This window comes from Coregonus lavaretus (assembly GCF_964263955.1).
Source record: "Coregonus lavaretus genome assembly, chromosome: 9".
Classification (NCBI taxonomy): Eukaryota; Metazoa; Chordata; class Actinopteri; order Salmoniformes; family Salmonidae; genus Coregonus; species Coregonus lavaretus.
In genome coordinates, this window is record NC_139996.1 from 42,315,035 (window position 1) to 42,459,213 (window position 144,179).

The 144,179-nt window shown below is 42.6% G+C and overlaps 3 protein-coding genes across 3 annotated transcripts in view; 2 read left to right on the top strand and 1 right to left on the bottom strand.

Moving 5' to 3' along the window:
- The window catches only part of LOC311135226 (mitochondrial inner membrane m-AAA protease component AFG3L1-like), an 18,253-nt gene extending 7,839 nt beyond the window's left edge, over positions 1–10,414 (top strand). The window contains exons 8-16 of the mRNA XM_084169165.1: positions 1–58; positions 279–432; positions 667–774; positions 1,011–1,136; positions 1,223–1,333; positions 1,509–1,624; positions 7,740–7,940; positions 8,471–8,665; positions 8,898–10,414. The exon at positions 1–58 is cut by the window's left edge and continues 80 nt beyond it. Coding sequence (XP_084025291.1) covers positions 1–58; positions 279–432; positions 667–774; positions 1,011–1,136; positions 1,223–1,333; positions 1,509–1,624; positions 7,740–7,940; positions 8,471–8,665; positions 8,898–9,122 — 1,294 coding nt within the window. The 3' untranslated portion in view covers positions 9,123–10,414. The remainder of the gene's footprint in view (positions 59–278; positions 433–666; positions 775–1,010; positions 1,137–1,222; positions 1,334–1,508; positions 1,625–7,739; positions 7,941–8,470; positions 8,666–8,897) is intronic.
- An 11,674-nt stretch (positions 10,415–22,088) lies between these two features.
- On the bottom strand, positions 22,089–108,652 carry LOC311135357 (voltage-dependent calcium channel subunit alpha-2/delta-4-like; the record flags this gene model as incomplete). Its single annotated transcript, XM_084169299.1, has 36 exons — positions 22,089–22,755; positions 26,305–26,503; positions 26,755–26,872; positions 27,089–27,109; positions 27,424–27,479; positions 27,574–27,626; positions 28,359–28,434; positions 28,540–28,610; positions 39,042–39,104; positions 39,234–39,278; positions 39,730–39,744; positions 40,060–40,121; positions 55,615–55,686; positions 56,336–56,478; positions 56,701–56,793; positions 58,750–58,843; positions 59,078–59,175; positions 59,439–59,484; positions 59,571–59,638; positions 59,913–59,974; positions 60,093–60,164; positions 60,729–60,815; positions 69,775–69,930; positions 70,233–70,310; positions 70,944–71,156; positions 71,386–71,499; positions 71,628–71,717; positions 74,491–74,565; positions 74,840–74,990; positions 96,196–96,256; positions 96,530–96,661; positions 96,919–97,081; positions 97,355–97,414; positions 97,674–97,790; positions 99,279–99,360; positions 108,159–108,652. The coding sequence occupies 36 exons, from the start codon at positions 108,650–108,652 to the stop codon at positions 22,654–22,656; spliced, it is 3,702 nt and encodes a 1,233-aa protein (XP_084025425.1). The 3' UTR covers positions 22,089–22,653.
- On the top strand, positions 52,397–53,835 carry LOC311134800 (leucine-rich repeat and transmembrane domain-containing protein 2-like; the record flags this gene model as incomplete). Its single annotated transcript, XM_084168584.1, has 2 exons — positions 52,397–53,138; positions 53,315–53,835. 2 exons carry the CDS (start codon positions 52,397–52,399, stop codon positions 53,833–53,835), a joined length of 1,263 nt encoding a protein of 420 aa, XP_084024710.1.
- Positions 108,653–144,179: the final 35,527 nt, after the last annotated feature.

Sequence of the window (144,179 nt, forward strand, 5' to 3'; positions counted from 1 at the left end):
CATCACAGTCAACGGCTCTGAGTTCCTGGAGATGTTTGTGGGTGTTGGGCCTGCCAGGGTGAGTACACAATAGAGCCAGAGGAAACACTTACAGCTGACTTCATAACATCCGTTTCAAATAAAATTATATGCATTTTAGATTATAGCTGAAAATAGCTATAGCTAGCTAACCACAGGGATACATTTCAATCCATTTTACTGGAAATACTTTGCTTACTCAGAGGATGTGAATGAAGCTGTTTTAGGGACCTAGTATTGACTGTATTTTCTCCCTGTAGGTGAGAGACATGTTTGCCATGGCCCGGAAGAATGCTCCCTGTATCCTGTTCATAGATGAGATAGACGCGGTGGGCCGCAAGAGGGGCGGGGGAAACTTTGGGGGCCAGAGTGAGCAGGAGAACACTCTCAACCAGCTGCTAGTGGAGATGGATGGTAAGTATGGTTAAGATATGGGTGAAATTACATGGGGAAACTATCACACTCACTATCATAATGTTTGTTAATCTCAGATATGTGTCCCCTGTTTATGAAGACTCTTATGTGACATTGTTACTCTGTGATTTCATTGTTATAAAGCTGTTATTGTCCGCCATTACGCTAAAATGTTTACTTTATGAAATTTAATGCATATACTGTAAGAGTAATTCCCTGGTATTTTTCTTCTAGGGTTCAATACCAGCACTAACGTGGTTGTCCTGGCGGGTACCAACAGACCGGACATCTTGGATCCTGCACTCATGAGGCCTGGCAGATTTGACAGGCAGATTTACATAGGTATGGAATCTTTAAATTAAACTGTAGCTCAGGCAACATAGTGTGCTGTGGTAATTTCAGTGTTATGTCAACGTACTGCATATTGATATTCATATTGACATCTAATACCATTCGGTAAGACTTTATGTAAACCTACATAAGGACTTCATAACACATTTATAACCCATGCATAACAATTTTATAATCAGCAGACTATATGAGCATTTCATAAAATTCAATACATGTCCATGTTTCAGGCCCACCTGACATCAAAGGCAGGGCGTCCATCTTCAAAGTGCACTTACGGCCCATTAAACTGGACCCTGCTATGGACAAAGACGGATTGGCCAGGAAGATGGCTGCCGCCACACCAGGCTTCACTGGCAAGTTGAGCTGCTCTGTGTGAGAAGATGCCATGTTGATTATCTTGATGTCTTATATTTTTAAACATCTTCTCTGTCTTCACCAGGAGCCGACATAGCTAATGTGTGCAACGAGGCTGCCCTAATCGCTGCTAGACACCTCAACCCACATGTGGAAGGAAAACACTTTGAGCAGGCCATTGACAGGGTCATCGGAGGTGGGTACAATGTCTTCCAGCACCTTCTCTTATTGTGTGGTCTCTGCTTTGTAAATGTTACATATTTAGGAGGATGGGGTGGGGCTTCGATGGGAACAACAGTAGTATATCTTCACCATTATTTATTTCTCTCTCCTCTTGCTCGCTCTCTCTCTCTCTCTCTCTCTCTCTGTAGGTCTTGAGAAGAAGACCCAGGTGCTGCAGCCCAATGAGAAGAAGACTGTAGCGTACCATGAGGCTGGGCATGCAATAGTGGGCTGGTTCCTGCAACATGCTGACCCACTGCTGAAGGTAATGCCCTCTTTAAAGGCGTTGCTTTGTTTATCTATTTATTTGGTCGGGGGCTGCCAAACAAATAAATATTATTACTATTTAAAAAAAAAAAAACGTTTTTTTATGAGTACTGTATACTATAAACAACTCATCAGCATCCTCCACTAGTGTATGTTGTTGTGATTAGAGGCCAGCTGTTTGGCCTCTGACCTACACAATGAACAATTGGAATCAATAAAAGGAGACCTGTTAGACTTCTTAGAAGTCATTATACTGTACAACCATGAGTCTGAAGAGCTAACTAGATCCCCATGACGGGTAGCAGTCTGCAGTGGCCTCTTTGTGTGGACGTTGAGGCTTGCGTCATTTCATGAGGTGCTTAATGGCCCAATTCAATCAAACGTACACTCGAAGGTTGATAAATCACATTTTGTAGGTTCGACTTCAATGTTTTCTCTCTGCAGTGAGGGCCTCTCACAGAGTGAGTTTTATGGAAGCCCAGCCACAGTGTTGGGCTATGATTTGATGTGATTTATTTAAAACACAATTCAACCACACATGTGGATACAATGAGATTAGAAGGTGTCATGAATAAACATGGAATTTTTTAATTGTGTTTTCCAGGCCTGGAACGTTTTGGAAAATGATCAAACCTGAAAAGTGTAGCAAAAGTAATGGAAATGTATTTGTATTTAATTATTTCTCTTAATGTAATTTATTTACGTACTGTTTTATAATATTTTATTAATCAAATAAATAAAAGTCAACATATCAGCCAGGATCCGAATTACACTTTAATGCATCCAGGCCTGGAACGTTTTGGAAAATGCGCGCATCACCCATAGATATTAAAACTAGAGCATCACATGCATGTGTGCGATACGAGTGGGCCGTTGTTCAAGGTTTTGATTTGATTTATTAGGATTCCCATTTGCACGCCAATGGTGACAACTGGTCTTACTGGGGTCTGACACCAGGGTTTCTGTTAGGAAAATGTGGTGCCTGTAATTTACCGGATATTTAAGAAATGTACCGGATCCATATGCATTGGTTGCGCAACCTGATTAGGGCGTCCACCCACATTGCTCAGAATGCCAGAAATCACATTTAGTTTATGGTAATTAACCTTAACAGAACATGCAACTCCGATTCAACGGTGTGCATCATTCATACCGAATTCCGATGTTAGAATACATAGGCGGCACGTGCATAAGGCTAGGGGAGGCTTTCCCTAAAGTCAATTGAATTAAATTGCCAAAATTATAAAGCCTAAATAACTTACTCCAGTCTATACAGAAATAAATAAAATTATAAAAAAATAGGGTACTACACTAGAAAGCATGATTTGGCCACAGAGGATCATTAGCTTCTTAAATCTTAAATCGCATAGCCTACAGTCGGAAAGGGGCCGCAATTTGGGCAGAGGGAGCAGCAAATACCGACTAGATTATTGTTGCGTTCCGACTGTCCATGTAAAGCAGAGAGACCCAGCCAGGCATATTGCAATATTAAAAATACAATCACGGGAAAAACTGTTTGGAAAGTAAAATGGCTATTGCTGTAAATAGAAGACAATGAAAAGACTCCAATCTGTCTTTTAATTATCAAAATTTTCAACTTAATTGAGCGAAAAGTAGCCTATTTTATTGGCACCAGCGGAGAACATCGGCCATATCCCTAGTGAGTGTGCATATTCACTGTCTTTATCATTGGGTCAGTGCCACTTTTGTTTGTTTTTGGACAATAATTTCTTCCTCCAGGTTAGATGGACGTCATATTGCATTTGTCTCCTCTTTTCTTAGGCCCAGAGTAGGCTAGCCTGTAATTTTTATTATATTAAAAAAGATTCTGCTAATGTCTCCAGTCATAAAATGTAGTAGAATTGCTTGAAATGTGTTTATGAAAGGCCAACATTTTCCTGTGATACAGCCTAGGCCTACTCTATGCCACTATTTTTTTTGCGAACAGTGATTGAGTTATATTATTAGCCTAAATTATGACTATCTAATCATCACATTAGGAATAATAGACTATCTTACATAAGTCTGCAAATGTGAGGATGCATGGAATGCTTTATTATAAATGGGCATTTATTAGCTTCCCCAAACTTGAAACCCACTCACCACCTATGTTAGAATAACTGTCCACATTTACTTTTCCTCAACCAACAAACGAGTAACAAACATCAAAATCACTAGCCTATGTCAATCTACTATCCCCCATAGTAGAAAAGTTTACATATCCCATGCTTGTCGTTCTGTGCTGGAATGAAATAGCCTATTCCAAACAGACTCTGGGACAGTTTCGGATAATAGATCCCAAATTCATACAACCAGAAGGCCTATGGGCTAAATGCAGACAACATTACAAATCAATCAGGCTTATGCAACAGATCAGATAGCTTAAAATAATGATAAACTATTATTTCGTCACATTATAAGTTCAGCAATGCGCACAAGGCAGTAGGTAACACGGGAATGTTTGTTCCATAATGCAACTAGTGGGAAAACACCATTGTGAGTTGTTTCATGTGACCGAGATGAAAATATCAGTTGGAAATGTAGAAAGAGGGAATATCTAAATATGCAACAACTAGCATGGGTATGACTAGGTTTGTGCCATTGGCTACTGGAAAATGAAAGAAAGTTGATTTGAAAACCAATAGAATATGAGAGAAAAAGGCTATTACTTGTTTCAATGGCATATGGAAGTCTTTATAAAATGAAATGATTGCCTGCAGGTTTGGTTGGATTTTGGCTAGGCTACTTTGAAGCAAGGTAAGATGCCTCATAATATGTAGTAAAACGTTCAGGTTTCAAACACTTAAGCATATGTCTCCAGCTCATTGCAAAGTGGTGTGTGACGCGCTGAAGCCTGCGCTAGTTGCCTATGCACTTGAATGGCGAATGGGAAGCGTGTTTCAATTTACCAGTTAAGAAAATAAATAGTAGCTCTTTTTAATCGTGGCCATTGTTGTTTTTTTTTTTTTTTTTTTTTTACATGTGATTTAATTGTTGTGCAATGATTGGGCTTATTAAAGCACACATTTCACTCCAGCATCGACAAACAGCTGTTTGAGCTGTATCAGCAGCTCTCACGCTACATCGACTGGTATTTCAATCAATGAATAGGTTCAAATGCATTGTTTCGCTATGCTATTTATTTTTGCTCTCGGACAATTGACCATCTCCAATTGTATTTATCGGCTTTTCATAATATATTTTTTAATGAAAGCCAGCTATTACCGGCTAACGGAAATACTGTCCGACACATGACGAAAAAGACATTACAGACAAAATACTTGACAATTTACATACATTTAAAAACATTGACATGTAGTGTGTGTGTGTGTGTGCATCTATCAGTTTACACATACAGTACATGACAGTAGGGAGAGACAAAGAGGGAGAGACAGTTGGACATTGCAGCAGCAGGTATGCCTATAAAATAGGATAAAGAACAGACTAATAACAACGTAGCCAATTCAAAAGATATCTTGTACCCGCTAGTTAACTGTCTTAATGTTTTCGTCATGTCATTCCCCAACAAAACCTTCCACTGACACTCGCAAATAAGGCCATACAAGTTGATTTACTTTTTGGAAAGATTCATATGATTCTTTTAAGTGATTCTTTTTGATGAAACAAATGATTCACTTCACCATTGTATTAGTTCGGATTCTGTTAAATCGCAGTGAATCGAATCATGTGAATCAAAAAAGTGATTTGTGAATTGGAACAGTAATTTTAGGAAGAAAGATTAGATGTAGCATTTATTTTTGATTATGTGGCTTCAACTTGATTTGCAGATACAGTGAGGGAAAAAAATATTTGATCCTCTGCTGATTTTGTACGTTTGCCCACTGACAAAGAAATGATCAGTCTATAATTTTAATGGTAGGTTTATTTGAACTGTGAGAGGCAGAATAACAACAAAATTCAGAAAAATGTATGTCAAAAATGTTATAAATTGATTTGCAATTTAATGAGGGAAATAAGTATTTGACCCCCTCTCAATCAGAAAGATTTCTGACTCCCAGGTGTCTTTTATACAGGTAACGAGCTGAGATTAGGAGCACAGTTTATTACCTGTATAAAAGACACACCTGTCCACAGAAGCAATCAATCAGATTCCAAACTCTCCACCATGGCCAAGACCAAAGAGCTCTCCAAGGATGTCAGGGACAAGATTGTAGACCTACACAAGGCTGGAATGGGCTACAAGACCATCGCCAAGCAGCTTGGTGAGAAGGTGACAACAGTTAGTGCGATTATTCGCAAATGGAAGAAACACAAAATAACTGTCAATCTCCCTCGGCCTGGGGCGCCATGCAAGATCTCACCTCGTGGAGTTGCATTGATCATGAGAAAGGTGAGGAATCAGCCCAGAAGTACACGGGAGGATCTTGTCAATGATCTCAAGGCAGCTGGGACCATAGTCACCAAGAAAACAATTGGTAACACACTACGCCGTGAAGGACTGAAATCCTGCAGCACCCGCAAGGTCCCCCTGCTCAAGAAAGCACTATACAGGGCCGTCTGAAGTTTGCCAATGAACATCTGAATGATTCAGAGGAGAACTGGGTGAATGTGTTGTGGTCAGATGAGACCAAAATTGAGCTCTTTGGCATCAACTCAACTCGCTGTGTTTGGAGGAGAAGGAATGCTGCCTATGACCCCAAGAACACCATCCCCACCGTCAAACATGGAGGTGGGAACATTATGCTTTGGGGGTGTTTATCTGCTAAGGGGACAGGACAACTTCACCGCATCAAAGGGACGATGGACGGGGCCATGTACCGTCACATCTTGGGTGAGAACCTCCTTCCCTCAGCCAGGGCATTGAAAATGGGTCGTGGATGGGTATTCCAGCATGACAATGACCCAAAACACACGGCCAAGGCAACAAAGGAGTGGCTCAAGAAGAAGCACATTAAAGTCCTGGAGTGGCCTAGCCAGTCTCCAGACCTTAATCCCATAGAAAATCTGTGGAGGGAGCTGAAGGTTTGAGTTGCCAAACGTCAGCCTCGAAACCTTAATGACTTGGAGAAGATCTGCAAAGAGGAGTGGAACAAAATCCCTCCTGAGATGTGTGCAAACCTGGTGGCCAACTACAAGAAACGTCTGACCTCTGTGATTGCCAACAAGGGTTTTGCCACCAAGTACTAAGTCATGTGCAGAGGGGTCAAATACTTATTTCCCTCATTAAAATGCAAATCAATTTATAACATTTTTGACATGCGTTTTTCTGGATTTTGTTGTTGTTATTCTGTCTCTCACTGTTCAAATAAACCTACCATTAAAATTATAGACTGATCATGTCTTTGTCATTGGGCAAACGTACAAAATCAGCAGGGGATCAAATACTTTTTTCGCTCACAGTATGTACTTTCAGTTGATTTGGGAATCCAATGTATGGGACATTGCAACTCAATAGATGCTAGTCAGCCTGCAAAGTAAACACTAAGGTAGCTAAGATAAATATGACTTAACTAGAAGAAAAATGGTTGTCTTGCTTCAGCTGAATAAAGTGATTTGTAGCCAACCATAGCCATTTGATTTTTGATATATTGAATGAGCGAATTATTTCAAAAGGCATAAAATGTATTTGGTTGTAATGTTGCAATGTTATACATCAAGGGTGGTCAACCATCCTCCAGGAGAGTTAATGGGTGTACAGGCTTTTATTTCAGTCCCCCTCTAACAAACCACATTTTAGAAATTTGCTGCTCAACCAGACATTGATAAACTGGCTCTGATGTCTTTGAGCAGGGCTTGATCAAAAGCATGCACATCCAGTAGCTCTCCAGACTGAGGGTTGACTAAATGTGTTTTAGACAGTTGCCTAACAGGCATTCTGCTTTGTGGGGCGTTAAGTGCCTTGCACAACGACAGGAGATGGTACATGGGATCAGAGAGCATCCCTACCAGTGTCGATATGCTTACTTTTTTTTATACTTGCATAGAGACGCTGCCAATTGTTGGTCATGGAATTTTGGTTAAAAGTGATGGAGAAGTCAAGAAATTCCATCTGTCAAAATGTGTATGAACCCTGGATTTAGAAAGAGCTGGATTTGTAAAGTGGATTTACTTTCACTATTCTAATGCCATGTGTCCCTCTTCTGTTCCTCTAGGTGTCCATCATCCCCAGAGGGAAGGGGTTAGGCTACGCCCAGTACCTTCCCAGGGAGCAGTACCTGTACACGCGGGAACAGCTGTTTGACAGGATGTGTATGATGCTGGGAGGGCGTGTGGCTGAACAGGTCTTCTTTGGGAAGATCACCACAGGAGCTCAGGACGACCTGAAGAAGGTCACCCAGTCAGCCTACGCACAGGTACTGTACTGCAGGGATCATGAACTAGATATACATTTTTTGGGAGCGGATGGTCAGGGGGCTGGAACATAATTACATATAATTTGTAAACTGCAAATTGACCGCAAGAAGCCCAAACAGAGCTGATTTCCTGGTGTTTTTACAGTCTTTTATGTCCAACAATGAAAATTCCTCACACAAAAAAATTTATCTGGATTTTGCCTATCGAATAGGATTAAATGCATAGAAATACAATAAATAAAACAGGAGTCCCCATTTAAGTCAATGATTTGTCTGTTCTATTCATTCTATTTCTATGTGTTTAATCCTATCCGATAGGTGAAATCTAGATAGATCACTTTTGAAAAACTGGGCCCAGAGCTTTTAAAATGAATCCCCAGATACAGTCAGAAAAAAAGCAATGGTAAAAAAAAAAAGCAATGGTTACGATTCAACAATGTTGATAGGAATTTGTTTTGGGAAGTGTTACTGTTTATTATGTCATAGTACCTGTTGTATTTATGATCCCCCACATCACTTCCGGCCTCAAGATAGTGCAGTTCGGGATGAGTGAGAAGGTGGGCCAGGTGTCGTTTGACCTGCCTCGGCAGGGGGAGATGGTGATGGAGAAGCCTTACAGCGAAGCCACGGCAGAGCTCATAGACCAGGAGGTCAGAGACCTGGTGGACAGCGCCTACCAGAGGACCATGGAGCTCATTATGGACAAGAGGGAGTGTGTGGACATGGTGAGAATTGCATTGACCTACATGAACATCACGTAGTCCCAAGGTTTTCAGAGTACTTTTCATGCTGTCTTATCAAGGGTACACCCATCTACATTCTGTTTTCTTGCTGAGCTAAAACATAAACCTAGTAGTCCCTAGAGCTGCTATCTGGCTCTTACCCATGTCCATCCTGAAGTGTGATGAATGTCACTGAGCTCACTGCGACATCATTGTTCTTCTATCCTCTTCCTAGGTGGGGAAGCGTCTCCTAGAGAAGGAGGTCCTGAACAAGGCGGACATGCTAGAGCTGCTGGGGCCGCGGCCGTTTGAGGAGAAGTCGACATATGAGGAGTTTGTGGAGGGGACGGGCAGTTTTGAAGAGGACACCAGCCTGCCAGAGGGCCTGAAGGATTGGAACCAGGAGAAAGGGGACGCATCTGAGGAGCTGTCCCCAGTTAAGGAGAAACTGGCCCAATAGGCAGTGGCAGGCAACCTCTTAACCTAACACCTGTCTCGGCACAACACACCACACCACAACAATCATGTAGCCTAGGCAGAGGGGAGGTTTGGGTGGACTTAGCATAGTACAGTGTCCCAGGACATATTTATCTGAGTTCAAAGCAAACTTTCAAACAGAATTCAAGATTTTCAGTGCCATATTATTGGCCTTATTTAAGGTGAACCTCATTGTACTCAAAGGCAAAATATGATTAACAGTGGACACATTGGGATTGAGAGATTTGCTATTTTTAGGATTTATTTTTATTTTTATGTCTCCCGACATAAATATGTTTGTGTCACAACTGAATCATGTACAGTCGGGTCCAAAATGATTAGCACCCTTGATAAAGACTTTATAAAATAAATAATGCAAATACTGAGCTATATTGTATGCAAAACATTTTTGGGAAATTATATTATTTTATACTAATACAATTGCTCAGAGAAAGATAATTTATTACAAGTAATACTTGTTTTTTTTTCTCCAAAAAGATGGGGGCCAAAATTATTGGCGCCCCGTTTTCAATACCTTTCAATACCTCACCTTGCGAGGATAATGGCACTGAGCCTTTTTCCTAAAATGTTTTATGAGATTGGAGAACACATTGGGAGTGATCTTAGACCATTACTCCATACAGAATCTTTCCAGATCCTTGATATTCTTTGTCTGCGCTTATGGACTGCCCTCTTCCATTCAAACCACAGGTTTTCAATGGGGTTCAAGTCCGGAGACTGAGTTGACCATTTCAAAATGTTGATTTTGTGGTCAATTAACAATTTCTTTGTGGAATCTGATGTGTGCTTGGGGTTATTGTCTTGCTGAAAGATCCACTTGCGGCCAAGTTTAAGCCTCCTGGCAGAGTGCAATCAGGTGTTTTGGCTAAAATGTCCTGGTACTGGGTAAAGTTAATGACGCCGTTGACCTTAACAAGGGCGCCAGGACCAGTAGAAGCAAAATAACCCCATAACATCAAATATCCACAACCATATTTTACAATAGGTATGGTGTTATTTTCTGCTTATCACATCATTCTTTCGACACCAAACCCACAACTGGTGTGCGTGGCCAAAGAGCCTCAGTATTTGTATTATTTATTTCTCATCTTTATCAAGGGTTCCTATAATTTTGGACCTGACTGTACATCTGCACCATAAGACCAGATTGTTTTGATATGTGCAGCTATTTATTTAAAGAAAAGGGACTTCCTCCCTGTAAAATGAAATTCACAACTGTATTGGTTTCCTTCCCTCAAATGAATGCTACATTTCAAATCTTGTTGTTCATCTTTATCTACCAATGACAGAGGTACTAGTTATGAAAGATGCACCGCTCAGAGTATTAATATCCTAGTTTATCAAAATGCTACTCGGAGAAAGACAGAAATATACTTCCTTAGATGTGTTGAAATTTGCACTGCCTCTTCCATCTCTCAGGCATGCACTGGTAGGGTGTGAAGGGCTTAAAGGGATACTTCAGGAAGTTGCTAACTAGCGTTAGCGCAATGACTGAAAGTCTATGGTAACTGCTTGCATGCTACTAGATCCCATAGACTTCCAGTCATTGCGCTAACGCTAGTTAGCGTTGGCTCACAAAACTATCTTTAACTTCTTTCATACTGGATGCAGAGACATAAAAATGGTATCCATTAGTTCATCAGACTGGCAAAGTAGACAAAGGGCTTCATTGTCAAAATCCCGAAGTATCCCTTTAACAACAAATTTTAACTGACTATGCTCAGTGAGTTTGTTAAAGGATGTTATGCTGCTCCAATAGTGTGTCATTGTTGAAAATGTACTGTAGCGCACATCTCTACAGAATTGGAAACAAGTTGCTACCTCACTTCAAAGCGATATATTCAACTCAATTGCATTCATATAGGTTTGTGAAAAACTTCTTGCCTTCCCCAAATATTTCAGGATTTCCCGTATGTTATACATCTGTCAGTACTGGAAATGTTTCCACCATTGTAACTGATCACCACTGAAGATTCCTAATAGTTTATAATTATTGATTTAATACTCTAAAGTATTTGTAAATATGTTTGCATAAAATGTACACTACCAGTCAAATGTTTGGACACACCTACTCATTCAAGGGTGTTTCTTTATTTTGACTATTTTTTACATTGTAGAATAATAGTGAAGACATCGACTATGAAATAACACGTGGAATCATGTAGTCAGCAAAAAAGTGTTAAACAAATCAAAATATATTTTTATTTGAGATTCTTCAAATAGCCACCCTTTGCCTTGATGACAGCTTTGCACACTCTTGGCATTCTCTCAACCAGCTTCATGAGATGGAATGCATTTCAATTAACAGGTGTGCCTTCTTAAAAGTTAATTTGTGGAATTTCTTTCCTTCTTAATGTGTTTGAGCCAATCAGTTGTGTTGTGACAAGGTGGGGGGGTATACAGAAGATAGCCCTATTTGGTAAAAGAACAAGCCCATATTATGGCAAGAACAGCTCAAACAAGTAAAGAGAAACAACAGTCCATCATTACTTTAAGACATGAAGGTCAGTCAATCTGGAACATTTCAAGAACTTTGAAAGTTTCTTCAAGTGCACTCTCAAAAACCATCATGAGCTATGATGAAACTGGCTCACATGAGGATCGCCACAGGAATGGAAGACCCAGAGTTACCTCTGCTGCAGAGGATAAGTTCATTAGAGTTACCAGCCTCAGAAATTGCAGCCCAAATACAGTGCTATGAAAAAGTATTTGCCCCCTTTCTAATTTTCTCTACTTTTGCAAATTTGTGATACTGAATGTTATCAGATCTTCAACCAAAACCTAATATTAGATAAAGGGAACATAAGTGAACAAATAACAACAATTACATATTTATTTCATTTATTTCATAAACAAAGTTATGCAACACCCAATTCCCCTGTGTGAAAAAGTAATTGCCCCCTTACACTCAATAACTGGTTGTGCCACCTTTAGCTGCAATGACTCCAACCAAATGCTTCCTGTAGTTGTTGATCAGTCTCTCACGTCGCTGTGGAGGAATTTTGGCCCACTCTTCCATGCAGAACTGCTTTAACTCAGTGACGTGTGGGTTTTCAAGCATGAACTACTCGTTTCTGGACTTTGACTAGGCCATTCCAAAACTTCCAATTTGTTGTTTTTTAACAATTTTCATGTAGACTTGATTGTGTGTTTTGGATCATTGTCTTGCTGCATGACCCAGCTGCGCTTCAGCTTCAGCTCACAGACGGATGGTCTGACATTCTCCTGTAGAATTCTCTGATACAGAGCAGAATTCATGGTTCCTTCTAGTCGTACAGGTCCTAAGACAGCAAAGCATCCCCAAACCATCACACCACCACCACCATGCTTGACCTTTGGTATGATGTTCTTACTGTGGAATGCAGAGTTTGGTTTTCGCCAGGCATAATGGGACCCATCTCGTCCAAAAAGTTGACTCAAGTTTGCCAAAAAGCACCTGGATGATCATCAAGACTCTTGGAAGAACGTTCTATGGACAGATGATTCAAAAGTATAACTTTTTGGACGACATGGTTCCAGTAATGCCTGGCGAAAACCAAACTCTGCATTCCATAGTAAGAACATATAATAATAATTGGTCATTTAGCAGACGCTCTTATCCAGAGCGACTTACAGGAGCAATTAGGGTTAAGTGCCTTGCTCAAGGGCACATCGACAGATTTTTCACCTAGTCGGCTCGGGGATTAGAACCAGCGACCTTTCGATTACTGGCACAACGCTCTTAACCACTAAGCTACCTGCCGCCAACCTGCCGCCAAGGTCAAGCATGGTGGTGGTGGTGTGATGGTTTAGGGATGCTTGGTCCTAATCCCAATTGAGATGTTGTGGCAGGACTTGAAACGAGCAGTTCATGCTTGAAAACCCACATGTCACTGAGTTAAAGCAGTTCTGCATGGAAGAGTGGGCCAAAATTCCTCCATAGCGACGTGAGAGACTGATCAACAACATTGCAGCAGAGGTGGCACAACCAGTTATTGAGTGTAAGGGGGCAATTACTTTTTCACACAGGGGAATTGGGTGTTGCATAACTTTGTTTATGAAATAAATATGTAATTGTTGTGTTCTTTGTTCACTTATGTTCCCTTTATCTAATATTAGGTTTTGGTTGAAGATCTGATAACATTCAGTATCACAAATATGCAAAAGTAGAGAAAATTAGAAAGGGGGCAAATACTTTTTCAGAGCACTGTAAATGCTTCAGAGTTCAAGTAACAGACACATCTCAACATCAACTGTTCAGAGGGGACTGTGTGAATCAGGCCTTCGTGGTCAAATTGCCGCATAGAAACCACTACTAAAAGACACCAATAATAAGAAGAGACTTACTTGGGCCAAGAAACACGAGCATTGGACATTAGACTGGTGGAAATTGTCCTTTGGTCTGGAGTCCAAATTGGGGATTTTTGGTTCCAACCGCCGTGTCTTTGTGAGACGCGGTATAGGTGAACGGATGATCTCCGCATGTGTTTTTCCCGCCGTAAAGCATGGAGGAAGAGGTGTTATGGTGTGGGGGTGCTTTCCTGGTTACACTGTCTGTGATTTATTTAGAATTCAAGGTATACTTAACCAGCATGGCTACCACAACATTCTGCAGTGATATGCCATCCCATCTGGTTTGGGCTTAGTGGGACTATCATTTCTTTTTCAACAGGACAATGACCCAACACACCTCCAGGCTGTGTAAGGGCTATTTTACCAAGAAGGAGAGTGATGGAGTGCTGCATCAGATGAACTGGCCTCCACAATCCCCTGACCTCCACCCAATTGAGATGGTTTGGGATGAGTCGGACCGCAGAGTGAAGGAAAAGCAGCCAACAAGTGCTCAGCATATGTGGGAACTCCTTCAAGACTGTTGGAAAAGCATTCCAGGTGAAGCTGGTTGAGAGAATGCAGAGAGTGTGCAAAACTGTCATCAAGGCAAAGGGTGGCTATTTGAAGAATCTCAAATATAAAATATAAACTTTTTTTTGCTTACTACATGATTCCATATGTGTTATTTCATAGTTTTGATGTCTTCACTATTATTCTACAATAATAGTAAAAAATAAAGAAAAACCCTTGAATGAGTAGGTGTGTCCAAACCTTTGACAGGTACTATATACAGTGGGGAGAACAAGTATTTGATACACTGCCGATTTTGCAGGTTTTCCTACTTACAAAGCATGTAGAGGTCTGTAATTTTTATCATAGGTACACTTCAACTGTGAGAGACGGAATCTAAAAGTAATTAATTTGCATTTTATTGCATGACATAAGTATTTGATACATCACAAAAAGCAGAACTTAATGTTTGGTACAGAAACCTTTGTTTGCAATTACAGAGATCATATGTTTCCTGTAGGTCTTGACCAGGTTTGCACACACTGCAGCAGGGATTTTGGCCCACTCATACAGACCTTCTCCAGATCCTTCAGGTTTCGGGGCTGTCGCTGGGCAATACAGACTTTCAGCTCCCTCCAAAGATATTCTATTGGGTTCAGGTCTGGAGACTGGCTAGGCCACTCCAGGACCTTGAGATGCTTCTTACGGAGCCACTCCTTAGTTGCCCTGGCTGTGTGTTTCAGGTCGTTGTCATGCTGGAAGACCCAGCCACGACCCATCTTCCTCCTTCCCTCAGTAAGAGCATTGTTGTTGGCCAAGATCTCGCGATACATGGCCCCATCCATCCTCCCCTCAATACGGTGCAGTCGTCCTGTCCCCTTTGCAGAAAAGCATCCCCAAAGAATGATGTTTCCACCTCCATGCTTCACGGTTGGGATGGTGTTCTTGGGGTTGTACTCATCCTTCTTCTTCCTCCAAACACGGCGAGTGGAGTTTAGACCAAAAAGCTCTATTTTTGTCTCATCAGACCACATGACCTTCTCCCATTCCTCCTCTGGATCATCCAGATGGTCATTGGCAAACTTCAGACGGGACATGCGCTAGCTTGAGCAGGGGGACCTTGCGTGCGCTGCAGGATTTTAATCCATGACGGCGTAGTGTGTTACTAATGGTTTTCTTTGAGACTGTGGTCCCAGCTCTCTTCAGGTCATTGACCAGGTCCTGCCGTGTAGTTCTGGGCTGATCCCTCACCTTCCTCATGATCATTGATGCCCCACGAGGTGAGAACTTGCATGGAGCCCCAGACCGAGGGTGATTGACCGTCATCTTGAACTTTTTCCATTTTCTAATAATTGCGCCAACAGTTGTTGCCTTCTCACCAAGCTGCTTGCCTATTGTCCTGTAGCCCATCCCAGCCTTGTGCAGGTCTACAATTTTATCCCTGATGTCCTTACACAGCTCTCTGGTCTTGGCCATTATGGAGAGGTTGGAGTCTGTTTGATTGAGTGTGTGGACAGGTGTCTTTTATACAGGTAACGAGTTCAAACAGGTGCAGTTAATACAGGTAATGAGTGGAGAACAGGAGTGCTTCTTAAAGAAAAACTAACAGGTCTGTGAGAGACGGAATTCTTACTGGTTGGTAGGTGATCAAATACTTATGTCATGCAATAAAATGCAAATAATTACTTAAAAATCATACAATGTGATTTTCAGGATTTTTGTTTTAGATTCCATCTCTCACAGTTGAAGTGTACCTATGATAAAAATGACAGACCTCTACATGCTTTGTAAGTAGGAAAACCTGCAAAATCGGCAGTGTATCAAATACTTGTTCTCCCCATTGTATGTCTAGTTGATGGTGTTTTGGATTTCTGTGCACTTAAGGTACATTTGCCTGTTACTACCTCTTGTTCTCCAATTACTGGGGGACAGAAAGGAGTTTTCCATTTGGATTAAAAATAAAAAGATGCTGTGTATGAAAGCAATGACTATACTACCATGTGTAAAGCATTTTTTGTTTCATCAATGAATGCAGTGGTGAAATGTCTCTGTTTGTTTTCTCTGCTCACTGCCACGAACCATTTTGCTTTTAATTTCACCACTTTTTAATGTTAATTTTAATAAACTATTTGCATTTGATTTTGATTGCATTTGTGGTAATGTTTTGTTTTTAGTGTTGGTATTCATTTGAAGCTATAAGAGGTTAGGTGCACTGATATAATAGTACTTTCAATGCCTGAAAGTACTTTTCAGTGCATGTTATGTGGGACAACAATGAAAAATAAGTTTTGATATTCAATATATTGTAATATTTCTCAATATATATAGTGGGGAAAAAAAGTATTTAGTCAGCCACCAATTGTGCAAGTTCTCCCACTTAAAAAGATGAGAGAGGCCTGTAATTTTCATTATAGGTACACGTCAACTATGACAGACAAAATGAGAAAGAAAATTCCAGAAAATCACATTGTAGGATTTTTTATGAATTTATTTGCAAATTATGGTGGAAAATAAGTATTTGGTCAATAACAAAAGTTTCTCAATACTTTGTTATATACCCTTTGTTGGCAATGACACAGGTCAAACGTTTTCTGTAAGTCTTCACAAGGTTTTCACACACTGTTGCTGGTATTTTGGCCCATTCCTCCATGCAGATCTCCTCTAGAGCAGTGATGTTTTGGGGCTGTCGCTGGGCAACACAGACTTTCAACTCCCTCCAAAGATTTCTATGGGTTTGAGATCTGGAGACTGGCTAGGCCACTCCAGGACCTTGAAATGCTTCTTACGAAGCCACTCCTTCGTTTCCCGGGCGGTGTGTTTGGGATCATTGTCATGCTGAAAGACCCAGCCACGTTTCATCTTCAATGCCCTTGCTGATGGAAGGAGGTTTTCACTCAAAATCTCATGATACATGGCCCCATTCATTCTTTCCTTTACACGGATCAGTCGTCCTGGTCCCTTTGCAGAAAAACAGCCCCAAAGCATGATGTTTCCACCCCCATGCTTCACAGTAGGTATGGTGTTCTTTGGATGCAACTCAGCATTCTTTGTCCTCCAAACACGACGAGTTGAGTTTTTACCAAAAAGTTATATTTTGGTTTCATCTGACCATATGACATTCTCCCAATCCTCTTCTGGATCATCCAAATGCACTCTAGCAAACTTCAGACGGGCCTGGACATGTACTGGCTTAAGCAGGGGGACACGTCTTGCACTTCAGGATTTGAGTCCCTGGCGGCGTAGTGTGTTACTGATGGTAGGCTTTGTTACTTTGGTCCCAGCTCTCTGCAGGTCATTCACTAGGTCCCCCCGTGTGGTTCTGGGATTTTTGCTCTACGTTCTTGTGATCATTTTGACCCCACGGGGTGAGATCTTGCGTGGAGCCCCAGATCGAGGGAGATTATCTGTGGTCTTGTATGTCTTCCATTTCCTAATAATTGCTCCCACAGTTGATTTCTTCAAACCAAGCTGCTTACCTATTGCAGATTCAGTCTTCCCAGCCTGGTGCAGGTCTACAATTTTGTTTCTGGTGTCCTTTGACAGCTCTTTGGTCTTGGCCATAGTGGAGTTTGGAGTGTGACTGTTTGAGGTTGTGGACAGGTGTCTTTTATACTGATAACAAGTTCAAACAGATGCCATTAATACAGGTAACGAGTGGAGGACAGAGGAGCCTCTTAAAGAAGAAGTTATAGGTCTGTGAGAGCCAGAAATCTTGCTTGTTTGTAGGTGACCAAATACTTATTTTCCACCATAATTTGCAAATAAATTCATTAAAAATCCTACAATGTGATTTTCTGGAGAAAAAAAATCTCAATTTGTCTGTCATAGTTGACGTGTACCTATGATGAAAATTACAGGCCTCTCTCATCTTTTGAAGTGGGAGAACTTGCACAATTGGTGGCTGACTAAATGCTTTTTTTCCCCACTGTAAATGCACCTATGGCATCTCATTTACAGTGAGGGAAAAAAGTATTTGATCCCCTGCTGATTTTGTACGTTTTCCCACTGACAAAGAAATGATCAGTCTATAATTTTAATGGTAGGTTTATTTTAACAGTGAGAGTCAGAATAACAACAAATAAATCCAGAAAAACGCATGTCAAAAATGTTATAAATTGATTTGCATTTTAATGAGGGAAATAAGTATTTGACCCCCTCTCAATCAGAAAGATTTCTGGCTCCCAGGTGTCTTTTATACAGGTAATGAGCTGAGATTAGGAGCACACTCTTAAAGGGAGTGCTCCTAATCTCATCTTGTTACCTGTATAAAAGACACCTGTCCACAGAAGCAATCAATCAATCAGATTCCAAACTCTCCACCATGGCCAAGACCAAAGAGCTCTCCAAGGATGTCAGGTACAAGATTGTAGACCTACAAAAGGCTGGAATGGGCTACAAGACCATCGCCAAGCAGCTTGGTGAGAAGGTGACAACAGTTGGTGCGATTATTCGCAAATGGAAGAAACACAAAATAACTGTCAATCTCCCTCGGCCTGGGGCTCCATGCAAGATCTCACCTCGTGGAGTTGTAATGATCATGAGAACGGTGAGGAATCAGCCCAGAACTACACGGGAGGATCTTGTCAATGATCTCAAGGCAGCTGGGACCATAGTCACCAAGAAAACAATTGGTAACACACTACGCCGTGAAGGACTGAAATCCTGCAGCACCCACAAGGTCCCCCTGCTCAAGAAAGCACATATACAGGCCCATCTGAAGTTTTCCAATGAACATCTGAATGATTCAGAGGAGAACTGGGTGAAAGTGTTGTGGTTAGATGAGACCAAAATCGAGGTCTTTGGCATCAACTCAACTTGCCGTGTTTGGAGGAGGAGGAATGCTGCCTATGACCTCAAGAACACCATCCCCACCGTCAAACATGGAGGTGGAAACATTATGCTTTGGGGGTGTTTATCTGCTAAGGGGACAGGACAACTTCACCGCATCAAAGGGACGATGGACGGGCCATGTACCGTCAAATCTTGGGTGAGAACCTCCTTCCCTCAGCCAGGGCATTGAAAATGGGTCGTGGATGGGTATTCCAGCATGACAATGACCCAAAACACACGGCCAAGGCAACAAAGGAGTGGCTCAAGAAGAACACATTAAGGTCCTGGAGTGGTCTAGCCAGTCTCCAGACCTTAATCCCATAGAAAATCTGTGGAGGGAGCTGAAGGTTCGAGTTGCCAAACGTCAACCTCGAAACCTTAATGACTTGGAGAAGATCTGCAAAGAGGAGTGGGACAAAATCCCTCCTGAGATGTGTGCAAACCTGGTGGCCAACTACAAGAAACGTCTAACCTCTGTGATTGCCAACAAGGGTTTTGCCACCAAGTACTAAGTCATGTTTTGCAGAGGGGTCAAATATTTATTTCCCTCATTAAAATGCAAATCAATTGATAACATTTTTGACATACGTTTTTCTGGATTTTTTTGTTGTTATTCTGTCTCTCACTGTTCAGATAAACCTACCATTAACATTATAGACTTTGTCAGTTGGCAAACGTACAAAATCAGCAGGGGATCAAATACTTTTTTCCCTCACTGTACATGTAGTCCTCACTACTTGTGTACATTGTTTGAAAATGTGATTCACATATTACATCATGGGTCCATACTCCATAAACAGAGTGCAGGTTTAAACTGGACCTCTGTCTCAAAATGCGCAACAGCAAATTCAAATCGTCGACGTAGTTGCACGTGATAAAACTCTACATCTTAGCTGTTCCCATTAGATAAGTTATTTAGCCCTATGCAAACCATAGCTGGCCATGACAGAGGGTAGTGCGTACGGCCCAGTACATCACTGAGGCCAAGCTTCCTGCCATCCAGGAAGCTCACAGTCTAGAGCGTCTAGTTCCTCATATTCGAATTACACATTCTTTCCCCCCCCCCTTTGAAATGTAGAATTACATTTATCGTGTTAGTGTGTTGAGAAGTGAAGTGCAGCCAACAGCAAAATGAAGATTAAAGGAGCTACGTCTTTCTTCAGCCTTGCAGACAAACACTGCTATGGCCTAATAGTCCTATTGCGTAGGCGTTTACACCTAAATGTAGTCCTACAACTTTTTATATGCATTTTAAAATCATCTACTTTGTCACATGCGGAATTTGACTTGAAGACCAACAGTGGAGTGTTTTTCCCTCAAATAAAACCTTGCCCCAAGGAGAATTGGAACTCAGTGGTTGTATCTCACTGTCTCTGGGCCTTAGTGGATCATGCCACCGATTAGTGATAGCAGGAATGAGTAAATTACAGCTATTTGACATGGTCACAAGCGTCTTCTACTTTTATTTTACTGTACGAATATAAACTTACATGTTGTATAATCCTCTTACATCTTTATTGCTGTCAAAGCACATGAATTTGTGTGAAATGGATAGGCAAAAAAGTGGGATTTTGTCATGAGAAAATGTGCCTTTTGTATCTAGTAGCCTAGTCAAGGATACATCATACAATATTATTGGGACACTACACTTTACAGACCTAGTGGAACAAAAGTAAGGCTTGAAATTGGAGTTTTAAATATCCCTCACGTTGACCTATTTTAAGAAATGCAATTGGCTGGTGGCTATAAAGTCTAAGGTCTTTGATAGGCTGATGCAGAATTTGTTACAGAAAATAATCACTGTCAGCTGGTGAGGTTAGCATATGCTTAACGTGTGCCAGGGAACCAGCTACAATGTAGCGTTCTATCATGTGCAACTACAGTAAATGACTGATGCGCATTTTGAGATGGTCCAAGTTAAACTTCAACTTTCTCTTATGTTTGCAAGTATGGGCCCCATATGTTAATCAACATTGTGCTTGTAATGATTTTAAAAGTATGTGGACACCTGCTCGTCGAGCATCTCATTCCAAAATCATGGGCATTAATATGGAGTTGGTCCCCCCTTTGCTGCTATAACAGCCTCCACTCTTCTGGGAAGGCTTTCCACTAGATGTTGGAACATTGCTGCGGGGACTTGCTTCCATTCAGCCACAAGAGCATTAGTGAGGTCAGGCACTGATGTTGGGCGATTAGGCCTGGCTCGCAGTCGGTGTTCCAATTCATCCCAAAGGAGTTTGATGGGTTCAGGTCAGGGCTCTGTGCAGGCCAGTCAAGTTCTTCCACACCGATCTCGACAAACCATTTCTGTATGGACCTCGCTTAGTGCATCGGGGCATTGTCATGCTGAAACAGGAAATGGCATTCCCCAAACTGTTGCCACAAAGTTGGAAGCACAGAATCGTCTAGAATGTCACTGTATGCTGTAGCATTAAGATTTCCCTTCACTGGAACTAAGGGGCCCAGCCCAAACCATGAAAAACAGCCCAGACCATAATTCCTCCTCCACCAAACTTTACAGTTGGCACTATGCATTCGGGCAGGTAGCGTTCTCCTGGCATCCGCCAAACCCAGATTAGTCCGTCGGACTGCCAGATGGTGAAGCGTGATTCATCACTCCAGACAACACGTTTCCACTGCTCCAGAGTCCAATGGCGGTGATTTACACCACTCCAGCCGACGCTTGACATTGTGCATGGTGATTTTAGGCTTATGTGCGGCTGCTCGGCCATGGAAACCCATCTCATGAAGCTCCCGACGAACAGTTATTGTGCTGACTTTGCATCCAGACGCAGTTTGGATCTCGGTAGTGAGTGTTGCAACCGAGGACAGACTATTTTTACGTGCTACGCACTTCAGCACTCGGTGTTCCCGTTCTGTGAGCTTGTGTGGCCTGCCACTTTGCAGCTGAGCCGTTGTTGCTCCTAGACATCTCCACTTCACAATAACAGCACTTACAGTTGACCGGGGCAGCTCTAGCAGGGCAGAAGTTTGATGAACTGACTTGTTGGAAAGGTGGCATCCTATGACGGTTTAAAGTCACTGAGCTCTTCAGTATGGGCCATTCTACTATCAATGTTTGTCTATAGAGATTGCATGGCAGTGTGCCCGATTTTATACACCTGTCAGCAATGGGTGTGGCTGAAATAGCCGAATCCACTAATTTGAAGGGGTGTCCACATACTTTGTATATATAGTGTATACTAGACCTCACCTCTGACTTAGTTCTTATGGTAAGGGAACGGTCTGCAGCATGTTCCAGTGAAAACACCAATGTCATGACATACATTATTTATTATTTCTTACAAATGTTCATCAAGTACACCACAAAAATATTAATATTCCTTCCTATTTTATAGCACACAGTTTTGGTACAGTAGTTCATTTCAACATAAAAAACAGTATCAATGCAGTACATCTTACTGTGTATAAAAATCACAAATAAGCAAGTCTATGTTCCTGTTGATTTGCATGTGGCAACAGTTCTCCAGCTGAGTGAGGTTGTCAGGGTGGTTGTCCTTCAGTCTGCATGGATTGTCCAGCAGAGGGCAGGGTTCGTCCTACCATACCAGTGTCTCCATGAAAATAACAGTCTCTCTCATTGCCTTGCATGTCCACAAGTTCATATCCCATGGCTCATGGAAAAGAGTCCCAAGCATAAAAATGTGGCATTTGTTTGGACTGTTGAGTCTCTTTCTCTCTCATGGTGGGAAAAGGAGTCTTACAAGAAAATAGCCCTTGCTCCAGAATTGAACTACTGTGTTGGTAGGTCCTTTATGTAGTTGAAGGTCTTTTAGAAAATATACAAGAGAACCACTGGCCATAAGAGAGGTGGAGCCTTGTTATGTCCATCTGCAGAGGGCCAATGAAGTGGCCAGAGAAGCCAAGAAGAGGGCCACCGATAGGCTGATCTCTGAAGCTCCTCCACAGTCTTTCGCATCTTCCTAAAATCAGCAAGAAGAGAAGAACATTTCAAAATTAATTCATAAATCCTCATATCATTTTTTTGGGCTGTGGAGACTCTTTTTAAATCGGTTATTTGAATAACCCTTTGTATAACCATGTGTATGGTTCTTCATTACAAAGTTAGAACCAGAGGGTTCTTCATTACACTGTAAACAATCCTGGCTACTGGTTGCAGTGAAAATACGGTAACTATACAAAAAGTAACTGTATTTCTAGACATAGATTAAGGTACACTACACTCGGCGGTCCCGTTCTGTGAGCTTGTGTGGCCTACCACTTCGCGGCTGAGCTGTTGTTGCTCCTAAACGTTTCCACTTCACAATAACAGCACTTACAATTGACAGGGGCAGCTCTAGCAGGGCAGAAGTTTGACGAACTGACTTGTTGGAAAGGTGGCATCCTATGACGGTGCCACGTTGAAAGTCACTGAGCTCTTCAGTTCGGCCATTCTACTGCCAATGTTTGTCTATGGAGATTGCATGGCTGTGTGCTCAAATTTTTAAACCTGTCAGCAACGGGTGTGGCTTTAATAGCCAAATCCACTAATTTGAAGGGGTGTCCACATATTTTTGTTTATATAGTGTACTATTGCTATAAGGGACAGTATGCTGCTAAATTCTGATTGCTTGGGAGTCACCCTCACTTGGGATTTGAACTCACAACCTCAAGTTTGTCAGCAACCTGAATTTTCTGCTATGCCACCGGGTCTGTGAGTATGATAGAGAGTGTTTTAAGATAAGAACCAACAAACATTCTGTGCTCGATAAAATCAGATCCGTTTTAGCCAACATCCGCATAGTGGTTGTTTTGACAGTGCCAGAGGTGGAACTGCGGTAGAGCTGTCAAATCCACAAGCGGCTCCTGGCATTATACCTGAAGCGAAAATTGCCATTGGCTGCACAGAGTTGCATTAACAGAAATCCCATGCAGCCTTGTTTACAAGTTCGAACATTGGAATGTGAGATGTAATCTATACTTCGATTAGGATGATAGAATCCTCATTATTTTGTTGAATGATTTTTCAATTTGAGCCAAATTAATTCTATATAGCCTACACTTTCTTGTTCTGAACTTTTTACGTGAGTGGGGCGGGTGGGGCTTTGTGACAATGATCGCTAGAGAAGCTGCTCACCGATTTGACAGCTCCAACACAGTTCCACCTCTGACACCGCCAAAACATCCGCTATGCGAGTGTCTGCTATTGCCGGTTAACACTTGATCTGATTGAATCTAGGCCTCTGTCATTTGTCCCTATGGGGGAAACCTTTTTTGGTGCTATGTAGAACCCTTTGATTTTTTAGAACCCTCTCACAAGGAACCCTAGGTGGGTTCTTTGTTTTGTCCCTGTAAGGGAACCCATTTTGGTTCTACGTAGAACCCTCTCATGAAGAACCCTCTGGTTCCATGGTTCTGTCATCTGCCCCTATGGGGGAATCCTTTTGGGTGCCATGTATAACCCTTTGATTTGTCCCTGTAGGGGAACCCTTTTGAGTTCCATATAGAACCCTCTCATGAAGAACCCTCTGGTTCCATGGTTCTGTCATCTGCCCCTATGGGGGAATCCTTTTGGGTGCCATGTATAACCCTTTGATTTGTCCCTGTAGGGGAACCCTTTTGAGTTCCATATAGAAACCTCTCATGAAGAACCCTCTGGTTCCAGGTAGAACCAATGACAGGTTCTACAGTTATACTTATAGCATACTCCAGATGAGCTTATGGCACACACTGTTAGGTACTCACAAAATCAAGTAGAAAAGGTAGTTTATATTCAATGTAGGTCGGGGCAATGTACTGGAGGGGGCTCGTTAGCATATTTGGGGGCATGGTCTAAAATATGTTGTATTTGTGCCAACCGTTAGTGGAAGTGTTGTACCAGTTTAAAGGTCCAATGCTGCTGTTTTTATTGCAATATCAAATGATTTATGGGTAACAATTAAGTACCTTACTGTGTTTTTAATTCAAATGGTCAAAAAGAGAAAACTATTTCTCAAGCATGGATTTTGCTTGGACTGTGTGTGAGTGGTCTGAAAGAGGGGCCTACTTGGAAGAGCCTAATGGGAGGGATGTGAAACCTGAAAACTAGCTATTTTTGGCAGAGAGGAGGGCAAACTCTCTTTGCTATTGATCTATTAACTTAAACCTATTAACAAAAGCCCCACCCAGCCAAACAAGCTGACATTTCAGGCGGTCTTTTCAAACAGCTCTTACACTTAAAGTGCATTTTCATAATTTTACAGTATTATTTCAACCTCATAGTGTGGAAATAGATATAAAACACAGGGAAATTATGTTTTTGACTGCATTGCTCCTTTAAGTGATTTCATCTTGCGTTGATGAAGGTTGATCACCTCATTTGTCCACTCCCAGTTCTATAATAATAATAATAATATGCCATTTAGCAGACGCTTTTATCCAAAGCGACTTACAGTCATGCGTGCATAAATTTTTTGTGTATGTGTGGTCCCGGGGATCGAACCCACTACCTTGGCGTTACAAGCGCCGTGCTCTACCAGCTGAGCTACAGAGGACCACATGATCTACAATCTTTGTAAGAGCTTTTGACAATCAAGAGCTGCACTGTTAAGAGGTTACTGTGCATTTTGCAGTAAGTTAATGGCAGTTTGTCAACAGGAAGTTCATGTTTATTTTTCAATAATATACGGTCAACTTGCTGCAAGTAGTTATTGTAAAATTCACAGTTACTTACTGTGGCTGATCTCTGTCACGCTCACTGACCTGATGGTGTAGCAGCAAGGTCAATTTTCTGTCAACCAAGGCCGGTGAGGCTGAGTCCCAAATGTGCTCATCACAAATAATGCTTAGTAGTTGTCAACTAATGTTAAGCTATATCTTGTAATCAGAAAAGTTAGTGTGAATTTTACATTAACTTACTGACAGCTGGTTGCCAGTTAGGGACTGCAAAATGTACAGCAACTTCCAGGCAACTAACTGCCATTAAGCTACTGTGAAAATGCACAGTAACTTCTTAACAGTGCAGCTCTTTATTGTCACATTCTCTTACAAAGATTGCAGAACTGACAGTATTAAAAGAGGTGCTCAAACTTTAACAACACAACCATCAACCACTTAAACTGGTACAACACTTCCACTGACGTTTGGTACAAACACAAATTCAGAAACTTGTTGTTGTTTACCGTACGTTCACTGCAACCAGTAGCCTGTAGTGTACCGTAACATTACAGGAACTTTTTAACAGTGTAAGAACAGGATGGTTCTTCACAACCATCACAACAGTAAAGAACCTTTCCTGATAGGCAAATCAATGCTTACACATATCACTCTTACCCCTGACAAAGAACCCCTCAATAACCTTTGAGTGTACTGCTTTATATTGATTGACACAACAATCTACTTTGACTATTCATCTCTGTGAATCACATTCCATTTAAATGTAACAAACACTTCTCTATTTGAATTTCAACATGCCTGCTATGCTAAGCCTGTAGCCAATGACAGGAATTAACTCAATATTACACCATTATACAATGAGGAGGAAGAGGGCTGACCTTAGGATGATAGGCGTGACAGGAGTTTGGGCGCCGGCGGACTTTCTGAGATTTCATCCTGTTACACTTGACTGATGCATTGTATTTGACCTCCTTGGGCTCCAGGGTGATGGAGGAGTACTGGCGGGAGCAGTCACAGTCCGCCTGGACCACCATCAACACCAGGTTACTTTCAGGGACCGCCTGCACCACAAACATCCTGGAACACAGCACATTCCGTTAACATTACATTCTGGAACACAAGTTCAGTTAAACAAGATTCAGTTACATTCTGGAATAAAAAAATACTCAGTTAATATAACATTGGGGACACGCTGAGAAACTCTAATGTAGTGAAATGTAGGGCTCTTTAGCACTGATATTCTGGCAGTTCAGATAATTGCAGGTTGGTATCATGGCCATAAGATGGCGCCACCACAGTGGAGTTGATTGTCTGATGAATGTTCTTACTTCTGACATCGGCCACATTTGATGAGGCTGTTGGTCTCTCTGATGGAGGAATCGTACATGAAGCCAGGATACTCTGTGTCACACGGCTGCAGCGCGTCAACCTTCTTGGCTTTATGGGCTAATGAGGATAAAGTAAACATTAATGTAATGTTTGTTTGTTTCAAAGAAGTGCATACTTACACACACACACACTCACTCACTCACTCACTCACTCACTCACTCACTCACTCACTCACTCACTCACTCACTCACTCACACTCATACACTCACACACAGTACTTATACCCGCCCACATCTACAGGCACCCATCCCAGAGCTGTGGATCTCTACTCACATGTATGGTAGCCAGCCTTGGCTGTGTGTTGGGAATCACAGTGGAGAGGAGATGGATGGTGCACCATTCACAATGGACCACAGACAAATGAACATGGCAATGGGAGTGACCATGGGTGAGAAAATGGATGGGAGACAGCATTTGGATGAGAGACAATGACATGTGAATGAGACAGAGACATTTAGACACGGTATGAAAACTGCAGGATGATTCATCAAGGGAATATGAAAGCAAAAACATGTATTATGTTGAAAGTGACTCTCCCTTCTCAGGTATGGATCCAAATATCCTCTTTGCAATGGCCTTTGTCACAAAGTATTAAGAGCGTAATTTACCGTCTACAACGTAATCCGAGTGCCACAACCCACAGAAGTTGAACTCCAGTAAGAACCTGTACAGAAGTAGAGTTGTTGGAGAGAAAAGACGGTTTAAAAAAACAATTAATTTCTCCCAAACTCAGCCCAAGAAGTGCATCTCATACTTACATCAACATGTGAGAGAAGAACCATTTGATCACTGTCGCAAGGCCGTAAAAAGGCTATAGGAAGGAGAGATGGAGATACAGAGAGAGAGAGAGTTGAAAGAGAAGAAAACAACAGGTAACTCAGGTGAAAGAGAGCAAGAAGAGAGCATCTGCTAAGTTACCATATTATTCAATCAGCAGGTAACATTTTATAATAACTTGCATCATAAGCCATTAATAAATGGTTCATGATTTGCTGATTATCTGTTAATCTTTATAACTATATGTATTATTGCCATTGAGCAATTGATTAAAGATAAATAAATAAAGTTGCATACTGTATATATGTTCCCAACAATTGAATGGGTAAACGTAACCAACGTTTAAACTTGTAGTGCCTTCTTCATGGTTGAGCAATTGATAAAGCAATTGAAAAACATGCTTATTGTCACGCCCTGGCTCTGGGGACACTTATATGTTGAGCCAGGGTGTGTAGGGTCTATGTTTTGTGTTCTATGTTCAGTGTCTAGTTCATGTGTTTTCTAGGTTGGCCGGGGTGGTTCTCAATCAGAGGCAACGAGAATCAGCTGTTGCTTGTTGTCTCTGATTGGGAACCATACTTAGGCAGCCTGTTGTGCACTTGTGTTTTGTGGGATCTTGTTCCGTGTAGGTTTGTGTATGACCGAGGACGTCACGTTTCGTTTTGTAATCATTGTTTAAGTTCTCATTAAAAGAGATGTACGCATATCACGCTGCGCCTTGGTTCACTTTTCATGACGATCGTGACACTTATCTGGCATGACTTACACTGAGCAGAGGGCGAGCATTACTGGAATGACTGTGTCCTGATCTACACATGCCCTGGTAGTCGTACAGTGACACCCTGGTGGACAAACACACAACAATTAGGTAGTTAGGGGTTACATAACCTTGCACAATAGGTTCAATCAATGGTATAATATGTACAACATAATGTAGCTTCTCTTACTTCTTGAACATGCCTGACTTGATCAACGCTGTCATCACAGATCCGTCCACTTCCCCAAAGAAACGTCCGACCTATAGAGACAATGTCAACATCAAGCTCTAAGTCACCCCAGAGCTTTATCACTATATGATTATACATCACTTCAGAGTCAGAGAGATGGAGTCAGAGGGAGATTCTGTAACACCAAAAAGGCGTTCCGTATCTTACGTTATGGAAGCTGCCCTATTAGTAAGCTGTTAGTAAACACTTTCATATGTTATAGTCAACATGAACATCATCTATTGGATCCTAGAGGCTTAAAGGCCCAGTGCAGTCAACAACGTGATTTTCCTGTGTTTTATGTATATTTCCACACTATGAGGTTGGAAAAATACTGTGAAATGGTGAAAATTATGATAATGCCATTTTAGTGTAAGAGCTGTTTGAAAATATCGGCTGAAATTTCACCCTGTTTTGGTGGGATGGAGTTTTGGCCTGCCTGGTGACATCACCAGGTGGTAAATTAGTTAATAGACCAAAAAGAAAGAGAGTTCCAAACCACTATGCCAATAACAGCTAGTATTCAGTTTTCCCCACCCCACTCAGACCACTCCCAAACAGTCTTAGCAAAATTCTTGCTTGAGAAATTGCTCTTTGCTAAGAAGCTGTTTTTGTTTATTTTTGACCATTTTAATTGAAAACAGTCACAGTAAGGTACTTAATTGTTACCCAGAAATGATTTGATATTAAGATAAAAACAGCTGCATTGGACCCCAAACCACTCATTCCTTTAATTTACAGTGTTAAATAACACAAATATGTGAGAACAATATTTTTTGTGAACAAATGTTTCGTTTTGGCATTATAATATGGTTGTTAGCAACATGGGAAATCGTTGTGGAAATCTGTTGCAGCTCAAGTCAACTACAAAATCCACAATGCAATGCTGTCTCTATGAGCTGGCTGGCTATCTAGCTAGCAAACGTAGATACACACAATAATACCGAAGACACTATCAGCATCTAACATAGCTAGTTAGCTGTAAAATCACCTGCACTATCAATTTAGGAGTCTACAATCTCACCATGTTCAACCTGCAGATCGATGTGCCTCACAGAGTGGAGTCTAACATTCACAACGGGAGATATACTTTGAGGAGATGGGAAACGTTGCCCATGCTAAGTCAATAGGCAGCATGGTGCATTCTGTGCGATTTTGGGACAAGGAGCACTCTCCATCAAGGAGTGAATGGGAGGCTATTGGGCACTAGCTCAAAAACCCAACATTAGCATGAATTTTGTAAACAAGAAGTACAACATTACAAATCTTTTCCGAGATGTGAGATAATTCACTTGCTATCTGTAGTATCGTATAGCTTTGGAATCGTGACATTACCTACTTTTGAGCACATATGCACTGACTTTGAGAAGGGATCGAGTGACAATTAGCTTACCAACCGCGTGACGCAGCATGACAACGTGAACGCAATTGGTCGACAGTCTGCTGTGTGAGGCATTATAAATTCCTTCATTTTAATTGGACTAGACAATAGGAAAAATGTGGCAGACGTTAAATTACACATTTCTCGAAGTAGGACGCAAACAAATGATAGTCCCCTGTAGCTCAGTTGGTAGAGCATGGCGCTTGCAACGCCAGGGTTGTGGGTTCGTTTCCCACGGGGGGCCAGTATGAAAAATGTATGCACTCACTAACTGTAAGTCGCTCTGGATAAGAGCGTCTGCTAAATGACGTAAATGTAATGATCAATGGCTCATTCGAGAGAAGATTACCTCCAGAGTTATGACATCGGCCAGTATTGAAATCTGACATGTATGATAGACGTTTTCGCAATCTGAAAGTCGTATTCCTATTAACTTCCAGTGTAGTGAGAGCGACCTTATCACGGTGCTACGTCATACCGGACGGATTTCTGCCTGCTTGAACGCCAATAACTCAGATACACATGAAAACATGAAATGACCCAGGGAATTGATAGAACATCACTCAGAGATGCACAAAAACAACATAACATTCAAAATGGGTGAACCTTTCCTTTAAGTTATCTCCATCCAGTATTCTGTACCTCTACTATATGTATTTACCTGTTACTATCATGTACTGTATGTTCATGTCATGTTAGAGTACTGTTGTCTGTGAATGAGTGTCACAGCTTATTCAATATGACAGAGAGAGAGGTTAACCTAACCTAAAGTACAGTATACACTCCCCTCTCTCTTTCTTCACTCTTTCTTCTCTTGCTGTAGCACATCTCTGTTCCCCTGAATTATTCAAGGCCACTTTGTTTTAGCAACCCTGTCCAAGTTAACAAGTCATCCTCTCTCCTCCTCCCCTTTCTCTCTATGTGCGGCTGACACTTTATTTCAATCAGATATAAAGATAAATAAATAAATATAGAGAGAAGGGGAGAAGAGGAAAATAATTTCCCTGTGGCCTTTTAAGTGATTCAGTGTTTGCTGAGTTTGTGTGTGTGTTTGCTGAGTGTGTGTGTGTGTTTGCAGAGTGTGGGCTTCGGTCCCGGAATTGAACTTGACGCTCTATTTACCTGTCAGAAATGTTGTGAAATAAAACTGCAACAACGTTTCGGCGGAAAGATTTGCAAACAATGCATCCATCATAGTATGGGAATCCAATGCAGTTCCAAAGCAGTGTGTCCTCGATCAAATCTATTACCGACAAACTACATGTTGTGTAGTCAGCATCTAGACTTTGTTTCTGCTTAGTCATAGTCTAGTAAAATAAAAATAAATGTTTTATTGTCACATACACCGGATAGGTGCAGTGAAACGTGTTGTTTTACAGGGTCAGCCATAGTTGTACGGCACCCCTGGAACAAATTAAGGTTATGTGTCTTGCTCAAGGGCACATCAGCAGATTATTCACCTTGTCGGCTCGGGTATTTGAATCAGCGACCTTTCGGTTACTGGCCCAACGCTCTAACCGCGAGGCTACCAGCTGCCTCGCGGTTAGAGAAAAAGTTAGAGAAAAAGAGACAGGATTGTGTCGAGGCACAGATCTGGGGAAGGGTACCAAAAATTTTCTGCAACATTGAAGGTCCCCAAGAACACAGTGGCCTCCATCCTTCTTAAATGGAAGAAGTTTGGAACCATCAAGACTCTTCCTAGAGCTGGCCGCCCGGCAAACCTGAGCAATCGGGGGAGAAGGGCCTTGGTCAGGGAGGTGACCAAGAACCTGATGGTCACTCTGACAAAGCTCCAGAGTTCCTATGTGGAGATGGGAGAACCTTCCAGAAGGATAACCATCTCTGCAGCACTCCACCAATCAGGCCTTTATGGTGGAGTGGCCAGACGGAAGCCACTCCTCAATAAAAGGCACATGACAGCCCGCTTGGAGTTTGCCAAAAGGCACCTAAAGGATTCTCAGAACATGAGAAACAAGATTCTCTGGTCTGATGAAATCAAGATTGAACTCTTTGGCCTGAATGCCAAGCGTCATGTCTGGAGGAAACCGCTCATCACCTGGCCAATACCATCCCTACGGTGAAGCATGTTGGTGGCAGCATCATGCTGTGGGGATGTTTTTCAGTGGCAGGGACTGGGAGACTAGTCAGGATCGATGGAAAGATGAACAGAGCAAAGTACAGAGAGATACTTGATGAAAACCTGCTCCAGAGCACTCAGGACCTCAGACTGGGGCGAAGGTTCACCTTCCAACAGGACAACAACCCTAAGCACACAGCCAAGACAGCGTAGGAGTGGCTTCAGGACAAATCTCTGAATGTCCTTGAGTGGCCCAGCCAGAGCCCGGACTTGAACCCGTTCTAACATCTCTGGAGAGACCTGAAAATAGCTGTGCAGCCACGCTCCCCATCCAACCTGACAGAGCTTGAGAGGATCTGCAGAGAAGAATGGGAGAAACTCCCCAAATACAGGTGTGCCAAGCTTGCAGTGTGATACCCAAGAAGACTTGAGGCTGTAATCGCTGCCAAAAGTGCTTCAACAACAAAGTACAGAGTAACAAAATGTGGAGAAAGTGAAGGGGTCTGAATACTTTCCGAATGCACTGTATGTACATTAGATGGTGTCCATATTGATCGTGTCCCTGCTTACAAATATCTGGACATCTGTATAGATGAAAAGCTGTCTTTTAAAAAGCATATTGTTGAGTTAGTTAAGAAGCTGAGAATAAAAATGGGCTTCTTCTATAGAAATAGGTCCTGCCTCTCACTAGAAAGTAGATTATTCAGTCAAAGCTGCCACTTCATTAAAGCCGTTAGATGGAGTTGATCATAGTGCACTGCGCTTTATTACGGGCGCCAATTTGAGCAATCATCACTGCATTCTCTCTTTGATGTCACTTAGGTTGATACAGTGCTATGTTTTCATTTATAAAGCCCTTTTACAAAAGGTCTCACTGCACCTAACATCTTTACTGAACTTTAGACTTACGAGTTACCACACCCGGGATGGCCACTCTGGAAATTCCTTTTGTCTCAACTAAGTTAGGTAAATCATCTTTTAGTTTTTGTGCACCTTATTTGCACCTTATTTGTGGAACAATCTTCAAAATGTTCTTACATTTGATGTTTTGGGTCTCTAGGGCAATTCAGAAAGCTGATTGAGGACCTTATTACTGATGATTGTGTTTGTTTTTTTTGACTGGGTTTTTCTTTCAGTTTGCATTTTGTATTTCTATTTTCATGTGTGTATTTTCTGTAATTTATGTAATTCAGGGATGATCTATAAAATAGATGTTGTTCTCAGTATGTCTACCTGATAAAATAAAGGTTAAATAAAATAAAATAAATACCTTGGTACATTAGACATTTTAAAGAAGTTATGTATGACCCATTTCTTGAAGTCATCACTGCTTCCATATCTCCTATGATTAAATATTTAGAGCTCTGCCTTAGCCCAATCCCTCTCTCGGAATAAAAAGGGAGGGATACTCTTGGTGTTTCCACAAAACTTTGTCCTAACCTCAGCAAAATGTACCCGGGGTAGCACTAAATCATACTATCTGCTTAGTAAGGTTTGCTTTTAGTTCCTTACTGAGACAATAACATATGGAATTAAAAGGGAAAATGTAAATACTTCATCCTTGGTTTGGCCTGAGTAGCCTTAATGTTAGTGAATGTTTTATTTCCTCTGGGACTGGCAGTGACTGCAGCAAGAATACTTTTATGAGTAGATCAGCTTGAAAGTTGAGCTGACAGACGTTTTGCACTGTTTCACTTTGGATGTAGTCATCAATCTAGCAAGAGGACAATATTTTATTAATGTAGTAGTGCTTCCCCCCCTAGAAAGCTATGACCTTTGGCTTTCCCCTTGAATTGTTTATTTATGTATGAGAAAAAAACACTTTTCAACCCATATGATGTAGTATGCAATAAAAGTATAATTAAACATACAAATCTGATGATATGATTTTTTTTTTTAATGAATGAATAAGCCTTTTCAGACTTTATAATATGTCCATATATAGTTATAATCTGTTTTAGGAACATCTACCTAAAATATTTCACATTCTTTATTACTTTACCAAACATATCATGACATTAGTGATAGTCAAAATCTGTTACATTTGTGAACTTCTAAATCAACATTAAATGGGCAATTTAAACAGCGTGCGTCCCTCCTATAAAGAAGGGCTATGTAAAGGGCTCGATTTTGTCATTCTGAGCATATGCAGTGTCTGCCTCCGACGTAAAACATTTTTTGGACTTCCACACAAAATTACTTCTTGACTTATTTTAGGTTTAAGGAAGTGTGTAGGTCGTATTCTTTATCATAGAGCTATGAAAGTATGTATTTCGATCCACCTGCTAGAGACAAATTCAGCGATTGCTTTGCCATGTCTGTGCCATGAAGCAGTCGAGCTGGATAAATGTTTTTCTAAGGGCCGCCCCTTTGACGTGATGTCAATGTGAAGTGATATAAATCGATGTAATGATGCAGCCAACCACCAGAGGGGGGGAAATACAAGTTTATTCGACAGAGGACCTTTACATGGTCCAAGGAAGGTCTGGATTTCTGTCTTCTGACTTACAGAACGGTGGGAAATCAATAAAATAAGTAATGTAAACATATAAATATTTCTAAAAGTAATTCTAGTGGCAGATTTGGGAACTGTCAGCTTAAGAGGTTTTAATATTGCAGATTAGTAGGTTCTATCATTTTAATTGTTTGCATCATTTCTAATTCCCCTTATTTATGTTATTTCTATATATATTTTTTCTGCCCTACCCTAACATCCCAACCCTACCATCCCTACACTAATTGGAGTAAGCTAACGGACAACAATTCTTCTACTGCTACTTACAGGTATTTCGCTCACATCTATGGTACCTGTTGTTAAATAATTATACATATATTCCTAATTTCCTCCTTCAAGTGCAGGATTTTCACCCACAGCGTCCAATCCATCATTCATTCTGATTTTAACTCCAATCCTCCGATGTCCACAGATTAACCCATCTTTCCCAGTATATTGCTATTTTTCTATTTCCTTTTGCAATACATCCCTCCATTTTACTATGATGTCTTACGAGGGTTCCTGAACCTAAAATTTCTAGCGATATAAAAAATAAATACTTTACCCATTGACTGATCTTGGTTTTTCAGATCCCCTAACAATACAGTTTGCAGTTCCATCTGAACCCTGATATTATGACATAACAACCATTCCTGGACCTGACTCCAAAAGCGAGCCACCAATGGAAAGTACCAGATTTTGTTTCCTTGTAGCAAAGTCTGCACAAGGCTGACTGTTCAATGCCCCATATGCCCTACCCTATGCTTTGACTTCTTTCTCCCCTCTCTCTCCAGATGAAATCTTGCGACTTGTGACGGCCGGTCACCCAACAACCTGCCCGCTTGACCCTATCCCCTCCTCTCTTCTCCAGACCATTTCCGGAGACCTTCTCCCTTACCTCACCTCGCTCATCAACTCATCCTTGACCGCTGGCTATGTCCCTTCCGTCTTCAAGAGAGCGAGAGTTGCACCCCTTCTCAAAAAACCTACACTCGATCCCTCCGATGTCAACAACTACAGACCAGTATCCCTTCTTATTTTCTCTCCAAAACTCTTGAGCATGCCGTCTTTAGCCAACTCTCTTGCTATCTCTCTCAGAATGACCTTCTTGATCCAAACCAGTCAGGTTTCAAGACTGGTCATTCAACTGAGACTGCTCTTCTCTGTGTCACGGAGGCTCTCCGCACTGCTAAAGCTAACTCTCTCTCCTCTGCTCTCGTCCTTCTAGACCTATCTGCAGCCTTTGATACTGTGAACCATCAGATCCTCCTCTCCACCCTCTCCGAGTTGGGCATCTCCGGCGCGGCTCACTCTTGGATTGCGTCCTACCTGACATGTCGCTCCAACCAGGTGGCGTGGCGAGAATCTGTTTTCGCACCACATGCTCTCACCACTGGTGTCCCCCAGGGCTCAGTTCTAGGCCCTCTCTTATTCTCGCTTTACACCAAGTCACTTGGCTCGGTCATATCCTCACATGGCCTCTCCTATCATTGCTACGCAGATGACACACAATTAATCTTCTCCTTTCCCCCTTCTGATAACCAGGTGGCGAATCGCATCTCTTCATGTCTGGCAGACATATCAGTGTGGATGACGGATCACCACCTCAAGCTGAACCTCAGCAAGATGGAGCTGCTCTTCCTCCCGGGGAAGGACTGCCCGTTCCATGATCTAGCCATCACGGTTGACAACTCCGTTGTGTCCTCCTCCCAGAGTGCAAAGAGCCTTGGCGTGACCCTGGACAACACCCTGTCGTTCTCCGCTAACATCAAGGCGGTGACCCGATCCTGTAGGTTCATGCTCTACAACGTTCGCAGAGTACGACCCTGCCTTACACAGGAAGCGGCACAGGTCCTAATCCAGGCACTTGTCATCTCCCGTCTGGATTACTGCAACTCGCTGTTGGCTGGGCTCCCTGCCTGTGCCATTAAATCCCCTACAACTCATCCAGAACGCCGCAGCCCGTCTGGTGTTCAACCTTCCCAAGTTTTCTCACGTCACCCCGCTCCTCCGCACACTCCACTGGCTTCCAGTTGAAGCTCGCATCTGCTACAAGACCATGGTGCTTGCCTACGGAGCTGTGAGGGGAAGGGCACCTCCGTACCTTCAGGCTCTGATCAGTCCCTACACCCAAACGAGGGCATTGCGTTCATCCACCTCTGGCCTGCTGGCCCCCTCTACCTCTGCGGAAGCACAGTTCCCGCTCAGCCCAGTCAAAACTGTTCGCTGCTCTGGCACCCCAATGGTGGAACAAGCTCCCTCACGACGCCAGGACAGCGGAGTCACTCACCACCTTCCGGAGACACTTGAAACCCCACCTCTTTAAGGAATACCTGGGATAGGATAAAGTAATCCTTCTATCCCCCCTTACCCCACCCTCAAAAAATAAATACAAATAAAAAAAATATTGTAAAGTGGTTGTCCCACTGGCTATCATAAGGTGAATGCACCAATTTGCAAGTCACTCTGGATAAGAGCGTCTGCTAAATGACGAACATGTAAATGTATACCAAACATTACGAACACCTTCCTAATATTTAGTTGCACCCCCCCATTCTTGGTACACATGGGAAACTGTTGAGCATGAAAAACCCAGCAGCATTGCAGTTTTTGACACAAACTGGTGCGCCTGGCACCTACTACCATACCCCGTTCAAAGGCACTGACATGTTTTGTCTTGTCCATTTACCTGCTGAATGGCACTCATACACAATCCATGTCTCAATTGTGTCAAGACTTAAAAATCCTTCTTTAACCTGTCTCCTACCCTTCATCTACGCTGATTGAAGTGGATTTAACAAATTACATCAATAAGGGATCATAGCTTTCACCTGGATTCACCTGGTCAGTCTATGTCATGTTCTTAATGTTTTGTATACTCAGTGTATTGAGCATTCTTTTTGTAGCAAGTATTTTATATAATAGCTTAAATTGAAACAAACATATTCATGTGTCAAGTGTTGTTTTATATGTCAGTTCATAGACCCGATGCCAAGGTATTGGGGCATAAAAAACCTGTTCCCAACTGACTTGAATTTTAGGAATAGTTATACAGGAGGAACTGCTCTGGGTAAACAAGATGTGGTGTGTGTGTGTACATTTGTGTGTGTGTTCAGCCTACGTGTTTGTGTGTGTGTTTGTGCACTCTCCTCCAGCCCACGCTCCTCCTCAACCTCAAAGGTCTCCCAATTACAAGTGGTAGGATCACAATCGAACAAGGACAAAATACATCCCACCTTTAAGTCCCCTGTGGCCTATGTGACCTATGCCATGACAGGCTATAGGGGTCAAGATCCAGATCCATACAGGGCAAGCCTCATCTTCCCTCAGTGTAGCCAGCTGGACCTGCACATCTGGGGCTGCTATTGGCAGAGGATCCTGGCTGCATGGGGCAGCAGCTTAGGCTTTAGGCTGCAGCCCATCACTGACCATACTGCACGTGATGGGCCACCATTACCACTTCAGTCAGTCACAGACAGATGCACTTAGCGTCTGTCTGTATGGGAGTTAATGAGTGAGTGCAGTCCAGTACAGTGCAGCGGTGGGCTCTGTGGTAATCAAATCTACATTCGTTCTTCTTCTCACAGGGCCATGGTAATCCCAGGGCATTACATACATGTGATAAGATACCACACTGACTCCCTACTATAATGTGCAGTATAATAGGGTCTTATAGGCCCTCACTCACTGTTGTAGTCTTCAAGTGTATACTAAGATGTAAGGGCCGCCGCATACCCAGCACACTGTTATGTTCATTTATAAACACTTATGTTCCTTGCCCATTTCCACCACACTAATGCTCAGTAATACAGTTGTTCCAATCCATTTCCACCACACTAATGCTCAGTAATATGGTTGTTCCAGTCAAGGCCTCTCTACAATGAAGTCAAGTGATGAGGTGGCGCGGGCTGCTGGGTGCCTTTAGCCCCAGCTAGTCAGTTTCTGCTAATGTGTCTAAGAGGGATTAGGACCATAAGTGTTCTCAAATCCTATGAGTGCTCCAGATGTTGTTTTGGCCTGTTACTTACTGTCTGCCACGCAATCTCTCTCTCTCTCTCTCTCTCTCTCTCTCTCTCTCTCTCTCTCTCTCTCTCTCTCTCTCTCTCTCTCTCTCTCTCTCTCTCTCTCTCTCTCTCTCTCTCTCTCTCTCTCTCTCTCTCTCTCTCTCGTTGCTAAGGAGCTACCAGCACTGAACACACCCCTTAAGAAGAGTGTTAAGTTACAATCACCTGACCTTATGTGTATTTACATGGTTAAGCCGACCAGATTGTGATTATATAAATTATCCCTCCCCTGATCTGCTGATCTGCTTATCAAAAGGTTAAACATTTTCATTAACCACAGCTATTATGGTGCAATCGTTATATAACAAAGCACATATGATGTACTATAGTACAGATGAGGGGTTACAATAGAAGTGTCAACTGGTGTATGACGGTGGTGTTAGGATGGCTGTATGAAGTGGTTTGATATGTTCGGGTCACTGGGTGGTCATGATGTCGGTCACTTACCTCTGACCTCTCTTTAGAGACTATGATGAAGCCGTTGCTGTCGACAAGGAAACAGTTGACATCCTGGAGGAAAAGAAGTCAGGACATTAATGAAACATCATTAGCACTTATCCAATCATATTTGAACATTATTGTCATTCATGAATTGAATCGTAACTGAACCCAACCCTGTAGAATAGACTCAGTACTCACAACGCTCTGACAGCTGAGAGGGCAGAGACCTTCCACTCCAGTACACTGGAAAGAAAGAGAAAGAGAAAGAGAAAGAGACAGATGAGATAGAGAGAGAGATATGAGATAGAGAAAGAAAGAAAGAGAGAGATGAGATAGATAGATAGAGCGATAGAGAGAGAGAGAGAGAGAGAGAGAGAGAGAGAGAGAGAGAGAGAGAGAGAGAGAGAGAGAGAGAGAGAGAGAGAGAGAGAGAGAGAGAGAGAGAGAGAGGGGGGGGGTGGAGATCAAGGTCATGAGTCAGAAGGTCGACCACCACTCAGAAATAGATGAATCATGTGACTGACTGACAGCAGAGAGAGAGAGACCTATATGGATTTGGAACACACAACCGCAACAACAACACAAACACGGCTGGCTCTATAGCCGGTCAATAGGGTGTGATAACCTCTTCATACTCAGAGAGAGGAGTTAATATACTGTATAAACAGAAAGTGAAAGGTCACTGTTTACTTACGTCTGTGTCATTGGGCTGTGGGTGGAGGTGAGAGACAGAGAGGCAGAGGAGGAGAAAGACAGAGAGATGATCAAATGTTAGCACTTAGCAGATAATCCTAAATGTAGTGCACACATTTTGGTATGTGTGTATGTGATCCCTGCGGGAATTGATCCTGTGACCTTGACGTTGCCATGTTCTTACCAACTGAGCCAGAGATGGATTTGTGTCAGTAGTGTGATATGTCGTTGGGGAGCTGAGTGTGTGTATGTGCGTTTGTGTGTGTGTCTGTGTACGTTTGTCTGAGTTTGAATGTTTGTGTGTGTGCTTGTGTGTGTGTTGGTCCCTTACCTGAAAGGTAATGGCCCATAGCCTCTTCTCCAGCATTTCCAAGGACATCTGCACCCCAATGGCTAAAAATAGAACACGTGCGCGCACGCACGCACACACACACACACATACACACACACTCACTCAGGTCAGTTGAGAGAGGAAAACATGGACTCTGCAAAAACCCTGAACACAAAATATACTGTGACTGTCTGTGAAACTATATTGAGAGGCTGGGTGGGTGTGTTGTTGGGCATTACAGTGGGACAGGAAATCGATTAGGCCTTCAGTTCATCTCGATGCAGTTTGCACAATTAGCACCAGACTGCTGCTGTTTGCATGCAAATGGTCACTGTGTATACACTGATGAGCTAGCGTGAGGCGTGTGCTACAGGTAAATTGTGTCTGGGTGGGACAATGCAAATATCTGCCATGCTTTCATGGTAGACTGTTGTTGTTGATACCTCTGCAGTATTCTGTGTTGTGAGATACTAATGCTGGTAATATTTTATTTAACCAGCTGATTACTGATTAAAATTGTAATTACCTATTGATTGCATAGTTGTCTGATATTTTGCATAGTATGTCTGATGTTTTGTCTATATCATGTCTCTCTTTTTGTTGTGGATCTTTTTTGACGCAGTGCAATTTCTGTACTTAATACACATTTCTGCGAATGAAAGACAATAAAGTACTATCTAATTGAATGTAAACTAATCTAGTAATCTAGTAACAATTTACCCTAATGTTCATGATGGCTCACACACACATGCAGGCAGGTAGGCATGATGCACACAAACACACACAGTCTGGTCACTCTGCTAAAATAGGAGCCCTAACCAAAACCGTAGCTCATCTGCAGTCTGGGGAACTGAGGAGTACCACACACACTAACTGACTGACTGACTGACACAAGGTGATATGCAACACCAATAGTATGGGATGATAGCTTGATGACAGAGATACACATTTAAACCCCCTCTTGGAGTAGAGTAACTTGGTGGTGACATCTTATTGGACAGAATAGAGGAAATGCCAATCAAAAGACCTACTGTATTCCTCCCTGTCAGACATTGTCTACCTTTCCAGAGAGACCAATGACACAGCAGAATGAGTCGTCTCATAATGACATGATCATTGTCAGTAGCAGGCAGGGTTCCTGCCTGCCTGGCATTAGCCACTGGTGCAGCAGAGGTGTTTTGATTGTTTTGCTGCTTTGCTGCAGTCAGTAGTCTTCCACCAGATACAAGGCTGAAAATAATGTAAAAAGAGGCGCACGAACGCACACGCGCGCACACGCACACGCGCACACGCACACGCGCACACGCACACAACAACCTTCACTGTGGGCATTTTGGGGCAGACCCCGACACAGCTCAGGGTCCAGCCTTTACAACAGTCTATAGAGACACTCTCATCCTCTGTGAGGTACTGAGCTATATCAGCTGATTCCTCCCGCCCTCGCTGCCTCTCTCTCTCTCTCTCCTCCACTCTCTCTCTCACTCCCTCTCCTTTTTCATTCAGCTGTAACACACTATACTATTTTTAACTATTTTTGGCAAACCAGGCGTAATGCACACACACACACACACACACACACACACACACACACACACGTACACACGCACACACACACAAACAGACAAACACTCAGACACACCCACATGGCATGCATATATATGCCATAGAAACGGCACAGCACTCTCATACAGGATCATACAAAGACGTGGTGTATCCTGCAAGAGCGACAGTGCGTTAGCTCTCTCGCACACACACACACACACACACACACACACACACACACACACACACATACACACACACACACACACACACACACACACACACACACACACACACACACACACATACAGACTGAGCTAGAGTGAACCTCTGGACAGTGCTGCACTCAGACTACCAGGAAAGCAGAGTCGGAAAGAGGACCTGAGAGGAGAAGAGAGGAGAGGAGAGGGAGATCCACTGCTCCAAGAGACAGAGAGAGAGAGAAAGCAGAAGAGAAGACTGGAGCATGTGTTTCTCGACCAAGAACATCTCCCCTTGGGACCCCAACATCTGCATACAGCAGGACAAACAGCTGAACTGAACAACACGCAGCTAAAGGACAGTTAGCAGCATTATCAGATGAAGCATATTCTTTTAAAAGATACTACTGTAGCACTTTTCTTGTAGAATTATTTTAAGAGCTATAGCACTTTGGAGGCTGAAACATTGGCAGATGGTGAGTACTGCACTGTGCTGTGTGTGTGTAAAAGTATCTGTTGTTGGGTAGGTTTCTCATTCTTATTATGCTTCTTGTGAGAGAATATTACAACTACTAGGCTAACGCATTGAGTCTGTTCACAGTAAGAAAATGGTTGTTACCACAAAACAGGGTGACTGTTCTCCCCCTCATTCCAGTGCAATTATCAGAGGGAACTAATCCATAAGCTTGTGGGAGCAAAACGAAACCAAGGGAAACTGCCATTGACCAAGCTGCAGTAAGGTAGCATTACAATGCAGGTAGTGTGCACTGGGATGAAAACACAAACTTTAGGGCTTTATAAAACGTGAAAGAAGACTGCAGACATACAGTAGAGTACGTAGCTGAATAACCTTGAATATAAACTTTGCATGCAGACTTCTAGTATCGGAAGGGGTGGATATGAAAAAGTTAGTAAGATAAATAAGATAACATAAATGGACATGTTATATAGATGTACAGCATGAGTTCACACTGTATAACCTTTTTTATACACAGTAGTTCTCAAACCTCTCCTTGGGGAACCTCAGCCGTTCCATTTATTTGAACTATTCCACAGCTGGCACACCTGATTTAACTTGTCAACTAATCATCAAGCCCTTGACTAGGTGAATCAGGATGAGCTAGTCAAGGGCTGCAACAACATTATGAAATGTCTGGGTGTCCCCGAGGACAGGTTTGAGAACCACTGCTCTACAGTACATTGAGACTTAACTGGTTTTGCGGTCTGACAACAACCCAGTTTAGGATGAGAAATAACGTAGAATAAGAGACAGTACAATAGATGTAGAGTTCACACTGGGGGCTATGTGTTCTATGTGTTTTACCTCCCACCGGACAGCCATCTGGAATCATAACTAGCATCTGTGCTACAGTCTAAACCCTGCTGCTGCTGCGGAGGATTGAGACCATGGTCCTAATCTGGGGCAGGAATAACTGCACATTTACAACCCATCAATGAGTTAGTCACATGTGGGAGGCAGACGGAGGCCTAATCTGATGTGATCTGTGTGATGGTGCACTTGATGATACATGCTGTCAAACGCACTTCGCAACACCATCGCTTGTAATTAAACACTTGGTATAAATAATGTGTGATACTGTGATACACTCACCCTTGAGCTGGAACTTTTGCACATACAGAGAAAATATATTGGCACCCTTGCACTTTACAATGGAACACAATGGAGCAAAATGTTATGTTTTCTCTTTTTAAAACTAGTTGAATGACTATTTGTACCCTGTAGACAACTGGAACTTACCACAGGTGAGATCAATTACACAGTAAACAAGATAACTTGCCTCCAACCAAATTAATGAGAATTCAGAATAATTTAGACCAGGTTTATTTTTTGGCCTTTCATGTGAACAATCTCAATGTCAGTTTAGATGTTTTTCTACTTCTTCGTCCTGTGTAGTTGTAAATCAAACAAATACACTTGTGAACACAAAAAGGTTTTTCTATTTGAACACATTTTTAAAGAAATAGTAAATTGTGCAAGGGTGCCAATATACTTAAACACATCTGTACAGACGACCATGTGTTCCAACACTAACACGTCTATCTACCCTCCTTCTGTGGGCAAGTCTGTACTAAATTATTGATGCTAGCTTTTTGTCGTCGTCCCGCACCTCACCACCCCAAAAGCTTCTCTCAGTGTCTGGTACTGTAATTCAATGAAAGGCAGCGCCCCACTGGAATGGACTCCCAAGTGCTTCAATAACTTCAATTTGACTACTGTACTGGACGTGCATGCTTCCCCCCCAAAAATTAAGACCATTGAGTGAGTGAGAGCCCAAGTAGGGAAGTGAAAGCTGATTAAGGGACTGAATGAGAAGTGCTCTGACGTGGGAGGGAGAGAGTGAGAGTCTGTGTGTCTGTGTGTTTGTGTGTGTGATACGTAAATGGCAAGGGTGTGGCCAGAGGCATCTTCTGTTCAAAGCCATAACCACAGACAATTATGAAATACATTTAATGATGTACCTCCCCTCAATCTGAGTGTTCCTTCTTTTATACTTGTCCTCAGCTTAGGTCAGTGTGTGTGTTGGCGTTTGTGTGTGTGTGTTGGTGTGTGTGTATATGTGTGAGACACCCTTAAGGAAAGTTTTTGCAACACTTCACATGAACTTTCACATGTGGATTTTCACGTGATCACATAACCTTTCACATGTGGTTTAAAATGTACACATGAGATTTCACAGGTGATGCCCTGCAAACAAAAATACGTTGTTGTGATACACACACAGTGTTTTAAATATACAGTGTTTTCAACTTACATATTTGACATTCATGACTACATTGTGTATGTTTATTTATACAGTAATTATTATTCAACATGTCCTTGCCTGGGATTTGAACTAACAACCTCTTGGTTCACAGCATTCTGATCTTCCTGCTACACCAGCATGTCTGTGTCAGGGTCTGACTTCATCTGTATTCTTACACTTTAGACTTCAGAGTAAATCTCAGCTTTGATAAAAAAATAATTACAAAAATCGGAATGTATTCAGACCCCTTTACTTTTTCCACATTTTGTTACGTTACAGCCTTATTCTAAAATGGATTAAATTATTTTTTCCCCTCATCCATCTACAGAAAATACCCCATAACGACAAAGCAAAAACAGGTTTTTAGACATTTTTGCAAATTTATTAAAAATAAAAAATGGAAATATCACATTTACATAAGTATTCAGACCCTTTACTCAGTACATTGTTAAAGCACCTTTAGCAGCGATTACAGTATGATGCTACAAGCTTGCCACACCTGTATTTGGGGAGTTTCTCCCATTCTTCTCTGCAGTCCTCTCAAGCTCTTTCAGGTTGGATGGGGAGCGTCACTGCACAGCTATTTTCAGGTCTCTCCAGAGATGTTCGATCGGGTTCAAATCCGGGCTCTGGCTGGGCCACTCAAGGACATTCAGAGACTTGTCCCAAAGCCACTCCTGCGTTGTCTTGGCTGTGTGCTTAGGGTTGTTGTCTTGTTGGAAGGTGAACCTTCAACCCAGTCTGAGGTCCTGAGTGCTCTGGAGCAGGCTTTCATCAAGGATCTCTCTGTACTTTGATCTGTTCATCTTTCCCTCGATCCTGACTAGTCTCCAAGTCCTTGCCGCTGAAAAACATCCCCACAGGATGATGCTGCCACCACCATGCTTCACCGTAGGGATGGTGCCAGGTTTCCTCCAGACATGACGCTTGGCATTCAGGCCAAAGAGTTCAATCTTGGTTTCATCAGACCAGCAAATCCTGTTTCTCATGGTCTGAGAGTCCTTTAGGTGCCTTTTGGCAAACTCCAAGCTGGATGTCATGTGCCTTTTACTGAGGAGTGGCTTCCATCAGACCATTCTACCATAAAGGCCTGATTGGTGGTGCTGCAGAGATGGTTGTCCTTCTGGAAGGTTCTCCCATCTCCACAGAGGACTCTGGAGCTCTGTCAGAGTGACCATCAGGTTCTTGGTCACCTCCCTGACCTGGGCGGCCAGCTCTAGGAAGAGTCTTGGTGGTTCCAAACTTCTTCCATTTAAGAATGATGGAGGCCACTGTGTTCTTGGGGACCTTCAACATGCATACATTTTTTGGTACCCTTCCCCACAGCTGTACGGACAATTCCTTCACCTCATGCCTTGGTTTTTGCTCTGACATGCACTGTCAACTGTGGGACCTCATATAGACAGGTGTGTGCCTTTCCAATTTTTACATTTTAGTCATTTAGCAGACGCTCTTATCCAGAGCGACTTACAGTTAGTGAGTGCATACATTTTCATACTGCCCCCCCGTGGGAAACGAACCCACAACCCTGGCATTGCAAGCACCATGCTCTACCAACTGAGCTACAGGGGAATCATGACCAATCAATTGAATTTACCACAGGTGGACTCCAATCAAGTTGTAGAAACATCTCAAGGATGATCAATGGAAACAGGATGCACCTGAGCTCAATTTCGAGTCTCATAGCAAAGGGTCTGAATACTTATGTAAATAAGGTATGTCTATTTTTCCTTTTTAATAAATTTGCAAACATTTCTAAGAACCTGTTTTTCGCTTTGTCATTGTGGTGTATTGTGTGTAGATTGATGAAAAAATAATAATATTTAATCAATTTTAGAATAGCTGTAACGTAACCAAATGTGTAAAACGTCATGGGGTCTGAATACTTTCTGAATGCACTGTATTTATCATTGTGATTCAGGAGTAACGTTAAAACAGAATAATATGCCCCACCAACATTAGACATTTTTACAGAAAACCCTCAAATTGCTGAAATAAGTAAATTAAATACATTGAGAGTCAGAATAACTGATAACTAAAATAGCAGTGCAGATGGCACTCTTTTGCTAAGTGCAGAGATTTATTATAGATAATTAATGTTTAGGTGGAAGTGTCACGTCATGTGAAGGTTTCCAAAAACACATTTTCACATGATTTCACGTTTTCACATGATTTCCCATGTGAAATATCACACAAGAAGTGTTCCAAAAACACGTTTTCACATGATTTCACGTGTAATTTCACATTTCAAGTGTGAAATTATGTGATTTTCCACATGTGAAAACATGTAGTTCAACATGTGATAATATGAAACTACACTGTTAGCTATTGCTGTTAATTTAGTGGTAGATGTTGTGGTCGTTTTCTACAGTAATAGGATACTGTATCAGTGTTTTGCTATACAGTATATTTACTGCCAATCGCAATGCACTTGGGTACTTTTTGGCCTGTCCTGCAAATGAACTTGGCATGCCTCACTTGCAACTAACAGTAGTGTTGAAAATTATTCTGTACATGAAAACTTAAGCGAAAAAGTGCATATTGTGAGCACTACGTCATCACACACTGATTTTTGTCCTCAACAAGTCAGGTTGGTGGAAGCACACCATTGGTGGGAACATTCGTGGCAGTTAGCCATGAGAGAAAAAGTACTTCTCAAATTTTGAGCAATTCTATCCCCCAAAGATATTACGGGTGATAACTATACAACAGTCTATTTTACATGGGAATCATAATAACTGTCCAGGACCTTTAAGTTACTTGAAAATGCATAATTATTTTACAATATTTGCAGAACAGATAGTGTCAAAGGAGGTGCTGTACTTGTATCTGCATAGCCATCAAACACTTAAACTGCTACAACACTTCCACTGATGGTTGGCACAAATACACAGACAGTTGACCACACCCACAAATATGCTAATATCTCTTTAATGCTCACAGATCTGGTGGTGTAGCTGCACTGTAGCAGGACATTTCAGGTTCCTTGCAACTAAGAGATTATGAGTTGAAATCCCATTTAAGGCTAAGTCCCAATGGTGGTCACAGTTCAAGATTTTACAGTAATTGAAATCAGAATACATCAGAGCAATCTTGAGGGAATCCTATTTGAGTCAGAAAATGATATTCATATGATAGGTGTTATACAAAACAGCGCAAAGAGCCTATCCAATTGACAATCTCTTAGAAAAAAATATAAACTATTGAAAACCAATACTTAAAAATGACTGATATTGGCACAAGATGGAGGGAACATAACTAACAAAATTACAGTTAATGAAAATGTATGCTTAATCCAGTATAAATTAATGTATAGAATTTATTATACATGAGACAAACTTCACAAATTCTACAGCACAACGACAGAGTCATGTCTTAAGTGTAAAACTAACAATGACTCAATACTCCATGCCTTCTGGGAATGTTATAAAGTCCAAAAGTTATGAGCGGAGTTAGAAAGTTGGCTGTCAGAAGTATTACAATGTAAATGTACTTTTGTCTGTCTGCATATTTCAAGACATGGCATATGAGGGTGCAGTGAGATAACCGATGGGTTGGACGATACTTTTCTTGTCAATCATGCAAAAATCTCTGAAGCTGGAGACTCTTATCTCCCTCACTAACTTTAAGCATCAGTTGTCAGAGCACCTTACTGATCACTGCACCTGTACACAGCCCATCTGAAATTAGCCCACCCAACTACCTTATCCCTATATTGTTATTTATTTTTGCTCATTTGCACCCCAGTATCTCTATTTGCACATCATCTCTTGCACATCTATCATTCCAGTGTTAATACTAATTGTAACTATTGTACAATTGTACTATTTTGCACTATAGCCTATTTATTGCCTTACCTCCAACTTCAAAGTTGCTACATTTGCACACACTGTATATATATTTTCTGTTGTATTTTTGACTTTATGTTTTGTTTTACCCCATATGTAACTCTGTGTTGTTGTTTTTATCGCACTGCTTTGCTTTATCTTGGCCAGGTCGCAGTTGTAAATGAGAACTTGTTCTCAACTGGCTTACCTGGTTAAATAAAGGTTAAATAAAAAAATAAATAAATAATAAATAAATAATCTAGGAAAAATGCATACTTAAAAACCAAAAAAACACAAAGCAAAGGTCAAATGCTTTATTATCTAAATGTTGAAAGTGTGTGGGTGACTGAGAGAAACAAAATGGTGCAGTTTGAGGCCATGTGGCAGAGAGTGATGTGGGCGCTGGAGATGTGGGTGTGAGCATGTGGGTCTGGGCAGGTGTGATGTAGTTGATTGTGTGATGTTGTCATTTGTATGTCTATGTTTTGTATTGTTCTTATTTTTTTATAAAAATGTGGGTTGGGTCACTTAGTTCGGTTGTTTTCTTTAACCTCTTAAGGATCGGACCCTTTTTTAAAATTTTAGCCTAAAATGACATACCCAAATCTAACTGCCTGTAGCTCAGGACCTGAAGCAAGGATATACATATTCTTGATACCATTCAAAAGGAAACACTTTGAAGTTTGTGGAAATTTGAAATTAATGTAGGAGAATATAACACATTAGATCTGGTAAAAGATAATACAAACCAAAAACATGCATTTTCTATTTTTTATTTTTTTTCATTATCTTTGAAATGCAAGAGAAAGGCCACACTATAATATTGCAGTTTAGGCGCAGTGTGTGTGCAAAGTTTCAGATTGATCCAGTGAAGCATTGCAATACTGGACTATTTTGTATCAAGTCCGCCCAAATGTGCCGAATTGATACATTTTCTAGTACATAACAATAGAGAACATACAAAAAGAATATGGTAATACAAAATGTAAGTTTACACACTCCCAGGAATGTCATACATGACGGATCATTAGCTTATACCATGCTAATGATCTAATTATGTTAATGACCCTCCCCGCACTGCCATCTAGATGTGTGAAAGTTATGGAATCGAACCAGTGGGCTCCCGAGTGGCGCAGCGGTCTAAGGCACTGCATTTTCAGTGCTTGAGGTGTCACTACAGACCCCCTGGTTCAATTCCAGGCTGTATCACAACCGGCCGTGATTGGGAGTCCCATAGGGTGGCGCACAATTGGCCCAGCGTCGTCCGGGTTTGGCCGGTGTAGGCCGTCATTGTAAATAAGAATTTGTTCTTAACTAACTTGCCTAGTTAAATAAAGGTAAAAAAAATACACTAACTTTCACATATCTAGATGGCCATGTGGGGTGGGTGTGGAGCCAGAGACAGCAGGGGTTCTAACTGTAGAACCCAGTTCCTACATTTGAATATAAAAATGGATTTTATCAAACAAAACTATGCTACATTTTATCTCTGGGACCCTTAGGATGACAAATCAGAGCAAGATTACTGAATGTAAGTACATTATTTACCTTCAGAGGTGAATGTATCAAACCAGTTGCCGTGATAATTTTTTTGTTGTTGTGCCCTCTCCTCAAACAATAGCACAGTATTTTTTTCACTGTAATAGCTACTGTAAATTGGACAGTGCAGTTCGATGAACAAGAATTTAAGTTTTCTGCCCAAATAAGACATGTCTATGTCCTGGAAAGTGTGCTGTTACTTACAACAGTCATGCTAATCACATTAGCGCACGTTAGCTCAACCATTCCGTATATGGGACACCGATCCCGTAGAGGTTAAAAACTGCAGCGTTATTGGTGCTGGGTTATTGAAATATGTCCAACCGGGTCAGATCAGAAGACTGGAGGTATGGTTTAGTAGGGGCATGGCTTTCAGATAGTTGTTTTTGGTCATCCAAATAAGTAAATGTCATTCCTGTTCATCTGTTCTGTTGTATAGTTATCACATGGTAAAGTTGAACATTTACATTTTTATAGTTTCAATAAGGCTTACAGAAGTGTGTGAGCACCTTAAAAGCCTACATACATCCCATTGTTGGGATACAATGAGGTGGTGTACTTTATTATAATTGTAATATTATAGAAGAATGGGTAAAATGCCCACAAAATATGAAAAATTGAATTTGCAGTATGTAAACATAACATGATCAGGAATTACATTTACTCTCACTGGTGGCCAATTAGGTCTAGCTGATAGTCACGCCCCGAATAAGCCACACCTCCTGAAAATACCTAAGGATTACGTTAAAAAAGAACCAGCTGCTAGGTCAACCCAGCATGAGAGTAAAATATGCCCAACTGATGGTTAAATTAACCCATGTTTGGGTAATCCCAACAACCCAACTTGTTGGGTTATACACTCAACCCAACTGGCAAAAAAAAAAATATATAAAAATATGTCAAATATTTACAAGCGCCGGGTTACCAAAGAACCCAAATTGGGTTGTTTTTAACCCATCTTTTTTTTGTGTGTGATGCTGCTGCACTGGTGACAGCTCCAGTCAGTGACAGAACACTGTGGTTCTTCTGATTTCAGATCAGATGTACTCATCATGCTCTGATTACACAGGACACGCACCGCACACCTCACATCTCACACAGTGAAACAGAAGAACACCCAACAAAGATACACTAATGTAACCAAGTGCACCTAAAACTGGGAAACAGAAGCAAGAACACTTCATATCGAGAATTGAGAAACAGAAGCAACTATACTTCCTACTGACAATTGAGAAACAGAACCAAACACACCCAATACTGAGAAATACAACCAAGCACACCCAATACTGAGACACACAAATATAACCAAGCGCACCCAATACTGATGCGTACACCTCAGGCGTCAAACTTCACAAATCCAAACAATACTGCATGTGCCCTCAATGCCTTCTAACTCTACCTACAGTTGAATGCAGGAAAGAATGTTGCATAACCCTAGTGTCAGTCTATACATATATAGAGTACAGACTATGAGAAAGTAAGAGGAAAGGAAGAGGAGGAGAGTGATGCAGGGCCTTTGTGGAGTGATGACAAAAGAAGGACCTTGAGGCTCCTCTAAACTGGCTCTACTGAGTGGCAGCAGAGGCACGCATGATGGAGCTACATAATCTCTCTAATCATGAAATTAATGACATCTCTCTCTCTCTCTCTCTCTCTCTCTCTCTCTCTCTCTCTCTCTCTCTCTCTCTCTCTCTCTCTCTCTCTCGTGTGATTGTCTGCAGGTGAAAGATGAGGGTTGTCTGTGTGTTCAGTAGAAAGTTAACTTCATCTCCGTACAGTACTTGCATTTACTTTGGGCTAAGCACATGCATCCGAGCACATGCATCAAGCGCTTTTTTGACTGAACCCCCCCCCCCCCCCCCCCCCCCTTGAAATACCAAGGAACTAAAAGGGAATCGAAATGGATGAAAAGGGAAACGAAGTGTTTAACAGTCAGAGGGGTAAGAGGGTGAAGGATAGAATTATGTTGTTCCAAATCAGATGGAAAAGATTGTTGTCCTTACTAATCTGTACATGTACTCATTATTCATTATTATATAAGATGAGTGTTAAAACTGCCAACAATCTCTCTCCTACACATCCAAATACGCACCATGTATTGCTCATCTGATGACTCCTTTTCTCTCTTTCTCAATCTCCCGCTCTCTTTCGCTTTCTTATTCTTTCTTTCTGTTTTTGAATTTACCAGGGCTCTGCATAGCTGGTGGGTGGCACAAGGACGGCACCTACTGAGAGATGCCAGTGCCAGTCTATGGTGGCACCAGAGTGGGCAGAGCAGACATGCAGCCCCTTGACAGGACCCACCCGGAGAGCCTGGGTGAGTGACTACCACAGTGGGCTGATTGACAGAAATAAGTGTTCAATCGATTCAAGAATTTCCTGTACGTATATTTGACTTGGCATCCAACAAATTCTGGGGGTTGATTTAGATTACTCAGACATTTGGCGAAATCTTGTATTGGTCATGTCATTAAAATGCATAATCAAATTCCTCTCCTTAATTTTCTCCTCTCCTCTCTCCCGAGACTATGCAGCCCTGCCCAGTCTGCTGCTGGTACTGCTTGGTCTGCTAGTGGCAGCTAGCGGATGTCCCACAGTGTGCATCTGCAAAAGCAATGGCACAGACTGTACAGGCCTGGCTCTGCTCTCGCTAACCACCGTCCTGCCCCTGCTGCCCCATGACACCCGCACCCTCCGCCTGCCCCACAACAACCTCTCCTCCCTAGGCAATGGGGACCTGTCCAACCTAAGCGCTCTGGAGCTTCTGGACCTCTCCGACAACCACCTCTCCAGCCTGCAGCCGGGGGCTTTCTCCGGACTCAGCAGCCTCCAGTGGCTCAACCTCTCTGGTAACAACCTGGGTGACTGCCCCCTTCCTACCTCTCCAGATCCCAGTAACCAGACGGAGGTGACACAGAGTAACGGGAGTCGCTGGGGACTGAGCCGAGAGCTGTTCCAGGGTCTGTGGACACTGAAAGGGCTGGACTTGTCCCTGAATGGCCTGGTTGTTCTGCCCAAGGGCCTGCTGGACGAGCTCCAGGGCCTGGCCTGGCTGTCTCTGGCTGGAAACAAGCTGCAGAGCTTGGACAGAGCTACCTTCCAGCCTCTGGGCAGCCTGTTGAGCCTCCAACTGGCAGGGAACCCATGGGAGTGTGACTGCAACCTGAGGGACTTCAAGCACTGGATGGAGTGGATGCTGTACAGACGTGAGTGTTATGTTGTGTATTGAAAGGCTTTAAGGTTACAATGTTTCATGTACAGTCAAGTCATTTCGCCTTCGTTCCATGTCATGTACTAGTTTGATGCTGTATTAAGTCTGTAAATGAGATTGATTAGCTATTGATAGTGTTAATGATCCACTGCATTGCTCGCTGTGTCTCAGACGGGCAGGTGGATGCTGTGAAGTGTAACCTCCCCAAGGAGCTGAGGGGGAAAGACATCCGCAGCATCCCTATAGAGATGTTCAACTACTGCCTGCAGCTGGATAACCAGGACAGGGTCCCCGGCTACGACGGGCCTCGAGGAGGACGCCCACCCTGCTTCGGTCTGATTAACGGGCCCATGAACGGGCCCCAAATCAACCAAGAAGACTGCGTGCGCCAGCGCTACCGGCCCATTAGCGTGCGCAGGGCCTGGGGGACTCAGATCGTGGCGGCGTGTGTGTGTGGCGTGGTGTGCGTGTTGATGGTGGTGGCAGCAACCTACGGCTGTATCTATGCCTCTCTCATGGCCAAGTACCAGAGGGAGCTGAAGAACAGAGGGCAGCCGCTGATGGCGGGGGAGGGAGGGGGGGAGACAGACGCTGAGGACGGAGCTTGTCTGTCCTCCCCAATGTCACCAGATGAGCCAGAACTGAAGGAGTCCAGCCCGATAGTCCACGGATACAGAATAACAGGCTTTTGATCATTGTTTTTCTGACTAGCTGAAATTCCTGTTAGAAGGATTCAGTGGACTGAACTGCATATCGTACTCCTCTGTGCTAGGGCATTCTAGGTGAGGGAATGTATAGAGCTGAGCATGCATATCCCTGCTGCACTTTGCTGGTGGTGGATCATACAGGTGATCGTATAGAGGAAAATGAAAAACGGGACAAACTGGAATCCTGCTTTGCTTCAAGACGTGTGGATGCTCTGTGATTTGTTCTGCCCTGTGTGACTCTTTAGTCAGCTCTCCAACTGTGTGGTAATGGTTCTGGCACCTCGGTTAAGAGACTTTCCTAGAAATTGTCTTTGAAATTGTTATTATTCTTTGAAGTTATTTGTGTTTGAAGCAGAACATGTCAATAGATCATAGATGAAGTCAACATATTGAATATCCCTGTCCAATATATTGTAACTGCTCCTAATGTTTTGCTACAAAAATCCCAGGTATATAATCCCAGTAGTGGTTGTCGCTCAATCAGTTGGATGAGAGAAAACCAAAATACAGTTGACATGAATGTACTGAGAAATTAATGTTAGACGGATGCAGTCTTTTTTGTGTATTAGACCTGTGCTCATGTGCAGTTGCTTAATCCTCTCTCTACTAATGTAATATTCCAAATCATATCTTCATTAATCAAATCTATGCAGAGTAAGCCTGCTTTCAATGGTCCAAAGCCATAAAATACAACAGCATACTACTGACCTCTAGAGGATGTTATGATAACAGCAGCTGAAGAGTATCAGTTCCATGGATAGCAGCCATATTCATTACAAACTGAAACTAGTTGTCAGCTATTTCCATTTATCCATTTCGAACTGTCAAAGGGATCATCAACACTGCCCTAAAACAGGTATATATAACTATCTCCTTATTTATCCAACCCTTATTTTTGTCTCTAAGTTCAAGTTGAAATCTCCGTAAGGTGAAACAGCGCCACTGGTCGCCCCAGGTGCATTTGTTATTGTTTTTGTTTTGTTTATGAAATGAAGTAGAGGAGCATCCAGCATCATGGTAAAATAAAATGGTAGTACATACTCTGCTGTTCTATCGCGCGTGCAATGATGTCTGAGGGGAAAAAACAGTGTTCATTGTTTGAAGTAATGTCTTTGTTGTTGTAATATCGCAAACGGAAGTAGCAGTTTCACCGCTACGGATTCCAGCTTTAAGGGCCATACACACCCTATGCAAGCAGAGCAACGGAGTGTCGTATACAGTCCGTTCCAAAATTTGAGCCACACAAAAGTAAAGCGAACTACGTAGAAAACAATGCTCCATCGCTGCGTTTGCGTAGTTTGCGTGGTGTGCAGCGGCCTTTAAGCACATTCAATATTTGCTCTTTAGTTTTGCTCGACAAGACGAAGTGAGATATGTGATATTCTGTTAATCATGCTGACGAAAATAAAGCATTTATTTATCTAAGCTGCCCATCACAATTTATTCCAGCTGATTTTTTATTGTAGCTATATTTATGAAAAAAGCCTATGAAGAAAACACCTTATGAAGATGTGAAAACCATCACAGTTGTCACAGATACACTCAACAGTAACCCTGCTCTTTTAGGGAATTTCACAAGACAAATGGAGTGTTTCCCTCTCCACAAGAGAAAGTGTGTCAAACATTTAGCAGTAGCACCCCAGAGAACACTACTACCAGTATGGTCACTTCAATACACATAGAAGCCATTAGATGCATCAACGCCTCCAGCATTTGTGTAAAGCAGCCAGACATTTCAGAGAGTAAAAGAAAGCAGAAGCTTACCTCCAGCCATGGCTGTCTTGCCTCCCGATGACACAGTCACAGCTGTGACGGCTATGACATACTTCGACGCCCCTGTCACAAGAGAATCAACCAATCAACAATCAGTCTCACACAACCTCTGAAGTGGCGTACCGCAGTTTCGCAGGCCCCCCGCAAGGTCTGAGAAAGCCCCCCCCCAACCCAGCTAGCTTCCTACAATTCTACACATTTTGCCATGGGGCATATAGAAAAATGTGCAGTTGTATAGCTAATCTCATGCTATTCTGCACGTTTTGCAATGAGGCTGAGATTATTTTGCATTTTTAAAGCTAATTTCCTGCTATTCTACACATTTTGCCATGAGGCTGAGAGAACATTTAGCAGTTTTGCAGCTAATTACCTGTAATTCATTATTACATTTTTTTACATGGCTTATGATGGGGGGTCGGAGTGGTACGCCAGTGAACCTCTGACGTATTGTAGGTTTGTTAAGTTATATTGTCAAGTCAATAATGGAGTATATCAGAGTTGGGCTCAATTCAGTTTAAATTCCTGCCAGTTTGGACTTTAATTGTGGCATTTCTCAATAGTAACGGAATTCACTAGACTGGTGCCAGGTCGGTTTGTGTTGTCTTGCCAACTCCTATGGTCATTGTCACTGCAAGTGTTGGTAAGACAGCACAAACAGATCTGGGACAAGGCTAGGAATTGACCTCAAGCCTGGATCATATGGTAGGCCTACCTGTCTGGTCTTTGTTGTCATTGTCCTCCACTGGCATGTAGTAGAGGAAGCGTCCGGGAGGGTTCTCCATGGCCAGGCGGTACCACAGGGGGAAGTGGTCCACGGTGAACAGGTTGTCCTTATCAGCTGGAGTCAGGAACTTCCTTTGGAGCAGGAAGTTAAGAGAGAGTTTAGATTAAATTCCTCGGTCGTATTCATTAGTGCACAATGTAGGAAAACGTTTTGCAAAACATTGTTTCTTATTGGACAAGTTCAGGTAGTGCCTCCCTGTTTCTTTAATTTGGTGCCTAATGAATACTTCTGTGCTCAAAGGACACAGTGAACATACAATATAATGTAAGGCTAATGTAGGTTGTTTGACTCACTTGGCGACCCTGGTCTCCATTCCGGTGTATCTGGTCAGCCGGATGACGCCAGAACGAGTTCCCAGGAAGGCTGCCTCCACACCCGCCTCCATCCTGAACATACACAAATGCACAGATTGGTCTTTACTGCACTCAAACACACATGCTGTCCCAACTTCCTCTGGGGCTGCCTCCTCTCCTTGTTCGGTCAGGCTTCGGCGTTCGTCACCACCGGCCTTCTAGCCACTGCTGCTCCTCATCTCATCATTCCATTTGTTTTGTCTTGTTTATTACACACACCTGGTTCATATACCCTCATCAGTACCTGTATAAGTGTTCCCTCTGCCCCCTTGTTTTTGTGTGTGATTATTTATTGTGGAGGAGAGAGAAGCTCGGTGAAGCTCTGTGTATTTTATATCGCCGGGAATATTCCCTGTGTGCCTTGTATTTTCCAGTGCGCCTGTTTTGCGCACTGGAGTGTTTCTACGCATTACTGCGTAACTCTGTGGTTCAGAATAAATCCTGTTATTCTGTGATTTACCCTCCTGCGCCTGACTCCTTCAAAATCACCTCATCACAGAATCACAGACCCGAACATGGAGTCAGCAGGAGAGGAGCACCTGCCTGGAGTCGTGGCACGGGTCCGGGAGCATTCGACTATGCTAACCAGCTTGGGAGAAGCGATGGATCGCCTGGAGAGGAGAGGACCCGATCTTTCGGGACCAGCTGAGCGACCGGATCCAGCCACCCACACCCCAGCACCCAGAGGGATTCATATATCTCGACCACGGGATTTTGACGGGAAAGCTGCCCTCTGCCAGGGATTCCTCCTACAAATGGATTTATACTTCTCGAGAAGGTGTCTGCCCTCATCTCCTGCCTCTCGGGGAAAGCCCTGGAGTGGGCCAACGCGGTCTGGAGTGAAGGAGGAGCCGCATTGGACAACTTCGGGGAGTTTGCTCGCCTCTTTCGGGCCGTCTTCAATCACCCGCCCGAAGGTAGAGAGGCGGGCGAGCGGCTGGTCCACCTGAGACAGGGGACGAGGACCGCGCAGGACTTCGCCCTGGAGTTTCGTACTCTAGCGGCTGGGTCCGGGTGAAACGAGCGGGCCCTCATCGACCACTTCCAGTGCCATCTACGAGAGGATGTCCGAAGGGAGCTAGCCTGCCGGGACACCACGTTGTCGTTCGATCAACTGGTGGACATGACCATCCGGTTGGACAACCTGCTGGCTTCTAGAGGACGTCCTGGAAGGGGCCTGCCCGTTCTACCCCCCCCCCCCCCCCCAAACCAGATCACGAGATGATGGAGCTGGGTGGAGCGGCGATCCGGGAGAGCGGAGGACGACAGCGCCAGTGTCACTCTTGTGGCATGGGAGGACATTCTGCTGCACGCTGTCGTCTACGTTCTTTTGGGTCTGGAGGCGGCAGGCAGGGCACTCTCGCGTCACCCCAGGTATCGAACACCCACACTCGTTCAGAGCCCTCTGCTGCGCACTGTACCCTACACATCCACTTTCCTGATTACACGGTAGTTCCCCAGTGTAAGGGGGGGGGGGGGCTTCCTCCGAGGCTGCCTCCTCTCTTTGTTCGGGCAGGCTTCTGCGTTCGTCGTCACCGGCCTTCTAGCCACTGCTGCTCCTCATCTCATCATTTCATTTGTCTTGTTTATTACACACACCTGGTTCATATGCCCTTATCAGTACCTGTATAAGTGTTCCCTCTGCCCCCTTGTCTTTGTGTGTGATTGTTTATTGTGGAGGAGAGAGAAGCTCGGTGGAGCTCGGTGTATTTTGTATCGCTGGGAATATTCCCCGTGTGCCTTGTATTTTCCAGTGCGCCTGTTTTGCACACTAGAGTGTTTTTACGCATTACTGAGTAACTCTGTGGTTCAGAATAAATCCTGTTATCCTGTGATTTACCCTCCTGCGCCTGACTCCTTCAAAATCACCTCATCACACATGCGCACACATATTTACACACGCATGCACACAAGCAAACACACAACACACACACAAACACTAGCTAACATAAAATGAAATTAGCTAAAAAAATAATCTTGTAGTCTCACCCAGATGCATTGAGCATTATCGCCTGCCAGTAGGCTTCTAAGGGGGCTGTCACCACAGCATCAAACAGGGTCTGCTGCACCAGCACCTCGTCACCTGGAAGTCACAGACACTCAGTCAACACCAAATCTGCCTGATATTATACTTGTTTATTTGTCTTAATAATAATCCTTATTATCCCCATTAGCCGATGCCCTCGCAACCGCTAGTCTTCCTGGGGATCCACAAAAAATGGTTAGGATTAGGGTTAGGGTAAAATTAGCATTGGTGTTATGGTTTTATAAATGGTTATCTTTGGAGGATGGAACAGGCTGTAGAGACATTACTCACACTCCAGGTCAGGCTCCTTCCCCTGCAGGTAGCGAATGACAGCCTGGAGCTGAGAATATTTGCGGTGGTGAGGGTCAATGTCTGTCTCACAGTACGTCCTGAACAGAAAGGATACAGTACGTCCTGAATGGAAAGGGGTTTTCACTCCATGAAGTCCAAGGGCCATTTAAGACCAATAAAGTATTACAGTCCAATAATCTATCATTTAGAGTATTACAGTCCAATACTCTATCATTTAGAGTATTACAGTTCAATACCCATTAATTTAGATTTTTACAGTCTAATCATTTAAGCATAACACTTCAACAATCTATAGTCTATAATATTACTGTCCAATTTTCATTTATTTATCCATGCTTACCACTCAGCGGCTATGGATAGATCAGGGGACGTCAGGTCATGCAGGCCTGAGGGGAGATTGGATGAGACCAGTAAATAAATCAGATTGTTCTGCAGTAGATGAGTGGCAGAGAGAGTGGCCAATGGCACTTACCCTCTTCCACAGAGACTGTCCCCATGAACATCAGCTGTCCGTGACCCCTAGTCAGCACCATACCAAAACTGCAGAGGGAAATACATACAGTACAATGTGGAGTGAGATGTGGTCCTCTCTAGCTCAGCTGGTAGAGCACGGCGCTTGTAACGCCAAGGTAGTGGGTTTGATCCCCGGGACCACCCATACACAAAAATGTATGCACGCACGACTGTAAGTCGCTTTGGATAAAAGCGTCTGCTAAATGGCAAATTATTATTATATTATTATGTTCAATGACTTTATTCAATCCAATAGGCCTATGACTACATACCACACTCACTAACCTAGTATCACACTTACCTGAATGGGGTCTCGTTGATGGTTGTGTAGAAATAGTCATTTGTTAAGAACAAAGGCCTTTTCTGTTGTAAATAAAACATTTGAAATGTGTTATGAGGCAGTTGTTACAATCAATATTCAATAATTTTACATAAACCACTGAGCCACATTTAATCTCCCCACACACAAGGTCTCAATTACCGCTTTGTCCACTGATGCTCTCACGTTTAAAGACAGAGTGCCCATCTCCCCTTTCACCATGGCTGTCCTTAGCTGGAAAGAACACACACAGTAACGCACACAATTTCTGTTGAACTTTTATTCAGTTACCTTACCAGCACAGTTAAAGCCCAGAACAATTCATTCATACCTAGAATAGGTACAGGTGTTCTACTGTATTAAATATATTCATTGTGTTGTCAGTGAATAATGTGATATGGTATGTACAGTATACTGCATGTGCAGGAGCTGACTTTTCTATGTTTCAAAGGTTTCAAATGAAACGGCCCCACTGACTGATTTTTAACGCAAATGTGTTCAAAACAACTTTATATGGGCTGTATTTAAAAATATCCTGAAATTAAAATCATAATAAAATAAATATTTTCAATAATCATTGCAGGTAATGTTCGTGGGAAAAGTGCAATTTTGGGGGGCCCCTTAACGTCATTTTGAAACCAGCCTCCAAATCCACCCCTGTATATGTGTATTCAGTGTTTCCTTCCTGTTTTATACCCAGCCTCACTCATGTGTTGTTTCCGTTTATTGTAAAGCTTCTTTGGTTTTTAGAAAAGCGCTATAGAAGATCTATGTATTATTAATACTGTTAATACTCACTGTCTCATCTATGTCCTCCCACTCCACCTCAGCCAGGTCCACACTGTTGTAGTTGGGCTTGGGCTTCAGCTTCTTACCGTCTTTATACTGTGGGACAGGAGAGGAGAAGAAAGACAATATGGGTGAAAAGATGAAGAAGAGGACAGATACAACTTTCAGATAGAACCTCATCTGTCTATATGTGTGTGTGCTCTGTAAGATGGGAGGATCACTTAGGCCAAATGTGTTTGATGGACATCTCCATGACATGGTATCCTGAATGACAACCACTGGCTCCAAATGGAACAAGTAGGTGTATTATTGACCACTTAACCTTGCCACCCAGAATCACAACTTATTGTTGCCTGGGAGGGACTAGCTGAAGTTGTCAAATAAGAAAGGCTTGTTTTCATTATCTGTTGCAAAACAATTTGCTACACAGGAAGGGCTCTATTCAATCCGCATCGCGGAAGTTCAGCTTTACAGCGTGATTGAAATTTAAAGGCAATGTTCTTTAGTGGAGACTACATTGACAGTAAACGCTCCAAATGTCAGCTCAATCGGAAATGACCTTTACATTTCTATCGTGGAATCTGTAAAGCTGAATAGAGCCCTAACTCAAGGATAGTTGTTACAATAATTAGGGTTAAATTGACTCTACTAGGAGTTATTTTAACCCTCAACAGAGTGATACATTCCCTGGGGTTAGTGTTGATAACTGGAGTTCATTGGGACACAGTACTTTTAACTCCACTAAGAGTAACCGGAGACATCTACGGAGTTATCCACAGATGTGGGAGGGGCCTCATTGTCATATTTCTCAGCATGCTCTGTTGCAGGTAGATTTTTTCAATTGTTTGTTTCAAAATCTGTGTTTTCGCATATACATTGAGTGCTTTTGATCTTATGCTACACAAAGATAAGAAACATACATTTTCTAAACAATTCCAATCTGTAAATGGTTGGATTTATAGCAACCATTAGAGAGATAGTTGTTCAGTTTACATGGTGCAGGTAGTCTTCATGTATGGTATTGATCAATAATAACAAACCTCCTGGCACTGCCAACTTAGATGGAAAGCTACTGAGGATGGTAGCTGACTCTATAGCCACTCCTATCTGTCATATCTTTAATCTGAGTTTACAGGAAAGTCTTTGTGGTCAGGCCTTGAGGGAAACCAAAGTAATTCCGATACCCAAGAATGGTAAAGCAGCCTTTACTGGTTCTAACAGCAGACCTATAAGCTTGCTGCCAGCTCTTAGCAAACTGTTGGAAAAAATGGTGTTTGACCAAATACAATGCTATTTCTCTGTAAACAAATTAACAACAGACTTTCAGCATGCTTATAGGGAAGGGCACTCAACATGTACTGCACTGACACAAATGACTGATGATTGGTTGAAAGAAATTGATAATAAGAAGATTGTGGGAGCTGTACTGTTAGATTTCAGTGCAGCCTTTGATATTACTGACCATAACCTGTTGTTGAAAAAACGTATGTGTTATGGCTTTTCAACCTCTGCCATATCGTGGATTCAGAGCTATCAATCTAATAGAACTGAAAGGGTTTTCTTTAATGGAATCTTCTCTAATGTCAAACATGTAAAGTGTGGTGTACCACAGGGCAGCTCTCTAGGCCCTCTATTATTTTCTATTTTTACCAATGACCTGCCACTGGCATTAAACAAAGCATGTGTGTCCATGTATGCTGATGATTCAACCATATACGCATCAGCAACCACAGCTAAGGAAGTCACTGAAACCCTTAACAAAGAGTTGCAGTCTGTTTTGGAATGGGTGGCCAGTAATAAACTGGTCCTGAACATCACTAAAACTAAAAGCATTGTATTTGGTACAAATCATTCCCTAAGTTCTAGACCTCAGCTGAATCTGGTAATGAATGGTTTGGCTGTTGAACAAGTTGAGGAGACTAAATATATAGATTCAATGGTTGTAAAGATGGGGAGAGGTCTGTCCGTAATAAAGAGATGCTCTGCTTTTTTGACACCACACTCCAAAAAGCAAGTTCTGCAGGCTCTAGTTTTGTCTAATCTTGATTATTGTCCAGTCATGTGGTCCAGTGCTGCAAGGAATGACCTAGTTAAGCTGCAGCTGGCCCAAAACAGAGCGGCACGTCTTGCTCTTCATTGTAATCAGAGGGCTGATATAAATACTATGCAAGTCTCTCTTGGCTAAGAGTTGAGGAGAGACTGACTGCATCACTTCTTCTTTTTATAAGAAACATTGTGTTGAAAATCCCAAATTGTTTGCATAGTCAACTTACACACAGCTCTGACACACACACTTACCCAACCAGACATGCCACCAGGGGTCTTTTCACAGTCCCCAAATCCAGAACAAATTCAAGAAAGCGTAGAGTATTATATAGAGCCATTATTGCATGGAACTCCGTTCCATCTCATATTGCTCAAATAAACAGCAAACCTGCTTTCAAAAAACAGATAAAGCAACACCTCACGGCACAACGCCTCTCCCCTATTTGACCTAGATAGTTTGTGTGTATGTATTGATATGTAGGCTACGTGTGCCTTTTAAAAACATGTATGTAGTTCTGTCCTTGAGCTGTTCTTGTCTATTCATGTTCTGTATTATGTCATGTTTCATGTTTTGTGTGGACCCCAGGAAGAGTAGCTGCTGCTTTTGCAACAGCTAATGAGGATCCTACTAAAATACCAAAAATACCTAATTGTATTTTTTCCCCCTGCTCTCTGACAGCCATTCTAAATGCAAGTTGTGAGTGATGTGAACGTGCTGGATATCTCCTGCAAGTTGGCTTCCAACAGAGATTGGATATCACATTGCAAACCACCATAATGTGACACATTAAGAAATATTGAAGTAAGGCTTTACACCCTTATAACTCAAATGAAGTAAAGAAATGTACTCTGTAGTTGATTGTTAATTCAAAACAACACAGAAAATAGTGACATGGAAAGGGAGTTGATTAAAAACGACACTTAAACTAGTAAAATGGCAATTGGAGTTAAATTTAAGCCACTGTGAGAGTTGCATATTTACTCCATTTAGCGTCATTTTAACTCCAAAAATATCAACACCATGACCCAAGTAATTTTAACACAAAATCGGGGTGGGACCATATAAACCCCAAAATAGTGTTAAAGCTCCAATATTTAACTTTATGGGCGACCTGACCAAATTCACATAGAAATGTGTGTTATAGATCTGCATTCATGCATGTTGAGCATGAGGTGTCACAAGACACTTTTTAACCAAGTAATGGAATTATTAATGCTCTGTTCAACAACCAATCAGTGACCCTTTACAAAATCTGCAACTTGAACACTGAGGGCTCTATTTTAACAAACCTAACGCAAAGGTAAATCTTAGCACAGGCGGTAGCACTATAGGTCTGGGGGTGTCAGAAATGTTTTTGCTCTTTTCACAGTGGGAATTATGAGCGCAATACCTGGCGGTGGCATGAAAGGGCAGGGTTTTGATGAAAAATTAATTGGAGGTGTGATGAGGGCTTGGCCACTCACTGACCAATCAATGCGTTTCATGGCTTAATTCTGCATGCTGTTGTCTCAAGTTCTGTAGGTTATTGACGGTTTTTTAGTTGTCATCAACTCCAATTTGGCTGGGGGCAGGGCATATTCTCATCCTAGTCCATTGTGGAATTATACTCGTTTATTAAATAGCATAGGCTACAGTAATGAGTAATAACAATAAATATACTGGATATATAAAAGAAACATCCAGTGTTTGCTCAATATGTTTGGAGTGTTGACAGTCAACATTGTTGAAATTGGCTTCAATGAGTATAGGCATGCATGTCTTTAAGCATTGCACTTCTCCTCAAATAAAAAATACTAGGCTTCCATAAATTGTATTGTATGTGTGAGGCACGTTCTCAATAAGCAAGATATAGCCTAGGCCTACGGTTGATATGGCGTTATATGACTGAATTTAAATATGTCTTTGTAACCTGACGAGGCGCTCTTTGGAAATGGGGATGGATACAAGCCAAAAAGAGTTGGCCTATGTGAATTGTGAATAATGCAAAAGCATGATGGCAAAAGCCTACTTTAGAAACCTTTTATGGATAGGCTCCTTGGCTAATGCATGGCCAGGATAAGAAATACACCCAACGCATTGCAGTGGAAACAGATTTCATTATAGTAGGGTAAGGGTAGCCTACTGAAGGCTTGTTTTTTGATCACATGAAACGGGAAACAAGCAATTGTTACAGGAAAATAACTTTAATGTTTCTAAATAGGGTCACCTGAATCAGCTCATCTCTCGTTCCATGATGAGCATATGGACATGTAGCCTACATGAGTCGTTTTACACACATCCAAAATAATTACAGGAGCTGGCTTAAATAATGTAATACAGATAAAAAGGGGATGTCAGCTCACATTTGTGATGCTCCCAAACTTCTAATACAGCTTTGGTGATTAAGATTGATTTCAAAGCAACCCTTTATCGATAAACTTGACTATTTGGTGAATGCAATGGGCAGGACAAAAAAACGAATTTCATTGAGAGGAGGGGAGGCTATGCTTGGTTTTTAATAAAGTGAAACGAATTGGGGAAAAACATTAGTTTTTTATGTTTCTAAATACAAGCTTTATGGGTACAAAAAGCACATATATCTTGTTCCATGCGCATATGGGCAGTGTGCATCATGGCTGGATAGGCTGTGCTTTCTCTGTCAAAATCCATGCCATAACCAATCACGTAACCGCTAAGACCAGCTATTGGTTGGTCTTGAATATCTCCACCAGCACTGCCTGACATTGGCACTTTGGCGCACGTTTTTAAGGACACACCTCAGATATTGCCACTCCTCCCACCTCAGCACAAGCGAGCGCCAATAAAACAGGTAAATGACCAATCCTGGCGCAAGTGATAGAAAATAGCAGAGCGGCGGTCGAAATTGCCAAGGAGCGTGCGTTTGACAATTGTGCTGGCTTAACACCAGCTGAAAATAGAGCCCTGAGATTGTTGTGAGGTTAAACTGTTTGGACTGTTTGAGCAGGTTCACTGACAATGATGATTGATGGAGCTGGGAAGAGCACAACCCGATCTGGGACCAGGCTAAGCTGAACCTGCATTTCCTCTGAGCAGACAAGGATTGATAAGTATTGTGGTTGAATGGGTTTTAGTTAATCAATCACTGTTGAATGACCTCCCACCAAAGGGCTGCATACATGGAGTAAGTTGTAGAAGACACATCTGATGAGTCTGAGGACTGCAGACACTTTGCACTTTCCCTCCAAGATCTAAGGACTACTGTACTACTGCTACTGCAACTGATCAGTCAGTCCTACATCATGGCTTCAACAAAGCTCAACAGTACCGCATGCTCTTTCTATATCTCACACCATCTCAACATGACAACTGTTCTAGACGAGCTTGATCTCTCTGCCTGTTTTTTTCTGGCACATCGTTGCAGGGAAAATATTTTTCTTTCTGATTCTTTTCATTCTATTTCTCCTCACTCTGGCGATGAACAGCTACCTACTCATTGGATTGATGAGACTTAAAGAGCGCTTCTGGCAGCCGTCCTACACCTTAATCTGTTGGCGTTATTACAGCATTATTACAGCATTCCCTGTGTTGTACTTTCTTCTGCTCCAACGTACTGTAATTTGTGGGCATAATTTTGTTTTTATGGCTATTGTGTTTTTGAGCTCTCAGATGACTCTGGAGCTCATGGCGATAGAAAGATATGTGTTTATTTGCAACAGCATCCACTACCAGAGCATCATGCCTCCCAGGCGTGTTTGCGACTTGCTTTGGGGCTAATCTATAACCTTAACCACTCATACTTAATACCTAAACTTAACCCTTTGAGTTGTTTCTGTTTTAACCCTCTAAACATGCGGAATTAACCCTGTAACCACATGGAATGAATGTGTCAAAAATAGACGTTCATCCATAATACGTCAAATTTCAATGGGAAACTATGAGATCTTGTTGGGTAATTACCGAGTCCAGCTCAACCTGAGACAAGGTGCATTTAACAGAGCCACTGCAGGTCTGCTCTATGAGCCTAGAATTAACATTTTAGCCATTTAGAAGACACTCTTATCCAGAGCAAATAGGGTTAAGTGCCCTGCTCAAGGGCACATCAATAGATTTTTCGCCTAGTCAGCTTGGGGATTTGAACCAGCAATCTTTTGGTTACTGGCCCGATGCTCTTAACCACTGCTAATCTACCCAGTAAAGCAATGAAAACAATCAAGCATCCCAGAAAAGTGCTAAAAATCACCCACGTTAACATAAGTAGCTTAAGAAACAAGATTCATGAAATCAATAATTTGCTAGTAACAGATTACATTCATATTCTGACAATCTCTGAAACTCACTTAGATAATATCTTTGATGATACAGTGGTAGCAATACATGGTTATAACATCTACAGAAAATACAGAAATGCCAAAGGTGGAGGTGTTGCCATTTATATTCAGAACCACATTTCTGTAAAGCTTAGCGAGGATATCATGTCCAATACTGTTGAAGTAATATGGCTACAGGTTCATCTGCCTCACCTAAAGACCATTCTGGTGGGAAGCTGCTATAGACTACCAAGTGCTAACAGCCAGTATCTCGATAAAGTGTGAAATGCTTGATCATGTATTTGATATCAACAGAGAGGTATATTTTCTGGGTGATTTAAATATTGACTGGCTTTCATCAGGCTGCCCACTCAAGAGAAAGCTTCAAACTGTAACTAGTGCCTGCAACCTGGTTCAGGTTATCTGTCAACCTACCAGGGTAGTTACAAATAGTACAGGAATTAAATAATCAACATCTTTACTAATGCTGCAGAAATTTGCTTTAAAGCGGTATCCAAATCCATTGGATTTAGTGATCACGATATATTAGCCATATCTAGGAAAACTAAAGTTCCAAAGGCTGGGCCTAATATAGTGTATAAGAGGTCATACAATAAGTTTTGTAGTGATTCCTATGTTGTTGATGTAAAGAATATATGTTGGTCTGTGGTGTGTAATGAGAAGCAACCAGACGCTGCACTTGACACATTTATGAAATTGCTTATTCCAGTTACTAATAAGCATGCACCCATTAAGAAAATGACTGTAAACTGTTAAATCCTTGTGGATTGATGAGGAATTGAAACATTGTATGGTTGATAGGGATGAGGCAAAAGGAATGGCAAGTAAGTCTGGCTGCATAACCGATTACCAAACGTACTGCAAATAAACAGAATAAAAAGAAGAAGAACCTACACTATGAAACAAAGATAAATGAAATAAAGAATGATAGTAAAAAGCTTTGGAGCACCTTAAATGAAATTTTGGCCAAAAAGGCAAACTCAGCTCCACCATTCATTGAATCAAATGGTTTATTCATCACAAAACCAACTGATATTGCCAATTACATTAATTATTTTTCCATTGGCAAGATTAGCAAACTTAGGCATGACATGAAAGCAACAAACGCTGACACTACACATCCAAGTATAACTGATCAAATTATGAAAGACAAGCAGTTTAATTTTGAATTCTGTAAAGTGAGTGTGGAAGAAGTGAAAAAATGATTGTTGTCTATCAACAATGACAAGCCACCGGGGTCTGACAACTTGGATGGAAAAATACTGAGGATAATGGTGGTTGATATGGCCATTCCTATTTGCCATATCTTCAATCTAAGCTTACTAGAAAGTGTGTCCCCTCAGGCCTGGAGGGAAGCAAAAGTAATTCCGCTACCCAAGAATAGTAAAGCTCCCTTTACTGGCTCAAATAGTCGACCAATCAACCTGTTACCAACCCTTAGTAAACTTTTGGAAAAAATTGTGTTTGACCAGATCCAATGCTATTTTACTGTAAACAAATTGACAACAGACTTTCAGCACACTTATTGGGAAGGACATTCAACAAGCACTTACACAAATGACTGATGATTGGCTGAGAGAATTGATGATAAAAATATTGTGGGAGCTGTTTTGTTAGACTTAAGTGCAGCTTTTTACATTATCTCACATGGTCTGCTAATGGAAAAATGTATGTGTCATGGCTTTACACCCCCTGCTATGTTGTGGATAAAGAGTTACCTGTCTAACAGAATACAGAGGGTGTTCTTTAATGGAAGCCTCTCCAACATAATTCAGGTAGAATCAGGAATTCCCCAGGGCAGCTGTCTAGGCCCCTTACTTTTTTCAGTGTTTGAACTTTGAGCAAAGCTACTGTGGATAAGTATGCGGATGACTCAACACTATACACGTCAGCTACTACAGCGAGTGAAATCACTGCAACACTTATTTCAGAATGGGTACCAAGGAATAAGTTAGTCCTAAATATTTCAAAAACTAAAAGCATTGTATTTGGGACAAATCATTCACTAAACCATCAACCTCAACTAAATATTGTAATAAATAATGTGGTAATTGAGCATGTTGAGGTGACTAAACTGCTTGGAGTAACCCTGGATTGTAAACTGTCATGGTCAAAACATGTTGATACAACAGTAGCTAAGATGGGGAGAAGTCTGTCCATAATAAAGCACTGCTCTGCCTTTTTAACAACACTATCAACAAGGCAGGCCCTACTATATGTGCTTTTAATAAGGTTACATGTTTGAAGTGTGTGTTCATGTGAATGCTATTGGCCACTGTATGTTTCAGGATGTTGTGGAGTTGATTCTCTCATTTTATACTGCTCAGTCTTTCATTTACCATTGTGATTTGTCTTTTCCCACTTTCATTCAAATCATTTATATAAAAAAAAATCGACAACATCAAATCGATATGATCTATATTAAAAATGGAAATAAAGCAACAGCGTAGAAGTGTGTGATAATTATTGTGTGTTGGTTGAACGTAATAGACCAACTGGCACTCTAGGAAGCCTGAAACACAAACAACAAGTATTTGAAAGATTTGATTTGAGCCCAGGTCAGAGTTGTAGTAGTTCTTACTGCGGTAGCAGCACTGGTGACTGCAGTCATGTCTAGAGTAGTAGATATAGGGACTGTAGTAGTATTAGTAGTGACTGTAATTCTATAGTAGTGACTACAGTCAGAAACCAGCACAAGCTCTACAGCAGCTGGACTCACAAGAGGTCGTAGGTCAGGGTGTGCCAGGATGTAACCGTTGTTGGTGATGAGGAAGGCATAACCATGGGGACCCAGCCTATATCTGGGAGCCAGCTTCATGACCTCCAGCAGGGGGATGTCAGAACCTACCACACCCAGCAGGATCCCATGGGACAGCTGGAGGATAAAGGGGGAGAGAAGGGTTTATAAGACTTGTAATGGCAACAACTACTGTAACATGTCACTGCAACACTGCTGTACAGTACACAAAGTGAGCTGCTTAACCTGGTTCAAACATATAACACATACCTTTTATAGCTCTACTTTACTACAGTTTTGACCTCGTCCCCCAGGCTATAAGGGAAGAAGTGTCTGGGGCATGAGACTACAATTGCAACTTCTACTGTTGTTACTTTGATTACCACCATGCCTATGTTTAATATATATTTAATTCTAACAAAGGTTTTCAGTCCACTGACCGTCTCTTTCTTCTTGCTGAAGACAGGCATTGCCACGGAGGTCATGAGAAGTAAACTTTGAGACTTTGTGGCAAAGAGCTAAAGGAGAAATGGCAGAGTTAACACATATTTATGCATTTTTTAAATCCTAAACCAAATCAAAAAGCTGTTGGTTCTGGTACTACTACTACTTGTTGACTACTAATACCTGCAATAAAAACTTGCTGCACTAGAGGGTGCCATACAACTGCAGTTGATGATCTTAAGCTTGGGAGAATACATTCACTATTACCAAAAAAGCCTAAACAGAAGTGGAATGCACTAAAAGAGCTTCACTAGTAGACAAGCTGTATTTCCCACAGTGGCTAGTCTCTTTTTACCTCCTTCGTATTGGGTAGCTGTCAGTGTGAGTGAGTGAGTGTCAGGTCCAGTGATAGAGGTGAGGTGAGATGAGAGAATGAGCACAGTAGCAGGACAGAAGACAAACATAGGGAGGACTCATGAACAACACAGATACACAGAATGAATGAACTAATGTAACTGACAGCACACATGAGAATACAGTAGACAGTTGACTTTCAAACATGACAATATGAGGTGACAATCATGGGGTTAAATCAAATGCAACAATAATGCTTTGCCTTTGAAGCCCAAAAAAGTGCAGTTCTGTAAGAAAGGCAGAATGCAGTTATTAGGCAAAGCACACTGGGTAAGTATAGCTGCCGTACTCACCACAGTGTCCATGTAGGCCTCTGTCCAGATTATGTCATGATTGTGATTGATGACCATTGGTCGACTCAAGACATGAAGGTACTCCATGACATTCTCCTGTACATCAGCCAGAGTGGAGATGTGTGTGTAGTAACCCTTGTTGTTGCAGGCGATCCACTTGGTGTTGTCTGCAAAGGTCATCTCTCTGCCTATTAGGTAAGTGAAGAGGCGCACCTGAAAGAGACAGTATTGGAGACTGATATTCAATTCAGTAAGTTCAATGAGTAAATACTGAACATATTACACTGATAAGGCTGTTACAGTAATGTCCTCTATTATAGACCTAGCTTTTCTGGGTCAGTAGGGAAATAGAGAAGAATAGTACCGTAAATAAGTATTTATGTAGGTCAAGTGGGTGTGTAGTTATTCAAATAGAGTAAATAGTCGTTTTGCCCTACAGTACCCTGCGATCAGGCCAGTTGAACTCTTCAAACACGTCCTTGAAGTCCTCCATGGCTCCATCTGTGATCAGCATGATGGCCTGGTTGCACAGGCTGCCTTGGCCCTTGGTCGCTGCCTGGGAGGAAGAACCACACAGGGAAGGACTGATACTCGGCCAACAGCATTTGTGTGGAAGTATGTGTGTGTGGGGGGGTTGTTATGTATGTGATTGTGTGTGTGTTTGTGTGTGTGCTGGAGGCAAACCTCGTTCAGGATTTTGAACGATTCCTTCATGGCCTTTGCAACTTTGCCCTCTCCCTTGACATGCAGCTCATCCACCAGCACCTTAAAATGCTGGACAGTGTGAGAGAGAGAGAGAGAGAGAGAGAGAGAGAGAGAGAGAGAGAGAGAGAGAGAGAGAGAGAGAGAGAGAGAGAGAGAGAGAGAGAGAGAGAGAGAGAGAGAGAGAGAGAGAGAGAGAGAGATTGCGTCAGCACTTTTTATGGTGAGAATACAATGTGAAGTACAGACAATTATCAATTATGCAGCACAGGACAGGACAAGACAGGACAGGACAAGACAGCACAGGACAAGACAGTGTAAGGTCAAATAAACCAGTCCAGTTGACTGAATACCAAGGGAGTTTTTATGTGACCTGTTTGCTGTCTCTGGTTGCTGGCTATTAAGCACTTTGTGACAATTTTATTAAACACACTATTCCAATGGTATTTGATTAATTGAATGATTAAGGAAAAACTATAATGCAAATAAGGAGTTTCAAATGTGTATTACTGTACGTTTGTTTACTTAACACACCTGGTAACTTCACAGGCATGGTTAACCTTAACAAGAGAGAGTAATTATTCTAGGTCCTAAGGGTAACCATAGTCTGTACCTCATTCCAGAGGTTATACCCATTATGGTGCCAGAGGCTTCCAGAATGTTCCTGAGAAGATATGGTTGTAGGATGTAGGAGCAGATGCTAGGTGGTTAAAACCCAGGAAAACATTAGCGGCTCTGCTCATAAACCTATCAGCCCCAAGTGCAAAGTCAACTGGCCTGTCTGCCTGCCTCACTGCCTGCTTCCCTCCCTCCCTGCCTGCCTCCATGCCTGCCACCTCACTCATTTTACTATATGATTACTGCTATGGTACAGTATATGGACATAGAGTGATTGATTGACAGATTGTATCTAACTTTTTAGGAGGTTATACCTCTCACACAGTGCACTGCCTATGCACAAATTCTGCAAGCTAAAATCGTATGGACTGATTTATCAATACATTTTATTGGACACACCTACTCATTACAGGGTTTTTCTTAATTTTTTACTATTTTCTACATTGTAGAATAATAGTGAAGACATGAAATCTATGGAACAACACATATGGAATCATGTAGTAACCAGAAAAGTATTAAACAAATCAAAATATATTTTATATTTGAGATTCTTTAAAGTAGCCACCCTTTGCCTTGATGACAGCTTTGCACACTCTCGGCATTCTCTCAACCAGCTTCATGAGGTATTCACCTGGAATGCATTTCAATTAATAGGCGTGCCTTGTTAAAAGTTAATTTGTGGAATTTCTATCCTTCTTAATGCATTTGAGCCAATCAGTTGTGTTGTGATAAGGTAGGGGTGGTATACAGAAGATATCCCTATTTGGTAAAAGACCAAGTCCATATTATGGCAAGAACAGCTCAAATAAGCAAAGAGAAACGACAGCCCATCATTACTTTAAGACATGAAGGTCAGTCAATCCGGAAAATGTCAGTGCTATGATGAAACTGGCTCTCAGGAGGACCGCCACAGGAAAGGAAGACCCAGAGTTACCTCTGCTGCAGAGGATAAGTTAATTAGAGTTAGAATTGCAGCCCAAATAAATGCTTCACAGAGTTCAAGTAACAGACACATCTCAACATCAACTGTTCAGAGAAGACTGCGTGAATCAGGCCTTCATGGTTGAATTGCTGCAACGAAACCACTACTAAAGGACACCAATAATAAGAAGAGACTTGCTTGGGCCAAGAAACACGAGCAATGGACATTAGACCGGTAGAAATCTGTCCTTTGGTCTGATGAGTCCAAATTGGAGATTTTTGGTTCCAACCGCTGTGTCTTTGTGAGATGCAGAATAGGTGAACGGATGATCTCCGCGTGTGTGGTTCCCACCGTGAAGCATGGAGGAGGAGGAGGTGTGATGGTGTGGGGGTGCTTTGCTGGTGACACTGTCTGTGATTTATTTAGAATTCAAGGCACACTTTACCAGCATGGCTACCACAGCATTCTGCAGCGATATGCCATCCCAGCTGGTTTGCACTTAGTGGGACTATCATTTGTTTTTCAACAGGACAATGAACCAACACACCTCCAGGCTGTTTAAGGGCTATTTGACCAAGAAGGAGAGTGATGGAGTGCTGCATCAGATGACCTGGCCTCCACAATCACCCGACCTCAACCCAATTGAGATGGTTTGGGATGAGTTGGACTGCAGAGTGCAGGAAAAGCAGCCAACAAGTGCTTAGCATATGTAGGAACTCCTTCAAGACTGTTGGAAAAGCATTGCCAAGAGTGTGCAAAGCTGTCATCAAGGCAAACAGTGGCTACATTGAAGAATCTCATATATAAAATATATTTTGATATGTTTAACACTTTTTGGGTTACTACATGATTCCATATGTGTTATTTCATAGTTTGGATGTCTTCACTATTATTCTACAATGTAGAAAATAGTAAAAATAAAGAAGAACCCTTGAATGAGTAGGTGTGTCCAAACTTTTGACTGGTACTGTATATATATATATATATATATATATATATATATATATATATACCAGTCCCTATCTACAGTAGGCTGATGGTTGTTGTGAGTGACAGCTGACCTGGAATACTCTCTGATTTCACACTGGTCTGATGCAAGAAGTAGGAACTAGGCCAAGAGGTGGAGGCAACTATGCCACACATAGCCCAGAAGCAAGCCTGACAGCCAAGGGGGCCACTCACGCTTACACCTCCATAGGGGCGTAATGTCATAATCTAACACTTTGAGTTGCTAGAGCCCTGCTGAGAGGTAAGGGCTCTGTGGCTTAGTGGCCACAGCTTACATTAAGCAGATAATGGACTTACCTCTCGGTTGTCCAAATCAGCCTGCACCAGAGTGCCTTTGAAGCAGGGCTCTACATAGCGCACATAGTCAGTGTACTGTGGGGAGAAAAGATGACAAGGCAGGGTTGGAGTTAGCACAGGTCTTATCAAGTCAGGCTGTAGTCCTGGCAACAGTGTAACAGTGTTGCAATGCAACAGTATTGTGGTACAACGGGTAATGTGTTAAGGTGTGATGGTGTAATGGTAATGTCTTAGTCAACCAAAGATCAACTGAGGATGGGGGTGAATCTTTCACATTTCAATCCATGGAAATCAGAAGACCCTGTTTGAGATTGCTTGGCTATTGGTGTTTACTGGAGGGTTGACTCACAGCGATGACGTTGACAAAGTCGTTCTCCCCCAGTGTGTCCAGGATGGTGTTGATGGTGTGTTTGGCGATGGTCATCTTCAAGCCCTTCATACTGCCACTGATGTCCACCACAATGATAATATCCTTTGGTGAGGTGGCAGCCTGAATATACCTGGGGGACAGGGGGAGAGAAACAGGACTGTAACTCTATGGTGTGTGAGAGGGTTCTACTACCGATACAGTACCTGTTGCCTAATCTTTTGTGGTACAGGGAGTAGGATCGAGACCCCAGTCAACGGTTCTATCTCTCTCTTACACTGCTTCATGAAAATACTTTCCACATATAATTCACAGCCCCTTACTTAACAATTCACAATTAAATAAAAAGCTAGGCCTACAGTATAGGGCAGTGTATAACATCACAACCACAGTTTCCCTCTCTATCAATTTAGTTTCAAAACATGACAGATGCAAATGCAAATGCAATTGCACACACAAACACACACCCACAGACCTCATTGGTATTACTTATATCTATACCAACATATGGCCCCATGTTAGCCCCACTGACCTGGGGCCATTGAGCCATTGGTTAACCACTTAAGGAGCAGTTTGAAGTCTTTCCAGGGGATCAGATTATGCTCTCCTGGCCTGTCTTGGGTGTTATCCATGCCGCTAATATGAAAGCCAGGGGCTGCTCAGGTCCCAGGACACACTCTAACTGAACGGAGAGATAGGGAGGGCAGCCATATACAGTGCCTTTGGAAAGTATTCAGACTCCTTGACTTTTTCCAAATTCTGTTACGTTACAGCCTTATTCTAAAATGGATTAAAAATAATAATAATAATCCTCAGCAATCTACAAAAAATACCCCATTATGACAAAGCAAAAACAGGTTTTTAGACATTTTTGCAAATGTATTACCAATAAAAAACAGAAATACCTTATTTACATATGTATTCAGACCCTTTGCTATGACACTCGAAATTGAGCTCAGGTGCATCCTCTTTCCATTGATCATCCTTGAGATGTTACTACAACTTGATTGGAGTCCACCTGTGGTAAATGCAATTGATTGGACATGATTTGGAAAGGCACACACCTGTGTATATAAGGTCCCACAGTTGACAGTGCATGTCAGAGCAAAAACCAAGCTATGAGGTCGAAGGAAATGTCCCTAGAGCTCCGAGACAGGATTGTGTCGAGGCACAGATCTGGGGAAGGGTACCAAAAAATGTCTGCAGCATTGAAGGTCCCCAAGAACACAGTGGCATTCATCATTCTTAAACGGAAGACGTTTTTAATCACCAAGACACTTCCTAGAGCTGTCTGCCCAGCAAAACTGCGCAATCAGGGGAGAAGGGCCTTGGTCAGTGAGGTGACCAAGAACCCGATGGTCTCTCTGACAGAGCTCTAGAGTTCTTCGGTGGAAATGGGAGAACCTTCCAGAAGGACAACCATCTCTGCAGCACTACACCAATCAGGCCTTTATGGTAGACTGGCCAGACGGAAGCCACTCCTCAGTGAAAGGCACATGACATCCCGCTTGGAGTTTGCCAAAAGGCACATAAAGACTCTCAGACTATGAGAAACAAGATTCTCTGGTCTGATGAAACCAAGATTCAAATCTTTGGCCTGAATGCCAAGCGTCACGTCTGGAGGAAACCTGGCACCATCCCTATGGTGAAGCATGGTGGTGGCAGCATCACGCTGTGGGGACGTTTTTCAGTGGCAGGGACTGGGAAACTAGTCAGGATCGAGGCAAAGATGAACGGAGCAACTTACAGAGAGATCCTTGATGAAAGCTTGCTCCAGAGCGCTCAGGAACTCATAATGGGGCGAAGGTTCACCTTCCAACAGGACAACAACCCTTTAGCACACAGCCAAGACAATGCAGGAGTGGCTTCGGGACAAGTCTCTGAATGTCCTTGAGTGGCCCAGCCAGAGCCCGGACTTGAACCCGATCTAACATCTCTGGAGAGACCTGAAAATAGCTGTTAGCATCATTTGTAGCATCATACCGAAGAAGACTCGAAGCTGTAATTGCTGCCAAAGGAGTTAACTGCCTCAGAAATTGTAGCCCAAATAAATGCTTCACACAGTTCAAGTAACAGACACATCTCAACATCAACTGTTCAGAGGAGACTGTGTGAATCAGGCCTTCGTGGTCAAATTGCTGCAAAGAAACCATTACTAAAGGACACCAATAAGAAGAAGAGACTTGGTTGGGCCAAGAAACAAGAGCAATGGACATTAGACCGGTGGAAATGTGTCCTTTGGTCTGGAGTCAATATTTGAGATTTTTGGTTCCAACCGTGTGTCTTTGTGAGACGTGGTGTGGGTGAACGGATGATCTCCACATGTGTATTTCCCACCGTAAAGCATGGAGGAGGAGGTGTTATGGTGTGGGGGTGCTTTGCTGGTGACACTGTCTGTGATTTGTTTAGAATTCAAGGCACACTTAACCAGCATGGCTACCACAGCAATCTGCAGTGATACGCCATCCCATCTGGTTTGGGCTTAGTGGGACTATCATTTGTTTTTTAACAGGAAAATGATCCAACACCGCTAGGCTGTGTAAGGGCTATTTGACCAAGAAGGAGAGTGATGGAGTGCTGCATCAGATGACCTGGCCTCCACAATCCCCCGTCCTCAACCCAATTGAGATGGTTTGGGATGAGTCGGACCACAGAGTGAAGGAAAAGCAGCCAACAAGTGCTCAGCAAATGTGGGAACTCCTTCAAGACTGTTGGAAAAATAATTCCAGGTGAAGCTGGTTGAGAGAATGCAGAGTGTGCAAAGCTGTCATCAAGGCAAAGGGTGGCTATTTGAAGAATCTCAAATATAAAATATATTTTGATTTGTTTAACACATTTCGGTGACTACATGATTCCATATGTGTTATTTCATATTTTTGATGTCTTCACTATTATTCTACAATGTAGAAAATAGTAAAAATAAAATAAAACACTTGAATGAGTAGGTTTGTCCAAACATTTGACTGGTACTGTATATTATTTAGTATATGTAAAGACATGATTAAATCAAGAATAATGGTTGACAACATTAGCCTATTGTGAATTATGTATTATCACTTCTGAATGATGCCCAGTGTAAGGCAAGAAACAATGCCTTTTTTTTGTGTGACTTTTTCCGAATCATAGTCGCACACCTCATGTAGCCTAGCCCATAGGCCTATATGTTTTGATAACGTTGGTATCATAACTAAAGTGGACAAATAACTTCTTAAAATTAAGCACCTTAATCCGCTTCACAAGGGGTGTAGAGCCCAACTGGCATACATAAGCAACACGTGAGTTTCAAGTTTGGGGAATATCATTTTCACCTTAAAAATGCACCTTTATAATAAAAGCATTACATGCATAATCGCATTTGTGGTCACTTTTGATAATGGTGTTTTTCCACTGATGGAACATTCATGCTTATAGCCTACTGCTCTGTGCGCATTGCTGCACTTATAATGTGAAGAAATAGCCTAATAGTTTATCAACATTTTAAGCTAAACGTTCTGTTCTGTTGTTTCAGCCACGTTGCATAAAAAAGGTTTTTTGATGCTAGTGGTTGTATTAATTTGGGATCTATCGCATCCCACAACTGTCCCAGACCATATTTGGAATATTTATTTCTCGCACAGAATAGAATAGGTCAACTTTTGTACTATGGGGGATAGTATAATAATAATAATAATATAATATGCCATTTAGCAGATGCTTTTATCCAAAGCGACTTACAGTCATGCGTGCATACATTTTTGTGTATGGGTGGTCCCGGGGATCGAACCCACTACCTTGGCGTTACAAGCGCCGTGCTCTACCAGCTGAGCTACAGAGGACCACATAGTAGATTGACATAGGCTACTGCTTTTGCTGTTCGTTAGGCCTACTCATCCTGTTGGCTGACGAAAAGTAAATGTGGACAGCTCTTCCAATATCTTCAATATGCACCTCGGAATTGGATAAGGATGCGCGCAGTTGCGTCCCCGATGTGTCTGTCTTCACTTGTAGCCTGTGAGAAAGACCCGATCAGGTGATGGAGAGCCATGTGAGTGAGAGGTGTTTCGGAGCACGCAGCACTCAGGGAGAAGGGCACAAAGCAGCACTCCGGGCCAAGGGCACAACGGCCACTTGCCACAAAAGGCATGGATTTTTTTAGGGTTCATTACGGCCACACAAAGGGGATGCCACCAGGAAATTCGAGGCATTATCAAGAGCTTGTCAAATTGTGAATGAGAGACTGATAAGGTGTGTGAAAAAACAAAGCAGAGCTCATGCCTTTCAAGCAACTTTTTTAAAATCATCCTTAGAGTCGTATCATGCAGCCTTACAATGTATTAACAATCAAAACATATAGCCCATATAGAACAACTAAAGTTACATTAATAACTCTAAATGTAGCAAATAGGAGTACCTATTTCTTTGTTAACCGCTCAACACAGAATAGCCACATGTGCGCACACCCTCAAATCGAAAATATCCTTTCTATTTTATTCAGCTTTGTTCAATTTTATGTTTCATACTATAAAATACTATAAAATAATCCCACAGAATTGTAAGTAAATCTTGTCTGCTAAATTACATTTACATTTACATTTACGTCATTTAGCAGACGCTCTTATCCAGAGCGACTTACAAATTGGTGCATTCACCCTATAGCCAGTGGGATAACCACTTTACAATTTATTTATTTATTTATTTTTGGGGGCGGGGTAGAAGGAGGGGAGCCAGCAGGCCAGAGGTGGATGAACGCAATGCCCTCGTTTGGGTGTAGGGACTGATCAGAGCCTGAAGGTACGGAGGTGCCGTTCCCCTCACTGCTCCATAGGCAAGCACCATGGTCTTGTAACGGATGCGAGCTTCAACTGGAAGCCAGTGGAGTGTGCGGAGGAGGGGGGTGACGTGAGAGAACTTGGGAAGGTTGAACACCAGACGGGCTGCGGCATTCTGCACAGGCAGGGAGCCCAGCCAACAGCGAGTTGCAGTAATCCAGATGGGAGATGACAAGTGCCTGGATTAGGACCTGTGCCGCTTCCTGTGTAAGGCAGGGTCGTACTCTCCGAATGTTGTAGAGCATGAACCTGCAGGATCGGGTCACCGCCTTGATGTTAGCGGAGAATGACAGGGTGTTGTCCAGGGTCACGCCAAGGCTCTTCGCAGTCTGGGAGGAGGACACAACGGAGTTGTCAACCGTGATGGCGAGATCATGGAACGGGCAGTCCTTCCCCGGGAGGAAGAGCAGCTCCGTCTTGCCAGGGTTCAGCTTGAGGTGGTGATCCGTCATCCATACTGATATGTCTGCCAGACATGCAGAGATGCGATTCGCCACCTGGATATCAGAAGGGGGAAAGGAGAAGATTAGTTGTGTATCGTCAGCGTAGCAATGATAGGAGAGGCCATGTGAGGATATGACAGAGCCAAGTGACTTGGTGTATAGGGAGAAAAGGAGAGGGCCTAGAACTGAGCCCTGGGGGACACCAGTGGTGAGAGCACGTGGTGCGGAGACAGCTTCTCGCCACGCCACTTGGTAGGAGCGACCGGTCAGGTAGGACGCAATCCAGGAGTGAGCCGCGCCGGAGATGCCCAGCTCGGAGAGGGTGGAGAGGAGGATCTGATGGTTCACAGTATCAAAGGCAGCAGACAGGTCTAGAAGGACAAGAGCAGAGGAGAGAGAGTTAGCTTTAGCAGTGCGGAGAGCCTCCGTGACACAGAGAAGAGCAGTCTCAGTTGAATGACCAGTCCTGAAACCTGACTGGTTTGGATCAAGAAGGTCATTCTGAGAGAGATAGCAAGAGAGTTGGCTAAAGACGGCACGCTCAATAGTTTTGGAAAGAAAAGAAAGAAGGGATACTGGTCTGTAGTTGTTGACATCAGTGGGATCGAGTGTTGGTTTTTTGAGAAGGGGTGCAACTCTCGCTCTCTTGAAGACGGAAGGTACATAGCCAGCGGTCTAGGATGAGTTGATCAGCGAGGTGAGGTAGGGGAGAAGGTCACCGGAGATGGTCTGGAGAAGAGAGGAGGGGATGGGGTCAAGCGGGCAGGTTGTTGGGCAGCCTGCAGTCACTAGTCGCAAGATTTTATCTGGAGAGAGAGGGGAGAAAGAAGTCAAAGCATAGGGTAGGGCAGTGTGAGCAGGACCAGCAGTGTCATTAGACTTAACAAACGAGGTTCGGATGTCGTCAACCTTCTTTTCAAAGTGGTTGACGAAGTCATCCACAGAGAGGGAGGGGGGGGGGGGGGGGAGGGGAGGATTCAGCAGTGAGGAGAATGTGGCAAAGAGCTTCCTAGGGTTAGAGGCAGATGCTTGGAATTTAGAGTGGTAGAAAGTGGCCTTAGCAGCAGAAACAGATGAAGAAAATGTAGAGAGGAGGGAGTGAAAAGATGCCAGGTCGGCAGGGAGTTTAGTTTTCTTCCATTTCCGCTCAGCTGCCCGGAGCTCTGTTCTGTGTGCTCGCAATGAGTCATCAAGCCACGGAGCTGGAGGGGAGGATAGGGGACACAGGGAGTCAAAGGATGCAGAAAGGGAGGAGAGGAGGGTTGAGGAGGCAGAATCAGGAGATTGGAGGGAGAAGGATTGAGCAGAGGGAAGAGATGATAGGATGGAAGAGGAGAGTGTAGTGGGAGAGAGAGAGCGAAGGTTGCGGCGGCGCGTTACCATCTGTGTAGGGGCAGAGTGAGTAGTGTTGGAGGAGAGCGAGAGAGAAAAGGATACAAAGTAGTGGTCGGAGACATGGAGGGGAGTTGCAGTGAGATTAGTAGAAGAGCAACAGCTAGTAAAGATGAAGTCAAGCGTATTGCCTGCCTTGTGAGTAGGGGGGGACGGTGAGAGGGTGAGGTCAAAAGAGGAGAGGAGTGGAAAGAAGGAGGCAGAGAGAAATGAGTCAAATGTAGACGTAGGGAGGTTGAAATCCCCCAAAACTGTGAAGGGTGAGCCATCCTCAGGAAAGGAACTTATCAAGGCGTCAAGCTCATTGATGAACTCTCCAAGGGAACCTGGAGGGCGATAGATGACAAGGATATTAAGCTTAAATGGGCTAGTGACTGTGACAGCGTGGAATTCAAATGAGGAGATAGACAGATGGGTTAGGGGAAAAATTGAGAATGTCCACTTGGGAGAGATGAGGATTCCTGTGCCACCACCCCTCTGACCAGATGCTCTCGGGGTATGCGAGAACACATGGTCAGACGAGGAGAGAGCAGTAGGAGTAGCAGTGTTTTCAGTGGTAATCCATGTTTCCGTCAGCGCCAGGAAGTCGAGGGACTGGAGGGTAGCATAGGCTGGGATGAAGTCAGCCTTGTTGGCAGCAGAACGGCAGTTCCAGAGGCTGCCTGAGACCTGGAACTCCAGGTGTGTGGTGCGTGCAGGGACCACCAGGTTAGAAAGGCAGCAGCCACGCGGTGTGAGGCGTTTGTGTAGCCTGTGCGGAGAGGAGAGAACAGGGATAGGCAGAGGCATAGTTGACAGGCTGTAGCAGATGGCTACAATAATGCAGAGGAGATCGGAATGAAATGAACTAAACATCTGGGAAAGGAGAGAGCAAGGCCTCCCTCACCAAAAAAATATAACTCTCCCAACTTCCACCTCAGAAACTATAATTGTTTCACTGAACCACCCGAATAAAACTCTCCCAAATTCCACTTTAGAAATTAGAATTGTTGTAAACTACAGCGGTTCAATGTTTCAAGGACTAGACTCAACTTACTTTATTCAGCTAGCTAACTATGACGCCATAGCTAACTAGCATGCTAGCATCCAACAACACACAGTTTAGCACCAATACTTGGTTACAACAAACTACCAATAGTGTGTTAACACACTAAACAGATAATTCGTGTCCGTGTCTAGTTCTTTCATAACGCAGCAATGATTAAACGTTGGCTAGCTAGCACAAAGATATTGTATTTAGCTACTACAGTACAGCTAGCTGGTAGTGTTGGCTAGCTAGCAATGGCTGCTGTGTTGACTTTGTTTGAAAAACGGCGTCGCTGCGAACGAATGTAGCTGGCTAAAAGGATATTGTATTTAGTTGCTACCTTTGCTAATAGCTACTAGCCAGCTAGTCCAGGAGGTGAGTTAGCTAGCTAGCTTCGTGCTACACCCAGCACCGCCGAATACAAAAGTAACCTACAATAACTACATACAACAACTACCCACAACAGCAACACGATGCCTACCTTTTTTAAATGTAAATGAACTAGTGTAGCCCACAGCCATTTGGCATAGCCAGATCAGGACTTAACATGCTATTCTGTTATTCTGAAATAGACTACATTTTCTTCATGTAATGTTTCTTTAGACCTGTCTAAAATTAATAATGGATTTATTAGACTTTTTTAAATGTAGATGTTCCAAAGGTCTGCATCAGTGGCTTGTAGGCAATGTATGGAAGCCAGGTTATGTTAATTAACGGTAAATTACCGTGAGACTGACAGTTATTCACACCCCATGACTTTTTCCATATTTTGTTGTGTTACAACCTAAATTTAAAATGTATTAAATTGAGATTTTGTGTTTTTATGGAATTATGTTTTTCAGCTTAATTAAAGCTGAAAAGCTTAAATGTATTGGGTCAATAAGTATTCAACCCCTTTGTTATGGCAAGCCTAAATACACTGAACAAAAATATAAAAGCAACAAGTAGACAAGAAAGCAACAAGAAGCTGATTAAACAACATGACCATTACACAGGTGCACCTTGAGGTGGCTTCTTCACCTGCGGGATCGTCTGAGACCAGCTATCCGGACACCTAATGAAACTGTGGGTTTGCACAGCCTAAGAATTTCTGCACAAACTGTCAGAAACCGTATCAGGGAAGCTAATCTGCGTGCGTGTCATCCTCAACAGGGTCTTGACCTTACTGCAGTTCTGTGTCGTAACCGACTTCAGTGGGTAAATGCTCACCTTCGATGGCCACTGGCACGCTGGAGAAGTGTGCTTTTCACGGATGAATCCCGGTTTCAACTATACTTGGCATATGGCAGACAGCATGTATGGTGTCTTGTGGGTGAGCGGTTTGCTGATGTCAACGCTGTGAACAGTGGCCCATTACAATTTACATTTAAGTCATTTAGCAGACGCTCTTATCCAGTGAGTGCATACATTATTTTTATTTTTTTCATACTGGCCCCCCGTGGGACTCGAACCCACAACCCTGGCGTTGCAAACGCCATGCTCTACCAACTGAGATACACCCCTGCCGGCCATTCCCTCCCCTACCCTGGACGACGCTGGGCCAATTGTGCGCCGCCCCGTGGGTGGTGGGGTTATGGTATTGGCAGGCATAAGCTAAGGTCAATGAACACAATTGCATTTTATCGATGGCAATTTGAATGCACAGAGATACCGTGATGAGATCCTGAGGCCCATTGTCGTGCCATTCAACTGCTGCCATCACCTCATGTTTCAGCATGATAGTGCACGGCCCCATGTCGCAAGGATCTATACACAATTCCTGGAAGCTGAAAATGTCCCAGTTCTTCCATGGCCTGCATACTCACCAGACATGTCACCCATTGAGCATGTTCGGGATGCTCTGGATCAACATGTATGACAGCGTGTTCCAGTTCCCGCCAACATCCAGTAACTTCCTTATATGAACTGTAACTCAGTAAAATCTTTGAAATTGTAGCATGTTGCGTTTATATTTTTGTTCAGTGTAAGTTCAGGAGTAAAAGTTTGCTTAACAAGTTACATAATAAGTTGCATGGACTCTACCAACTGGGTAGAGTCCATGCAATAGTGTTTAACATGATTTGTTAATTACTACCTCATCTCTGTACCCCACACATACAATTATATGTAAGGTCCCTCAGTCGAGCAGTGAATTTCTAACACAGATTCAAACACAAAGTCCAGGGAGGTTTTCCAATGCCTCGAAAAGAAGGCCACCTATTGGTAGGTGGGTAAAAAAAGCAGACATTGAATAATCCCTTTGAACATGGTGAAGTTATTAATTACACTTTGGATGGTGTATTAATACACCCAGTCACTAGGAAGGTACAGGTGTCCTTCCTAACTCAGTCGCCAGAGAAGAAGGTAACCGTTCAGGGATTTTCACCATGAGGCCAATGGTGAGTTTAAAACATTTACAGAGTTGGCTGTGATAGGAGAAGACTGAGGATGGATCAACAACATTGTAGTTACTCCACAATACTAACCTAAATGACAGAGTGAAAAGAAGGAAGCCAGTACAGAATAAAACATATTCCAAAACATGCATCCTTTTTGCAATAAGGCAATAAAGTAAAACTGCAAATATTGTGGCAAAGAAATGAACTTTATGTCCTGAATACAAAGAGTTATGTTTGGGGCAAATTCAACACAACTCATCACTGAGTACCACTCTTTATATTTTCAAGCATGGTGGTGGCTGCAACATGTTATCGGTATGCTTGTCATCGGCAAGTACTAGGGAGTTTTTTATTTTTATAAAAAGAAACGGAATTGACCTAAGCACTGGCAAAATCCTAGAGAAAAACCTGGTTCAGTCTGCTTTCCAACAGACACTGGGAGACAAATTCACCTTTCAGCAGGACAATATCCTAAAACACAAGGCCAAGTATACACTGGAGTTGCTTACCAAGACGACATCGAATGTTCCTGAGTGGCCTAGTTACAGTTTTGACTTAAATCGGCTTATATTAGATATTTCTGTATTTCATTTTCAATACATTTGCTAAAGTTTCTAAAAACATGTTTTCACTTTGTCATTATGGGGCCGTGTGTGTAGATGGGTGAAAAAAAGTAATATTGAATCAATTTGGAATTCAGGCTGTTTCACAATAAAATGTGGAATAAGTGAAGGGGTATGAATACTTTCTGAAGGCACTGTAGGTTTCCTCTATTATCTGTGTCTGCTGTTAGCTAGTTACTGGCTAGAGAGGTTTTCAGCCTGCATGGAACAAAAGCAGGGGAAGGGTTGCCCAAAACTCAGATGCAGTTATCATGTCATTACATCAAGAAAGGTCTCGAGATGGCGGAAGTGGATGCTGAGTTCGAATCAAGTAGTGTGTCACGCAAAGTTGGTGAAGATCTTTACTAAAATTAAATGTTTAAAATTGGAGTGGAGGATACGCGTATGAATGATAATGAATCGTTTCTTGTTGGGATGCATTTGTTGAGTCAGGATGCATACGTGAGAGACCCTTTTGAGGTGTCAAAAATGGTGAAGTATGCACTAGGAAAGGTGGAGTCTATCAGGAGTGGTCTTATTTTGATTAATTTTATTTCTGAAGAACAGAGGAAGATTGCAGTGATCCTCAAAAGAATCCGGACAACAGAAGTATCGTGCTTTGAACTTCGGAGCAGAGCACCCGTCAAAGGAGTAATCTCAGGGGTGACGACGGATGTTCAGGTTGAATACCTGAATAGAATTCCTGTGTGGTTGGTGCCCGGTGTCTGACCCGCTGGGTGAATGGAGAAAAATAATAAAGTCTGTCGGTCCTGTTGTTTTTGGATAAAGAGCACCTACCTACGCATGTGAAGCTTGGTTATGTAACATACGCTTTAAGAGCTTTTATCCCCAAACCACTGCAGTGTAAACATTTTAAAGGATTTGGCCATGTTTCAAGTGTGTGCAGACAGACAGAGTATACTGAAGAACGGTGTGTAGAAGGACAACAGTGTTGCAATTGTGGTGGGGATCATGATCCTGAGTTCCTGGAGTGCCCTGTAAGGGTGAAGGAGATTGAGGTGGGAAAAGTTAGCGTGGTCAATCGAATCTCCTATGGAAAGGTGATTGAAAGAGTTGAGAAAACAAGTGACCCTAGTGAAGATATGGTAGTGGATGCACCACAGCCTGTAGTAAATACCCTGTGTGTTAAAAAGGTGGATTTTGTGGCGTTAATTTTTTTAAACATTTGTTGGTAGTTTGGTCAATTTTCTGGGGAATCCTGTTTCCATCCCGCACAGTAGGTGGCAGGATGCAGAAGAAGAAGAAGAAGAAGAAGAAGAAGAAGAAGAAGAAGAAGAAGAAGAAGAAGAAGAAGAAGAAGAAGAAGAAGAAGAAGAAGAAGAAGAAGAAGAAGAAGAAGAAGAAGAAGAAGAAGAAGAAGAAGAAGAAGAATGTATACAACCTTATTGACATCATTGATAGACATGGTATGTGGACATTTTCTGGCAGTCAATATATATTTATTGAAATGTACCCAGACCTCACCCTGTAAAGTTTTAGCTGCAATTGTCCAAGATGAACTAGCTAGCTTGATAAACAGTGCTGACAATTTCATTTGGGCTAGCTAGCTAAGTTAAACAGCCAATGTTTGTGTTGATGCTATTACAATAACCAAACAGTTGGATAAACAAATCATTGGTAAAATCATGAATTGGTGTATGACCAGTACCATGTGAGTTCCTATGTTTACTTCTGACGGTACCTTATGTGTACCTTTGACCTTTTTGTACACCTGCGAACAACACTGTACAGTCACCAAACTCTTATTTGTGAGAGTGTGTGGATATATATTATTGATAACAAATAACCATCTGGTGGCACTGCTGAGACATTAATGCACTCCAGACCAAAAGGTTGGAAGTTCAAATCCCAAAAGCATTTATGCACACAGATTCTATCAGGTATGTGCTAGTGGTCAGAGGTGGAACTGCATTAGAGCTGTAAAATCCACAAGCGTCTCCCGGCATTAAACCTGAAGCGAAAATTGCCATTGGCTGTATGGAGCTGCATTAAGAGAAATCCCATGCAGCCTTGTTTACAAGTTGGATCAATGGAATGTGATATGTAATATACACCTATTTAATGATTTTCAATTTGAGTGTCATTATTTCTATATAGGCTACACTTTCTCCTTCAGAACTTCTAACGTGAGTAGGACGGGTGTGGCTTCGTGACAATGAGTAGCGGCTCACTGATTTGATAGCTCTAATGCAGTTACACCTCTGACACCACCGAAACACCAGCTGTGCGAGTGTCAGCTATTGCATGTTTATGCTTGATCTGATTGAATCTTAATGTCAAGTGTTGGTGTTATCAGAAATTGCAGAATTATTGACTTGATTCTGGGAAACTTTTAGCAAAGTGCAGAAATGTATTCTTGCCAATAAATCTGTGGGCAATCTCTGTCATGGCCACAGACCTGGTGGTGAAGCAGGACATTCAGGTTGCTGTCATCTAAGGGAGTGAACATTATTTATAATAAGGGTTACATGGAGAGAATCTGACCTCTCTGAAATGGAAATGATGGCCCTCCCTTGAGCAAAATATATTTAACCTAAACCCTCCGTGAACGCTTGAAAAAACAAACAAGTGACCCTCCCCTACACCCAAGATAATAATTAAAACATGAAGTGGATAGCAGAGAACATGCCCACAGTTTACCCTCACTTCTTGGACAGACCAGAGTCTTAGATATACAGTTTTAGAAACTGTTCTTCATCCTGTAAGCATTAGGCCTATATGGCAATGCAGGCATTTTTATAGCGCACAGTGATGCAGGCCAGAAGGCTGTGGTTTCACAGACCACCATGGACAAGAGTAGAAGTGGAAATATGTCCTTCATAGTAAAAGCATCGCATGAATCTATCATCATATTTGCAGGTCTGAGAATAAATGTCATGCAATTCTACATCATTTTACATATTAACAGAATCTTTTTTAATACCAGACAAATTACCGAAATTACAGGCTAAGAATGGACAGATAGATAGGCCTATGGTGTTCATCTTATTATATTTCTCCAATGCCAAATCAGTGTGTCTTGTTTGCAATGCAACTGTCCCTGTTTGCAAATAATTAAATCTGAGACAGGCTTATCTTTCCATCCCAGACAGAGGCCTGCTGATGCAGAAAAATATAAATTTTAACTACTGGCTACTTTTCTTCCGTGGCTTAACCCAACGAGAGATCACAAGGGTTTCCCTAAAAGCTGTCTGGATTCAAACATCTTCTATTGTACAGAAAGTTAATGCTTTATCAATTGATGGTGACAGAATTAGATTACATCCCAAGCAAAGCACATGTTTTGTCTCCTCGGCTATAGAAGGTGTGTAGCTCAGCCTCTGAATGTCAAAGAAACTAAACAATGATATCCCCATATGCATTGGAGTCACGTCTTTCCCGGGTATTTTCCATCTTGTTTCTAGCCTAAAGCATCGCGGACCAAAGCGCGCTTATAGATCACTTTATATAATCAGATGTTAGATTTTTTTCAAAATCTAAAGCTAACATGGGGTTGGCCTGTTCTTTTTTGCCATTTTCTTTAATAAAAGGTAGGCCTATGGCATACCCTCTCATACCCCCTCAATTCGAGTCCTGGTTTTAACTTTAACAGCCCTTCACTGACACTGAGGTAGGCTATTTAAAGAGTGCATGGTGGGTGGAAATAGCAGCCTATAGCCTAATTTCGTCTGTCAAACAGATAGGCCTTATAGGAAGAAATATGCTCCAACACAAAGCCAGTTAGTAAAGTGAGTTAAATTCCCAGGTCTGATCCCAAGTGTGCTAACCAATGTTGAGTTCCATTACATTAAAATTTTAAGTCAGTTGAGAAAGTAAACCCAATTCTGAATTTTCCGGTATTGAAAATAATAGATTTTGAATTTGAGTTTATGTGTACTTGTTATATATTTACTGACAAAATACAGTTCAGAGGTAGAAATACATTAAAAGTTGTTTCCACCATTTTCACCGCAACTCAGTAGTCGGTAACTTGGTATAAAATTACATTTTTATTTTATTTATTTTAACAGTTTGTGCCATAAGCGCATCTAAAGTATCCTATACGTTTAAATGCAATTGCAAGTGTGGCATAACAAGTTCATTTGCAGGACAGGCCAAAAAGTAACCAAGTACATTGTGATTGACAGTAAATATATAGCAAAACACCAATACAGTATCCTATTACTGTAGAAATGTTACGATTAACGACCACAACATTTACCACAGAATTAAGAGCCATGGCTAACAGTGTAGTTTCATGTTATTACATGTTGAACCACATGATTTCACATGTGGGAAATCACATGATTTCACATGTGAAATGTGAAATTTCACATATGAATTAATGTGAAAACGTGTTTTTAGAACCAAAGCTATTTACTATCATTATTTATGTCATTTATCTTTGTTTCATAGTGTAGGTTCTTATTTTTATTCAGTTTAGTTACATGATTTCTCAATTTGCAGTAAATTTGACAATCGGTTGTGCAGCCAGACTTTTTTGCCATTTCTTTTGCCTCATCCCTCTCAACAATAAAATTTTTCAATTCCTCATCAATCCACGGTAACAGTTTTCACAGTTATTTTCTTAATGGGTGCATGCTTATTAGTAACCGGGATAAGCAATTTCATAAATGTGTCAAGTGCAGCATCTGATTCCTTCTCATTACACACCACGGACCAACACATATTCTTTACATCAACAACATAGGAATCACTACAAAACGTATTGTATGAACTCTTATACACTATGTTAGGCCCAGCCTTTGGAACTTCGGTTTTCCTAGATATGGCTACTACAGTGAGGGAAAAAAGTATTTGATCCCCTGCTGATTTTGTACGTTTGCCCACTGACAAAGAAATTATCAGTCTATAATTTTAATGGTAGGTTTATTTGAACAGTGAGAGACAGAATAACAACAACAAAAATCCAGAAAAACACATGTCAAAAATGTTATAAATTGATTTGCATTTTAATGAGGGAAATAAGTATTTGACCCACTCTCAATCAGAAAGATTTCTGGCTCCCAGGTGTCTTTTATACAGGTAACGAGCTGAGATTAGGAGCACACTCTTGAAGGGAGTGCTCCTAATCTCAGTTTGTTACCTGTATAAAAGACACCTGTCCACAGAAGCAATCAATCAATCAGATTCCAAACTCTCCACCATGGCCAAGACCAAAGAGCTCTCCAAGGATGTCAGGGACAAGATTATAGACCTACACAAGGCTGGAATGGGCTACAAGACCATTGCCAAGCAGCTTGGTGAGAAGGTGACAACAGTTGGTGCGATTATTCGCAAATGGAAGAAACACAAAATAACTGTCAATCTCTCTCGGCCATGCAAGATCTCACCTCGTGGAGTTGCAATGATCATGAGAACGGTGAGGAATCAGCCCAGAACTACACAAAAGGATCTTGTCAATGATCTCAAGGCAGCTGGGACCATAGTCACCAAGAAAACAATTGGTAACACACTACGCTGTGAAGGACTGAAATCCTGCAACGCCCGCAAGGTCCCCCTGCTCAAGAAAGCACATATACAGGCCCGTCTGAAGTTTGCCAATGAACATCTGAATGATTCAGTGGAGAACTGGGTGAAAGTGTTGTGGTCAGATGAGACCAAAATTGAGCTCTTTGGCATCAACTCAACTCGCCGTGTTTGGAGGAGGAGGAATGCTGCCTATGACCCCAAGAACACCATCCCCACCGGGGAGGTGGAAACATTATGCTTTGGGGGTGTTTTTCTGCTAAGGGGACAGGACAACTTCACCGCATCAAAGGGACGATGGACGGGGCCATGTACCATCAAATCTTGGGTGAGAACCTCCTTCCCTCAGCCAGGGCATTGAAAATGGGTCGTGGATGGGTATTCCAGCATGAAAATGACCCAAAACACACGGCCAAGGCAACAAAGGAGTGGCTCAAGAAGAAGCACATTAAGGTCCTGGAGTGGCCTAGCCAGTCTCCAGACCTTAATCCCATAGGAAATCTGTGGAGGGAGCTGAAGTTTCGAGTTGCCAAACGTCAGGCTTGAAACCTTAATGACTTGGAGAAGATCTGCAAAGAGGAGTGGGACAAAATCCCTCCTGAGATGTGTGCAAACCTGGTGGCCAACTACAAGAAACGTCTGACCTCTGTGATTGCCAACAAGGGTTTTGCCACATAGTACTACGTCATGTTTTGCAGAGGGGTCAAATACTTATTTCCCTCATTAAAATGCAAATCAATTTATAACATTTTTGACATGCGTTTTTTCAGGATTTTTTTGTTGTTATTCTGTCTCTCACTGTTCAAATAAACCTACCATTAAAATTATAGACTGATCATGTCTTTGTCAGTGGGCAAACGTACAAAATCAGCAGGGGATCAAATACTTTTTTCCCTCACTGTATATTGTGATCACTACTGTACAACCGATGGATTTGGATACTGCTTTCAAGCAAATTTCTGCAGCATTAGTAAAGATGTGTTCAATACATGTTGATGATTTCATTCCTATGCTGTTTGTAACCACCCTGGTAAGTTGACTGATAAACTGAACCAGTTTGCAGGCACTAGTTACAGTTTGAAGCTTTTTCTTGAATGGGCAGCTTGATGAAAGCCAGTCAATATTTAAATCAGAAAGTATTCAGACCACTTGACTTTTTCCACATTATTTTACGTTACGGCCTTATTCTAAAATGGATTAAATTATTTCCTCATCAATCTACAAACAATACCCCATAATGACAAAGAGAAAACAGGTTTATAGACATTTTGCTATGAGTTTTGAAATTGAGATCAGGTGCATCCTGTTTCCATTGATCATCCGTGAGATGTTTCTACAACTTGATTGGAGTCCACATGTGGTAAATTCAATTGATTGGACATGATTTGGAAAGGCACACAACTGTCTATATAAGGTCCCACAGTTGACAGTGCATGTCAGAGCAAAAACCAAGCCATGAGGTCGAAGGAATTGTCCCTAGAGCTCCGAGACAGGATTGTGTTGAGGCGCAGATCTGGGGAAGGTTACCAAAACCTTTCTGCAGCATTGAAGGTCCTAAGAACACAGTGGCCTCCATCATTCTTAAATGGAAGAAGTTTGGAACCACCAACACTATTCCTAGAGCTGGCCGCCCGGCCAAACTGAGCAATCGGGGAAGAAGGGCCTTGGTCAGGGAGGTGACCAAAAACCCGATGATCACTCTGACAGAGCTCCAGAGTTCCTCTGTGGAGATCGGAGAACCTTCCAGGACAACCATCTCTGCAGCACTCCACCAATCATGCCGTTATGGTGGAGTGGCCAGACGGAAGGCACTCCTCAGTAAAAGGCACATAACAGCCCTCTTGGACTTTGCAAAAAGGCACTAAAAGGACTCTCAGACCATGAGAAAAAAGATTCTCTAGTCTGATGAAACCAAGATTGAACTATTTGGCCTGAATGCCCAATGTCACGTCTGGAGGAAACCTGGCACCATCCCTACGGTGAAGCATGGTGGTGGCAGCATCATGCTGTGGGGAGGTTTTTCAGCGGCAGGGACTGGGAGACTAGTCAGGATCGAGTTAAATATGAACGGAGCAAAGTACAGAGAGATCCTTGATGAAAATATGCTCCAAAGCGCTCAGGACCTCAGACTGGGGTGAAGGTTCACCTTCCAACAGGACAACTACCCTAAGCACACAGCCAAGACAACGCAGGAGTGGCTTTGGGACAAGTCTCTGTCCTTGAGTGGCCCAGCCAGAGCCCGGACTTGAACCTGATCGAACATCTCTGGAGAGACCTGAAAATAGCTGTGCAGCGATGCTCCCCATCCAACCTGACAGAGCTTGAGAGGATCTGCAGAGAAGAATGGGAGAAGCTCCCCAAATACAGGTGTGCCAAGCTTGTAGCATCATACCCAAGAAGACTCGGAGGCTGTAATCGCTGCCAAAGGTGCTTCAATAAAGTACTGATTAAAGGGTCTGAATACTTATGTAAATGTGATATTTCCGTTTTTATTTTATTTAAAATTTGCTACATTTTGTAAAAGCTGTTTTGCGTTGTCATTACGGGGTATTGTGTGTAGATTGATGAGGAAAAAAAAACTATTTAATCAATTTTAGAATAAGGCTGTAACATAACAAAATATGGAAAAAGTCAAGGGGTCTGAATACTTTCCGAATGCACTGTACATTATCAAGCATTTCACACATGTTATCCAGATAGCACTTGGTGGTCTATAGCAGCTTCCCACCAGAATGGGCTTTAGGTGAGGCAGATTAACCTGTAACCATATAACTTCAACAGGATTTAACATGAGATCCTCTCTAAGCTTTACAGGAATGTGGTTCTGAGTGCCATCTGCACTGCTATTTCAGTTATCAGTTATTCTGACTATTCTCTCATCATTTATTTAATTGACTTATATCAGCAATTTTAGGGTTTTCTGTATAGTTGTGTAATGTTGGTGGGGCATATGATTCAGTTTTAATGTTACTGCTGAATCACTGTGACAAATATAATCGTTTTTCATAAGTGTATTTTTAACAAAGATATTTACTTTGAAGTCCAAAGTGTAGGAATACAGGTGAAATCAGTTACTGACACAGACATGATGGCATAGCAGGAAGATCGGAATGCCATGAACCAAGAGGTTGTGAGTTAAAATCCCAGGTAAGGACATGTTGAATTATAATAATTACTGTATAAATAAACATGTACAATGTAGTCATGTATGTCAAATATGTAAGTTGAAAACACTGTTTGTTTAAAGCACTGTGTGTTTATCTTAACAACTTTTTTTGAATCCACATGTGAAAGGCTTTTGTTCACCTGTGAATATCCACATGTGAAACTTCATGTGAAATATCATCATACAGTGGGGAAAAAAAGTATTTAGTCAGCCACCAATTGTGCAAGTTCTCCCACTTAAAAATATGAGAGAGGCCTGTAATTTTCATCATAGGTACACGTCAACTATGACAGACAAAATGAGAATTTTTTTTCCAGAAAATCACATTGTAGGATTTTTAATGAATTATTTGCAAATTATGGTGGAAAATAAGTATTTGGTCAATATCAAAAGTTTCTCAATACTTTGTTATATACCCTTTGTTGGCAATGACACAGGTCAAACGTTTTCTGTAAGTCTTCACAAGGTTTTCACACACTGTTGCTGGTATTTTGGCCCATTCCTCCATGCAGATCTCCTCTAGAGCAGTGATGTTTTGGGGCTGTCGCTGGGCAACACGGACTTTCAACTCCCTCCAAAGATTTTCTATGGGGTTGAGATCTGGAGACTCCAGGACCTTGAAATGCTTCTTACGAAGCCACTCCTTCGTTGCCCGGGCGGTGTGTTTGGGATCATTGTCATGCTGAAAGACCCAGCCACGTTTCATCTTCAATGCCCTTGCTGATGGAAGGAGGTTTTCACTCAAAATCTCACGATACATGGCCCCATTCATTTTTCCTTTACACGGATCAGTCGTCCTGGTCCCTTTGCAGAAAAACAGCCCCAAAGTATGATGTTTTCACTCCCATGCTTCACAGTAGGTATGGTGTTCTTTGGATGCAACTCAGCATTCTTTGTCCTCCAAACACGACAAGTTGAGTTTTTACCAAAAAGTTCTATTTTGGTTTCATCTGACCATGTGACTTTCTCCCAATCCTCTTCTGGATGCACTCTAGCAAACTTCAGACGGGCCTGGACATGTACTGGCTTAAGCAGGGGGACACGTCTAGCACTGCAGGATTTGAGTCCCTGGCGGCGTAGTGTGTTACTGATGGTAGGCTTTGTTACTTTGGTCCCAGCTCTCTGCAGGTCATTCACTAGGTCCCCCCAAGTGGTTCTGGGATTTTTGCTCACTGTTCTTGTGATCATTTTGACCCCACGGGGTGAGATCTTGCGTGGAGCCCCAGATCGAGGGAGATTATCAGTGGTCTTGTATGTCTTCCATTTCCTAATAATTGCTCCCACAGTTGATTTCTTCAAACCAAGCTGCTTACCTATTGCAGATTCAGTCTTCCCAGCCTGGTGCAGGTCTACAATTTTTTTTCTGGTGTCCTTTGACAGCTCTTTGGTCTTGGCCATAGTGGAGTTTGGAGTGTGACTGTTTGAGGTTGTGGACAGGTGTCTTTTATACTGATAACAAGTTCAAACAGGTGCCATTAATACAGGTAACGAGTGGAGGACAGAGGAGCCTCTTAAAGAAGAAGTTACTGGTCTGTGAGAGCCAGAAATCTTGCTTGTTTGTAGGTGACCAAATACTTATTTTCCACCATAATTTGCAAATAAATTCATAAAAAATCCTACAATGTGATTTTCTGGATTTTCTTTTCTCAATTTGTCTGTCATAGTTGACGTGTACCTATGATGAAAATTACAGGCCTCTCTCATCTTTTTAAGTGGGAGAACTTGCACAATTGGTGGCTGACTAAATACTTTTTTTCCCCACTGTATGTGAAGTGTTCCAAAAACACAGGGTTTCACGTGAAGTTTTCCAAAAACACATGATTTCACATGTGCAAAACATGTGGAAATTTCACATGAAATAATTAGATTTTCCACATGTGAACCCATGTGTTGTTTCCGGAAGGGGAGTCTTAGGGTAACATGTAATAGTGTCTAACTCTTACCCTTGTCACCTTAATACCAGGGCAGTTTCCTACTATAGTCAAGGGCAAGGCCACCCTAGACACTACTAATTGCAGAGATAGTAGCTTACCAGTTACGGTTCCTGCAGTCAAACGCAGCCACACCATTTGAATCTGGAGTCCATTTGATACCTGTATAAATAATACAGTCACACCATCCCTACAGTCAGCAAACATCATTGCATCCATTTAAATTCTACAACACTGTTGCAATTTACATCATAAGAGAGCCGACGGTGACATGGTTTCTCTATACTAGTATGTTTTTATGTTTTGCTGTGCTATCTTTTCTGAAACATTCTACTCTAGATTTAAACATTATTCTGTGCTGATTTATGCTATCTGCTGTATGGAGCTGTGGGCCTATTACATTAACATAGTGTTGTCATCTGCCTAGTCCTTTACCAGGGTAGATTCTGAAGAATCCTGAGGAGCTGCCAAAGTACTGCCAGGTGAGAGTGGGGTCTTTCTGGAAGTTATTGATGAACACGTCATTCAGAGCCTCCGACATGTAGATTCCATTGAGGATGTAGGGATCTTTACACAGGGGAGGTAGAGAGAGCAGAAAATGAGTGAGATGGAAAGTGTAACATCACCTATAGCAACTCTTTCACATCTTTCACTTTAAAGGCTGATTACGCCACACCTAATCCAATGTTATTTCAATGTGTGATTTATGTAAAAAATATGTGTTATATTCATATATAAGTTAGGATTTGCATCAAAGGGCATCAAGTGAGGATTTGGATCCAAGGGCCTGCAAAGGGCCTGTTTCAACTTCACCACACAGCCACCTTTGTTGTAGACATTGGTGGGGACCTGTACGTCACTCTGCATTGTGTTGACTGGGAGGTTGTTGAAATGCTCATTCTCCTCCAGAGGAAACTCCCCACCCAGCTCTATGAAGTTACCATCCTCATCCACTGTGTTCACCAGCATGGAGTTATAGTAGTCAAACTGGAGAAGGACAAAGCACGAGGAAGTTGGAAAAGTTGCATTCAAATTCATCAAGTATGATTGGAAGTCGAGTAAGTTAGCAGTGTATACTCTATCAGAAACGGGCTTCTGCTCATGGCATTGTGTGTTTTTGTGGTCATCAAAATGTGCATGATGGTTAGACATTTCATTATCTCTATTGTGGTATTGTAGAATAGCTTTGTGATACTCATAGTAGCATTACGTTGATACATCTGAGACCTCATATTCCCACAGACAGATAGAATGACAAACCTGTAGAGTTTTGTTGAACTCGTGGTACAAATCTGCATCCTCCGCAGACTCAGCCAACCGCTGAGGAGAAAATAAAGATATATTAATTCAAATACGTTTTGCAAACCACAAGCCCAACCACAATACTCATGGTTAATGTTCTGGGGGTGGTTACTCTCATATTGCAAACAGGGTATGCTATAGCAGGGACATCAACAGATGGCCCAATGGCTAAATCCTGTCTGCGAGGTGATCTCATTTGGAACGCCAAGGTTGTCTTATGTAGTTAAAATGATTTTAAACAACGTGTGTGTGGCTTGTATCTGACCTTTGTACTCACCTTAACGGACTTCATCTTGGACCCCAGCATTCTCTCTATGTCCTCTGAAAATTCCCTCACTTGGGCTCTCCCATCGATGTCCGCTATCTTTATAATGGACTCTACATCTCTGAATTTCTGAGAAGAACAAGGGAGATGTTCAACCATGTCTTTTTAGTATGTCTGATATGTAATATTTGATCATCTGGTTTCCCATTTGTACAGAAAATGAAATAAAGCTCCAAATGCAGCATTGCCATGCTAACTTGTCATGTAGCATTCTCTCTTGGAACTGATTGATTCAGGTATTTTTCCTCTGGCAATTCACAGGTACAATGAGTACACAATGGTCATTATAAAGTCAGGAATAGAAGATATTGAGGTAGATAGAGTATATAACATAGACTACATCAGTTAGTATCCTAGCTGCCCTGGGCCACTAGCTGTGCCAAGTATCTCCCTTTCACTCACTCACTCACTCACTCACTCACTCACTCACTCACTCACTCACTCACTGACTGACTGACTGACTGACTGACTGACTGACTGACTGACTGACTGACTGACTGACTGACTCCAACCCAACCCAACCCAACCTGGAGACAGAGCTGGCGGGTGGACACAAAACAATTAGGGTTCCTCAAAGGTTCTTTGGGAAGGGTGATGGTTCTATGTGGAACCATACTGACCCAAATAACCCTTTGAGCCCTTCAATGGTTCTTTGTAGTTCAAGAAAGGGTTATTTCCTCTTTTAGTGATAATTAAAATGTAGGGACGGCGGCTCATTCAAATATTTTGGGGCATGGTTTGGTCACAACTCTTTTTGTTCAACCGTGAGTGAGAGTGTCATTACAGTTGATCTAATCTGTGGTGTTATGCGATTGCATGTTATGTATAACTATGGCCAGTGAGGGTGTCTTGTGAAAGACGTATGGCCTTGTGTCTATAGAAAATGGTTGACTAAGTCCGTAGTTCTCAATTCTCTCCTCAGGGTCCCCAGCTGTGCCAGAGCTAGCACACCTGATTCAACTTGTTAATAAACACAATAAAACCTATGGAATTTTAACAATATAATATGGCTATTAATCCAGATTAAAGAACTGTATGGTTCTACAAATAACTTTTGAGATTGAAAAAGGTTCTTTATAGAACCATTGTCCATAGTGGTTATATAAGGTTCTATAAAGAATAATGTATAAATAACCTTTTTGGGTGCTTTTATTAATGGTTCTTTATATAAACTTAGGAAAGGGTTCTTTATAGCACCATACAGGTTCCATTTAGAACCTTCAGAAAAAGAACCTTCCGCTATGGTTACCAGTAAAATAAGCCTTATTTGGCACTATATAGAACCATTTGTTTTTAGTGTGTGGTGTTAGAGGAGAATATGGGGCGCCACAGGAGGTTAGTACATGTGATGAGACAAGGAAAGTATGGGGCAGATGGTGATCAGTGGGATGTTATGGACCATCTCAGGTTGAAATGGCAGAGAATATGTGTGGTTAGTGGGGAATACTATGTTGTGGGTTCAGACACAATACTGCATGTTGTTTTTGTCCTGTGGTTGATTTTAATTCGGTCTCATTCTCGTTTAGTGATCAACCCCCCAAAACACCCATATTTTACCTTTTGCAGAATGTTAGCTCCCGAGTATCTTGTGGTAGCCTCGCGTAGTTGCACTGAAAGGATATTTGCCCAAACTTGGACCCTGCAATAGACAGAGAGAAAGAGAGAGAGAGAGAGAGAGAGAGGAGAGAGAGAGAGAGAGAGAGAGAGAGAGAGAGAGAGAGAGAGAGAGAGAGAGAGAGAGAGAGAGAGAGAGAGAGAGAGAGAGAGAGAGAGAGAGAGAGAGAGAGAGAGAGAGAGAGAGAGAGAGAGAGAGATTGAGAGAGAGAGAGAGAGAGAGAGAGGTGATGAAGGATAGTGAGGGATAATAGATAATCTATCATCATGTCCATGACAGAATATAATCATCAAGATTTTAGCCTTGCTGTCTACATGACACTCAAAACCCAGACAGGACGCATGTGCCAAAAAAGACCATGAATATTACAACTGCAATGCCAATTTGTTTAATCTGTCCATGGTTGATGTAGGTCAGTAGAAGGTTCCAGGTGCCCCTCAAACACATGATTCGTTTTTAAGTATAGCCGTGGGATGCTGAAAAAAAAGTTGCCCGCGCTACAGATGGCTATATCGGTCCGCTAATACAGGACTAGTAAAGGCCCAGTGCACTACTTTTGTTTTTTATTAATATTTGTTTTGTATTCTGATTTTTCAGGGGGTGCTGCAGCATCCTCAGTACCTCTAATTCCCGCGGCTATGATTTTAAGCCACCTATAGAACTCTCTCTTTATTGGAGCTCTGCATGTCAACAGACAGACTAGCAAAGTGGTGTTGTATGGAAATCAAATAGAATGCTGTGGAATGTTATTTGTTTGCTCCTCATGACCTCATCTGATATTTCTTTATAACTCTTTGTTCTTTTGTCCAGATGTTGTGTAGAATCCTGAGATAGGAATATCAGATTTTACCATGTACATTTATGAGGGATTATACAGAACACCTTTCTAAGCCATTGTATTACTGTCACATGAAACAGGGCTCAATCTAGTAAAGGAGCCTCGAATAACCTTTTGGGGTGCAAAAGATTGCCACTGTGGGGGAACCTTTTCAGGTCAAAAAGGTACCTTGAGGAACCCCTATGAAAAGGTTATTTGAGGAACCCCTGTGACATGATGCATATCTTTTCGCAAAAGCATCACAGATTAACGCTTATACACTGAAGACTGGAGGTGTTGCTTATTGGAGGCTTGGCTTTCAGATAGTACATTTTGGCCACCCATAAGAGTAAATGTCAGTCCTGTTCATCATATTAAGTTTGTACACTAGAAATGTCAATTTTCTTTGAATATTTATGCATATTACATATTCTAATATAATGTTAACTTTTCTGACTACATACAGTAATAGAGTGGTAAATATTCCAACATTGGGATTTGCATAGGCTCTTGAGGAACTCATTCACCTCTGGGGCGGCAGGTAGCTTAGTGGTTAAGAGCGTTGTGCCAGTAACCGAAAGGTCGCTGGTTCTAATCCCCGAGGCGACTAGGTGAAATATCTGTCGATGTGCCCTTGAGCAAGGCACTTAACCCTAATTGCTCCTGTAAGTCGCTCTGGATAAGAGCGTCTGCTAAATGACATGGAAGCTACAAAACTGTCAATCTTCTTCTTCTTCTTTGCTATCATGGCATTCGCACATTTTGTTTGTGCATGCCGCCACCTACTGTGCAGGAGTGTGTGGTCGATCACTTTACATTTTGTGATACAAAAATAAAAAGGAAGGGGTAAAGTGAAAAATTACACCACCAACTAACCCTATACCTATATACCACCAAAAAAAAACATACCCTATTCCACTACTTTGACCCTTCCTGATCCTACACCAGGTCGATGGCCTGGGAGGACGGGACTCTTTCGTTCAACACACCTTGTTAATATTCTGCAGTAAAACTTTTTACACCCAAGTACTTCTCTGCAGCTGCCACCACAACACCTATTTTCTGTGATTTATGTTCCATTTCTGTGGTACAGTTGATAATCATGGCAATGAATGCTAAGAAGCCAACCTTACTGAAGCACAAATTTGTATCACTCCGTATTGTCTTAGACCTACTACTTACTCACCTTAGCCCATCATCCGCTACTCTCTTCACTGCCTCAGCATACAACACCTTCTGTTCTACTCTGACCCTGGCAACCACAACCGGTCTCTCTTGCACCAGGCACTTCTGATCCCCAGCAACATGGGCACACCCACAATTGACACACACAGTTTTTTCCACGATACTACACATCCCTTTGTCCCATGCCCTCCTGCACACTTCTCACATCTCAGAATCTCCCTCCTGCTGCAACATAACCATAAGCTTGGCATCTGAAAACCCTTAGTGGTTTCGGCACAAAAGCTCTCACGAGATATCCCAATATGACTTTGTCAGGTAAATACTCTGCTTCAAAACTCAAAAGGACAGACAGTGTCTTCTCAGTTTCACCACGCTCGCCACCGGGTCTGCGTCGCACCAAACGGTGAGTGTCACAATCACAGGCAATCTTCAATTTTAGTTGCTCCACCTCAACACTTAACCCCACCCCAGTAATCGCTCCTTTCAAAGGCACCCTGCTCCGGAGAGTCACAGGTCTTGTCCCGAGGCACGTGACGCATAGCGCCTGCACCCTCTGGATGGAAGAAACACAAGTTCACAAGTTCACTTCAACACAAGTTCACTTCGAGCTACTTTCACTGATTTAACAGTACCCAAATTATTTTCTACCCAGCCTGAGATTACATATGGGTCAGCCAAAAGGCAGGGATCCACTGGGCCAGAATCATCCTTTGCATGACGGTCGGGGAGAGGATCGGACTCTGAGGTCTTCACCACACCTGCCACCACAGGTAATTCATCCTCACTGTCTTCACATTCAATTTCTGAGCCATCAGAAACAGCAGAGTACGGTTTGTACTTGGCACCATTCTTTTTCAACACACATCTTCCCTCTGCACTTGGCTCTTCTCCTTCCTTGCTGTCCATAACCATGTCTATTCGTTCACCACGCTCATGCCGTGCCTTCATCCGCTGTACTGTTTGCAGAACACGCACTGATGGCTTTTTTCCAATACCTAACTTCTGTTCCATAGCCCAATTTACTAGTCTGGCTATCTCCGGCCTCTCCATGCTTGCAAAACATAGGCTACTCTGCATCTGAAAGCACCACCCTGTCAGTGTTCAACCTTAACATGTGATGACAACACAACAGAAAAGATGAACAGAAATTACATTTACTCTCACGGGTGCTTACTGATTAACAGGAGAGTCTTTAGAGGTGAAGTGGGTGAGCTAGCTGGCCCCCTCTGGCCTGACGGGGCACTGGGGCACTGGAACACAGGGGCCAGCAGACTGGGGCCAGACTGGCGGAGGAGTTGGAAGTTAGGCTGGGCTGGAAGAGCTGACATGGTCTCATTAGAAAAGGAGGCCAGCAGACAGACAATAGAGCTGACTGGGGCTGTGCAGCCTAGGACAGGAGCTGGGAGCTAGGAACTGGGCTGGGAGATACAGGTGTTGCAGCCTGTAGGCTATAGAGCCCACACAGAGATTATGGCACCATGGCTCAGCTCAGGACAAAACTGTATATAGGATCATATATAGGATCAGCTGATGTGGTTAAAGGGTCCCAGCGTGACACATACACACTGTACATTGCTGTTACGCAGAACTATTGTGTATTACATTTGTGCGTTTGTGTTTGCGTGTGTTTGTTTGCATGTTTGCATGCGTGTGTGTGTCTGGCTGTATGAGCAATATCAAAGCAGACTGCTTCAACCTAGGAAAATACATACAATCTGTTAACATACTGTCTCAAATCAAGCAACGCTCATTCACAAAATACAACCACTCCAACTCCTGACTACAGTTAATCCACCATTCCTCTCTAATTCACGATAGCAGTATGTTATATAAATGTGGCTATGAAAAGTACAGTGATACAGACCTGGGCAGAAAATAGTTGTATTTTGTAGTTTATTTGAAAAGAACAAACTTTGAAAATGCTCAAGGTAGTTGAATATACTGTAGTTTATATAGAGTTTCAACTAAAAGGCAACTATTTTCTTTGATATTCACATACGAGTCTCAGAAAAACTAAGAATATTTGAAGGTATTTGAATATATGCAAGTTATTTGAAAACAAACAAAATGTACTTAATGGCTGCCAAATTTTTTACGAAGAACCAAAAACTACAACAGTTAGTTGAATTAGTCTAAAGATATGATCATAAGCACATGGTTTGGAGGATTCTTAGATATTCAACTTAATATAGTTTATAGCTAGAATTAAATACATGAGGGGCATGGAATCCCCTCAACATTATAGACCACTTTTGCAGCTTCAAAATGACATAACATATATTTTCATAATAAGTGAGACATAAGGTAATACAGCAACATGTGTAGTAACTTTGTGATTATTACAATAGCAACATTATTGTTACATAGAACTTAGAAAATTGCTTTACAATTGCACAATAATGGATTTATTACAAAGTTGTGTGCCCTATAATTAGCTAAAGCTTTTGAACCTGAACAAACATTTCAGTAAAGGGTGAAAAAAATCGAACTAACCGATGGGATTAGTTTAGAAAATGTATGTTATTTATTTTTGTATAGCATAAGATTAATCAATCAATCAATGTACATGCACAAACGTAGATATTGAAACAAACCATTTAAAAAAATCAACCTGCAATAGAGCATTCTAGGAAATATGATAACGATGGGTGTAGTTTTGGTTCAAAAAAACATGTGGGCGGCAGGTAGCTTAGTGGTTAAGAGCGTTGTGCCAGTACCCCAAAGGTCGCTGGTTCTAATCCCCGAGCCGATTAGGTGAAAAATCTGCCGATGTGCCCTTGAGCAAGGGACTTAACCCTAATTGCTCCTGTAAGTCGCTCTGGATAAGAGCGTCTGCTAAATGACGTAAATGTATGAGTTTCAGGCCCCTGTATTAGGGTAAAACTAGGCCCTCCAAATAAGGCCTTATGAAATACGTATGCACAAAAAAAATGCTGGATTAAAAACAACCCAATTTGGGTAAATATTGGACTGAACACACATTGGGTTATTTTGACCCAGACAGTTGGGTCACTTAGTTGGGTTGTTGGGTTATTGATGCTGGAGGCGTGGTTTAGTAGGGGTGTGGCTTTTAAATAGTTATTTTTGGCCAGCCGTGAGTGTAAATGTAATTCCGGTTCATGTTCTGTTGTATTGTCAAAATATTTTAAGGTTCAGTACTGATACTTTTGTAGCTGTTATGAGGCTTACACAGAAGTATGAGTTCCTCAAGTGTCCATGCATATCCCAATGTTGGGAGACTTACCAATTTGTTATAATATTTAAATAAAGTTATCACATTTATATACAAATATGTAATATGCAAAACATATTGAAGGAAAATTCAAATGTGCAGTGTACAAACTTAACAGGAATTACATTTACTCTCACTGGTGGCCAAAAATAACTATCTGAAGGCCAAGCCCCTACTAAGCCATGTCTCCAGTCTTCAAAGAAAACAACCCAACTAAAGCTAGCAGCATGGTCAATCCGGAGTCTGCATTGGACGTACAGCATTTACGGGAATGCGGCCTCTGCAGAAGTCAGGGCATTCATATTATTGAACTTCGCGAAGCAGAGCAGAGCTGTTGTGAAAGAAGTTGTCAAGGAAAGGAGTTTGTATTTATACACGACGTACCGCCCCCACCTATCGTCAACCAATCATGTCAATGCGGAGCTATACGGCGCTATACGGAGTCCTCCGCATTATACATTTTTTGGGAGGTGCACGGCATTGCTGTATGGAGCTTGATTTGGCGTCCGCTGAACTCCGGAGGCTCCGCAATTGCGTCACGCCCTCCGTATGGAGCCTCCGCACCGTCACTTACAAAGCATAAATCGACTTTAAGTGTGTTCTGTCCACTATTTACCCAGCATTTCTTTTTCTTGCAGGGATGGGCAACTGGCGGACCCTTTTGAAGGCTCTCGGATACATTCGGGGTCCCAACTTACTGTTGCGAGGTAGAATAATAGAATACACAAGGTGCAATTTCGAAATTTGATTGTACATCAACAGTTTTTCTCTTATGTCAGTCACTCATAGTCACTCAATTAGCCCATGTCAGCAAAACATTTTTGATTGGTAAGTTAGTCTAGCGGCCAGCTATCTAAACTTGTAGTAATCAAGGTCGAATTAACCCCGGAGGGCCCCCATTGATTTTGTTAGTCAGTCTCACTCAGATATCATCTTAAAAACAGCAAACATTTCTCTCCACCCTGTGGCAAAATGTTTAGAATTGCAGCAAACTAGCTATAAAACAGCAGCATTTTCTCTACACACCATGGCACAATGTGTAGAATTGCACAAAATTAACTCTAAAACTGCAGCCCCTCATGATGAGTTCAGATTTTTTGTGGCACCCACCCCCATCAAAGTTCCTCATCCCTGATTTAGAGTGTGGTATTGTGTTCAAAACTTTATTCGCTTAGGAGCTCAATTGGTGAAGACAATAGGATCGAAAATGGATGAATGCAACAACCATTTCTCTGTCACTAACAAATATACTTGTCCGTTATTTATTTTTTAGATTTTTTTTTAACAAGTTCTTTTTTTCATTTCACTTCACCAATTTGGACTATTTTGTGTATGTCCATTACATGAAATCCAAATAAAAATCCATTTCAAATACAGGTTGTAATGCAACAAAATAGGAAAAATGCCAAGGGGGATGAATACTTTTGCAAGGCACTGTATGTACACCTGGGGCAATGGACATTGAGGAGAATGGACATTTACAGAATGTTCAGATAGAAATGTATTGTGTAGATCAAATATGGCTCTCAGAGAGATTGGAATAGTATATGAAATTGTGTGTGCTCTATTCATTCTCTTTCTATCTTCAACATGCAGTTCCAGATACAACCCTGCCATTAGTTGAAGTCACTTCCTGAGATCTGTATTCAAATATTTTGAAAAAGTATTTGCTTTCTCAGATCTGCATTAAATAGTTTTGAAAAGTAGTCACTTTCTGAGATCTGTATTCAAATAGTTGTAGTCACCTCCAAAGTAACTATTGGTTCCACAGGAAAAATAGGTACTTTCCACAAAGCATAGTTAAAACTATAATTATGCCAGGTCTGCAGTGATAACACCTCGGATCAGACTACCACAGTCCTGCTGAGGCTTCAGGCAGTGATGGACCCAGTGGGGTACAAGTTAACATGCGGGTCTGCTCACAGGAGGTTCCTCTGACAACACACTCCGACCTGCATGACCATCTGTCTACCAGTGTGGTGTGATACCCCTGGATACTGTCCCGGACCAAATTGGTGAGGGCAGTGTCCTGCAGGATAACAGTGGTCAACTGATCATATGACCGGCACTTTGGACCACTTCCTGCACAAACAGCCACTGGCAGTGACTGAACTGGGAATTGGCAGCCTATGGGAGAAATGCTTCTTGGTAAAAAACTAACTTGGTGGGCAAAACCTGTTGCAAGGATGTCATTATGAAGTCTATTGTGTCATCATGGTCAGATGTATTACTGGTTGCAAAAGCAAGACAATGACGTCCTATGCCAAAGGTTGCCTGTTAGTGGGTCAAGTATCTTTTATCTGTAACACAGTGGCTTAAAAACCAATGGAACTGCCGTCAATAATCTGTTGGCAACTTTGAAGAGCGAGACAGCTTTGGGTCAATCAATATGATATTCGGCCTGACTCAAGGATTTAAATGTATGTAAGCTCAGGAGAATATCCTGTGTCCAATGCCAGCCCTGTATTGGCCTACAAATCTAATCTACAGAAACACAGACAAGCACAGAACAGCCAGCTCTCCCCATTGTGCCTTGGGGAAATAGTGATGCATTTTACCACAAAGACAAGGCTAGCCTCGTCCCACATGGGATGAAGGGATATGTAATGTAGTAAACCACGTGTCAAACACTCCATCACATCAGCACACTGAGTGACCTGATGATCGCCCACAGTGACCTGATGATGATGTGTGTTCTCTTCCAGCAAAGGAAAACGGTGGCTGAATTCCACAAGGGGAAAAAATCCTGGCTTTGACGGCGGATGACGAATCACATCACATCAAATCATGTTGTGGAACTGGCCTGACTGACCGCTGGCACTGTCCCCTAATGTGGTGGGATGAGAGATGAGCGTGGACACAGGGCCAGACGGGCTGAGAGCAGAGTGCAGAGTGTGGGACTCAAGCGTGATTAATCTCCCTGGCTCATGGGACCTTTTTAGGTGCTGTGATTTTGGTGACAGTTGGATGTGGTTCAATTATAGCGGAGGGAGTGAAGCAGAGGGAGAGGAGAGAGGAATCAGGGTCAATATGTAATCAGGCCTTGAAACAAACCGAACGGCAGCTGACTGCAGATAATCAACAATAACCAGCCAGCCAGTCAGACAGACCATATTGGAATAGAGATTCAACCTAGACATCCTCCTCCTTATATGCCTTTTAGCAGACACTTTTGTCCCTCTACTATAACTGGGCTGGATTCGGCTGGTCAGAGAATGTGCTTCCTCAAACATTTTCCAAGTGCAACAATTACATTTGTTAGAAGTGTACTGTGAAAGTCAGTCACTTGAATCTCAGGGTGACAAGGTGCTGATAAAAATGTGGAGACTCATCAACATCAAAGGCCAACTAGAGGATTGCTATAGATCATACAGTGCTGGACCAACAGGGAAAGATATATATGAGATAGTATAGTAATAATACCACTGCTCTAAGTGAATTGGTCAGCATAGATTTAGCGCCCTTATGCCTCTACATCTGAGGTGTAGCTGACACACAAAGCCTCAGTAGCCTGTGTGAATAGAAACTTTAAAGGAGAGACTGTTGGAGGTGAGCAGTACTACATGATAGCGCTAAGGGGCTACTCACGTCTCAGGTGGTATCTTCATCTGAGCGTGAGCAGTGAAGCAAAACCAGCTGAAACACAGGATCCACAGGCCCAACCTCAGCCCCGCTGGAGTCCCCCTGGGTCCCAGCCTGTTCGTTACTTCACCTGATCCTAGTCCCATCCTGTAAGGGTCCACTGTGTCAGCCCTGGGTCCTAGTTTCATCCTGCCTGTGTCCACTGTGTCAGCCCTGGGTCCTAGTCCTATCCTGCCTGGGTCGGCCCAGGGTCCTAGTCCCATCCTGCCTTGGTCCACTGTGTCGGCCGTGGGTCCTAGTACCATCCTATCAGGGTCCACTGTGTCGGCCCTGGGTCCTAGTCCTATCCTGCCTGGGTCGGCCCAGGGTCCTAGTCCCATCCTGCTTGGGTCCACTGTGTCGGCCCTGGTTCCTAGTCCCATCCTGCCTTGGTCCACTGTGTCGGCTCTGGGTGCTAGTCCCATCCTGCCTTGGTCCACTGTGTCGCCTGAGGAAGACATCTGTACCGGTCCGGTATCTATGGCTCCTTTCCAATGTCTCAGTCAGCACACAAGAAAACGACAACACACCTCAGGATCAGCAAGCCTCAAGAAAGTGTCGAGGAACATCAATGTGTCTGTGGGGGAAAGTGTCCTCATTTCGGCTAAAGGAAGTGGAAGCCCCATGACGTCCTTTTTGACTGTGTTGAATGCGGTCTGGATCCTGTCCTCCCCAACTCTTTCGCGTTATCTTCTCATCCTCTCACAACCACAGGCCAACCTCTCCTCTTTACAATCCTAAAGCACTACAACCTTCTCCTGTTGATGTTAGAAGTGTTGCCTTCTAGTGTTACAAGTTGAGAAGCGCCAAACACTCCAATATGACACAATGAAGAGGAACTATTGCGATTCTTGTGACCTGTCAATCAACCATGAAGACGACACTCCAATAAGTATTCATCAGAAGTTGCATGGTGGTCATTCACAAGATCTAGTTACTGTAGTTCCTCTCTGCGTCCTGGCGGTGAAGGATCCCCTCCTGGTTATGCACAGACCAGACAGACGTGCCGTCACACTGACAACGATGAGAAAATAACACTCAGAAAAATGGGAGGGATGCATGCAGCAGCCATTGATTTGTCGACATTCCGGCGCTGCCTACTGTCATTACATTTAGGGCGTAACCTACTGGGATTAAAACTCCACACCCCACCCGAGATGGGGATAGGAGAGAGAGGAAGGGAGGGGTGGATGGAGGGAAAGTAGAGGGGGAGGGAGGATCGAAGCAGAGGATTGGATGAAGGGTTTGTTTTATCTAAGAGGATTATAGTGATTTCTGGAGACAGGCTCTTGTCCATCCAATCAGTGGATGATTAAAAAAAATAAAAAAACTGTTTAGCGAAGGCAGTGCTGACATCTAGCAAAGCCTGATACTCCCCTCCAACATAAACAAAAACACGCTTGCCAAATCCCGCCCGGCCACTCTAGCACAGGAGCTAAGCAGGAGGGAGCGAATGAATACCGAATGAACGCACACAGCAAAAATGCACAGCATGCTCCGACGCACACACACCTTTTTGAAAATAGTTTATCGCTTTGGTACCATTTTCACAAGTATGCGGTACATTTTCACAACTCTTAATACAAAACGCCAAACTGGTCACACTTGTAACGCAGCCAGTCACTCATTCAAAACCTGTCATTGTGCATTCATTTGGATTGTAAACATCTCTCACCACAAACATTGATTCAAAATATTAGTTTATTGTGAAATGTTATGAGAACATTGGTTTAATCACCAAAAAAACATGATATATTTTCAAATTAGTCGTTTTACAATCAGTTTAGCCAATAACAATGCAGATTTGTTTCAAATTGCCCTTAGAAGTGCTCAAAGTAACGTTCGTTTTTTTCACCAGGTAAACCAGTTGAGAACTTGAGAACAAGTTCTCATTTACAACTGCGACCTGGCCAAGATAAAGCAAAGCAGTGCGATAAAAACAACAGAGTTACATATGGAATAAACAAACAAAAAACGTACAGTCAATAACATTGGGCAATACACAACAAAATTGACAGAACCTATAATTTCCATAATATCTATCCAATGTGTAATCAAAGGTGTGATCAATGACGACATCCTCTACAATCATTCATGCAAAAAATATAATTACAACATAGGTGCACGGTCTGTAATGAAATGTAAGAAATTAAATGAAACAAATTAGATGAAAATAAAACAACCTTTAGCACGCATTAATTTGTATCACGCCTATCTTGAGCATTTGGCCTTAACTTCTCATCCACATCACAGTGAACGTCCTCATTGTTCATGCACCGCGGAAACCTTTTGGCATGGCGAATTCACGCTTGACATTGGTCTGCATTGTCATCGCATGCCTCATCCATGGCCAGAAGGAGGGTGGCACTCTCATGGGATGGCGATCATACACCTTCCACCTCCATGCTGAGAAAAGACTCAATAGTGTTGAGGAAAGGTATACAGTAGGGTCACACATTGGGGATGGTCCCATAACCATGCCTGAACCACCTCTGCATGGTGGAACCTGACATTGTCCCACACAATAACATAGGTGACCCCTTCACCTTGGCAGACCTGCTCAATTTCATTGCGAAACACAATAAGGTGTGCAGCGTTGTAGGATCCAAGTAACGGCCTACGTCCTACCACACCATCTTCACACATAGCTGCGCACATGGAGAGGTTTCCCCCATGTTGTTCAGGCACTTGGACGGTCGCCCGCTGGCCGATGAGGTTCCGCCCACGGCGCCGAGTTTTGGCCAGGTTGAAGCCCGCTTCATCAACAAAGATATCCGCCCACGGCACAATCACCCTCTAAAAATATATTTGGTTAGTTATTTTTACAGTATAGTTCCAATAGGATATTGTGAAGTAGCATGTGAATGAAATAGTAACAGTAATAGAGTATATAGTGCTGTACCTGAACATACTCGGCCTGCAGTTGTTTCACTCAGTCGTTGTTTCTCTCAAAAGGCACCAGGTAAATGTGTTTCATAGATACCTGGTGCCTCTTCAAAAGGCGGGCGATTGTTGGCAGGCTGGATGCCACATTGGCAAAGGTGTCATCGTTCTCCTCAATGGCCTGCTTTATTTCGGACAGCCGTATGTAATTCCTGGCCCTCACCATTTCCGCCACTGCCCACTCCTGCTGGTAGGTCAGCACACGGCAACTGCCACCACCATGGGGTCTTCTGTCAATTCTGAGGGTAGAACAGTGTATACTGTCAATAGATCATACTGTAAGATTACTGTAACATGTTTTGTGAATTTACATGCATTGCAATGTCATTTACTGAAAATCTAATGGTAAAATCCTGCATACTTACCGGCTTTCTTGGTGAAATGTTCTCATGATCGAATTGACAGTTGATCTTTTCAGATTGGGGTGAACTAATCTGGCAGCTTTTGCCATGGTAAGGCCTCTGTTTAACACATTGTCAACGACGATGGCCCGGACTTCATTAGACAACAGTTCCCTGCCGTCTTCCTCCATCTCTCTGATGCCCACCTCTTTGACGGGGGCCCATTCCCACCTCTCTGATGGGCCCCTTATCCATGAACTCTTTGATTTCTTCCTCTCCCTTGCTGTCTATCCTGCTCCATGTTGAAAGAAATTGCAAGTGTTCACAAACATCCTTTTATATGGTGACCAATTGTGGTTACCACTATGTGAAATCAATTAGCAATAACGAGTAGTCATTATGTATGAATATCATGTATCATACATGTTTATACTTTACAAACACACATTTTATTTCTGTACTCAAAATACATATATAGTAGACAAACCTGTTTAAAATCTCTAGGTTTACCAAAGGTTAAGTGATTAACCATTAAGCACAGTTGGATTAAGTGATGGTAAAATGTATTTAATCAAATGAGAAGAGAATCATATTCAAAGTATTATGAGCATTGCATTGTGAAAGGCAATTACTTTATATGAAAGGTATTTCTAGATTAAACAATGATTAGGTTTGGTCAAAAAGTTACTGTGTGATTTTGTGTGTTGTATTTAGTCAATTGAAAATGTGCTTAAAGTTGTGAAAAAATGCATTTATGATGATTTGTTTTGAGTTTTTTGAGTTTACCTGTGAAAATAGTACCAAAGCGATAAAAGAAAACTGTAATAGGATAATCTATGCATGTTTGTACTTTTGTCTTGATACAACTTTGGGGACCGTGGTGTGGTGAGGCTAAGTGATAAGGGATGTTTCAGTGGGACATCAACTAGGGGGACTTTAAGACTAATCTTCTTTAAAAAACCTATTAGAGGAGAAGAGCACTAAGCTTCTACTCTCCTGACCTATGGGATCTCATAGTATCTCATATTCAGACCATGACCTTCAGTAGAGCATAGGGTTTAGACTCCCAAACGTTTTTTGAAATTGTTTTGGAGTCCACAAATGGAGCCTTTGGCACTAACCGAAAATGGTCCATTCCTAAAATGACACATTGAGCTAAACCCATCAACCCATTTTACGCAGTCCTCTCAGTTGCCCATGGTGAAGAATGAAGTCAAGACAATAGCTCCCTCTGCTGGCATGTGAGGAAGCATGCAGGTGCATATCTCTGTGAAGGGATGTAGATCAATTACAGAATAATTCACCCCAGCAAGCAGTACTGTAACCTTAGATAAAAAAGTAGCATTTAAATAAACTAACATGGTGTTCATTCTGGGGTGGTGAGACAGAGGGAAAAGAATGGCACCCACCCACTAGTATGACAAGAGCATATTACTCCAGTTAACTTTCTCAGAAGACTTATTTTTGTACAGTGCATTTGGGAATCGGGACGTTTCTGGGTCCCTGTGGAGAGGTTGGGTTTAGTGACACACCTGTAGTAACTCATGGTGGCCTGGGTGTCAGGTTCGCCCCTGCAGCAACCAGAGCCGTGCTCTTGTCCGAATACAGAGCGTGAAAGGATAAATCACCCCCAGTTACGTTGCATACACCCACACTGGAAAACTCCACAGTAAAATGTCATAAATGTACATGTAACAAACAAGCTTATCTTGAATCGTTGTGTAAACCATACTAATTGTAAAAACATTCTAGTTTGAAAAGAAGCATAAGAATTGCAACAGAACCTGATGAATTATTCTGGGTTAATTCATTAAAATGTATCTTAGTAAAAAGTGTTGAGACAGGGGTCTTGAGCTGGCCATACAGGAGGACATCTTTCTCTTACGGAAAAGCACATGAATTTCAGATGTGAACATGTGATTTAATATTAAGTTAATGTGAAAACATGTGACAACATGTGAAGCAACATGTGACAGCATTTGAAGCAACATGTTATAACATAAAACTACTACACATGTGACAATATGTAACCACGTGAGAACATGATCTCATGTGAAGTTAATGTGACACTACACGTGACAACATTTGAAAACCCAGGTGACAAATGTAATTTAGAATATTTTACTTTGAAAGGCATCATTTACATTAATTCAATGTTAACAGTCATGGTCCCCAAGCAGGTTTTATCTAATTCCCCAAGGATGTTTTTAGGACATCCTTACTATGAATCAGCCTTAAATGGGATTTGAACTCATAACTTCTTGGTTGCTAGCAACCTAAGATATCCTGCTGCAGTGCAGTTACACGACCAGAACTGTGAGTGTGACCTATGGCCACATGAATGCATTTCTGCACTTTGCTAAAAACTGCCCAGAATCAAGTAAATAATTGTCAAATTATCACCACTAACGTAAAACTGGCAGTGCTCAAAGACACTTGAAGTAGAGTATACATACATTCTTTGGGGATTTGAAGTTGCAACCTCTTGGTTGAGAGTGCGTCAATGTTTTTTGGAACATATATTAACACACTATCAAAAAATAAGGGTATGGTTAGTGTTGTTACCTGGGGTACAACAAGGTCAAAGCTACAATTCACAGGTACACATATTTACAGTCATTTAGCAGACGCTCTTATCCAGAGCGACTTACAGTTAGTGAGTGCATACATTATTATTTTTTCATACCGGCCCCCCGTGGGAATCGAACCCACAACGCTGGCGTTGCAAACGCCATGCTCTACCAACTGAGCTACATCCCTGCCGGCCATTCCCTCCCCTACCCTGGACGACGCTGGGCCAATTGTGCGCCGCCACATGGGTCTCCCGGTCGCGGCCGGCTACAACAGCGCCTGGATTCGAACCAGGATCTCTAGTGGCCTTAGACCACTGCAGTTTGGTACCTTGTAGGTATAATGGGACTTTTTTCTACCCAATATTTTGAATATAAGGTACAATCATCACTGCACTTTCATAAGTGGGGGCAATGTACTGGTTGGTGCATTAGCATATTTTGGGGTATGTTCAAATATATGTGTGTTTGTGCCAACCGTCAGTTGAAGTGTTTAAGTATTTGGTGGTTATGCCGATGCAAGCAGCACACCTACTACGACACTGTCTGTTCTGAATGTGTCAGTAATGAGCTGCACTGTGAAATTGTTACCTGGAAACTACCTGTCACTAAGTTGTTGTAAAAGGCACAGTAACTTACTTGCAAAATTCTGCCTGTAACCTGCTGTGCCTTCACTGACTCTTCTGTTGACAACCTGTCAGTTCTGCAGCATTTTTAAAGGCTGTCGTAAATGCAGGTTATACCAAAGATCCATACAATATTTCATTTATAGCTGGTCTGCGTGTAATTATAACACTCACTTTCCTACCGGTAAGGTCAGTGAGTGTGATGGATTAGCTACAGTAAATTACTGTGAATTTGACAATAACACACTTGTAACTAGTTGACAGTAAGTTATTGAACATTAAACATTACCTTCCTGTTAGGTAGCTGCCATTAAGCTACTGGAAAATGCACAATTACCTCTTAACAGCGCAGCTCTTGATTGTCACAGGTTCTTACAAAAACTGCAGAACTGACAGTGTCAAATGAGGTGCTCAACTTTCATCTACTTGCACAAATACAACATAATTTAGACCATGCTGCCAAATATGCTAATGAGACCCCACCAGCACATTGCCTCCACATACATTTCAATGTGCAGTAATGATTGTACCTAATGCTGCATTCGTAACCAAGTAGGAAGTGGGAATTTACCACATACAACAAGGAAAAAGCCACTTGATCGGCCCTCTACTAGTGGGAAATGCGTCTATCATCCCTGAGCTCTGACTTCTCCCACATGCTGACCTCTAATGTGAGTAGGATGGTGTGGCTTCGTGACAATAACCACACAAGCAGCCGCTCACTAATTTGACAGCTCTAACGCAGTTACACCTCAGACACTGCCAAAACACCAGATATGCGGGTGTCGGCTATCATGTGTTTATGCTTGATCTGAATGAATCTTACTTGTATGTTTCCATGAGCACTGCTACTTTTTAGTTGCCGTTGTCAGATAATCACACAATTATTGACTTGATTCCAGGCAACTTTTCGCAAAGTGCAGAAATGCATTCTTGCCAATAAATCTGTGGGCGATCTCTGGCAGGACATTCAGGTTGCTGTCATTTAAGAGGTTGTGAGTTCAAATCCCAGGTGTGGTTATGTCCGAAGTGTACTAACCAATGTTGAGGTCACTTCCATTTAAGTTCCAGTCAATTCAGAGAGTAAACCCAATTCCTATGTTTCCAGCAGTGGTTGAAAAAGTACCCAATTGTCATACTTGAGTAAAAGTAAAGATACCTTAATAGAAAATGACTCCCGTAAAAGTGAAAGTCACCCAGTAAAATACTACTTGAGTAAAAGTCTAAAAGTATTTGGTTTTAAATGCACTTAAGTATCAAAAGTAAATGTAATTACTAAAATGGACTTAAGTCTCAAAAATAAAAGTATGAATAATTTCTAATTACTTATATTAAGCAAACCAGTAGGCACAATGTTCGTGTTTTTATTCATTTAAGGATAGCCAGGGGCACACTCCAACACTCACATCATTTACAAACAAAGCATTTGTGTTCAGAGAGGCATGTTCTCTTGATAAGTGTGTGAATTGGACAATTTTCTGTCCTGCTAACCATTCAAAATGTAACGAGTACTTTTGGGTGTCAGAGAAAATGTATGGAGTAAAAAGTAGTGAAGTAAAAGTTGTCAAAAATATTAATAGTAAAGTAAAGTACAGATACCCCAAAAAACTACTTAAGTTGTACTTTAAAGTATTTGTACTTAAGTACTTTACACCACTGGTTTCCAGTATTGAAAATAATTGAATTAGAAGTAACAGTTCTGTGTACTTCCTGAATACAGTTTGTTGTTATACATTTATGGACAAAATACAGTTCAGCTGTATAAATACATTAAAAGTTTCCAATATTTTCACTGCAACTGAGTAGCCGGTAACTTAGTATAAAATGACAGGATTTTTTTGTAACAGTTTGTACCTTAAGTGCATCTAAAGTGTCCTTTAAGTTTAACCTCTTAAGGATCTGACCATTTTTTCAATTTTTGCCTAAAATGACATACCCAAATCTAACTGCCTGTAGCTCAGGACCTGAAGCAAGGATATGCATATTCTTGATACCATTTGAAAGGGAACACTTTGAAGTTTGTGGAAATGTGAAATGAATGTAGGAGAATATAACATATTAGATCTGGTAAAAGATAATACAAACAAAAAAACATGTGTTTTCTATTTTTGGTTTTCTTCCATCATCTTTGAAATGCAAGAGAACGGCCACAATATAATATTGCAGTTTACGCGCAATTTAGATTTTGGCCTCTAGATGGCAGCAGGGTGTGTGCAAAGTTTCAGATTGATCCAGTGAAGCATTCCAATACTGGACTACTTTGTATCAAGTCTGCCCAAATGTGCCGAATTGGTCAATTGATACATTTTCAAGTACATAACTATAGAGAACATACAGAAATGATATGGTAATACAAAATGTAAGTTTACACACTCCCAGGACTGTCATACATGATGGATCATTAGTTTATACACTAACTTTCACACATCTAGATGGTCAGGCGGGGTGGGTGTGGAGCCAGAGACAGCAGGGGTTAAAACTGTAGAACCCAGTTCCTACATTTGAATATAAAAATGACAAATCAGAGCAAGATTGCTAAATGTAAGTACATTATTTACCTTCAGAGGTGAATGTATCAAACCTGTTGCCGTGATAAGTTTTATGTTGTTGTGCACACTCCTCAAACAATAGCATGGTATTTTTTCAGTGTACTACCTACTGTAAATTGGACAGTGCAGTTATATTAACAAGAATTTAAGTGTTCTGCCCATATGAGACATGTCTATGTCCTGGAAAGTTTGCTGTTACGTACAACAGTCATGCTAATCACATTAGCGCACATTAGCTCAACCGTCCCGTATACAGGACACCGATCCCGTAGAGGTTAAATGTAATTGCAAGTGAGGCATGCCAAGTTAATTTACAGGACTAGCCAAAAAGTACTGAAGTGCATTGCGATGACAGTAAATATACAGTGCATTCGGAAAGTATTCAGACCCCTTGACTTTCTACATTTTGTTACGTTACAGCCTTATTCTAAAATTGATTAAATTGTTGTTTTTTTCTCGTCAATCTACACATAATACCCCATAATGACAAAGCAAAAACTGGTTTTTAGAAGTTTATGCACATTTATAAAAATAAATAAACTGAAATATCACATTTACATAAGTATTCAGACCCTTTACTCAGTACTTTGTTGAAGCACCTTTGGCAGCTATTACAGCCTTGAATCTTCTTGGGTATGACACTACAAACTTGGCACACCTGTATTGGGGGAGTTTCTCCCATTCTTCTCTGCAGATCCTCTCAAGCTCTGTCAGGTTGGATGGGAGCGTCGCTGCACAGCCATTTTCAGGTCTCTCCAGAGATGTTCAATCAGGTTCAAGTCTGGGCTCTGTCTGTGCCACCCAAGGACATTCAGAGACTTGCCACGAAGTCACTCCTGCGCTGTTTTGGCTGTGTGCTTAGGGTCGTTGTCCTGATGGAAGGTGAACCTTGACACGTTCGTTGAAGGACGGGTCAGACAAAGGCGCAGCGTGAAATGCATACATGTTTATTAATAACCTAAACACACAAACAAAACAATAAAACAACGAAACGTGAAGTCCTCAGGCTGAACACAATACAAGCCTCTACACGGAACAAGATCCCACAACTAATAATACAAACAGGCTACTTAAGTATGATCCCCAATCAGAGACAACGAGCGACAGCTTTCTCTGATTGGGAATCACACCCGGCCAAACATAGAAACACACAACCTAGAATGAGAACATAGAAATAACAACATAGAACTCCACACCCTGACTCAACATACTAGAGTCCCATAAGTCAGGGTGTGACAGTACCCCCCCCCCAAAAGTGCGGACTCCTACCGCACAAACCTGACATAACAGGGTAGGGTCCGGGTGGGCATTCCGCCTCGGAGGCAGATCCGGCTCAGGGCGTGACGACCACCTTCTCTCAGCCTCCCCGTTGCGCCCCTGGTCTGGTCTGGACCTCGACGCGCTGCTTCCCCTCTCCTTCCTCCCACGATGTACCAAGCCCTGTCTGGACCCTGGTGTGGGAGACCCCGAACCTGAAGAGGGGCTGACGTCTGGGTCTGGACTGGAGCCGCTGACCGGAGCTGGACTGGGCACCGGTGGAGTGGACTGATTTGGCTCCGGAGTGGAGCTGCTGACCGGAGCTGGACTGTGCACCGGTGGAGCGGATTGCTCTGGCTCCGGAGTGGAGCTGCTGACCGGAGCTGGACTAGATCCCGGTGGAGCGGACTGCTCTGGTTTCGGAGTGGATCCGCTGACCGGATCTGGACTAGGCACCGGTGGAGCGGACTGCTCTGGCTCCGGAGTGGAGCCGCTGACTGGAGCTGGACTGGCACCGGTGGAGCGGACTGCTCTGGCTCCGGAGTGGAGCAGCTGACAGGCACGGGCCGTGCCGGACTGGACACACGCACCACTGGTCTGGTGCGAGGAGCAGGCACGGACCGGACTAGGAACACGCATCACTGGCTTGGTGCGAGGAGCAGGTACGGGCCGGGCCGGACTGGCGACACGCACCACTGGCTTTATGCGGGGAGCAGGCACGGGCCGTACCGGACTGGGAACATGCACCACTGGTCTGGTGCGAGGAGCAGGAACGGGCCGGGCCGGACTGGCGACACGCACCACTGGCCTGGTGCGAGGAACAGGAATGGGCCGGACCGGACTGGGAACACACACCACTGGTCTGGTGCGAGGAGCAGGAACGGGCCGGGCCAGACTGGCGACACGCACCACTGGCCTGGTGTGAGGAACAGGAACGGGCCGGGCCGGACTGGGAACACGCACCACTAGTCTGGTGTGAGGAGCAGGAACGGGCCGGGTCGGACTGACGACATGCACCACTGGCTTGGTACGGGGAGTAGGCACGGGCCGTACCGGACTGGGAACACGCACCACTGGCCTTGTGCGAGGAACAGGAACGGGCCGGGCAGGACTGGGAACACGCACCACTGGTCTGGTGCGAGGAGCAGGAACGGGCCGGGCCAGACTGGCGACACGCACCACTGGCCTGGTGCGAGAAACAGGAACGGGCCGTACCGGACTGGGAACACGCACCACTGGCTTGGTGCGGGGAGCAGGCACGGGCCGTACCGGACTGGGAACACGCACCACTGGCTTGGTGCGAGGAACAGGAATGGGCCGGGCCGGGCCGGGCCGGACTGGGCACACGCACCACTAGCTTGGTGCGAGACGCAGGCACGAGGTGTACCGGACTGGGAACTGACGTTAGAGATCTCTGACTGTACCAGTCTTTCACTCTCCGCGCCCAGTCCTCCTACCGTGAGGACTCCTCCCTGAGCCCCATCGATCCCCGACCACCCTTTTAGCCCCCCCAAAAATTTTCTTAGGGCTGTCTCTCGGGCTTCCTCCTCGGCCGGCGCCTTCTGTGTTGCCGTTGCTCCTCTCTAAACTGGGCCTCCACTGTCTCCTCCCAAGGACGGCGATCCATCCCAGCCTGAATCTCCTCCCATGTCCAGGATCTTTTCCGTCCAGGATCTCCTCCCATGTCCAGGATGTCTGCTCCTGGGCACGCTGCTTGATCCATTTTTGGTGGGATCTTCTGTCACGTTATTTTAAGGACGGGTCAGACCAAGGCGCAGCGTGAAATGCATACATGTTTATTAATAACCTAAACACACGAACAAAACAACAAAACAACGAAACGTGAAGTCCTCAGTCTAAACACAATACAAGCCTCTACAGATACAGACCCTTTACTCAGTACTTTGTTGAAGCACCTTTGGCAGCTATTACAGCCTTGATTCTTCTTGGGTATGACGCTACAAGCTTGGCACACCTGTATTGGGGGAGTTTCTCCCATTCTTCTCTGCAGATCCTCTCAAGCTCTGTCAGGTTGGATGGGAGCGTCGCTGCACAGCCATTTTCAGGTCTCTCCAGAGATGTTCGATCAGGTTCAAGTCTGGGCTCTGTCTGTGCCACCCAAGGACATTCAGAGACTTGCCACGAAGTCACTCCTGCGCTGTTTTGGCTGTGTGCTTAGGGTCGTTGTCCTGATGGAAGGTTAACCTTGACACGTTCGTTGAAGGACGGGTCAGACAAAGGCGCAGCGTGAAATGCATACATGTTTATTAATAACCTAAACACACAAACAAAACAATAAAACAACGAAATGTGAAGTCCTCAGGCTGAACACAATACAAGCCTCTACACGGAACAAGATCCCACAACTAATAATACAAACAGGCTACTTAAGTATGATCCCCAATCAGAGACAACGAGCGACAGCTTTCTCTGATTGGGAATCACACCCGGCCAAACATAGAAACACACAACCTAGAATGAGAACATAGAAATAACAACATAGAACTCCACACCCTGACTCAACATACTAGAGTCCCATAAGTCAGGGCGTGACAAACTTTCGCCCCCAGTCTGAGGTTCTGAGCGTTCTGGAGCAGGTTTTCATCAAGGATCTCTCTGTACTTTGCTCCGTTCATATTTCCCTCAATTCTGACTAGTCTCCCAGTCCTTGCCACTGAAAAACATACCCACAGCATGATGCTGCCACCAACATGCTTCACCGTAGGGATGGTGCCAGGTTTCCTCCAGACGTGATGCTTGGCATTCAGGCCAAAGAGTTCAATTGGACTAGCAAATCTTGTTTCTCATAGTCTGAGAGTCCTTTAAGTGCCTTTTAGCAAACTCCAAGCGGGCTGTCATGTATCTTTAACTAGTAGTGGCTTCCGGCCATAAAGGCTTAATTGGTGGAGTGCTGCAGAGATGGTTGTCCTTCTGGAAGGTTCTCCCATATTCACAGAGGAACTCAGGAGCTCCGTCAGAGTCACTATCTCCCTGCCCAAGGCCCTTCTCCCTTGACTGCTCAGTTTGGCAGGGCTGCCAGCTCTAGGAAGAGTCTTGGTGGTTCCAAACTTCTTCCATTTTAAAATGATGGAGGCCACTGTGTTCTTGGGGACCTTCAATGCTGCGGAATTTTTTTGGTACCCTTCCCCAGATCTGTGCCTCGACACAATACTGTCTCGGAGCTCTAGGGACAATTACTTCGACGTCATGGCTGGGTTTTTGCTCTGACATGCACTGTCAACTGTGGAACCTTATAAAGACAGTTGTGTGCCTTTCCAAATCATGTCCAATCAATTGAATTTACCACAGGTGGACTCCAATCAAGTTGTAGAAACATCTCAAGGATGATCAATTAAAACAAAATGCACTTGAGCTCAATTTCGAGTGTCATAGCAAAGGGTCTGAATACTTATGTAAATAAGGTATTGCTGTATTTTAATACGTTAATTTCTAAAAACCTGTTTTTTCGCTTTGTCATTATGGGGTATTGTGTGTAGATTGATGAGGATTTGTATTTATTTAATCCATTTTAGAATTAGGCTGTAACTTAACAAAATGTAGAAAATGGGAAGGGGTCTGAATACTTTCCGAATGCACTGTATAGCAAAACACTAATACAGTATCCTATTACTGTGGCAATTTATCGTATAATAACTGTAAAATTTACCACAAAATTAACAGCAATGGCTAACAGTGTTATTTCATGTTATCACAAGTTGAACCACATGATTTCATATGTGGAAAATCACCTGTTTTCACACATGAAACGTGAAATTACACATGTGAAATGATGTTGTTTTTGGAACACTTCAAATGTGACATTTCACATGTGAAAACATGTTTTTGGAACGCTTCACATGTGACATTTCACATGTGAAATCATGTGAGAATGTGTTTTTGGAACAATTCATGTGACATTTTACATGAACATGTGTTTTTGAAACACTTCACATCTGACATTTCACCAGTGAAATCATGTGAAAAAACTTGTTTTTGGAACCCTTCACATGTGATTACATGTTTTCAAATGCAATTCCATGTGTTATCGCTGTTCAGCAAAACATCATCCCACCTGCGATTTGAACTCACAACCTTTGGAGTTGAGGTACGCTGATCTTTCTGCTACACCACAGTCTGTAGCATTTCCCTAAACATTCAGTACCTATAATACATATCTGCACTTTGCAAAAGAGTGCCATCTGCATTGCTATTTTAGTTATTGGTTATTCTGACTATTCGCTCATTATTGATTTATTGTACTTATTTCAGCAATTTTAGGATTTTCTGTACAGTTGTTTAATGTTGGTGGGGCATGTTATTCTGTTTAATGTTACTCCTGAATCACTATGATAAATGCAATTGTTTTTCTTGAGTGTATTTATAACAAAGCTGAGATTTTCTTTCAAGTCCAAAGTGTAGGAATACAGGTGAAATTAGTTACTGACATGGACATAGTAGAGTAGCAGGAAGATCAGAATGCTGTGAACCAAGAGGTTGTCAGCTCAAATACCTAGGTAAGAACATGTTGAATAATAGTTACTGTAAAACTAAACGTACAAAATATATGTATGTTGAAAACACTGTATGTTAAAAGCACTGTGTGCATAATAACAACTCATTATTGTTTGCAGGGCATCACCTGTGAAATCTCATGTGAAAATTTGAATCCACATGTGAAAGGTTATGTGATCAAATATGAACCTTCATGTGAAATACCATTGAATGTGAAGTGTTCTAAAAACACATTATGTAACGCAAAAAAAAATTATCCACGTGTTAAATCATGTTTTGATTTTTTTCATAAGGGTTAACACTAATTAGGTCGCAAAAAATAGCTTATATCCTACGCCCAACACCGTTCTGGCTCGGAAAAGGCTTATGTACTACTTACTAATGTCATGCCCAACTCAAATACCCATCCTTCAAATCAAATCAAATTGTATTTGTCACATGCGCCGAATACAACAGGTGTAGACCTTACAGTGAAATACTTACTTACAAGCCCTTAACCAACAATGCAGTTTTAAGAAAGAATACCTAAATAAATAAAAAATAATTAAAAAAGTTAGAAATAATTTAAGAGCAGCAGTAAAATAACGATAGCGAGGCTATATACAGGGGGTACCGGTATCGAGTCAATGTGCGGGGGAACCGGTTAGTCAAGGTAATTGAGGTAATATGTACATGTAGGTAGAGTTATTAAAGTGACTATTCATAGATAATAAACAGAGAGTAGCAGAGGGGGCAACGCAAATAGTCCGGGTAGCCATTTGATTAGATGTCTTATGGCTAGGGGGTAGAAGCTATTTAGAAGCCTCTTGGACCTAGACTTGGCGCTCCGGTACCGCTTGCCGTGCGGTAGCAGAGAGAACAGTCTATGACTTGGGTGGCTGGAGTCTTTAACAATTTTTAGGGCCTTCCTCTGACACCGCCTGGTATAGAGGTCCTAGATGGCAGGAACCTTGGCCCCAGTGATGTACTGGGCTGTACGCACTACCCTCTGTAGTGCCTTGCGGTCGGAGGCGGAGCAGTTGCCATACCAGGCAGTAATGCAACCAGTCAGGATGCTCTCGATGGTGCAGCTGTAGAATCTTTTGAGGATCTGAGGACCCATGCCAAATCTTTTCAGTCTCCTTAGGGGGAATAGGTTTTGTCATGCCCTCTTCACGACTGTCTTGGTGTGCTTGGACCATGTTAGTTTGTTGGTGATGTGGACACCAAGGAACTTGAATCTCTCAACCTGCTCCACTACAGCCTCGTCGATGAGAATGGGGGCGTGCTCGGTCCTCTTCTTTTTCATGTAGTCCACAATCATCTCGTAATGTATATCCTTAGCACACTGATGGTGCACTCTGCAAAAACTCTGACCATGGGGTCAAAAGTGAGGAGGCGACATGTCACTTATGACGCGTTCACGTGCTAGTCGGAACTCTGACATTTCTGACTTGCAAACTGGTTGAACGTGGCACATGTATAACTACAACCAGTTAGCAAGTCTGACATTTCTGAGTTTCCTTGTTCCGACTAGCACCTGAAGGCGGCATTACGTAACAGCTTCAGGGTCGGTCCACCAATTAGGTGCCTTTTGTGTAGTGTACCTTGGTGAATTTTTTTTTTTTCGGTCATAAAGAGCACATGTTCAACTTAATAGAAAATATGTTTTCCCATCTCAAAAATACTTTAGTAAGTGCCTATTAAGTGAAAAATAAAGCAACAGTGTTGACTTCATCTTAAGTCATCTATATTGTTAAAACATTTATAGCCTGTTCTATCTATGGGTAACAGGGTTGACGTGTTATGCTCGACCCGCTCAGTTTTCCACCACAAAACACCAGAAAATGGCCAAAAAGAGTAGAACCAGCTCACCTGCTTTTACACTATGATTTGACTATTAGATATTCAATCTTTCTTTAGAATTTAGTTTTTTTAAGGAATAGTTTCACCATATTAAAACGAGAGTTCAGTTCACATAACAGGGTTGACTAAAAATGAGGGACAGTTTACTTTTATTTTTATTAATCACTAATCACATTAAATAAATAATAATCTTCAGAAATGAATTTGTCAAAGCAACAAAAATAACTAGGGCTTTACAATGATGGTGAAAACTTGGACAAATGTTTGTATTAAGTGGATAAAAATCTTCCTATAAAAAAATCTGATTTATAGAATTTTCCATTTGGTCTATAATAAAGGGCACTTCATTTAATATAACAGGCTTTTAAAATTCAATATTTGTACTTAAAATATCAAAGGGACTCAAAAGGCACTCATTTCGTTGAACGACCTTTCAACACATGCAACACTCACTTTCAGTCAATACATACAACAACTTTTAGAACCGCCTGCTGCTGTTACGTAACCACATGGCCATGGGTTGGTTTTATTTAGCTGTTGTTGTGCTTAACTTCAGGCACATCGGTGTGTTCCACGCCTTAGCTGTAGGCATGTGGCCATGTGTTGGTTTGAACAATATAACATAATATACTGAAGGTATACATTTTCATTCTCATCTCCGAAAGAGTTACTGAATATTTATTTATCTTCAGCTTGCTTTTCAAAATATTTAAGGGTGGTGGGCATCACCGGGGGTTCACTGCCTGCCCTCCATGACATCTACAGCACCCGGTGTCACAGGCAGTTCATCAAATACCTCAGCCACCAAAGCCACGGCATATTCACCCCACTACCATCCAGAAGGCGAGGTCAGTACAGGTGCATCAAAGCTGGGAAAAACAGCTTCTATCTCAAGGCCATCAGACTGTAAAAAGCCACCACTAGCCGGCCTCCGCCCAGTACCAGTACTCTGCCCTGAACTTTGGTCATTGTCACTAGCCGGCTACCACCCGGTTATTCTACCATGCACCTTAGCGGCTTCTGCCCTATGTACATAGTCATGGAACACTCGTCACTTTAACCTCTAAAGGCTCTGACCCCTTTTTTTTTTTTTTTCACCTAAAATGACATACCCAAATCTAACTGCCTGTAGCTCAGGACCTAAAGCAAGAATATGCATATTCTTGATTACATTTGAAAGGAAACACTTTGAAGTTTGTGGGAATGTGAAATTAATGTAGGAGAATATAACACATTAGATCTGGTAAAAGATAATACAAACAGAAAAACATGCGTTTTCTATTAATTTTTTTGTTCAATTCTTTGAAATGCAAGAGAAAGGCTACTCATTCAAGGCTTTTTCTTTATTTTTACTATTTTCTACATTGTAGAATAATAGTGAAGATATCAAAACTATGAAATAACACACATGGAATCGTGTAGTAACCAAAAAAGTGTTAAACAAATCAAAATATATTTAATTAGCCATCCTTCAAATAGCCCCCCTTTGCCTTGATGACAGCTTTGCACACTCTTGGTATTCTCTCAACCAGCTTCATGAGTTAGTCATCTGGAATGCATTTCAATTAACAGGTGTGCCTTCTTAAAAGTTAATTTGTGGAATTTCTTTCCTTCTTAATGCGTTTGAGCCAATCAGTTGGGGGGGGGGGGGGGGGGGGGGGGGGTATACGGAAGATAGCCCTATTTGGACCAATAATATAATAATATGCCATTTAGCAGACACTTTTATCCAAAGCGACTTACAGTCATGTGTGCATAAAGTTTTACATATGGGTGGTTCCGGGAATCAAACCCACTACCCTGGCGTTACAAACGCCATGCTCTACCAATTGAGCTACAGACGACCATGAGGAATGCCTTTCCAACAGTCTTCAAGTCCATATTATGGCAAGAACAGCTCAAATAAGCAAAGAGAAACGACAGTCCATCATTACTTTAAGTCATGAAGGTCAGTCAATACGGAATATTTCAAGAACTTTGAACGTTTCTTCAAGTGCAGTCGCAAAAACCATCAAGCGCTATGATGAAACTGGCTCTCATGAGGACAGCCACAGGAATGGAAGACCCAGAGTTACCTCTGCTGCAGAGGATAAGTTCATTAGAGTTACCAGCCTCAGAAATTGCAGCCCAAATAAATGCTTTGCAGAGTTCAAGTAACAGGCACATCTCAACATTAACTGTTCAGAGGAGACTGTGTGAAAAAGGCCTTTGTGGTCGAATTACTGCAAAGAAACCACAACTAAAGGAGACCAATAAGAAGAAGGGACTTGCTTGGGCCAAGAAACACAAGCAATGGACATTAGACTGGTGGAAATGTGTCCTTTGGTCTGGAGTCCAAATTGGAGATTTCTGGTTCCAACCGCCGTGTCTTTGTTAGACGTGGTGTGGGTGAACGGATGATCTCCGCATGTGTATTTCCAACTGTAAAGCATGGAGGAGGAGGTGTTATGGTGTGGGGGTGCTTTGCTGGTGACACTGTCTGTGATTTATTTAGAATTCAAGGCACACTTAACCAGCATGGCTACCACAGAATTCTGCAGTGATAATCCACTTTTTATTTTTAAATACATTTTAGTCATTTAGCAGACGCTCTTATCCAGAGTGACTTACAGTTAGTGAGTGCATACATGTTTTTTGGTTTGGGCTTAGTGGGAGTATCATTTGTTTTTCAACAGGACAATGACCCAACACACCTCCAGGCTGTGTAAGGGCTATTTGACCAAGAAGGAGAGTGATGGAGTGCTGCATCAGATGGCCTGGCCTCCACAATCCCCCGATCTCAACCAAATTGAGATGGTTTGGGATGAGTCGGACCGCAGAGTGAAGGAAAAGCAGCCAACAAGTGCTCAGCATATGTGGGAACTCCTTCAAGATTGTTGGAAAGGCATTCCTCTTGAAGCTGGTTGAGAGAATGCCAAGAGTGTGCAAAGCTGTCATCAAGGCAAAGGGTGGCTATTTGAAGAATCTCAAAAAATCAAAATATATTTTATATTTAACACTTCTTTGGTTACTACATGATTCTATATATGTTATTTCACAGTTTTCATGTCTTCACTACTTTTCTACAATGTAGAAAATAGTAAAAATAAATAAAATCCCTTGAATTAGTAAGTGTTCTAAAACTTTTGACCGGCAGTGTAATATTGAAGTTTAGGCACAATTTAGATGTTGGCCACTAGATGGCAGCAGTGTGTGTGCAAAGTTTCAGATTGATCCAGTGAAGCATTGCAATACTGGACTATTTTGTATCAAGTCTGCCCAAATGTGCCGAATTGGTCAATTGATACATTTTCAAGTACATAGCTATAGAGAACATAAAAATTGTAATACAAAATGTAAGTTTACATACTCTCAGAAATGTCATACATGATGGATCATTAGCTTATACACTAACTTTCACACATCTAGATGGCCGGGCGGGGTGGGTGTGAAGCCAGAGACAGCAAGGGTTCAAACTGTAGAAACCAGTTCCTACATTTGAATATAAAAATTTATTTTATCAAACAAAACTATGCTTCATTTTATCTCTGGGACCCTCAGGATGACAAATCAGAGCAAGATTACTGAATGTAAGTACATTATTTACCTTCAGAGGTGAATGTATCAAACCAGTTGCCGTGATACTTTGTTTGTTGTTGTGCACTCTCCTCAAACAATAGCATGGTATTTCTTCACTGTAATAGCTACTGTAAATTGGACAGGACAGTTAGATTAACAATAATTTAAGCGTTCTGCCCATATAAGACATGTCTATGTCCTGGAAAGTTTGCTGTTACTTACAACAGTCATGCTAATCACATTAGCTCACATTAGCTCAACCGTCCCGTATACGGGACAACGATCACGTAGAGATTAATAATGTTTACGTACTGTTTTACCCACTTCATATGTACATTTGAAGTCGAAAGTTTACATACACTAAGGTTGGAGTCATTAAAACTGGTTTTTCAACCACTCCACAAATGTCTTGTTAACAAACTATAGTTTTGGTAAGTCGGTTAGGACATTTACTTTGTGGATGACACAAGTAATTTTTCCAACAATTGTTTACAGACAGATTATTTCACTTATAATTCACTATATCACAATTCCAGTGGGTCAGAAGTTTACATACACTAAGTTGACTGTGCATTTAAACAGCTTGGAAAATTCCAGAAAAATATGTCATGGCTTTAGAAGCTTCTGATAGGCTAATTGACATAATTTGAGTCAATTGGAGGTGTACCTGTGGATGGATTTCAAGGCCTACCTTCAAACTCAGTGCCTCTTTGCTTGACATCATCAGAAATTAAAAGAAATCAGCCAAGACCTCAGAAAAAAAATTGTAGACCTCCACAAGTCTGGTTCATCCTTGGGAGCAATTTCCAAACGCCTGAAGGTACCAAATTAATCTGTAAAAACAATAGTACGCAAGTATAAACACCATGGGACCACGCAGCCGTCATACCGCTAAGGAAGGAGACGCATTCTGTCTCCTAGAGATGAACGTACTTTGGTGCGAAAAGTGCAAATCAATCCCAAAACAACAGCAAAGGACCTTGTGAAAATGCTGGAGGAAACAGGTACAAAAGTATCTATATCCACAGTAAAACGAGTCCTATATCGACATAACCTGAATGGCCGCTAAGCAAGGAAGAAGCCACTGCTCCAAAACCACCATAAAAAAGCCAGACTACGTTTTGCAGCTACACATGGGGACAAAGATCGTACTTTTGAAACAAAAATATAACTGTTTGGCCATAATGACCATCGTTATGTTTGGAGGAAAAATGGGGTGCTTGCAAGCCGAAGAACACCATCTCAACCGTACAGCACGGGGGTGGCAGCATCATGCTGTGGGGGTGCATTGCTGCAGGAGGGACTGGTGCACTTCACAAAATAGATGGCATCATGAGGAAGGAACATTATGTGGATATATTGAAGCAACATCTCAAGACATCACTCAGGAAGTTAAAGCTTGTTCGCAAATGGTCTTCCAAATGGACAATGACCCCAAGCATACTTCCAAAGTTATGGCAAAATGGCTTAAGGACAACAAAGTCAAGGTATTGGAGTTGCCATCACAAAGCCCTGACCTCAATCCTATAGAACATTTGTGGGCAGAACTGAAAAAGCGTGTGCGATCAAGGAGGCCTACAAACCTGACTCAGTTACACCAGCTCTGTCAGGAGGAATGGGCCAAAATTCACCCAATGTATTGTGGGAAGCTTGTGGAAGGCTACCCGAAACGTTTTACCCAAGTTAAACAATTTAAAGGGAATGCTACCAAATACTAATTGAGTGTATGTAAACTTCTGACCCACTGGGAATGTGATGAAAGAAATAAAAGCTGAAATAAATCATTCTCTCTACTATTATTCTGACATTTCACATTTTAAAATAAAGTTTTGATCCTAATCCTAATTTTTACTAGGATTAAATGTCAGGAATTGTTAAAAACTGAGTTTAAATGTATTTGGCTAAGGTGTATGTAAACTTCCGACTTCAACTGTATGTACTGTATTCTAGTCAAGACCTATCCTATTTAACTATTTCTGTACATATACTATTCATATATACTACATATTCTATCCATATACTGTCCATATTGCCTATATATCCCATCACAGTATATATACTGTATATATATATATATATTTCAAATATTTCTATATTTCTTAATTCCATTCTTTTACTTTTTAGATTTGTTGTATTGTTGTGTATTGTTAGATATATCTGCACTGTTGGAGCTAGGAATTTTTGCTACACCCGCAATAACATCTGCTAAATATGTGTACGCAACCAATACAACTTGATTTGATTTGACATTCGAGGTAACAATTGCATTCTTTTCCCCATGTTTGTGAGTCAGCAGTAGGGTCAATGTTGGTTGACATGGACCCATGGACACACACACAACCAATACATCAAGCTCATCTGATCCACACAACTACCCCACTCTCTTCCTCTCTTCCAACTGTTAACACACCATGTACCCGCTCTACCATGACTCCTCTAGCTCTCTGATATGGGGCTTATCCAGCACTCCCCAGAACAATGCTCCCATTGAGGAGTACAGAGTGTCCCCCGCGTGGCCCCGGCCCTCGGAGACCAGCCAGGGCCAACTAGTGGGGGCCAACAGGGGGCTAATGGGCAGGCGGGGCACGGGGCCCAGGGCCTGATCCATGCAGCTGTCGCCTGGCACACTCCGGCCTCAGGGAGACATGACAGCTTATGTTAGTGCCAAGTGGCCTGCTGCTGCATGCTGCATGTGGAGAGGGTGGTGTGGTGGTGCCTGGCGCGGCTCTTTCATCGTGGGCGCATGTGGAGATGTGGGGAGTGGAGTTCCACTGATAGAGGGACAGATGGATGGATGGATGGATGAATAGATGGATGGATGGATGGATAGATGGAGGGATGGATGGATGGATGGATGGATGCATGGCTGGGCTACAAGGGACGGTACACCACCCACCACCCACCCTTTCATTAACATCTTCATCCTGTCTGTCCTCCAAGTCTGCCTCAGGCACCCAGCTGTTCAGTGGGCAGAGACAACAAACCCCTCTGGGCTGGGCATTCTCCAGAGGCAGACTGGTCTTGTCTGGAAGATAGGGTGAGAACTAGGCCTAGTTTCAAACCTATGTGAGCATTGAGCAGAGGATGGAGGATAGGGGTGAAGTCTTGTAGTAAATTTACTATGGTGTTTAAAAACAGTCTGCATATAAAGTATATAGAGAAGAGGCCTTGGCCAGGCGTCACGTTAACTGTCTGATCCCAGGTTCCAGTTACATTTCGGAGGAGGGGGTCAGAGGTTTCTGGGGAGAGGTGTGTCGTGGGGGGGGGGGGTCGGCATATTGAGACGTGAGTAATTACAGACGCTAAAAATACTGCAGCATTTGTTAGAGTTAACCCATTACAGTCTAAGCCCTGTCTAATCTGGGAGGGGGGTTCTACTAAGCTATATGGAATTGTTTTAAGAAGGATCATTTAGCTATTTGATTTTGAATTTAAGTATCAAAAATAAATCAAATACAATTATTTGATGAAAAAATTAATTGGGCCTTACTGCTATTAGCCCATACGAAATGCATTGAATAATAGATTCACTAAATGGAACAACAGATAGTCCCCAAAAAAATCAAAAGGAAGTTTGTTCTGAAGTGTCTGTCCTATATCTGAGATATATAAAAAGATCAGGAAACTTTATTATGATAATTTATTTCTCCATGCATTTAACCCCTTATTTTTGGCATTAAACAGTCTCCATTTACACTTCGATATATTTTTTCTACTGGTACCAGGGGACATTCAGATGAGTCTTCTGAGGCCTGTGGGCATCCTAGAGCAAAACAACCGACATGTACATGTTCGTGAGAGTCTCACCTTTCCACAGAGGGGTGTCATATTAGTGTCTAGCCCAAACCGTTCGGACGCTACAGACAGAAGTTGGCAGATCGGCTGTACTGACTTCAGACGCGTCCCAAGACACCTCTTTCCATAGATGGGTCATAATAGTTTGTAGGCCAAACTGTTCGGACACTACAGACAATTTTGTGAGAAGACCGATTTTTGGGATGTCTCATGGTCTGACAAACACCACTCTAGCTCTGTGACCTTTCACCGCAGATGCGGAAGTGCGACATCGGCGGATGCGGTGGATTGAGACGCATCCAATGCAAAAAATATCGTTAGCGTAAACTTAAAATGGGGATTTTTATTATTATGCAAATTCGATTTCAGCGGGGGCGCGGACATCGACTCCAGGGGGTTTGGTTGTGCTGCTACAGTATACCCATCGCAGTGCAGCGTACACACACACACACACACACACACACACACACACACACACACACACACACACACACACACAGGCAAAGAGGTAGATAGGGTTACCCTGCTGACAGAGCTGGATGCCTGGCATTACAGCCCAGAAGAAGGGTTCAGAGGGGCAAGGAAGGGCTCAAAGGGTTAGGGTAAGAAGCTGACATCCTCTATGGTCTAGGGTAGCAACAGGGGCAAAGAGCCTCAACTATTCCGGCGACACTGCAGAAAAGGTGACATGATGATACAATGTTTGAATGTTGCATGTTGAGGTAATTTTGGTCGCCTGCATTGTATGTACATGGAGCTCTGTACCGTGCAAGGAATCTTTCTCTGTGACCCCCACAGTGAAACCAGTAGAGCGTGCAGATATGGGATGTGTAGTAGACTGGTCATATTTTGCTTTGCTGTAAACCAAACCTAACCTAACCTAACCCTAAGCCTAATTCTAGAATGGACATTACTGTGTTGCATTCTGATTCTGCAGCAGTATCACACATCACTCAGTCTCATTTGCACCATTAATGTTTGTACTTATGATACTGGATTTCATGAATGTTAGTGATACATTCATTATTCAATGCAAAGTGGTATAACACAATGACACTACTATGAGTCTTTAGCTCATCTCGGAGAGGTCACCGTTTGGAGGGCATTCAGTCTATCGTGATGCTTTCTGAATGGGTTTATCTCCAAAGCATGTATATGCACACACACACACACACACACACACACACACGCACACATTCACACATGCACGCACATACGGTACTGATGCCCTCTGAATGGATTGTTCTCCACAGTCCACACACGCCCTGCCTCCAGATGAGCATGACATTGATCCAACCAGAGAGAGACCATTTTGCACGTGCTCTCTGGCTTATTTACTGATCCCTGTGCATATTACATCACCCCGCAGTCCAATATCAGGTTGCTCAAAAGTTGAAATATTCATGGCGACATCTGCTTAATTAATCTTCAGATACTAATCTTCTGTGCAAAACCGCGGGTGCCGGGGTTTACAATTCTGCATCAAGTCATGCATTTTCCCCCCTTTCTAGAAGCCTTTTCTCCGCTATTGAAGAACAGTGCTTATCTCACAGTTGGTTTATTATTTATCCCCAGGCATTAGGCCAACAGTTGCCGTTCGTTCTGCCTGTTGCTCCCTCCAGCCCTGTGTCTGTCGGCACCTGCAGCTGTCACTTCTGCCTGCCTGCCTGCCGTCGCCAAGCCCGGCCTGCAGCCGAACCCCTTCTGTAGAGAGTAGAGACCCCTGACCTGTACTCTCTGTCCATCCATACCCATGTCTGGAGAGAGCAAAGAGGCCTGTCTATCCCCTAGGCCTGTCTGTGTAGTTATTTTTTATTTACTAAGCATGCAAGTGAAAGTGGACATGATTCGGATGTCCACCAACTTCTCTTGGATGTTAGTGTCCACCCAGCTAACAACAAATGTTCCCACAACTTTAGAGAACGTTTCCTTAAGAGTCTCAGTAGGTCATTAACTAACGTTTTCACCGCAATGTTCCCTTGATGTGCAAGGAATGTTTCCAAGAGACAATCCCATAATGTCAAATAGAACTTACCCAGAGCGTGGTTACCATGTTCCAATATTCCATCAACGTCCCACTAAACATACACAAAACATGGTTGCCATGTTCTCAGAATATAAGATATTAATATTCTAGACATAGTTCATGGAAACGTTGCAAGAACATTTATGTGTCCAAAGCTGAGCCAATCAAGGCCCTGATTGGTGAACCACTGATCCATTAATAGCTCTGTCTGTTGGCAAGGTTAGGGATATATTACTATAAGTATTTATTACCCCCAGCACTGGTCCTAGTGATTCTTTTGCAATTTGTCTATTTATCCACATGAAAACTTGGAGATGGAACTCTGTGTTGTGTATTGTTTTGGAATAACTGGCATTAGTAATGCGAGCCTACCGGACGAGCTAAATGCCTTCTATGCTTGTTTCGAGGCAAGCAACACTGAACCATGCGTGAGAGCACCAGCTGTTCCGGACAACTTTGTGATCACACTCTCTGTAGCCGATGTGAGTAAGACCTTTGAACAGGTTAACATTCACAAGACCGTAGGGCCAGACGGATTTCCAGGATGCATACTCAGCGCATACGCTGACCAGCTGGCAAGTGTCTTCACTGACATTTTCAACCTCTCCCTGACACAGTCTGTAATACCTACAGGTTTCAAGCAGACCACCATAGTCACTGTGCCGAAGAACGCCAAGCTAACCTGTCTTAATTACTATCACCCCATAGCACTCACATCTGTGGCCATGAAATACTTTGAAAGGCTGGTCATGGCTCACCTCAACACCATCATCCCAGAAACCCTGGACCCACTCCAATTCGCATACCACCCCAACAGATCCACAGATGACGCAATCTCTATTGCTCTCCACACTGCCCTTTCACACTTGGACAAAAGGAACTCTTACATGAGAATGCTGTTAATTGACTTCAACACCATGTTACCCTCCAAGCTCATCACTAAGCTCAGGACCTTGGAACTAAACACCTCCCTCTGGAACTGGATCCTGGACTTCCTGACGGGACGCTCCCAGGTGGTGAGGGTAGGCAACAACACATCCACCACGCTGACCCTCATCACAGGGGCCCCTCAGGGGTGAGTGCTTTGTCCCCTACTGTACTCCCTGTTCACCCACGACTGCATGGCCGCGCACGACTCCAACACCATCATTAAGTTTGCCGAAGACATGACGGTGGTAGGCCTGATCACCGCCTATAGGGAGGAGGTCAGATACCTGGCAGTGTGGTGCCAGGACAACAACCTCTCCCTCAACGTCAGCAAGACAAAGGAGCTGATCGTGGATTACAGGAAACCGAGGGCCGAGCATGCCCCCATTCACATCGACGGGGCTGAAGTGGAGCAGGTAGAGAGCTTCAAGTTCCTCGGTGTCCACATCACTAAGGATTTATCATGGTCCAAACACACCAACACAGTTGTGAAAGGGGCATGACAACGCCTCTTCCCCCTCAGGAGGCTGAAAAGATTTTGCATGGGCCCTCAGATCCTCAAACAGTTCTACTGTTGCACCATTGAGAGCATCTTGACTGGCTGCATCACTGCTTGGCATCCGACCGCAAGGCGCTACAGGGGGTAGTGCGTACGGCCCAGTGCATGACTGGGGCCGAGCTCCCCGTAATCCAGGACCTCTATACCTGGCGGTGTCAGAGGAAGACCCTAAAAATGGTCAAAGACTTCAGCCACCCAAGTCATAGACTGTTCTCTCTGCTACCGCATGGCAAGCGATACCGATGCACCAAGTCTGGAACAAACAGGACCCTGAAAAGCTTCTACCCCCAAGCCATAAGACTGCTAAATAGTTAATTAAATAGTTAACCAAATAACTACCCGGACTATCTGCAATTACCCTTTTTGCACTAACTCTTTTGACTCATCACATACACTACTGCTACTGTTTACTATCTATCCTGTTGATTAGTCACTTTATTCCTAGTTAAACGTACATACTGTATCTACCTCAATTACCTCGTACCCCTGCACATTGACTCGGTACTGGTACCCCATGTATATTTAAGTGATAATGCCCTCAAAGCCGGTGTTTGGAGGATATATTGCCACGGGTGTTGTTAGGCCCAAGACGAAGTCGAACCGTGCCAACATATCCTCCCAACACCGGCTTCGAGGGCATTATCACTTTTATACAACGGGCTACCAACATATTCAAATAATCATTGACATATTTTCATTCAAAACGTTATTTTGATGAATTTTTTTATACTATTTCACCCTTCAACAAGATTTAGTCCCGACACAAATCTAGGGTTGCTACCCAACCCGGCAGGTCATTTGTTCTATTGGTTTGGTTGCCAGAGACGCGACCCAGTCATTCAGTCTTTTTGTTCTATATCTATGGACACGGCCCAGTCGTTCGTTCTAAATGTTCCATTGCCATACTGGCTGGCAACATTCTTATCCCTTGCTTGCTAGCTAGCCAACTACAGCTAACTTACAGTCACGTCAAAAAGTGCAGCCAGAATAACAGCAAAATAGCTGTATTTGCATTTGTTTAAGCTGTTTTCTAGTGACATTTATTTGGATACATCCATAACAATGAGCTAATGAGCCGCGATTTCGACTGGCATAGAAAATGTGCTGACTCATCAAGACACTGTTGTTCAGAGGAGCTAGCCAACAACAAGGCTAACACAATCACTTCAAACTGAAGCTGGAAAGACTGCAAACTAGCTGCACTTTGTTTAGTTTTACCTTTTTTTCAATTCACATTTCTTTGAATATATCCATAAAAATGATGCCAGCTGATTCATGATTTCGACTGGCTGAGAAAGACTGCCTGCCTGTCTGTCTCGTCCCGACTCCCGACACGTTCATTACTATGGGACAGCTGGAGATCGAATTTGAATATTGAAACAATGTTGCAAATGTCGGAGAGACAGAAAGCAAGGTTTATACAAATCTCTGCTGTTGAAAACTAAATGTTAGTCAAAAAAAAATGTGAGATAATGTCTTGATGCTTTTTATAGTGGAGATCAAGTTTATAACTTGCTTGCCTTGGCTGATGAGACAGTGGATTGCGCAGTCAGATGGAACAGAGTAAATACACATTTTTACATCATAGATTTAGCCGGTGGTAATTTCCCAGTCCCTGCCGCTGAAAAACATCCCCACAGCCAGGGGCGGTGTGTTCATTAGGGCGATATGGGCGACGCACTGCCAAACGGGAAAAGGAAGGGATTTTTTTCCTAATCAATTATATCACGGCAACAGTAGTTATCAGTGTTCTAATCTAGACGTCTGATCTGCCACTAAATGTCCAATCAGGCTAAAGTCGTGCTTCAAATGGCCCCGCCCCTTTTGGGGCGATTTCAGTCAGGTTGAAAATCGCCCCAGAAGTCTCTCATAGACTCTCATGTAAAATCTTTTTTTTTCAAATATCAGAGCTTTCAATACAATCTCTATGGGTTCCGGGAGGGCTTGCACTTACGCGCTTTCGTCATACGTAACATAACCATGAACGTAACTAAGAAAAGAGCGGGTAGCAGCGTTAATCAATTCACGTACTACTGTAAAGATGGCTAGCGTTCAGTGCAACTCGATTGTCTCTTTGAAAGAAGTTCCTTTTTGTCGGCGAACAAATCAAGATAAATTGGCAACGAAACAATTAGGACTTCCCAGACCAAATTTTATAATTCAACAGGTTTCTACTAAAGGGGGAAAGTCCTACACCCGAGGATTTTCCAAAAATTGGTACGAATGAAAAACCTGGCTAGCAGGCTGCGATGTAGCTAATGCAGTCTTCTGCTACCCCTGCTTACTCTTTCACCCTGAAGGCGGCACGGCAGACAGCACCGCTTGGACAGCGACTGGTGTAACGGACATGCACCATCTTTCAGAAAAGATTAAGAAACATGAGCTGTCAAAGACCCACATGGATAGCTGTTTGAGATTGTCTGCTTTGGGGAGAGTGAACATTGCCACTCAACTGGATGAGGGATACAGGCTAGCTGTCCGCCGCCACAACGATGAGGTTAGCAAGAACCGCCACATCCTCAGCCGGCTAATCCAGTGTGTGAAGTTTTGCGGAGTGTTTGAGTTAGCTTTGCGAGGCAAAGATGAAACTGAGGGCTCCACCAACCCTGGTATTTTTCTTGGACTTGTCAACTTTGTGGCACAATTAGATGAGGTGTTTTATGGAAATGCATATTGTTTATGCAGTGTTGAGGAATGTGAAAGAACACCCTTGATTATTTTTACTGTGATAACTTATTTTGCTTTTGTAAGCCAACACTTTTGAGATCAGTCAATAAATGCTTCTGGTATTGACTTATATGCTGCCCCTGTCTTCATGTTGTTGCTGGACATATCTTTTTTAAAATGTGTGTAGGTCACCTAAATCATCAGAAAAATTGCCCCCCCCTGAGAATTTTTTCAGGAGCCGCCACTGCCCACAGCATGATGCTGCCACCACCATGCTTCACCGTAGGGATGGTGCCAGGTTTCCTCCAGATGTGACGCTTGGCAGTCAGGCCAAAGAGTTCAATCTTGGTTTCATCATACCAGAACATTTTGTTTCTCATGGTCTGAGAGTCTTTAGGTGCCTTTTGGCAAACTCCAAGCGGGCTGTCATGTGCCATATACAGAGGAGTGGCTTCTGTCTGGCCACTCTACCATAAAGGCCTGATTGGTGGAGTGCTGCAGAGATGGTTGTCCTTCTGGAAGGTTCTCCCATCTCCACAGAGGAGCGCTAGAGCTCTGTCAGAGGGACCATCGGGTTCTTGGTCACCTCCCTGACCAAGGCCCTTCTCCCCCGATTGCTCAGTTTGGCCAGGCGGCCAGCTCTAGGAAGAGTCTTGGTGGTTCCAAACTTCTTCCATTTAAGAATGATGTGTTCTTGGGGACCTTCAATGCTGCAGAAATGTTTTGGTACCCTTCCCCAGATCTGTGCCTCGAAACAATCCTGTCTCTGAGCTCTAGGGACAATTCCTTCGACCTCATGGATTGGATTTTGCTCTGACGTGCACTGTCAACTGTGGGACCTTATATAGACGGTTGTGTGCCTTTCCAAATCATGTCCAATCAATTGAATTTACCACAGGTGGACTCCAATTAAGTTGTAGAAACATCTCAAGGATGGTCAATGGAAACAGGATGCACCTGACCTCAATTTCGTGTCTCATAGCAATGGGTCTGAATACTTATGTAAATAAGGTATTTCTGTTTATTATATTTTAATAAATGTGTAGTTCTAAAAACCTGTTTTTGCTTTGTCATTATGGAGTATTGTGTGTAGATTGCTGAGGATTTGTTTTAAAAATCTATTTTAGAATAAGGCTGTAACGTAACAAAATGTGGAAAAAGTCAAGGGGTCTGAATACTTTCCAAACTATGTGGCTATGTGAATGTGAGAGTAGGGTGACTCCCCTAGTGGGTCTCAAACCCAGGCCAACAGCACCAATGACCAATGCCCTAAACACTGTCCCAATAAGGGATATCTCTAGAGCGCGTGCTTATTGGCCCAATAAGAACATGCTCTAGACATATCCCTTATCGGGACAGTGTTTAGGGCGTTAGGCATTAGGCCCTGTCCAGAAGAAAACCTAACCCCTTGTCCTTAGGCACTTGTGTAGATCTGAATCAACTTGATAGGCGTAAGCAATATGGTGAATGCTCTTGAAGTAAATCTTTGCTCTGTTAAAAGTACACCCAAGGAAAACCTTTTTGATCATAGTGATTCAGGAGTATCATTAAAAAAGGTTAATATGCCCCCACCAACATTAGACAACTATAAAGAAAGCCCTTAGATTGTTGAAATAAGTCAGTCAAATCAATGATGAGAGACTAGTCAAAATAACTGAGAACAGACAGAGACATTGTGGCGTAGCACAAAGATCTGAATATTTTGAACCAAGAGGTTGTGAGTTCAAATCCCAAGTGAGGACATGTTGAATAACAATTACTCCATAGATGGACATGCACAATGTCATCAGATACATAAGTTGAAAACACTATGTTAAAAGCACTGTTTGAGTAACCTTAACCTTGCCAACAGACAAAAAAATGCTGTGAGTGGTTCACCAAGTAGGGCCTTGATGGGCTTGGCGACAGTAACAAGGGGTAATTAAACACTTTTCATTAATTTTTTGTGAACGTTTCTTTGGGACTGATACACAGAAATGTTCTTAATATTTTATATTCTGAGAACATGGCAACCAAGTTCTGTGTATGTTTGATGTGATGGTGATGGAATATTCTCCTAACCCTCAGAAAACTGGACACAGAAATGTTCTAGCAATGTTTTCATTAAACTTGTCTATAACATTAATATTTTATATTCTGAGAACATGACAACCATGTTCTGTGTATGTTTGGTGGAAAGTTGATGGAATATTCTCATAACCCTCAGAAAACTGGAGACATGCATGTTCTTGCAGTGTCCCATAAAACGTATCTAGGACATTAATGTTGTATATTCTGAGAACATTGTAACCAGGTTCAAGATAAGTGCTGCTTGGCATTAAGGGAATGTTCTCCTAACTCTAACGCCAAAACATGCTAAAAAGGTTCTCAGAAGGTTTTTTTGCTAACATTTCTCTCTCCCTAGAATTGTTAGCTAGGCAGGAGTGGGTACTATGGGGATAGGTATCGGAGCTGATATTTTCCCTTTATGTCATCCAGTGACTCATTCTTACATGTCCCAACGTTACAAAACACACACCATTTACAACATCCATAACCTGAACAGTTGTTTGTTTTGTAGCTCTGTGGTCTACATCATCATAGCAAGAACCCCTTGGAGGCCCTCCTCGTCACCCACGCGCCTCTCAGTCTAGCTGATCCCCATATCTCCTGCGTCTCCCCGTGCCGCCACTGATCACTGGCCATAAAAAAGCCCTTAACAGAGTGACGGTAAAGAGCAGAGCAGCCTCTCTTCTCCTTCAAACCAGAGGCCTAGTAGGTCTGTAAACATCCCCCTGTGTGGGCATTCAGTCGTAAACCTGTCCGCGTGTCAACCGGGGCCGCTGCCACTTGCCACGCACATAAACCGCCCAGTTAAAAAGCCTGTTACCTTCGCCCTGGCCTAGGTCCTCCTCTTCTCCCCCTCCTCCTCCGTCAGAGACAATAACCTCCATACCCCCAGAATGGTTTTTCACTCCTGAGGTGAGCTGTGTGCCTGTGGTTCAACGACAAAGCGTCTAAAAAGCCCCATACGATTGTCCCAGCACTTATGTGGCGGTTCTAACAGGTCATCATGTAATGTACTGTGGGCTGGTGTTGGGTTTCCCACTGCTTTGGCCGAGGTCAAGTACTGTCTGTATATGCATCTTCAATGAGGCTTGTAGAAAACTGTTGTTCTCTGGTGTTTTAATGGAAGTCAACCGTGCATAAGGTTTTAAGAGGAGGGAGGAGAGAGTGTGTGTATGTGTGTCTTCCAATTCATTCAGTGGCAACCTTGATCGAAAGCATCTGCTAAGTCAATATACTGCGTGTCACAATATATGCTAGCATTTGGGGAATATGGACCAAAACCATCTTCCAACCATATCACCAAAACTGTATGTCTTCATCGCACTAGGAGCCTAGTCTACAAATGTGATCTCATACTACCTCAGTGAGCGTGCTCCGCTGGCTACAGACCACATGGCTACATGTTGTCCATCTGCCCACCACAAACCATGACTATTGACCTCTAACCTTTGGGTTTAGGGTTTTTATAACAGGTAAAACACAAATTCCTTCAAACTTACTCAGAGACAGACACGTTACCCCAATGACCATACAGAGGCGACGCTATGGTTTCTCTGTTAAAATAGACCTGGACTGACAGTGTCAAACTCCCTGGATGTTAAAAGCAGATTTAATTAATGTTATTAAATGGTGTTAATTATAGATGGCAAGAATGTTCCTCCAATAGCAGTAGCAGTATATGAGTCAATCAATGATTATGGTTCATTATAGAGATCTATCCAAATTTTGATTAAGGCCATACGTATACTATTTAAGGGCAAATAATAGGGCATCCATTGGGCATATTTATTACAATGTAAAATGTTTCTGACCATTACTGACCATTCAAAAAACTCTGAACCAAAACATAAAAACCCTGGACGTTTACTCTATCATCTATAAGTACTAACCAAAAACTGGCCATAATCAACTGGTGAAAGCAGAAGAGCACTCACACAGAGGGGTAAGAAACCAAAACTAGAGAGCCAGAGCCAATGCCTGCCACCTCTCCTCTCTCTGATCGTCAGGGGTCAGTCGGAGAGCGGTGAACTCAACTCAGCATCACACACTCACGCTTTAAGCCCCTGGCACAGCATGAACACCTCTCTCTCTGCCCCAAAAAGCTATCAATAAACCATTTTTAACTTGGCAGGATTTACAGATTCTGAAGATTGAGCGGACTATTAACACACACAAGAGGCCCACAGTGCTGCAGAAATCCTCCGCTCTGCCGCGTGGTGTCCAGTTACCTTGACATTTTTCAGAGGTTTTAACGTCTTCCTGTGGAAATCAATATATTCTCTGTGGTAAAATAATTCATGTTGAAGGTTTGACCAAATGCTGATCTCCGTAGTGGGGCAGCCGCCTGTTGCTGCTGAAAGGCCATACTTCAAAGTGCTCATCCTCCTCTGACATTCTGCTTAACCCCTGCACTGCAGAGCATAGAGAACAGTCTATAGGGCCAGAACTTGTCACACTTGTCTCACTCAGTTACTTTTTGTGTCAAATGTTTAAATGATTTGCTGTTTTTTTAATGTTATTTCTCCATTGACTTATTTGGCATGTATTGTATTACCCTTTGAGGGAATTATCATTTTCAGGGATGGGGTCCGTTCCATTTCAACTCAGTTCCTGGAAGTGAATTGAAACCATAAATTCAAGAACTGAATTGCAATTCATCCCTCGAACAGACTGAATTCAAATGGAATTGACTACAACCCAGTCCAATTTCAGCATAGATTTCACCAGGTCTAAACCTTTTTAAACAAACACCCTCTGTCGCAATGAGAGTAGGCTACTTACAGCAGTGCTCCATCTCTATCTCTATAGAGAGGAAGTGTGATGAACAGTACAGTACATTGCATACGTGACACGAGGACAGGAGGACCTTTGGCTGCTCATGGTTAATGTGCCCCATGGGGGTGCTCCTTGGACCCCTGCTTACACATACATACACACACTGCACCACCCTAATCCCCCCAAAGCAACAGCTTTAGTGTAATTTGCACTGCAGCTGTCCGCCCCTGGAAGAATCGAGAAATTGTCCTCCTGCACATGTTCAGCTGCAAGAACAAATGTCACAGAGGGAGCGAGAGCAAACCTTGTCTTAAAAAACTACACAGCCCTGTGCTGGTCCGATGGGGTGATGTGGAGGGGGAAGAACGGGGAGGCGGGGGTAGGGTGCCAGGGGTTTTAGGGGAGTGAGGCACAGTGCGAGGGGGCATGTCAGAGGGGTTGTCTGCATGGTCTAAGACGAGTGACTCAACAGTGAAAGATTACCTCCAAGACAGTGAAGGATTACTGGCAAGTGGAGGCAGGAGGCCGGGAGGGGGGCCAGAGACCGAGGATTTGTGGTGGACTGCGTAGAGTGCGGTGATAGATTGAGAGAGGGGGGGGGGGGGGGGGGGCTACAGGTGCTGAAAGTGGACACAATCCAAATGGGCCGTGCAGTTGGCACGCTTATCGCCAGCCAGGTCACGCATCACACAGAGGTTCTGAGAACGCCTCTGTGTTAAAACCAAATTAAAGCAAGATAAAAGCAAGCTGAGATGAAAGCAAGATAATGTATATCCATATAATTCCTAATTCACATGCCTTGACGTAAAGATAACAGTAGGCTTATAGCGTGAATTACTGATTAAACCTTTGATTCATGTATCTGCCACCAGTTATGGTTGACCAAAAAGTAATATTTGCTCTAAAACCTTTTTTTGGGGGGGGCTACATCAGCTTTAATATTGCAGATAGATTGTGGCTTCAATCAGTGTAATTGGCTGCATCATCAA